The following is a 144,179-nucleotide window of genomic DNA, read 5'->3' as shown; positions in this document are numbered from 1 at the left end:
CATCGAGTCACCCCACCAAGTTACCTCAATGACCCAACTCATCTAGTTGCCTCACCAAGTTGACTCTTTAAGTTTTCTCACCAAGTCAGCTTGTCAAGTTGCCTCTCCTTAAGGCTAGCGACCAAGGGTTGGATAGCTTCGCTCATCGGGAAGCCTCACCAAGTGGGGTCGTAAGGTCACCCCACCAAGAAGCCTCAACAAGTTCTCTTTCAGTTTGCTCGACAAGTTGGCTCACCAAGTCAGCCTACCATCTCACCTCACCAACTTTCCCAACCAAGTTTCCTTTTTAAGCTCACTCAACAATTTGACTCACCAGCTCAGCACCCCAGGTCAGTGCACCAAGTGCTCTCACCAAGTTTACTCTTTAAGTTTGATCATCAAGTCACCCCACGAGGTTGGTGCACCAAGTCAACTCTTTAAGTTTGTTCATCAAGACACCCCACAAGGTCAGTAGACCAAGTACTCTCACCAAGTAAACTCTTTAAGTCTGTTCATGAAGTCACCCAACCAGGTTGGCCCAACAAGTACTCTCACCAAGTTGACTCTCTAAGTTTATTCATCAAGTCACCCCACTAGGTTGACCCACTAAGTACTCTCACCAAGTCGACTCTTTAAGTTCATTCATCAAGTCACCCCAACAAGTAATCTCACCAAGATGACTCTTTAAGTCCGTTCATCAATTCACCCTGCCAAGTACTCTCACCAAGTTGACTATTGAAGTCCACTCATCAAGTCGCGCCACCAAGTTCACTCTTTATGTCTGTTCATCAAGTCACCCCACAAAGTACTCTAACCAAGTCAATTCCAGAAGTGTGTTCATCAAGTCACCCCACCAAGGACTCTCACCAAGTCAACTCTTTAAGTTTGTTCATCAAGTCACCCACACCAAGTACTCTCACCAAGTAACCTCTTTAGGTCTGTTCATCAAGTGACCCCACCAAGTCAACCCATTAAGTCTCTTCATCAAGTCACCCCACCAAGTACTCTCACCAAGTTGACTCTTTAAGTCCTTTCATCAAGTCACCCCACCAAGTTGACTCTTTAAGTCTGTTCATCAAGTCACCAGAACAAGTACTCTCACCAAGTCAACTCTTTAAGTCCATTCATCAAGTCATCATGCAAAGTTGACCCTTTAATTCCATTCATCAACTCACCAAACCATGTACTCTCACTAAGTTGACTCTTTAAGTCATTTCATCAAGTCACCCCACCAAGTTGACTCTTTAAGTCAGTTCATCAAGTCACCAGAACAAGTACTCTCACCAAGTTGACTCTTTAAGTCTGTTCATCAAGTCACCCCACCAAGTCGACCTGCTAAGTACTCTCACCAAGATGATTCTTTAAGTCTATTTATCAGTTCACCCCACCAAGTACTCTCACCAAATTTACTCTTTAAGTCCGCTCATCAAGTCCTGCCATTAAGTACTCTCACAAAGTTGAATCTTTAAGTTCTTTCATCAAGTCCCCCCACCAAGTACTCTAACCAAGTCAATTCTTCAAGTGCATTCATCAAGTCACCTCATCAAGTACTCTAACCAAGTCAACTCTTTAAGTCTTTTCATCAAGTCACCCCACCAAGTACTCTCACCAAGTCAACTCTTTAGGTCTGTTCATCAAGTCACCCTGCCAAGTCAACCCTTTAAGTTTGTTCATCAAGTCACCCCATCAAGTACTCTCACCAAGTCGACTCTCTAAGTCCTTTCATCAAGTCACCCCACCAAGTCGACTCTTTAAGCTCATTCATCAAGTCACTAGAACAAGTACTCTCACCAAGTCAACTCTTTAAGTCCATTCATCAAGTCACCCTAATAGGTCGGCCCACCAAGTACTCCTGCCAAGTTGACTCTTTAAGTCCACTCATCATTTTACCCTACCAAGTACTCTCACAAAGTAAACTCTTTAGGTCCGTTCATCAAGTCACCCCGCCAAGTCAACCCTTTAAGTTCTTTCATCAAGTTGCCCCACCAAGTACTCTCACCAAGTTGACTCTTTATGTCCTTTCATCAAGTCTCCCCACCAATTCGACTCTTTAAGTCCATTCATTAAGTCACCAGAACAAGTACTCTCACCAAGTTGACTCTTTAAGTCCGTTCATCATGTCACCCCACTAGGTTGGCCAACCAAGTCAACTCTTTAAGTTCATTCATCAGTTCACCCTGTCAAGTACTCTCACCAAGTTGACTTTTTAAGTCTGCTCATCAAGTCAAGCCACCAAGTACTCTCACCAAGTTGACCCTTTAAGTCCGTTCATCAAGTCATGCCACTAAGTACTCTAACGAAGTCGATTCTTCAAGTGTGTTCATCAAGTCACCCCACCAAGTACTCTCACCAAGTTGACACTTTAAGTATGTTCATCAAGTCACCCCACCAAGTACTCTCACCAAGTCAACTCTTTAGGTCCGTTCATCAAGTCACCCTACCAAGTCGACCCTTTAAGTTTGTTCATCAAGTCATCGCACCAAGTACTCTCACCAAGTTGACTCTTTAAGTCCTTTCATCAAGTCACCCCACCAAGTTGACTCTTTAAGTTTATTCATCAAGTCACCAGAACAAGTACTCTCACCAAGTTGACTTTTTATGTTCGTTCATCAAGTCACCCCACCAAGTTGGCCCACCAAGTAATACCACCAAGTTGACTCTTTAAAAATTTTCATCAGTTCACCCTGCCAAGTACTCTCACCAAGACAACTCTTTAGGTCTGTTCATCAAGTCATCCTGCCATGTCGCCCCACCAAGTACTCTCACCAAGTCGACTCTTTAAGTCCTTTCATCAAGTCACCCCACCAAGTCAACTCTTAAAGTCAATTCATCAAGTTAGCAGAACAAGTACTCATACCAAGTGAACTCTTTAAGTCCATTCATCAAGTCACCCCACCAGGTCAGCCCACAAAGTACTCCCACCAATTTGACTCTTTAAGTCCATTCATCAGTTCACTTCGCCAAGTACTCTTAGCAATTTGACTCTTTAAGTCCCGTCATCAAATCGTGCCACCAAGTAATCTCACCAAGTCGACTCCTTGACTCTGTTCATCAAGTCACCCCACCAAGTACTCTAACCAAGTCGATTCTTCAAGTGTGTTCATCAAGTCACTCCACCAAGTACTCTGACCAAGCCGACTCTTTAAGTCTATTCATCAAGTCACCCCACCAAGTACTATCACCAAGTCAACTCTTTAAGTCTGTTCATCAAGTCACCCTGCCAAGTTGACCCTTTAAGTCCGTTCATCAAGTCACCCCACCAAGTACTCTCACCAAGTTGAGTCTTTAAGTCCTTTCATCAAGTCACCCCACCATGTCAACTCTTTAAGTTCGTTCATTAGGTCACCAGAAAAAGTACTCTCACCAACTTGACTATTTAAGTCCGTTCATCAAGTCACCCCACTAGGTCAATCCACCAAGTACTCCCACCAAGGCGACTCTTTAAGTTTGTTCATCAGTTCACCCCACCAAGTTGACTCTTTAAGTCTGCTCATCAAGTTGCACCACCAAGTACTCTCACCAAGTTTACTCTTTGAGTTCGTTCATCAAGTCACCCCACCAAGTACTCTAACCAAGTTGACCCTTCAAGTGCATTCATCAAGTCACCCCACCAAGTACTCTCACAAAGTCAACTCTTTAGGTCCGTTCATCAAGTCACCCCACCAAGTCAACCCTTTAAGTCCGTTCATCAAGTCACCCCACCAAGTACACTCACCAAGTTGAGTCTTTAAGTCCTTTCATCAAGTCACCCCACCAAGTCGACTCTTTAAGTCTATTCATCAAGTCACCAAAACAAGTACTCTCACCAAGTGTTCTCTTTAAGTCCGTTCATCAAGTCACCCCACCAGGTCGGCCCTGCAGGTACTCTCACCAAGTTGACTCTTTAAGTCTATTCATTAGTTAACCCTGCCAAGTACTCTCACCATGTTGACTCTTCAAGTCCGCTCATCAAGTTGTGCCACCAAGAACTCTCACCAAGTTGACTCTTTAAGTATGTTCATCAAGTCACATGAACAAGTACTCTCACCAAGTTAACTCTCTAAGTTCATTCATCAAGTCAACCCATCAGGTCGGCCCACCAAGTACTCCCACCAAGTTGACTCTTTAAGTTTGTTCATCAGTTCACCCTGCCAAGTACTCTCACCAAGTTGACTCTTTAAGTCCGTTCATCAAGTCGCACCACCAAGTACTCTCACCAAGTCGACTCTTTAAGTCCATTCATCAAGTCACCCAACCAAGTACTCTAACCAAGATGATTCTTCAACTATGTTCATCAAGTCAACCCACCAAGTACTCTCACCAAGTCGATTCTTCAAGTGCATTCAGTAAGTTAACCCAACAAGTACTCTCACCAAGTCGACTCTTTAATTCTTTTCATCAAGTCACCTCACCAATTACTCTCAGCAAGTCAACTCTTAAGGTTTGTTCAGATCAATTCACCCTGCCAAGTTGATTCTTCAAGTACGTTCATCAAGTCACCCCACCAAGTACTCTCACAAAGTTGACTCTTTAGGTTTGTTCATCAAGTCAACCCACCAAGTACTCTCAGCAAGTCAATTCTTTAGTTCCATTCATCAAGTCACCCCACTAGGTTGGCCCTACGAGTACTCCCACCAAGTTGACTCTTCAAGTTTGTTCATTAGTTCACCCTGCCAAGTACTCTCACCAAGTTGACTCTTTAAGTCCGTTCATAAAGTCACCCCACCAAGTACTCTAACCAAGTCGATTCTCCAAGTGCATTCATCAAGTCACCCCACCAAGTACTATTACCAAGTCATTTCTTCAAGTGCGTTCATCAAGTCACCACACCAAGTACTCTCACCAAGACAACACTTTAGGTCTGTTCATCAAGTCACCCTACCAAGTCAATCCTTTAAGTTCGTTCATTAAGTCACCCCACTAAGTACTCTCACCAAGTCAACTCTTTAAGTCCTTTCATGAAGTCACCCCACCAAGTTGACTCTTTAACTCCGTTCATCAAGTAACTAGAACAAGTAGTCTCACCAAGCCGTCTCTTTATGTCCATTCATCAAGTCACCCCACTAGGTCGGCCCACCAAGTAATCCCACCAAGTAGACTCTTTAAGTGCGTTCATCAGTTCAGCCCACCAAGTACTCTCACCAAGTTGACTCTTTAAGTCTACTGATCAAGTCAAGCCACAAAGTACTCTCACAAAGTCGACTCTTTGATTTTATTCATCAAGTCACCCAACCAAGTACTCTTACCAAGTCGATCCTTCTTGTACATTGATCAAGTCACCCCATCAAGTACTCTCACCAAGTCGACTCTTTAAGTGTGTTCATTAAGTCACCCCACCAAGTACTCTGACCAAGTCAACTCTTTAGGTCCGTTCTTCAAGTCACCCTGCCAAGTCAACCCTTTAAGTCCATTCATCAAGTCACCCCACCAAGTACTCTCACCAACTCAACTATTTAAGTTCTTTTATCAAGTCACCCCACCAAGTCGACTCTTTAAGTCCCTTCATCAAGTCACCCCACAAGGTTGGCCCACCAATTACTCTCAGCAAGTCGACTCTTTAAGTTCATTCATCAGTTCATCCCACTAAGTACTCTCACCAAGTTGACTCTTTAATACCGCTCAATGATTCCCACCACCAAGTACTCTCACAAAGCTAACTCTTTGAGTCCGTTCATCAAGACATCCCACCAAGTACTCTAACCAAGTCGATTCTTCAAGTGCTTTCATCAAGTCACCCCACCAAGTACTCTTACCAAGTCGACTCTTTAACTCTGTTCATCAAGTCACCCCAACAAGTACTCTCACGAAGTCAACTCTTTAGGTCCATTCATCAAGTCACTCCTCAAGGTCAACCCTTCAAGTGCATTCATCAAGTCACCCCACCAAGTACTCTCACCAAGTTGACTCTTTAAGTTTTTTTATCAAGTCACCCGACCAAGTACTCTCAACAAGTCAACTCTTTTGGTCCGTTAATCAAGTCACCCCGCCAAGTTGATGATTTAAGTTTGTTCATTAAGTCACCCCACTAATTACTCTCACCAAGTTGACACTTTAGGTCCTTTCATCAAGTACTCTCACCAAGTTGACTCTTTAAGTCCGTTCATCAAGTCACCCTGCCAAGTACTCTCACCAAGTTGACTCTTTAAGTCTGCTCATCAAGTCATGCCACCAAGTACTCTCACCAAGTCAAATCTTTATGTTTGTTCATTTTGTCACCAGAAAAAGTACTCTCACCAAGTCCACTCTTTAAGTCCGTTCAACAAGTCAGCCCAACAGGTCAGCCCAACAAGTGCTCCCACCAAGTTAACTCTTTAAGTCCATTGATTAGTTCACCCTGCCAAGTACTCTCACAAGGTGGACTCTTTAGATTTTCTCATCAATTCAAGCCACCAAGTACTCTCACCACCTTGACTCTTTGAGGTCGTTCATCAAGTAACCTGAACAAGTACTCTCACCAAGTTGACTCTTTGAGTCCATTCATCAAGTCACCCCACCAAAGACTCTAACCAAGATGACTCTTCAAGTGAATTCATCAAGTCACCCCACCAAGTACTCTTACCAAGTCGACTCTTTAAGTTTTTTCATCAAGTGACCCCACCAAGTACTCTCACCAAGTCAACTCTTTAGGTATGTCCATCAAGTCACCCCACAAAGTCAACCCTTTAAATGTGTTCATCAAGTCTCCCCACCAAGTACTCTCACCAAGTTGACTCTTTAAGTCTGTTCATCAAGTCATCCCACCAAGAACTCTTACCAAGTCAACTCTTTAGTTCCGTTCATCATGTCACCCCACAAAGTCGACCCTTTAAGTTTGTTCATCAAGTCACCCCACCAAGTACTCTCACCATGTTCACTCTTTAAGTCCTTTCATCAAGTCACCCAACCAAGTCAACTCTTTAAGTCCATTCATCAAGTCACCAAAACAAGTACTCTCACCAAGTCGACTCTTTAATTCCATTCATTAGTTCACCCCACTAAGTACTCTCACCAAGTTGACTCTTTAAGTCTGCTCATCAATTTGCACCACCAAGTACTCTCATCAAGTCACCCCACCAGGCAGACCCTTCAAGTGCATTCATCAAGACACCGCACCAAGTACTCTCACCAAGTTGACTCTTTAAGTCTATTCAGCAAGTCACCCAACCAAGTACTCTCACCAAGTCAACTCTTTTGGTCCATTCATCAAGTCACACCACCAAGTCCACCCTTTAAGTTCATTCATCAAGTCATGTAAGAACCCCAAATAGGCTCTACGATGATCACTGTTTGTTTCCCTGGGTGTAATAATTTTTTTTGGTTTGTTTTTGAATTTTTTAAGTTGTTTTTGGGTTTTTGAGTTGATGAAAAGAAAATACAAATATTGAAAGCTAATCTACCTCAAATAATAACTCAAATCTGATCAAATTCATTTATTCAGATGGCTCCTAATGTTTGTACAATACTTATTACTGGAGGCATACATTAAAAACATCATCATTAATAGTTGAAAAAAAACCTGATTTTTGTCTCCGATATGCAACCACGCTGCTGGTTGCTTCCTCCTTGGGCAGCACCTATTAAAAACTGCAATATTAAATCTCCAATTCACTGTAGCGCTATACTGTTCACAACACTATAGCTGCTGTTATAACCCCTTCCAACCTGTAACAGATTCATCCAAATTCTTTCCTACTAAACACAATATTGACTCCAGAATGAAGTCAACTCACAGGAAAAATTCAAGTGATATTTCACACCCTAAAATTGCATCAACTCTGAAGATACTACATTCTCCACAGTCTGAATTCTTCTTAAACTTGTAGAAACCCTTATTGCCACAACTTCAAGAAATTTCACAAGGCAAAGTTTTTAAGCAATTCTCATAACCTGCTCTTGAAGGAAGACAAGGTTTGTTTATAAGGACTCCTCAACTCCAGAATGAGTCTCCATGCTCAATGTGGGATAAAAGATATAATAATAACATAAAAAATGTTATTACATTAAAACTTAGAAAACCCCTTTTAATATTTCCATAAGCTTGAACCCACAATTAATTGAAATGATGGCCCCTTTTATGATATCATGACCCTCACTTAAGTTATATATTATAACTTAACAATATAGGCTCAAAACCAATAATGTTTATTTTAACTAAATAAACATTAATATCTCCATTATTACTCAACATTTTTGAATGTCGTTTGGACTGGGAGCTAACATGATAGAATTGCATATGACCATACCCCTTTTCTAAAAATAGCAGGGGTCTATCTTTATAACTCCAAAACTGCTAAAAATAGCCTGACCAAGCCAAACTCAAAGGAAAACTCATCATAAACAAACTCTGGCAACCCAGAAGAGTACTTTGCTCTGGTCCTTGGAGGATCTCCACACCAAGGTGACCCTCTATCCAATCTTATTAGCCTACGAGGGTCTCTGATAGGCTAATCAGCAGCTAAAGTGATGTCTCTAGCTAGAAGGGGACATCACAGTTCACCCTCCTTGAAATTGCTTGTTCTCAAGCAATCTCAACTCTGGATGCTGTAAAATCTCCTCGCTCTCCCAAGTAGCATCCTCTACTGGCAAATCCTTCCACTTCACCAAATATTCTCGGATGGTACATTTCCTCAAGTCCCTCTCTCTAAAATCAATGATAGCCTCTGGTATCAAAACAACTTTTCCCTCATCATCTAGGGATGGTAGTACTGTAGAAGGCACAATATGATGCCCTAGCACCTTTTTGAGGCGTGACACATGAAAAACATTGTGCACCTTGCTCTCCGCTGGCAAGTCTAACTCATAAGCCACCTCTCCCACTTTCCTGATAATCCTAAATGGACCATAGTATCGTGGCTTGAGTTTCTCAGCACCACTCTTCTTGAGAGTGGGTTGACGGTAAGGCTATAACATAAGATACACCATGTCTCCAACCTCAAAAGTCCGCTCAGTCCTCGTCTGATCTGCATACTACTTTTGCTGATTTTGTGCCTTAGTTAGATTATCCTTGAGAGTCTTAACAATGTCTTGACTCTCCTATAACAAATCACCTGCACTGGGCACTCTACTGTCACTCAAAAGCAGATCCATAAAATTGGGTGCCTCATACCCATACAGGGCCATAAAGGGTGACATCTAAATAGACATGTGATAAGTGGTATTGTAGCAGTACTCACAGAGATAAATCCACTTTACCCATGCCCTCTGTTGCCCTGCTATATAATTTCTGAGATATCCCTCCACCCATTTGTTTACCATCTCTGTTTGACCATCTGTCTGAGGGTGGTAGCTAGTACTCAGAGTGAGCTCTGTTGCACACAACCTGAATAGCTCCTGCCAAAAGTGACTCATAAACCTACTGTCTCTGTCACTTACAATGCTCTGAGGTAAGCCATGTAATCTGAATATCTCTTTGAAGAACAACTCTGCCACCTGTGTAGTAGTGTATGTAGCAGTGATCGGAAAGAAGTGTGCAAACTTCGTAAGGTTATCCACAACCACATATATGCAGTCTTTGCCTTGGGCTCTAGGCAGTCCTGTGATGAATTCCATAGACAAACACTCCCACTTCCTATCAGGAATCGGAAGTGGCTGAAGTAAACCGGCTGGATAGGAGTGTTTCTTGCTTATTCTACTGGCAAGTGGGACACTCCCTAACATATTGAAGTACCTCTGCTTTGAGCCCTTTCCATGTGAATCGCTCTCTAATCTGTCGGTATGTCTTGTAGAAACCAGGATGTCTTGCCATAGGTGAATCATGAAAAGATTTCAAAACCACCCTCCTCACTACTGATCCTGGGACCAAAAATATTCATCCTTTGTAAATGATGAGCTCATTCACAAGGGTGTATCTGTTGTCCTGAATAGCCCCATCTATGAATCCAAGTGCCCAAGTGTCCTTTGCATACTCTGCAAGGATCAAGTGTCTCCAATCCTCCGACATGTCTGTCAATAAGCTCAAATGGGGCCTACATGATAAGGCATCAGCAACTACATTCTGTGTCCCCTTAAAATATGTAATGTCAAAGTCATAGGACTGTAACTTGCTCACTCACTTTTGCTGCCTATCATTGAGATCTCGCTGCCCCAAAAAGTGTCTTAGGCTATTATGGTCATTTTTGATACAAAATTTTCTACCTACCAAATATTGCTTGAATTTGGCCAAAGCATGCATAATGGCTAACATCTCCTTATCATATATGCTGAAGCTCCGCTCTGGCCCTCTCAATTTCCTGCTCTCATAAGCAATAGGGTGCTTCTCCTGCATAAGCACTGCTCCAATGCCCTCTTCGAAAGCATCACAATGTAGCTCAAAAGGTTTGCTAAAATCTAGTAATGCTAACACTGGACAAGAAGTCATCAACCCCTTAAATTTCTCAAAACACTCCTGTGCTTCAAGAGTCCACAAGAAAGCTCCCTTTCTCATCAAATCTGTTAAGGGTGCCACATGCCTGGAATATCCATCCACAAACCTTCTATAGAAACCACATAGTCCTAGAAACCCCCTCAACTGTGTAAGGTTCATAGGTGAAGGCCACTCCACAATGGCACGAATCTTTTTAGGATCCATGCACATGCCCTCTACACTGATGATGTGACCCAAGTACAACAACTCTGTCATGCCCAAATCACACTTCGACTCCTTTGCATATAAGGATTCTCTGTCCAATATACCCAGCACCGTGTCCAGGTGAACCAAGTGCTCCTCCCAAGATCTACTATATACCAAGATATAATTGAAGAAGACAAGTACAAATCTCCTCAACTGAGGATGGAAAACCCTATTCATTGTTGCCTGAAAAGTAGCAGGTGCGTTAGTTAGCCCAAATGGCATAACTACAAACTCAAAATGGCCACAATGACATCTAAAGGTTGTCTTCTCAATATCCTGCTCTCTAACTCTGATTTGGTGATAACCTGATCTCAAATCTATCTTTGAGAAGAAGCAAGCTCCATGAAGCTCATCTATCAACTCATCAATCCTCGGAATGGGGTATCTATTTTTAATCATCTTCCTATTAAGCACTCTATAATCAACGCACATCCTCAATGTCCCATCCTTCTTCTTTACTAAAACCACTAAAGAAGCAAAAGGAGACTTACTTGGTCTAATGTGGCCCATAGCAAGTAACTCCTTTATGGTTTTCTCAATTTCATCCTTCAACCTCTTCGGATGCCTGTAAAGTGTAATCATGATGGGCTTAGCCCCCTCCTCTAACTCAATGATGTGCTCAATACCTCTGTCTGGTGGTCTACCTAGTGGAATATCACTGAACACCTTAGAGTGTTTAACTCTAAGCTCCTGAATATCAGGAGGATATTCAATCTTATGCTGTCCCTCCTATAATGGCATCAACATGCAATTTGCTGCCCACTCTACCTGATCATGTCGAATCAATCTAGCCATTCTACGAAAAGAGACCATCCTGAGATCACTGTCCCTGATTGCTTTAAGAATATGTGTCTTCCCATTCACTTTAAACCTCATCTCCATCTCCTTGAGGTTAAGAGTGAACTCACCAATATCATCCAACCAACTCATCCCAAGAACGATATCTGTATCTCCCATAGGTACAACATAAAAATCTGCCTTAAAGTCATAATTATTAACTTTCAATGGGAGTCCAGTGATCCTATGATCACATTTGAGGACATAGCCATCCGCTACCCTCACTCTAATTCCCCCAAACTCCTCTGTTTGTATGCCACACTTCTCCACCATCCTAGCATCAATGAAATTATGAGTGGCACCTGTATCAACCAAGGTTATGACTCGCTGTCCAGCAAGTACTCCTCTCATCCGGAATGACCCTTCTTGCTTAATACTAGTGAGAGGAGCTTCCCTAAGTTTCCCATCTCCTTCCCCATCCTTGGACTCCATTTTAGACAAGTTTTTAGCCTTGTCTTCCTCTTTTTCACCATCTATTTCCTCTATATCAGACTGTTGATCTGAATTATCTGATTCTGATTCCTCATAGTATGCCCACATAACTCTATTAGCTTTTCCCTTTGGTCTAAGAGGACAATCATGGTTTGCATCATAAGATCCCTTACAGTAGAAACATAATTTTTTCTTCCTCAAATCGTTTAATGTTTCCCTGTCAAAAGGTGCTGGAGTTTTATCTTTAGAATCAATTTTAAAATCAATCCTCTCTGATTTTTTATAAAATGGTTTGTTATCCTTACTAAAAGATGCTCCTTTGGACAAAAATTTGTTTGTTGGGACTGTATGTTCCATACTTCTTTCCTTTTTCATCGCTTCTTGTAAAGAAATAGGATTAAATGCCTTTATCCAACCTCTCAGTGGTTCGGATAGGCCCTCAATGAAAAGAACTATCAATCTATGCTCTAAAATGTTTGGCACCATGACTGCCAACCGCTGAAATTCACCAATGAAATACTCCAAGTTGCCTGTTTGTTTTAGCTGTGCTAAGTCCCAGAAGTAAATCTCTGGATCTTTCTTGTCAAATCTTTCAACCAACCTATCCACGAAGTCCTAGTATTCTGTCACTTGGTTATGCTGAAGTGTTACCATACCATGGTACCACCAATCATGTGCTATTCCCTCCAAATGCAAGGTGGTATATTTGATAGCTTCAATCTCTGTCATTGGCCTCAGTGCCAAAAATGTGTCAAGCTTATGAATCCAAGCTTGAGCTGTCATCTTACCACTCCCATCAAATGTAGGCATAGTAAGCTTTCTTGTAGCCCTCTTCAGCTCACTATTTTGACCTCTAGGCCTCCTATCTTGTCTGAGTGACCTGTAATGCTCTCTCCTTTGATTTAGAAAGCATTCAAAGGTCATCCTCTCCCGAACCTGCGGAGCTAATAATTCCCATACATCATTTGCAGCCATGAGTGCATCTACGAATATGGGGTCTCATGTCGCCTCCTCTACCGGAGCTTCTTCTGGCTGCTCTGGAACAAATGTAGGGCATGTAGGCCTATCAGCTATTCTAGAATGGGTCCATTGTGGTCTCTAATTACCTGTAGCACTCCTGTTATCTCCCTGTTCTCCCGGCTCCCCATTTTGTCTAACAGGTGGGTTCATCCTTTCTACCATAGTAGTGAGTGCCTGTAATGCCTGTGCCATCTACTGCTACCCTGTAACCATAGCACGGTAGAATTCTCTGGTATCCTGATCATCATTATTCCTCCTATTTCTAGGTGGACTACCATCATGCCTCTCTTCCATATTTCCTATTTCCTGTAACTGTTCTCTTTCAATCAGAGCTCTCCTACGAGTATGGTACCTGTGTGGTCCAATTTCTAGTGGCTGTATATGACTCCCCAAACCCTCAAGATGGCAGGAACTAGGCTCTAATACCAATGTAAGAACCCCAAATAGGCTCTACACTGATCACTGTTTGTTTCCCTGGGTGTAATAATTTTTTTGGTTTGTTTTTGAATGTTTTAAGCTGTTTTTGGGTTTTTGAGTTGATGAAAAGAAAATACAAATATTGAAAACTAATCTACCTCAAATAATAACTCAAATCTGATCAAATTCATTTATTCAGATGGCTCCTAATGTTTGTACAATACTTATTGCTGGAGGCATACATTAAAAACATCATCATTAATAGTTTAAAAAAACTTGATTTTTGTCTCCGATACGCAACCACGCTGCTGGTTGCTTCCTCCTTGGGTAGCGCCTATCAAAAACTGTAATATTAAATCTCTGATTCACTGTAGCGCTGTATTGTTCATAGCACTATAGCTGCTGTTATAACCCCTTCCAACCTGTAATAGATTCATCCAAATTCTTTCCTACTAAACACAATATTGACTCCAGAATGAAGTCAACTCACAGGAAAAATTCAAGTGATATTTCACACCCTCAAATTGCATCAACTCTGAAGATACTATGTTCTCCACAGTCTGAATTCTTCTTAAACTTGTAGAAACCCTTGTTGCCACAACTTCAAGAAATTTCACACGGCAAAGTTTTTAGGCAATTCTCATAACCTGCTCTTGAAGGAAGACAAGGTTTGTTTATAAGGACTCCTCAACCCTAGAATGAGTCTCCACGCTCAATGTGGGATAAAAGATATAATAATAACATAAAAAATGTTATTACATTAAAACTTAGAAAACCACTTTTAATTTTTCCATAAGCTTGGACCCACAATTAAATGAAATGATGGCCCCTTTTATGATATCATGACCCTCACTTAAGTTATATATTATAACTTAACAATATAGGCTCAAAACCAATAATGTTTATTTTAACTAAATAAACATTAATATCTCCATTATTACTCAACATTTTTGAATGTTGTTTGGACTGGGAGCTAACATGATAGAACTGCATATGACCATACCCCTTTTCTAAAAATAGCAGGGGTCTATCTTTATAACTCCAAAACTGCTAAAAATAGCCTGACCAAGCCAAACTCAAAGGAAAACTCATCATAAACAAACTCTGGCAACCCAGAAGAGTACTTTGCTCTGGTCCTTGGAGGATCTCCACACCAAGGTGACCCTCTATCCAATCTTATTAGCCTACGAGGGTCTTTGATAGGCTAATCACCAGCTAAAGTGATGTCTCTAGCTAGAAGGGGACATCACAAGTCACCCCACCAAGTACTCTCACCAAGTTGACTCTTTAAGTCCTTTCATAAAGTCACCCCACCAAGTCGACTCTTCAAGTCCGTTCATCAAGTCATCAGAACAAGTACTCTTAGAAAGTTGACTCTTTAAGTATGTTCATCAAGTTTCCGCACTAGGACTACCCATCAAGTACTCTATCCAAGTCAACTCTTTATGTTCGTTAATCAATTCACCCTGCCAAGTACTCTCACAAAGTTGACTCTTTAGGTCCGCTCATCAAGTCATGCCACCAAGTACTCTCACTAAGTTGATTCTTTACATTTGTTCATCAAGTCTCCAGAACAAGTACTCTCACCAAGTCAACTCTTTAAGTCCATTCCTCAAGTCACCCCACCAGGTCAGCCCACCAAGTGCTCCCACCAAGTCAACTCATTCAATCCATTCATCAGTTCACCCCACCAAGTACTCTCACAAAGTGGACTCTTTAGGTTTTCTCATCAAGTCGAGCCACCAAGTACTCTCTCCAAGTTGACACTTTGAGTTTGTTCATCAAGTCACTAGAACAAGTACTCTCACCAAGTTGACTTTTTAAGTCTGTTCATCAAGTCACCCCACCAAGGCAGCCCACCAAGTACTCTCACGAAGTCAACTCTTTAAGTTCGTTCATTAGTTCACTGTACCAAGTACTCTCACCAAGTTGACTCTGTAAGTTTTGTCATCAAGTCAAGCCACCAAGTATTCTGACCAAGTCAACTCTCTGAGTCTGTTCATCAAGTCACCCCACCAAGTAATCTAACCAAATCGACTCTTCAAGTGCATTCATCAAGTCACCCCACCAAGTACTCTTAGCAAGTTGACTCTTTAAGTCTGTTCATCAAGTGACCCCACCAGGTACTCTCACCAAGTCAACTCTTTAGGTCTGTTCATCAAGTCACCCCACAAATTTTACCCTTGAAGTGCATTCATCAAGTCTCCCCACCAAGTACTCTCACCGAGCTAACTCTTTAAGTCTGTTCATCAAGTCATCCAACCAAGTACTCTCACCAAGTCAACTCTTTAGGTCCGTTCATCAAGTCACCCCGCCAAGTACTCTCACCAAGTTGACTCTTTAAGTCCTTACATCAAATCACCCCACCAAGTTGACTCTTTAAGTCTGTTCATCAAGTCACCAAAATAGGTACTCTCACCAAGTTGACTCTTTATGTTCATTCATCAAGTCACCCCACCAAGTCGGCCCACCAAGTACTCCCACAAAGTTCACTCTTTAAGTTCGTTCATCAATTCACCCCGCCAAGTACTCTCACCAAGTCGACTCTTTGAGTTTTTTCATCAAGTCACCAGAACAAGTACTCTCACCAAGTTGACTCTTTAAGTCCATTCAACAAGTCACCCCACTAGGGGAGCCCACCAAGTACTCTCACCAAGTTGACTCTTTAAGTTTGTTCATCAGTTCACCCCACCAAGTACTCTCACCAAGTTGACTCTTAAAGTTTGCTCATCAACTCGAGCCACCAAGTACTCTAACCAAGTTGACTCTTTAAGTTCATTCATCAAGTCACCCCACCAAGTACTCTAACCAAGTCGATTCTTCAAGTGTGTTCATCAAGTCACCCCACCAGCTACTCTCACCAAGTCAACTCTTTAAGTCTCTTCATCAAGTCACCCCACCAAGTACTCTTACCAAGTCAACTCTTTACGTCCATTCATCAAGTCACCCTTCCAAGTCAACCCTTTAATTCCATTCATCAAGTCAACCCTTTAATTCCATTCATCAAGTCACCCCACCAAGTACTCTCACCAAGTTGACTCTTTAAGTCCTTTCATCAAGTCATCGCACCAAGTTGACTCTTTAAGTTCATTCATCAAGTCACCAGAACAAGTACTCTAACCAAGTTGATTCTTTAATTTCATTCATCAATTCACCCCACTAGGTCGGCCCACCAAGCACTCTTACCAAGTCAAATCTTTAAGTCCTTTCATCAGTTCAGCCTGCCAAGTACTCTCACCAAGTTGACTCTTTAAGTCTGCTCATCAAGTCGCGCAACCAAGTACTCTCACCAAGTCAACTCTTTAAGTTCTTTCATCATTTCACCCCACCAAGTACTCTAACCAATTCGATTCTTCAAGTGCATTCATCAAGTCACCCGACCAAGAACTCTCACTAAGTTGACTGTTTAGCTCTGTTCATCAGGTAAACCCACCAAGTACTCACACCAAGTCAACTCTTTAGGTCCATCCATCAAGTCACCTGACCAAGTCGACCCGTCAAGTGCATTTATCAAGTCACCCCACCAAGTAATCTCACCAATTTGACTCCTTAACTCTGTTCATCAAGTCACCACACCAAGTACTCTCACCAAGTCAACTCTTTAGGTCCGTTCATCAAGTCACCCCACCAAGTACTCTCACCAAGTCGACATTTTAACTTTGTTGATCAAGTCACCCCACCAAGTACTCTCACCAAGTCAACTCTTTAGGTCTATTCATCAAGTCACCCCACCAGGTCGACCCTTCAAGAGTGTTCATCAAGTCACCCCACCAAGTACTCTCACCAAGTTGACTATTTAAGTCTGTTCATCAAATCACTCGACCAAGTACTCTCACCAAGTCAACTCTTTTGGTCTGTTTATCAAGTCACCCCGCCAAGTTGACCCTTTAAGTTCATTTTTCAAGTTACCCCACCAAGTACTCTCACCAAGTCGACTCTTTAAGTCCTTTCATCAAGTCACCCCACCAAGTCGACTCTTCAAGTCCATTCATCAAGTCATCAGAATAAGTACTCTCACAAAGTTGACTCTTTAAGTCACTTCATCAATTCACCCCACCAGGTCGGCCCATCAAGTACTCTCACCAAGTTGACTCTTTAAGTCCGTTCATTAGTTCACCCCGCCAAGTACTCTCACCAAGTTGACTCTTTAAGTCCGCTCATCAAGTCACACCACCAAGTACTCTCACCAAGTCAACTCTTTACATTCGTTCATCAAGTCACCAGAACAGGTACTCTCACCAAGTCGACTCTTTAAGTTCGTTCATCAAGTCACCCCACCAGGGTAGCCCACCAAGTACTCTCACCAAGTTGACTAAGTTTCATCAGTTCACCCTGCCATGTACTCTCACCAAGTTTACTCTTTAAGTTTGCTCATCAAGTCGAGCTACCAAGTACTCTCACCAAGTCACTTCTTTGAGTCTGTTCATCAAGTCACCCCACCAAGTACTCTAACCAAGTTGACTCTTCAAGTGCATTCATCAAGTCACCCCACCAAGTACTCTTACCAAGTTGACTCTTTAAGTCTGTTCATCAAGTGACCCCACCAAGTATTCTCACCAAGTCAACTCTTTAGTTCTGTTCATCAAGTCACCCCACAAAGTCAACCCTTCAAGTGTGTTCATCAAGTCTCCCCACCAAGTAGTCTCACCAATTTGATTGTTTAAGTCTATTCATCAAGTCATTCAACCAAGTACTCTCACCAAGTCAACTCTTTAGGTCCATTCATCAAGTCACCCTGCCAAGTCAACCCTTTAAGTTCATTCATCAAGTCACCCCACCAAGTACTCTCACCAAGTTGACTCTTTAAGTTCTTTCATCAAGTCACCCCACCAAGTCGACTCTTTAAGTCTATTCATCAAATCACCAAAACAAGTACTCTCACCAAGTCGACTCTTTATGTCCGTTCATCAAGTCACCCCACCAGGTCGGCCCACCAAGTCGACTCTTTAAGTCCTTTCATCAAGCCACACCACTAATTTGACTCTTTAAGTCTGTTCATCAAGTCACCAGAACAAGTACTCTCACCAAGTTGAATCTTTATGTCTATTCATCAAGTCACCCCACCAGGTCGGCCCACCAAGTACTCCCACAAAGTAGAGACTTTCAGTCCGTTCATTAGTTCACCATACCATGTACTCTCACCAAGTGGACTCTTTAAGTTTACTAATCAAGTTGAGCAACCAAGTACTCTAACAAAGTCGACTCTTTGAGTTCGTTCATCAAGTCACCAAAACAAGTACTCTCACCAAGTCAACTCTTTAAGTCTGTTCAACAAGTCATCCCACTAGGGCAGCCCACCAAGTACTCTCACCAAGTCAACTCTTTAAGTTTGTTCATCAGTTCACCCCGCCAAGTACTCTCACCAAGTTGACTCTTTAAGTTTTCTCATCAAGTCGAGCCACCAAGTACTCTCACCAAGTTGACTCTTTAAGTTCATTTATCAAGTCACCCCACGAAGTACTCTAACCAAGTCGATTCTTCAAGTGCATTCATCAAGTCACCCCACCAAGTAATCTCACCAAGTTGACTCTTTAATTTATTTCATCAAGTCACCCCACCAACTACTCTCAGCAAGTCAACTCTTTAGGTCCGTTCATCAAGTCACCCTTCCAAAGAAACCCTTTAGGTTCGTTCATGAAGTCACCCCACCAAGTACTCTCACCAAGTCGACTCTTTAAGTCCGTTCATCAAGTCATACTTCGAAGTTGACTCTTTAAGTCCGTTCATTAAGTCAGCAGAACAAGTACTCTAACAACGTTGACTCTTTAAGTCCGTTCATCAAGTCACCCCACTAGGTTGGCTCACCAAGCAATCTTACCAAGTAAACTCTTTAAGTTCTTTCATCAAGTCACCCCACCAAGTACTCTAACCAATTCAATTCTTCAAGTGTGTTCATCAAGTCACCCGACCAAGTAATCTCAGCACGTTGACTCTTTAAGTCTGTTCATCAAGTCACCCCACCACCCCACCAGGTCGACCGACCAAGTACTCTCACAAAGTTGACTGTTTAAGTTTGTTCATCAGTTCACCCTGCCAAGTACTATCACTAAGTTGACTCTTTATGTCAGCTCATCAAGTCGAGCCACCAAGTACTCTCACCAAGTCAACTTTTTGAGTCCATTCGTCAAGTCACCCTACCAAGTACTCTAAGAAAGTCAATTCTTCAAGTACATTCATCAAGTCACCCCACCAAGTACTCTCACCAAGTTGACTCTTTAGGTCTATTCATCAAGTCACCCCACCAACTACTCTCACCAAGTCAACTCTTTAGGTCTCTTCATCAAGTCACCCTGGCATGTTGACCCTTTAAGTCTATTAATCAAGTCACCCCACCATGTAATCTCACCAAGTTGACTCTTTAAGTCCTTTCATCAAGTCACCCCACCATGTACTCTCACCAAGTTGACTCTTTAAGTCCTTTCATCAAGTCACCCCACCAAGTCAACTCTCTAAGTTCATTAATCAAGTCGGTAGAACAAGTACTCTCATTAAGTTGACTCTTTATGTCTGTTCATTAAGTCACCCCACCAATTTAGCCCACAAAGTACTCCCACCAAGTTGACTCTTTATGTTCGTTCATGAGTTCACCTCGTCAAGTACTCTCACCAAGTTGACTCTTTAGGTTCGCTCATCAAGTCGCGCCACCAAGTACTCTCACCAAGTCAACTCTTTAAATTGGTTCATCAAGTCACCCCACCAAGTACTCTAACCAAGTCGATTCTTCAAGTGAATTCATCAAGTTACCCACCAAGTCCTCTCACCAAGTCGACTCTTCAAGTCTGTTCATCAGGTCACCCCACCAAGTTGACTCTTTAATTCTGTTCATCATGTCACCCCACCAGGTCGGCCCACGAAGTACTCTCACTAAGTCAACTCTTTAAGTTTGTTCATTAGTTCACCCAGCCAATTACTCTCACCAAGTTGAATCTTTAAGTACACTCATCAAGTCGTGTCACCAAGTACTCACACCAAGTCAACTCTTTAAGTGCGTTCATCAAGTCACCCCACCAAGTACGCTAACCAAGTCGATTCTTCAAGTGCATTCATCAAGTCATCGCACCAAGTACTCCTAGCAAGTTGACCCTTTAAGTCCATTCATCAAGTCACCCCACCAAGTACTCTCACAAAGGTGACTCTTTAAGTCCTTTCATCAAGTCACCCCACCAAGTTGACTCTTTAAGTCTGTTCATCAAGTCACCAGAACAAGTACTCTCACCAAGTTGACTCTTTAAGTCTGTTCATCAAGTTAGCCCACCAGGTCAGCCCACCAAGTAATCTGACCAAGTCGACTCTTTAAGTCCATTCATCAGTTCACCCTGCCAATTACTCTCACCAAGTTGACCCTTTAAGTCCGCTCATCAAGTCATGCCACCAATTACTCTCACCAAGTCAACTTTTTACATCCATTCAACAAGTCACAAGACCAAGTACTCTAACCAAGTCGACTCTTTAAGTCCGTTCATCAGATCAGCCCACTAGATCAGCCCACAAAGTACTCCCACCAAGTTGACTCTTTAAGTACGTTCATCAGTTCACATCACCAAGTACTCTCATGAAGTTGACTCTTTAAGTCTTCTCATCAAGTCGTGCCACCAATTACTCTCACCAATTTGACTCTTTAAGTCTGTTCATCAAGTCACCCCACCAAGTACTCTAACCAAGTCAATTCTTCAAGTGTGTTCATCAAATCACCCCACCAAGTACTCTCACCAAGTCGACTCTTTAAGTCTATTCATCAAGTCACCCCACCAAGTACTCTCACCAAGTCAACTCTTTAGGTTCGTTCATCAAGTCACGCTCCCAAGTCAACCCTTTAAGTTTGTTCATCATGTCACCCCGCCAAGTCGACTCTTCAAGTCCATTCATCAAGTCACCCCACCAAGTACTCTCACCAAGTTGAATCTTTAAGTTCATTCATCAAGTCACCCCACCAAGTACTCTCACCAAGTTGACTCTTTAAGTTCGTTCATCAAGTCACCCCACCGAGTACTCTCACCAAGTCAACTGTTTAAGTCTATTCATCAAGTCACCCTACTTGGTTGGCCCACAAAGTACTCTCACCAAGTCAACTCTTTAAGTTCATTCATCAAATCACCTCACCAGGTCGCCCCAGCAAGTACTCTCACCAAATCGACTCTTTAAGTCTGTTCATCAAATCACCCCACTAGGTCGGCCCACCGAGTACTCTCATGAAGTTGACTCTTTAAGTTTGTTTATCATGTCATGCCACCAGGTCAGCCCGCTATGTACTCTCACTAGGTCGACTCTTGAAGTTTGTTCATCAAGTCACCCCACCAAGTACTCTCACCAAGTCGACTCTATAAGTCTTTCCATCAATTCAGCCCACTAGGCTGAGTACTCTCACCAACTTGACTCTTTAAGTCCATTCATCAAGTCACCCCACCAAGTACTCTCACCAAGTTGACTCTTTAAGTTCTTTCATCAAGTCACCCCACTAGGTCGGCCCACCAAGTACTCTCACCAAGTTGACTCTTTAAGTGCATTCATCAAGTCACCCCATGAGGTCATCCCACCAAGTACTCTCACCAAGTTAGCTCTTTAAGTCCAGTAATCAAGTCACCCCACTAGGTCAGCCCACCAAGTACTCTCAGCAAGTCAACTGTTTATGTTCGTTCATCAAGTCACCCCACTAGGTCGGCCCACTAAGTACTCTCACCAAGTGGATTCTTTAGGTGCATTCATCAAGTCACCCTACCAGGTCAGCACACCAGGTACTCTCAACAAGTTGAATGTTTAAGTTCTTTCATCCATTCACCCAACTAGGTCAACTCACCAAGTACTCTCACCAAGTTGAATCTTTAAGTTCTTTCATTAAGTCACACAACCAGGTTGGCCCACCAAGTACTCTCACCAAGTTCACTCTTTAAGTTTGTTCATCAAGTCACTCCACTAGGTCAGCCCACCAAGTACTCTAACCAAGTCCTCTCTTTAAGTTTTTTCATCAAGTCACCCCATAAAGTACTCTCACCAAGTTGACTATTTAAGTTTGTTCATATAGTCAACCCACCAAGTCATCCCACCAAGTTGACTCTTTAAGTCTATTCATCAAATCACCCCACTGGGTCAGCCCACCAAGTACTCTCACCATTTTGACTCTTTAAGTCCATTCATCAAGTCACCCCACCAGGTTGGCCCACCAAGTACTCTCACAAAGTTGACTCTCTAAGTTCGTTCATCAAGTCACCCCGCCAGGTCATCCCACAAAGTACTCTCACCAAGTTGACTATTTATGTTTGTTCATCAAGTCACCTCTCCAGTTCAACCCACCAAGTTGACTCTTTAATTTTGTTCATCAGTTCACCCAGCCAATTCAGCCCACCAAGTACTCTCACCAAGTTGACTCTTTAAGTTCATTCACCAAGTCACTTGGCCAGGTCAAGCCACCAAGTACTCTCACCAAATTGACTCTTTAAGTTCGTTCAAGTCACCTTGCAAGGTTTTCCCACCAAGTACTGTCACTAAGTCGACTCTTTAAGTTTGTTCATCAAGTCACCTCGCCACTTCGGGCCACCAAGTACTCTCACCAAGTCGACTCTTTAAGTTCATTCATCAAGTCACCCTGCCAGGTTAGCCCACAAAGTACTCTCACCAAGTTGAATTTTTAAGTTTGTTCATCAAGTCACCCCACTAGGTTGGCCCACCAAGTATTCTCACCAAGTTGACTCTTTAAGTTTGTTCATCAAGTCACCTTGCCAGGTCAACCCACAAAGTACTCTCACCAAGTCGACTCTTTAAGTTTGTTCATGGGGTCACCCCGCCAGGTCAGCCCACCAAGTTGACTCTTTAAGTTTGTTCATCAAGTTAGTCTTCCATGTCGACCCACCAAGTTGACTCTTTAAGTTCATTCATCAAGTCACCTCGCCAGGTTAGCCCACCAAGTACTCTGACCAAGTCGACTCTTTAAGTTTGTTCATCAAGTCATCCCACCAATTCGGCCAACCAAGTACTCTCACCAAGTCGACCCTTTAAGTTCGATCATCAATTCACCCTACCAGGTTGGCCCACCAAGTACTCTAACAAATTTAACTCTTTAGGTTTGTTCATCAATTCACCCCACCAGGTTGGCCCACCGAGTACTCTCACCAAGTTGACTCTTTAAGTTCATTCATAAAGTTACCCCACTAGATCGACCCACCAAGTACTCTCACAAAGTCGACTCTCTAATTTCATCCATCAAGTCACCCTGCCAGGTCAGCCCACCAAGTACTCTCACAAAGTCACCTCGCTAGTTTGACTCACCAAGTCGACTCTTTAAGTTCATTCATCAAGTCACCTGGCCAAGCCAGCCCACCAAGTACTCTGACCAAGTTGACTCTTTAAGTTCGTTCATCAAGTCACCTAACCAGATCAGCCCATCGAGTACTCTCACCAAGTTAACTCTTTAAGTTTGTTCATCAAGTCAACCCGCCAAGTCGGCCCACCAAGTACTCTCACTAAGTCGACTCTTTAAGTTTGTTCATCAAGTCACCCTGCCGAGTTGGCCCACCAAGTCGACTCTTTAAGTTCGTTCATCAAGTCACCCTGCCAGGTCGGCCCACCAAGTTGACTATTTAGGTTCTTTCATCAATTCACCCCACCAAGTACTCTCACAAAGTCAAAGTTCATTCATCAAATCACCCTGCCAAGTCTGACTGCCAAGTAATCTCACCAAGTTGACTCTTTAGGTTTGCTCATTAAGTCACCCCACCAGGTCAGCCCACCAAGTGGACTCTTTAAGTTCGTTCATCAAGTCACCCGGCCAGGTTGGCCCACCAAATCACCAAGTACTCTCACCAAGTCGACTCTATAAGTTTGTTCATCAAGTCACCCCGCCAGGTCGGCCCACCAAGTTGACTCTTTAAGTTCTTTCATCAAGTCACCCCGCCAGGTCGATCAACAAGTCGACTCTTTAAGTTCATTCATCAATTCACCCTGCTAGGTCAGCCCACTAAGTACTCTTGCCAAGTTGACTCTTTAAGTTTGTTTAGGCTAGCCAAGTCTATTGGCCAAGTCATCTCACAACCAGGCTAGCCAGCTCTGCTCACCAAAGCATCTCACCATGTGGGCTCACCAAGTCACCCCAAAAAGTCACCTCAATGAGTTGACTCTTTAAGTCTTCTCACCAAGTCAACTCACCACATTGACTTACTATATCACCTTACCAAGTTGCCCCAATTGGTCACATCTTGAAGTCTGCTCACCATGTCAAATTTCTAGCTTTATTTCCCAAGTCGCCTCGCCAAGGTGGCTCACGAGTCAAAAGTTCAAGTGTGCCCTCCAAATTGAGTCTTTAAGTTTTCCTACAAAGTTCGCTCACCAGGTTGGCTCACCGAGTCAAGATGTCTCACCTAGTTGACTTACCATCTTTCCTCACCATCAATTTATTCCCGTGGCTCATGAAATCATGCCACCTAACCGATGTCAGTTTTTGGCTCCATTGTCAAATTTAGCAAAAACGGGGTCATGGATGGCTATTCGGTTACATTTTTCAATGAATTAATTTTTTTAAGGCACTTGTCTGCATGAATGAATATTTTTGAATGTTGAGCAAGCCTTCCACTAATATCTTATATAGGAGAGGTAGTGTGCTCAAAATAAAGTCAAGTCATAATTTTCAAATCGGGTAGCCTTTGATATAAAATGGAAGTTGAGCCATTCTAGCCAAGCTATAATTTTCAAATTGGGTTGCTTACTATACAAAATTCAAGCCGAGCCATCATTTTCAAATTTGGGTAGATAGTGATATAAAATGGGTACCCGAGCCATTCTACATGAGTCATAATTCTCAAATTGGGTAGCTTCTAATATAAAATGGTCATCAAGTCATTCTAGTCAGTCTCCAAAAATTGATCAATTTACTCCCCTGACTGATGCAATCAAATCACCTAACCAATTCCAATCTTTGTCTCTGTTGACAAGCTCATCAAAAATGGGGTTGTGGATGGCTATTCAGTCACATTTTTCATTGAATTTGGTTTTAAGGTACTTGTCCACTGAGTGTACATTTCTAATGTAGAGTAAGCCTTACACTAATAGCTTATATAGGGGAGGTAGTGTACTTGAAAAATGGTGGGCGAGCCATCCTGGCCGACCCGATTTGGGTGAGCCAGCCTGGTCGACCCAATCTGGGTGAGCCATTCTGGCCGACTTGATCTAGCTGAGCCATTTCCATCGACCTGATCTGGCCGAGCTCAAAAAACGATGTCGTGGATGGCTGTTTGGTCACATTTTTTATTGAATTGGATTTTTAAGGGATTTGTCCGTGCTATCACAAATTTCCAATGCAAAAGGAGCCTCGCACTAATAGCTTATATAGGAGAGGTGGTTGCCACGAGCCTCTCCCATGTCCCTTTCATTGATTCAACATTGGTGTCTAGGCGGATCAGATTGTTGGATTTTCAAACAGTGTATGTTGATGTTGAATCAATGAAAGGGGCATGAAGTGATCTCTGAGTGCTTTTCCTCAGCTCTCCTTTAGATCATGTTTTCTGATGACTCAATTTTTGAAAAGGTGAGGTAGCGGTTGTCGATCCATGGTGTGTCTTTTTGGTGATTTTAAAACTTGATCTAAACGTGAGCCCTTGTCTAGCACTCTGGAGTTGCTTGGTATAATGGCAATTTGCTATGGGTGCTTGGCACTCTAGCAATTGGTCGCGGTGTACTTATCGAGGCTACATGGGAGCTTGAATACCAAAAAATCTTGGCAAAAAATGGTGGTCAAACCATGTTGGCCGACCCGATCTGGGTGAGCCATGTCGACCAACCCAATTTGGGTGAGCCATTTTCATCGACCCAATATAGCCGAGCTCTGAAAATGGTGTCATGGATGGCTGTTTGGTCACATTTTTTATTGAATTGGATTTTTAAGAGATTTGTTTGTGCTATCGCAAATTTCAAATACATAAGGAGCCTCGCACTAATAGATTATATAGGAGAGGTGGTTTTTGCGAGCCTCTCCCACACCCCTTTCATTGATTCAACATTGGTTTCTAGGTGGATCAGATTGTTGGATTTTCAAATGGTGTATGCTAATGTTGAATCAATGAAAGGGGCATGAAGCAATCTTTGAGTGCTTTTCCTCGGCTCTCCTTTAGATCATGTTTTCTGATGACTCAATTTTGGAAAAGGTGAGGCAGTGGTTGCCAATCCATGGCATATCTTTTTGGTAATTTTAAAACTTGATCTAAACATGAGCCCTTGTCTAGCACTTCGCCGTTGCTTGGTATAATGACAATTTTGTATGGGTTCTCGGTGCTCTAGCAATTTTTCATGGTGTACTTATCATGGCTACATGGGAGCTTTAATATCAAAAGCTCTCAGTGAAAAATAGTGGCCGAGCCATGTTGGTTGACCTGATATCAGCGAGCCATGCTGGCCAACCCAATCTGGCCTAGCCATTTTTGTCAACTCGATCTTGTCAAGCTCCAAAAATGGTGTAGTGGATGACTGTTTGGTCACATTTTTCATTGAATTGGATTTTAAGGGATTTGTCTATGCTATCATAGATTTTGAATGCAGAAGGAGCCTCACACTAATAGCTTATATAGGAGAGGTGGTTTTCGCGAGCCTATCCCATGGCCCTTTCATTGATTCAACATTGGTGTCTAGGCGGATTGGATTGTTGGATTTTCAAACGGTGTATGTTGATGTTGAATCAATGAAAGGGGCATGAAGCGATCTCTGAGTGCTTTTCCTTAGCTCTCCTTTAGATCATGTTTTCCAATGACTCAATTTTGGAAAAGGTGAGGTAGTGGTTGCCGATCCATGGTGTGTCTTTTTGGTCATTTTAAAACTTTATCTAAACGTGAGCCCTTGTCTAGCACTTCAGTATTGCTTGGTATAATCGTAGTTTGCTATGGGTGCTTGGTGCTCTAGGCATTTGTCATGGTGTACTTATTGCGGTTACATGGGAGCCTTTGTTATTGGAAGCTCCCCATGGCCATTCGATGAGAAGAGCCATTACTTGTGTGAGCAAGGACGAATGCAGCCTTGAATTCCAAACAAAATCAACGACATCGGATCTATATATAAGAGCAGAATGAAGTAGCAGCCCATTTTATATGCGTAGCTCCCCTATGTTGCTCTTCTTTCTCACTCCATCAGCACAAATTTGGGAGATTTTTTACAATGATTGTCATTCCAACATGTCATTGTGGTGATTTGGAGAGCTATGCTAAGGGTGGGAGCTTGTGTCTAGCATTTGGGATGTTTTTGTGAGCAAGTAGGGGAGCTTCTCTTATTGGAACCTCTCTATGGCATTTGAATATAGACCCAATGTTGACGATATCGATGGATATGAGCCTTGAATTCTAAATTTGTTCATAGCTAACATGGGTTTTTGTGAGAGATGGGTACAAAAGCACATCTCGATTGCTACACGGGAGCTCCCTAAGGTAGCCTCTATGCCAACTCAATCGACACAACATTGGGAATGGTTTGATAGTGGTTGTCATTCCAATGTGTCATTGGGGGATGTCTTGGAAAGTGGTCTTTCAAGGGCAATCTTGCATCTAGCACTTGGATTGTCCATCATGTCACAAGTGAATGGGGAGATATCTCTATGAACGGGGGCATGGTAATTGTAAGAGAGAATTGACCTAGTCAGAGCATTGGCCTTGGGCCATTGTGACGGCCTTAAAATTTCTCTTTAATTGCAACCTATGTTTGCACAGTAGCAGACTTTGCATGTAAGATTGGCCTTGTTCTTGATAGTTCTAGGAGATGACCTTTGAAACTTTTGGATTGGGCCCCTTCAAGGTGAAATTCATCCAGTTGATCGGATGAGCTCGATGACCATTTCACTCCCTTGGCTCCATGAATTCACATCTCCTAACCTATGACAATCTTTTACTCCTCTTCCATCCTCATAAAAAATTGGGTCATGGATGGCTGTTTGGTCACAATTTTCAACGATTTGGATTTTTAAGGAAGTTTTTGGTGTGTTCGCTAATTCCTAATGTAGAGAAAGGTTCACACTAATAGCTTATATAGGAGAGGTGGTTGTTGCAAGCCTCTCCCATGCCCCTCTCATTGATTCAATGCCGGTGTTAGGGTAGATGGATATGTCAAATTTTGAAATGGTGGACGCTGACGTTGAATCAATTAGAGGGGCATGAAGCCCGACCCTCGACGTGCTATTCCTCAAATCTCCTTTAGATCATGTTTCCTTGTCACTCATGTGGTACAATTTGGGAAAAAGGTTTGGTGGCGGTGGCTAGCCCTCATCACGTCTACTTGGTGATTTTAAAACTTGATCTAAAATGGGAGCCCTCGTCTAGCACCTCCATCCGCTGTTGCTCGGGTATTTCATAAATTTTTCCTATTGGTACAAATCCCCCATCAAATGCCTAGCCTTGAACTCTCTCTTAGATCACCTTCTTTGATCACTCGACTGACGCAATTACAGAAGAGACTTGGCAGTGGTTGCCATTCTACAATGCATCTGTTCAATGATTTTAAAGATGATCTAATGGCGAGCCCTTGTCTAGCCATGAGGTGGGTGCTTGGTGCTCTAGCAATTTTTTGTGTGCCTATCACGGCTACAATGGGAGCTTTGATAACAAAAGCTCTCAGCAACCCTCCCCAATAGAATCAGTGCTGGTGTTCAAGAAAGACACATTATTCAGATTTTGAATATTGGCACCAGCATCATTTCTATTGGGAGTTGCCATGAAGCCATCCCAATTTTTCTATGCAAGGGATCTCTCACCAGAATCATTCTCTTTGCAAAAACTTCTTTGGCACAAAATTTTCAGAATTGTTTGGCAGCGGTTGTCATTCCAATGGTGCCATTGTGGTGGTTGCCTAGGCAGTGATCTAAAGGGTGAGCTGTCGTCTAGCAGTTGGGCTATGCATCACAAGTGACAAGGGAGCCTTTGTTATCGGAAGCTCCCCATGGTCATTCGATTAGAAGAGACATTACTAGTGTGAGTAATGATGAATGCAGCCTCAGAGTCCAAATGAAATCAATGATGTCAGATCTGTATAAGAGTGGAATGAAGTAGTAGCCCATTTTCTATGCATGACTCCCCAAAGTTTCTCTTCTTTCTCACTCCATCGGCACAAATTCGAGAGTTGTTTGACAGTGGTTTTCATTCCAATATATCATCACAGTAATCTAGAGAGTGATGCTAAGGGTGGGAGCTTGTGTCTAGCATTTGGGATGTTTGTGCAAGTGAGCAGGGGAGCTTCTCTTATCAGAACCTCTCAATGGCCTTTGAATATAGACCCAGTGCCGACGATATCGATGGATACGAGCCTTGGATTCTAAATTTGTTCATAGCTAACATTGGTTTTTGTGAGAGATGGGTATGAAAGCACATCCTAATTGCTACACGAGAGCTCCCTAAGGTCACCTCTGTGCCAACTCGATCGACACAACATTGGGAATGGTTCGACAGCAGTTGTCATTCCAATGTGTCATTGAGGGATGTCTTGGAAAGTGGTCTTTCAAGGGCGAGCTCGAGTCTAGTAGTTGGATTGTGCATCACATCACAAGTGAATGGGGAGATCTCTCTGTGAATGGCGACATGGTGATTGCAAGAGAAAATGGACTTAGTCAGAGCATTGGCCTTGGGCCATTGTGATGGCCTTACAATTTCTCTTTAATTGCAACCTATGTTTATGCAGTAGCAGAGTTTGCATGTAAGATTGGCCTTGTTCTTGACAGTTCTAGGAGATGACCTCTGGAACTTTTGGATTGGGACCCTTCAAGGTGAAATTCATCTAGTTGATCGGATGAGCTTGATGACTATTTCACTCCGTTGGCTCCATGAATTCACATCTCCTAACCAATGACAATCTTTTCTTCCTCTTCCGACCTCATAAAAAATTGGGTCGTGGATTGCTGTTTGGTCAGAATTTTCAACGATTTGGATTTTTAAGGTAGTTGTCAATGTGGTCGCTAATTTCTAATGCAAAATGAGCCTCACACTAATAGCTTATATAGGAGAGGTGGTTTCTGTGAGCCTCTCCCATGCCCCTCTCATTGATTCAACATCGGTGTCAAGGAGAATGGATATATTAGATTTTAAAATGGTGGACACTGACATTGAATCAATTAGAGGGGCATAAAGCCCACCCTCGAGGTGCTATTCCTGGACTCTCCTTTAGATCATATTTTCTTGTCACTCAGCTGGCACAATTTCAAAAAAAGGTTTGGCAGCAGTTACCAGCCCTCACCGTGTCTACTTGGTGATTTTAAAACTTGATCTAAAATAGGAGCCCTCATCTAGCACCTCCATTTGGTGTTGCTCGGGTATTGCATAAATTTTTTCTATAGGCATGAATCCCCCAATGAATGCCTACCCTTGGACTCTCTCTTAGATCACCTTCCTTGATCACTCGACCGATGCATTTACGAAAGAGACTTGGTAGCGGTTCCCATTCTACAGTGCGTTTATTCAACAATTTTGAAGTTGATCTAATGGTGAGCCCTTGTCTAGCCATGAGGTGGGTGCTGGGTGCCCTAGAAATTTTTTGTGTACCTATCATGGCTACAATGGGAGAGGTGGTTGCCATGAGCCTCTCCTGTGCCCCTCTTATTGATGCAATGCCGATGTCAAGGTGGATGGATATGTCAGATTTTGAAATGGTGGACACCAATGTTGAATCAATTAGAGGGGCATAAAGCCCACCCTTGAGGTGCTATTCCTCGACTCTCCTTTAGATCATGTTTTCTTGTCACTCAGCTAGCACAATTTTGGAAAAAGGTTTGGCAATGGTTGCCAACCCTCACTGCGTCTACTTGGTGATTTTAAAACTTGATCTAAAATGGGAGCCCTCGTCTAGCACCTCCATTCAGTGTTGCTCGAGTATTTGCATAAATTTTTGCTATCAGCGCGAGTCCCCCAAAAAATGCCTACCCTTGGACTCTCTCTTAGATCACCTTCTTTGATCACTCAACCGACGCAATTATGAAAGAGACTTGGCAGCAATTTCCATTCTACAACGTGTCTGTTCAGTAATTTCAAAGTTGATCTAATGGCGAGCCCTTGTCTAGCCATGAGGTGGGTGCTTGATGCTCTAGCAATTTTTTGTGTGCCTATCGCAGCTACAATGGGAGAGGTGGTTGCCGCTAGCCTCTCCTGTGCCCCCCTCATTGATTCAATGCCAGTGTCAAGGAAGATGGATATGTCAAATTTTGAAATTGTGGATGCCAATGTTGAATTAATTAGAGGGGCATGAAGCCCACCCTTGAGGTGCTATTCCTTGACTCTCCTTTAGATCATGTTTTCTTGTCACTCAGCTGGCACAATTTTGGAATAAGGTTTGGCAATTTTTGCCAGCCCTCACCGCATTTACTTGGGTGATTTTAAAACTTGATCTAAAACAAGAGCTCTCGTCTAGCACCTCCATCCGGTGTTGCTCAGGTATTGCATAAATTTTTGCTATTAGCGTGAATTCCTCAACGAATGCCTACCCTTGGACTCTCTCTTAGATCACCTTCTTCAATCACTTGATCGACATAATTACGAAAGAGACTTGGCAGCGGTTACCATTCTACAGTGCGTCTGTTCAGCAATTTCAAAGTTGATCTAATGGTGAGCCCTTGTCTAGCCATGAGGTGGGTGCTGGGCACTCTATCAATTTTTTGTGTGCCTATTGCAGCTACAATGGGAGAGGTGGTTGCCACGAGCCTCTCTCATGCCCCCCTCATTGATTCAATGCCAATGTCAAGGTAGATGGATATGTCAAATTTTGAAATGGTGGATGCCAACATTGAATCAATTAGAGGGGCATAAAGCCCACCCTCGAGGTGCTATTCCTCGACTCTCCTTTAGATCATGTTTTCTTGTCACTCGGCTAGCACAATTTTGAAAAAAGGTTTGGCAATGGTTGCTAGCCCTCACCACATCTACTTGGTGATTTTAAAACTTTATCTAAAATAGGATCCCTTGTCTAGAACGTCTATCTAGTGTTGCTCGTGTATTGCATAAATTTTTGCTATCAACACAAATCCCCCAACGAATGCCTACCATTGGACTCTCTCTTAGATCACCTTCTTTGATCACTCAACTGACACAATTATGAAAGCAACTTGGTAGCGGTTGCCATTCTATAGCACGTCTGTTCAGTGATTTCGAAGTTGATCTAATGGTGAGCCCTTGTCTAGCCATGAGGTGGGTGCTCGGCGCTATAGAAATTTTTTTTCTGCCTATCATGGCTACAATGGGAGAGGTGGTTGTCCCGAGCCTCTCCCATGCCCCTCTCATTGATTCAACACCAATGTCAAGGCGGATGGATATGTAAGATTTTTAAATGGTGGACAATGATGTTGAATCAATTAGAGGGGCATGAAGCCCACCCTCGAGGTTCTATTCCTTGACTCTCCTTTAGATCATGTTTTCTTGTCACTTAGCTAGCGCAATTTTAGAAAAAGGTTTGGCAGTGGTTGCCAGCCCTCACTGTGTTTACTTGGTGATTTTAAAACTTGATCTAAAATGGGAGCCCTCATCTAGCACCTCCATCTAGTCTTCCTCGGGTATTGCATAAATTTTTGCTATCGACGCGAATCCCCCAATGAATGCCTACCCTTGGACTGGCTCTTAGATCACCTTCTTGGATCACTTGATTTATGCAATTATGGAAGAGACTTGGTAGCGGTTGCCATTCTACTGTGCGTCTATTCAGCAATTTCAAAGTTGATCTAATGGCGAGCCCTTGTTTAGCCATGAGGTGGGTGGTTGGCACTCTAGAAAAATTTTGTGTGCCTATTGCAGCTACAATGGGAGCTTTGATAGAAAAATCTCTCGGTGACTCTCCCCAATAGAATCAATGCTAGTGTTCAAGAAAGACAAGTTATTCAGATTTTGAATATTGGCACCAACATCATTTCTATTGGGAGGGCCGTGAAGCCATCCCGATTGCTATGCAAGGGCTCTCTCCCTAGAGTCATTCTCTTTATAACAACTTCTTTGGCACAAACTTTTGGAATGGTTTGGTAGCGGTTGTTGTTCCAATGGTGCCATTGTGGTGGTTGCCTGGGCAATGATTTGAAGGGTGAGCCATCATCTAGCAGTTGGGCTGCGCATCATGAGTGACAAGGGAGCCTTTGTTATCAGAAGCTCCCCATGGCCATTCGATCAGAAAAGCCATTGCTTGTCTAAGAATAGAAAAATGCAACCTTGAATTCCAAACGAAATCAATGACATCAGATCTATATAAGAGTAGAATGAAGTAGCAACCCGTTTGCTATGCATGGCTCCCCAAAGTTTCTCTTCTTTCTCACTCCATTGGCACAAATTTAGGAGTTGTTCAACAACTATTATCATTCCATTGTGTCATTACGGTGATCTGGAGAGCAATGCTATGGGTGGGAGTTTGTGTCTAGAATTTGGGATGTTTGTGCAAGCAAGCAAGGGAGCTTCTCTTATCAAAACCTCTCTGTGGCCTTTGAGTATAGAGCCAGTGCTGACGATATCGATGGATACGAGCCTTGGATTCTAAATTTGTTCATAGAAAACATTGGTTTTTGTGAGAGTTGGGTATGAAAACACATCCTGATTGCTACGTGGGAGCTCCATAAGGTTGCCTCTGTGCAATTTGATTGGCACAACATTGCGAATGGTTTGATAGTGGCTATAATTCCAATGTGTCATTGGGATGTCTTGGAAAGTAGTCTTTCAAGGGTGAGCTCATGTCTAGAACTTGGATTGTGCATCATCACAAGTGAATAGGGAGATCTCTTTGTGAACAACCACATGGTGATTGCAAGAGAAAATTGACTTACTCAGAGCATTGGCCTTAGGCCATTGTGACGGCCTTGCAATTCCTCTTTAATTGCAACCTATGTTTGCATAGTAGCAAATTTTGCATGTACGATAGGCCTTGTTCTTGACAGTTCCATGAGATGACCGACAAAACTTTTGGATTGGGCCCCTTCAAGGTGAAATTCATCTAGTTGATCGAATGAGCTCGATGTGCTTATATCTATTCTGAGATGGTAATGATGGTCATTAATCTATGGCAGTGATTATATCCCATTCGGTAATTGCAATGGCAGTGCTGGTGGGAAGTACTTGTCTCTTTGTTTTGTTGGATACCCTATATGTAGGTGTCTACACAGCTTGCAAAACACTGTACATTTGGTGTTCAATTTTAAGATGCACTTGTTGCTGAGTGTATGGAGTTGTATCTTTTAGCCAAGGGCTCCATCTCTTGGCATGTTCTATCATTGCATTTTTATCCTGCTCAGACAGCAAGAAGTAAAGAGATGGTTGCACGGGTGCATTTCTCAACATCCCTAATTTCATCAAGGATCCACTCTCCACCCTATGTTTTTGCCGATTGGTAGAGCCTTGGGATTGAGAGGGGGGAAGGAAAAAGGTTTGGTTGCCACATAATTTATTCGCTAGTGCATTCTCAGTGCGTGCTCGCCTCTTCACTGTCTCATCCTACAAAAGTGCATGGCACTGTCGTGACAGCTTTTGTGGTTTAGGCTAGTAGAAGCATAGAGTATTACTATTAATTTTTGTTTGGATGTAGAAACTCTCCATGCCTTGTGCTGCCCATGCGATCCAAATGGCTGCGGCTCATGGGTTCTATGAGAGATACTCTTCTTCAGCTTTCGCCTAAAGAGAGCGTTCGGTGTTTGCATTGTGTGGAATAAAAGCCCAACGCATTTCATCTCTCTTCAAATGTGAAATTTTGTGAGGGCTTGTCAAAGTATGCCCATTTGTATGGGGTGCACCAAAAAACATGTAGGGAGCATATGCCTGGGAAATGGATGTCTTTGATTGTCCTTACTCGGTCACGTGTGCAATGTACATCTTTGCATTATGACTCTACTGTGAGCATTTATGATTCAAGCATTTTGGGGGAATGGGTTTCATACGAGATGTTCTTCTCAAGCTCTTGTGAACTAGAGTGCTCGTCTTTGCAATGCAATGACAAGTGCAGGCCCAACATGTCTTTCTAGGGGGAGAAATTGCACGAATGCTTTTTGCCGAGATGTGGGTGCTCGTGGGTGGTTCCCTCATAGCGTAGTTCTTTGGTATGTGCATGTGCATGATATTGAAGCTTTTCTGACAAGGCTAGTGTGAGTATTCACCCATAGGAACTTTTCTATACCTACGCTGGCAGATCATGTGTCATGGGGAACAGTTAGCAAGGCTGTGCTGGGAAAGGAGATATTTGCAAGAGGTTAGACATGTTTGTGTATGCGGGTGGGCTCTCATCACCTATAAATGTACATTGGGGGTGTTATACACGATGCCCTTGAGTGGCCTTATAATTAAGGTTGTTGCATCCATAGTGATGTCCCCATCAATCGCATAACCAACCATGTTTTTGACTCGCACAACCCTTCACCCTTCAGCACGGTGGTCTCCGTTGGCACTTCGGCAACCAGCTCTTCATCATGGGAAAATGTTTGTTGCGATTCAAAATGATTTTTTCTATGTGGGTGCACCTCAATAGGCATGTAGGAGGCATATGCCTGGGAAATGGATGTCTCTGAGTGGCCTTACAATTGAGGTGGCTATGTGCACAATGCATCTCGTACATACTTGAGGCTTCTTTCCGAGTAGTGGTGACAACAAGTTCGAGGGTAAAGGGTTTTGTACAAGATGTTCTTCCTAGGTTCCTATGAACTGAGGCTCCCTATTCAGCCCTCTCTAGTTGACGATGGGACACTTTCCTCTTGAATGAAATCTTTGAGTGTTGTGAGTCCTGCATGTGCTGTGAATGTCATTCTTGTTGCTTGTGCAACAGATTATGTTTGGATGCATGATGGAGCAAATGAAAATTTTGGTTTCCCATCATGGTAGGCATCCCTTGGCTGTAGCAGGTCTTGGGGGGTCCCCTCATTGTTAGAAGCTACCTGGTCAATCCTACCAGTAGTCATATGCTTGTCTCAAAGATTAAGCCATGAATGTCTAAGTATGAACTATTTAACAATATGAAACTGCAGATGACTCATTAAATTAGTTATAGTTTCTTTTATGGTACTTTTCTACTCAGATAACCATAGTAATTCTAGAGCTAATACATGCACCAAATATTGACTCTTGGAAGGGATGCATTTATTAGATAAAAGGCCAGTGCAGGCTCGCACGCTATTTTGGTGATTCATGATAACTCGTTGGATCGCACGGCCTTTGTGCTGGCGATGCTTCATTCAAATTTTTTCCCTATCAACTTTTGATGGTAGGATAGAGGCCTACCATGGTGGTGATGGGTGATGAAGAATTAAGGTTCAATTTCAGAGAGGGAGCTTGAGAAATAGCTACCACATCCAAGGAAGGCAGCAGGCATGCAAATTACCCAATCCTGACACGGGGAGGTAGTGACAATAAATAACAATAATGGGGTCATTGACTTTGGTAATTGGAATGAGTACAATCTAAATCCCTTAATGAGGATCCATTAGAGGGCAAGTCTAGTGCCAAGAGCTATGGTAATTCCAGCTCCAATAGTTTATATTTAAGTTGTTGCAGTTAAAAATCTCGTAGTTGGACCTTGGGTCATCACGATCAGTCCGCCTTCTGGGTGTGCACTGGCCCTCATGTCCCTTCTGCCGATGGCGTGTTCCTAGCCTTAATTGGCTGGGTCACAGCTCCCACGCCGTTACTTTGAAAAAATTAGAGTGCTCAAAGAAAGCCTATGCTCTGAATACATTAGAATGGAATAACGCGATAGGAGTCTGGTCTTATTTTGTTGGCCTTCGAGATTAGAGTAATTATTAATAGGGACTGTCAGGGGCATTCGTATTTCATTGTCAGAGGTGAAATTCTTGGATTTATGGAAGATGAACCAGTGTGAAAGTATTTTCCAAGGATGTTTTCATTAATCAAGAATGAAAGTTTGGGGCTCGAAGATGATTAGATACCATCCTAGTCTCAACCATAAATGATGCTGACCAGGGATCGGCAGATGTTGCTCTAAGGACTCTGCCAACACCTTTTGAGAAATCAGAGTGTTTTGGTTCCGGGGGGAGTATGGTTGCAAGGCTAAAACTTAAAGGAATTGATGGAAGAGCACCACTAGGAGTGGAGCCTGTGGCTTAATTTGACTCAACACGTGGAAACTTACCAGGTCCAGACGTAGTAAGGATTGATAGATTGAGAGCTCTTTCTTGATTCTATGGGTGGTGGTGCATGGCCATTCTTAGTTGGTGGAGAGATTTTTCTTGTTAATTCCATTAACAAATGAGACCTCAACTTGCTAACTAGCTACATGCAGGTTCCCCTTCGCAACCAACTTCTTAGAGTGACTATGGCCTCCTAGGCCATTGAAGTTTGAGGCAATAAGAAGTCTGTGATTCCCTTAGATGTTCTAGGCCGCACACGTGCTACACTGATGCAACTAATGAGTTTCTCTCCCTGGCCCAAAATTTTTGGGAAATCTTTCCAAATTGCATCATGATGGGGATAGAACATTGCAATTATTGAACTTCAATGAGGAATTTCAAGTAAGCGCAAGTCATCAGCTCACATTGACTACATCGCTGCCCTTTGTACACACCGCCCGTCGCTCGTACCGATTGAATGATCTAGTGAAGTGTTCAGATCATGAAAAAAATGGCAGTTCCTATCAGCGACGTCATGAGAAGTTCATTGAACCTTATCATTTAGAGGAAGGAGAGGTCGTAACAGGGTTACTGTAGGTGAACCTACAGTAGGATCATTGTTGGTTCAAGACCCTGAATCATGTAGGGGATGGAGTTGGGCTCCTCCTTGCCCTTGAAATCTCAGTGATGTGTAGACACTTGGCCTTGCAGCGATGTGCTAGATTTCCAAGCTATGGGTCCATTGCCATCGAGGTTGAGGGTCACATTGAATGCTATGATCAAAAGCGTGGATTCCCCGTGGGGTGAAGAAGAGACTCAGATGCAATCTCGATTAGGATCGATGCCTTCGAATGAATTCTATGTCAGAGTGAGAGGTCTCTACTCAGTTGTAGTTCAAAGGGGGTCTAGGTGTCATCCGCCGTCAAGATTTCATGGTCCAATCACATGCGCGGTGCCATGCTAGGGATCCATCATTTCGATGATGGCACGTCGAGACTGCCGCAACCCCCGTTGCCTTGCCCAGGTGTGTTAACTCATCGCTTGGAGTGTTCTATGTTTAGGATGGGTGCACTCACATGATTTGTGGGGTAGGGGCCTTATTCGCTAACATGGCTCTCCCATGCATCAACTCCCAACTTTGTAAGGTGATGGGGCGGGGACACACCACAGCGTTCCTCGTCGCACCCATTGGGTGCTCGAGGTTTGGGATGTGTCAACACCCAACACATGGGTGCATCGTGCACCTTAGAAATCCAAAGAATGAAGCATGATCTAGTGCCTTGCATGCTTGGGTCAACGAAAGATAAAAACATAACAAAATCATGACTCTCGACAATGGATATCTCAGCTCTAGCCATGATGAAGAATGTAGCAAAATGTGATACTTAGTGTGAATTATAGAATCCTATGAATCATCAAGTCTTTGAACACAAGTTGCACCTAAGGCCTCGACCAAGGGCACATCTACTTGGGAATCACACTACAAAATTGCCCTCCCCAGTGAGAAGTGGAGATGGCCGTCTGTGTCTACAAGTGGCACAGTTGGCTGAAATGAGCATGAGGTTTGTCGATCCATCACGACGAGTGGTGGCTTGCAAAGGCCGACGTTGGTTTGCGCTGATCAAATGATTCCTCGCGAGGAACTTTATTTTGGGTTCATAGGCCCATTGTAGTATGAGCATGCTACATCTCTACCATGTCCCCAAGTCAAGCATGAATACCCACTAAGTTTAAGCATATCAATAAGCAGAGGAAAAGAAACTTATTAGGATTCCCCTAGTAACGGTGAGTGAACTGAGAAGAGCCTAGCATGAAAATTAACTGTCGCGCCTATCAAATTGTAGTCTGTAGAAGCATCCATAGCGACAAACTGGGCCCAAGTCCCTTGCAAGGGGGAATCAAAGAGGGTGAGAGCTCTGTCAGGCCTAGACCCTATCGCACCACGAGGCACTATCGACAACTTAGGTTGTTTGGGAATGCAGCCCTAATCAGGTGGTAAATTCCATCCATGGCTAAATACAAGCAAGAGACTGATAGAGAACAAGTATCATGAGGGAAATATGAAAAGGACTTTGAAAAGATAGTTAAAGAGTGCTTGAAATTGCTGGGAGGGAAGCAAATGGAGGCTGGCAATGTGCCCCGGTCAAATGCAGAACAGTATGAGCTGGTCTGTTGCTCAGTTTGGGGGACGTGCCAGTGCAGGCTGTCGTAGTAGCACAAGCATGACATTCTGGTTGCACAAATAATTCTATAACGGTGGTTGAGGAGCAAAGTGTGCACCTTTACAGTGGGCTCTCGGGCACTTGTGCGCTCATGGCGCTGGCCAGTGGGCTTTACATCTGACCCGTCTTGTAACACAAACCAAGGACTCTAACATGTCTACAAGTTGGCAGGTTGGGAAAACTCGCGAGGCACAAGGAAGCTGACTGGTGAGATCCCCTCTCGGGGGGTGCACCACCAACTGACCCTGATCTTCTATGAAGGGTTTGAGTGCGAGCACACCTGTTGGGACCCGAAAGATGGTGAACTATGCCTAAGCAGGGCAAAGTCAATGGAAACTCTGGTGGAGGCTTGCAGTGATACTGACATGAAAATAATTCATTTGACTTGGGTATAGGGGTGAAAGACTAATCAAACCATCTAGTAGTTGGTTTCCTTTGAAGTTTCCCTTAGGATAGCTAGAGCTCACATGTGAGTTTTAATGGGTAAAGCAAATGATTAGAGGCATCAAGGGTGTAATGCCCTCGACCTATTCTCAAACTTTAAATAGGTAAGTCGACATAATTGCTCTATTGAGCCATGCCATGGAATCATGAGCTCCAAGTGGGCCATTTTTGGTAAGTAGAACTAGTGTTGCGAGATGAATCGAAAGTCAAGTTATGGTGCAAAATTGTTCACTAACCCAGATCTCACAAAGAGTATTGGTTGATTAAGACAACAGGACGGTGGTCATGGAAGTCAAAATCCACTAAGGAGTGTGTAACAACTCACCTACCAAATCAAATAGCCTCAAAAATGGATGGTGCTGAAGCGCCCAACCTATACTCAGTCATCGGGGAAAGTGCCAAGCTCTGATGAGTAGGAAGATGTGAGGGTTGTTGTGAAACCTTAGGCGTGAGCCTAGGTGGACTAGCCCCCGGTGCAGATCTTGGTGGTAGTAGCAAATATTCAAATGAGAACTTTGAAGACTGAAGTGGGGAAAGGTTCCATGTGAACAACACTTGGACATGGGTTAGTCGATCCTAAGAGATGGTAAAACCCTATTTGAAGGGCACACTTTGCACGATCATCGAAAGGGAATTGGGTTAATATTCCTGAATCAGGACATGGCAGCAGATGGCAATGTTAGGAAATCTAGACACATCAGTGGGGGCCTCGAGAAGAGTTATCTTTTCTTTTTAACAGCCTGCCCACCCTAAAATCAGTTCAACCAAAGATAGGGACCAGTGACTGGAAGAGCACTACACGCCTTGCAGTGTCTGGTGTGCCTTCGATGGCCCTTGAAAATCTAAAGGACCGAGTACCGTTCACACTCGATCGTACTCATAACTAGATCAGGTCTCCAAGGTGAATAGCCTCTGGTCAATAGAATAATGTAGGTAAGGGAAGTCGGAAAAATAGATCCATAACTTTGAGAAAAGAATTGGCTCTAAGGGCTGGGCCTAGGGGTCTGCGCCCCAAACTCATGGGCTATTGGTGGCTTGCCCAAGTTGCTCCCATGGAAAGGGCGGGCCGTTGCATGCTGATTGGGTGATGGATGCAGGACGCCCCCTTCAGAGGGCTTTCCCTAGGTGGCGAACAGTCAACTCAAAACTGGTACGAACAAGGGGAATTTGACTGTTTAATTAAAACAAAGCATTGCGATGGTCCTTGCGGATATTGATGCAATGTGATTTCTACTCAGTGCTCTGAATGTCAAATCGAAGAAATTCAACCAAGCATGGGTAAATGGCCAGAGTAACTATGACTCTCTTAAGGTAGCCAAATGCCTCATCATCTAATTAGTGATGCACATGAATGGATTAACGAGATTCCCACTGTCCCTATCTACTATCTAGTGAAACCACAACCAAGGGAACGGACTTGGCAAAATCAGCGGGGAAAGAAGACCCTATTGAGCTTGACTATAGTTTGACTTTGTGAAATGACTTGAGAGGTGTAGAATAAGTGGGAGCTTTTAGGCACAAGTGAAATACCACTAGTTTTAATGTTATTTTACTTATTCCGTGAGGCAGAGATGGGGCAATGCCCCTATTTTTGGCCTTAAGGTGTGTCTAGGCATGCTGATCCAGGTGGAAGACATTGCTAGGTGGGGAGTTTGGCTGGGGTGGCACATCTATTAAAAGATAATGCAGGTGTCCTAAGATGAGCTCAACAAGAATAGAAATTGCATCTGGAACAAAAGGGTAAAAGCTCATTTGATTTTGATTTTTATTATGAATACAAATCGTGAAAGCATGGCTTATCGATCCTTTAGACTTTCAAAATTTGAAGCTAGAGGTGTCAAAAAATTTAACACAGTGATAACTGGCTTGTGGAAGCCGAGTGTTCATAGCGATGTTGCTTTTTGATCCTTCGATGTTAGCTCTTTCTATCATTGTGAAGCAGAATTCACCAAGTGTTGGATTCTTCACCCAACAATAGGGAATGTGAGCTAGGTTTAGACTATCATGAGATAGGTAAGTTTTACCCTACTGATGATCCACACCATGATAGTAATTCAACTTAGTACAAGAGGAACTATTGATTGACACATTTGGTCATCGTGCTTGGTTGAAAAGCCAGTGGCGCGAAGCTACCGTGTGTCAGATTATGACTGAACACCTCTAAGTCAGAATCCATGCTAGATGTGGTGCATATTTCTCTCTGACTACAGCATGACCCACAGTAGGGGTGCTCTTGCACTCCCAAGGGCTTGGCCATCTCTGATCGGAACATTAGCCCATTGGAGAAACCTTGGATATTAATTTCAAGTGGTCGAAGAGAAGAATCTTTTGCAGATGACTTAAATAAGTGACAGGGTATTGTAAGTGGCAGAGTGGCCTTGCTGCCACGATCCAATGAGATTCACCCCTCTGTCACCTCGATTCATAAAACCCTTTTTGACTCTAAAGCGGGTGGAGTTTGTAATTTGGGCGAGGGTGAGAAAATCTTCCAAGTGCCAAATTCTAAATGGGTGGGGTTGCGTAAAACTCTCCCAAGTGCCAAATTCTCGATAGGTGGGGTTTGTAATTTCCACCAGGATAGAAAAATGTCCCAAGTGCAAAATTTTGAGGGGGTGGGGTTTTGTGAAAATTTCAGCGAGGGCAAGAAAATCTCCCAAGTGCCAAATTCTCGGCAGGTGGGATTTTGTAAAAATTTCTGCAAGGGCAAAAAAATCTCCCAAGTGCCAAATTCCCAGCAGGTGGGGTTTGTAATTTGCGTGAGGGTGGGAAAATCTTCCAGGTGCCAAATTCTGAGTGGGTGGGGTTTGCTATTTTCATGAGGGCAAAAAATTTTCCTAGGTGCCAAATTCCCAGCGGGTGGGGTTTGTAATTTTTGCCGAGGAAAAAAAATCTCCCAAGTGCCACATTCCGGGTGGGTGGGGTTTTGTAAAAAATTTTGTGAGGGCGAAAAAATCTCCCAAGTGCCAAATTCTGGGCGGGTGGGGTTTGCAAATTCTGTGAGGGCAAAAATATCTCCCAAGTGCCAAATTCTTGACGAGTGGGGTTTGCAATTTTTACAAGGGCGTAAAAATCTCCCAGGTGCCAAATTCTTGGCGGGTGGGGTTTGTAATTTTTGCCAAGGTGGAAAAATCTCCCGAGTGCCAAATTTTGGGTGGGAGGAAGGGGTTTTGTAGAAATTTTTGCCAAGGTAGAAAAATCTCCCGAGAGCCAAATTTTGGGCGAGTGGGGTTTTGTAAAATTTCCACGAGGGGGAAAGAAAATCTCCCAAGTCCCAAATTCTGAGCTGGTGGGCAAAGATCTCCCGAGTGCCAAAGTTTCCTCGAGGGCAAAAAAGTCTTCCAAGTGCAATTTCCATGTGGGTCGGGTTTGTAATTAGTGCAATTTTGAGCAGGTCAGGTTTGCAATTCCATGAGGGTGGAAAAATCTTCCAAGTCCAAATTTCAAGTGGGTGGGGTTTTGTAATTTCCAAGTGCTAAATTCTGAGTGGGTGGGGTTCGTAAATTCTGTGAGGGAAAAAAAATCTTCCAAGTCCAAATTTTGAGCGGGTTGGGTTTGTAAATTTTTGTGAGGGCAGAAAAATCTTCTGACTGCAAATTCTAGGCAAGTGGGGTTTTGTAATTTTTGTGAGGGCAGATGACTCATGTATGTTATCCAAAATCGGTTAACTTATTTTTTTGGTTAATGTCTAGAGTTTTGAACTCAAATCAAGTTGGCTACCCCGACTCGAATTGCCTCTAAATTTTTTGCACAACCCATGTCACCATGCTCAATTTGATTCTAAGTGCCCCAAGTCATTTATCTGGTCCAAAAGAGGTCAACTTTTCTTTTGGGTTAATGCCCAAATTTTTCAACTCGAACCGTGTCGGCAACCCCAACATGAATCACCCCAACTACCCCAACCCCGACTCGAATCAAGTCGAGCCTTAACTACCTCCAATTTTTTTGCATGACTCATGTCACCGTGCTCGACATGATTCTAAGTGCACCGAGTCATGTGTGTGATCCAAAGGTGGTCAACTTTTTTTTTGGGTTAACACCCAAATTGTGTCGACAACCCTGACTTGTATCACCTCGAGCCTTAACCGCCTCCAATTTTTTTGCAGGACTCATGTCACCATGCTCGACTTGGTTCCTTGAGTCATGTACATGATCCAAAAGTGATTAACTTCTTCCTTTTTTGGTTAACACCGAAATATTTCAACTCGAATCGTGTCAGCAACCCTGACTCAAATTGCCTCAAGCCTTAATCGCCTATAATTTTTTTGAACTACTCATGTCACCATGCTTGACTTGATTCTATGTGCCCCAAGTCATGTACGTGATCCAAAAGTGATTAACTCTTTTTTTGGCTAATGGCCAAAGTTTTCGAATCGACTCAGCTACCTCGACTCAAATTGCCTCAAGCCTTAATTGCCTCCATTTTTTTTTTTTCTCAACTCATGTAACCACACTCACCTTGATTCTGATTGGCCCAAGTCACTTACATGATCCAAAACTAGGTAACTCTTTCTTTTTTCTTTTTTTCTTTTTTTTTGTCAAGTCCCAAAGTTTTGAACTTGAATAGAGTTGGATACCCCGACTCGAGTCGTCTCAAATTTTTTTGCATGACTCATGTCACTGTGCTCGACTTGGTTCTAAGTGCCCCGAGATATGTACGTGATCCAAAAGTGGTTAACTCTTTCTTTTTGGTTAACGCCCAAAGTTTTCAACCTAACCCGCCTCGATAACCTTGACTCGAAGCACCTCAAGCCTTAATGGCCTCCAATGTTTTTGCATGACTCATGCCATCATCAACTTTTTGCTCGAATCATGTCACCCAGGGCACCTCGATGCTACATGACCCAAGCCCTGTGCGTGATCCAAAATCGGGTAACATGTTTTTTTGAACTCCATAAATTTCATTCTTTTTTGCCTTACAGGGCCTATCATGATCTCTTTTTATAAAGAAAATTCTCAAATTAAATCGTTTTGCCTACCCTACCTCAAATCTGGCTAGCTAGGCATAATGCCTCGAGTCGGCTTGGCAATACGTGAACTGAAACCTATGTATGATCCAAATGTGGGTAACTTGTTTTTTTTTTTTAATACCCAAAATTTAGGGCTTTTCACTCTTTTTTGCCTTACAGGGCCTCCCATGATTTATTTTTTTGCCTTGTCGACCCACTTTGGTGACCAAGTCAGGTCACCCGAGGTTGGGGCGACAGAGATGGGTTGACCCAGTCGGGTGACCCAAGTTGGGTCGACCTAGGCATGCGATCTTGGCTAGGGATAGCAAGTTGATTCTATAAGTTTGCTTGCCAATTTTTCTAGCCAAGTTAGCTCACCAAGTCATCTAACCACGTGGTCTCTTCCAAATCACCGAACAAAGTTGCCTCAAAGAATTGACTTTTTAAGTCCACTCATAGCTCGTCAAGCCGGCTCATGAAGATGACTTACCATCTCGCCTCACCAGGTTTCCCCACCAAGTCACCTCTTCTTTAAGATCGCTCACCATGTCGGTTCCCCAAGTCAGGTCACTGAGTCAACTATTTAGGTTGCCTCACCAACTCGACTCCTTAAGTTTGCTCACCAAGTCAGCTCACCAAGTTGACTCACCTAGTCATTTTACCACCTTGCCCCAGCAAGTGTGCTCCCCAAGTTACCCCACCGAGTTGCTTCTCTAAGCCCACTCACCATGTCAGCTCACCAAGTTGATTGTTCAAGTACATTGCAGAGTTAAATCTTTAAGTTCGTTCACCAAGTCAGTGGGCCCAAGTTGGCTCTTTAAGTTTGCTCACCAGGTTGGCCTGCCCAAGTTGCATTAGTGAGTTAACTCGGTGAGTCACATTACAAAGTTGACTCTTTAAGTGCACTCACCAAGTCAGCTCACCAAGTTGACTCACCATCTCGCCTCAATAAGTTGCCTTGCCGAGTTACCCCACCAAGTCACCTCTTTAAGCCAACTCATCGTGTTAGCTCATTAGGTTGGCTCACCAAGTTGACTAGTCATGTAGGCCCACCAAGTCACCTCAAGGAGCTAACTCAATGAATTGCCTCATCATGTTGACTCTTTGAGCTCGCTCACCGGGTCGCCTCACCAAGTCGACTCGATACGTTGCCAAGTCTACTCTTTAAGTTTGCTCACCAGGTCAACTTGCTAAGTCAGCTCACCATGTCATGTCAACGAACCAACTCACCGAGTCACCTCACCACATTGGCTCTCTAATTCCACTCACCAAGTCACCCCACCAACTCCCCCCGTTAGGCCCACTCACCACGTCAGTTCGTTAGGTTAGCTCCTTGTGTCAGCTTACAAAGCTGACAATTCAAGCACGCTCACCAAGTCTGACCCTAGGTCATCTCCCTGGGTCGGCTCACAAGGTGGAATTCCAAAGTTGCCTTAATGAGTTGACTCTTCAAGTTTTCTTGCTAGGTTGACTCCCCAATTCGGCTCGCCAAGTCAGCTCACCAAGTTTTCTTCCCAGGTCGCCTCCCTAGTTTGGCTCACCATGTCATCTAAATGAACTAACTCACTGAGTCACCTCACCAAGTTGGCTCTTTAATTACACTCACCAATCTTCCCCACCAACTTTCCTCGTTAAGCCTAATCACCATGTCAGCTCGCTAAGCCAGCAATTCTAGTGCACTCACCAAGCCAACTCTTGTAGTTTTCTCACCAAGTGGGTTTCACCTTGTTAGGTCAACCCCACCAAGTTGCCTCAATGAGTTGACTCTCTAAGTCTGCTCACCAAGTTAGCTCAAGCATAAGTGTCAAGAAGTTACTGTAGACTTTTGGTGGAAAAATATGCTAAAAATCTTCAGGCTCACCGTTGGAGGCCTTAGAGTTCCTGGTTGAGGTCTAAAAAATGAGGGAAGGGCACATGCAACATTTCGAGCCTATAGATCAGGAGCTGGGATTTCTGAAAAGTGGTTATAATAGCAAATTGGAGCAATGATTCATGAGTTATGGCCTTCGAAAGTTGGGCTACCAAAATTTCTAAAATAATTTGTCAAAGATGTATTAGGGAGAATTATGTAAATTGTCAGGGTCTTCCAACCATAGGTATTATTCTGAGCATCTAGAACCTTCTTGGCCGGCATACAATTGCCTACTGAAGAAAGGCCCAAATGTTGTCTAGGACAACTCTAGGTGATAGCTAGTAGCTTGTCTTATAGACTATTGTAGTGAAGGCACTCGTGTGGGTTAGCATATTATGCTTATGAATTATGCAGTTCCACTTTTGCGGTCCAAATGACAAGACCACATTTTTTTCTCAGATTTTCTATTATTTCTATGGTTCTATTATAAGTTTATGGTATTAAGGGGACCTTCCTACGTCATCTCACAAAGTCACATCTTAAGCCCTACTCACCATGTCGGCTTTCCAAGTCAGCTCAACAACTCAACTGTTCAAGCACGCTCACCAAGTTAACACTTTTAGTTTGCTCACAAGGTCTTCTCGCATGGTCAGCTCATCGAGTCACCCCACCAAGTTTCCTCAATGACCCAACTCATCTAATTGCCTCACCAAGTTGACTCTTTAAGTCTGCTCACCAAGTCAGCTCATCAAGTAGCCTCTCCTCAAGATCGGTAACCAAGGGTTAGATAGCTCTGCTCACCGGGTCACCTCACCAAGTGGGGTCGCCAGGTCACCCCACCAAGTAGCCTCAACAAGTTGACTCTTTCAGTTTGCTCGACAACTTGGCTCACCAGGTTGGCCTACCATCTCGCCTCGCCAACTTTTCCAACCAAGTCACCTTTTTAAGCTCGCTCACCAATTTGACTCACCATCTTGGCTACCCAAGTCGGTGCACCAAGTGCTCTCACCAAGTTGACTCTTTTAGTTCAATCATCAAGCCACCCCATGAGATCGGTGCACCAATTTGACTCTTTAAGTCCATTCATCAAGCCACCTCACAAGGTCGGCACACCAAGTACTCTCACCAAGTTGACTCTTTAAGTTTGTTCATGAAATCACCCAACCAGGTTGCCCCACCAAGTACTCTCACCAAGTTGACTCGCTAAGTTTGTTCATCAAGTCACCTGACTAGGTCAGCCCACCAAATACTCTCACCAAGTCAACTCTTTAAGTGCATTCATCAAGTCACCCCACCAAGTAATCTCACCAAGTTGACCCTTTAAGTTCGTTCATCAATTCACCCCACCAAGTACTCTCACCAAGTTGACTATTTAAGTCTGCTCATCAAGTTGTGCCACCAAGTAAAATCTTCACATTCATTCATCAAGTCACCCCACCAAGTACTCTAACCAAGTAGATTCTTCAAGTGCGTTCATCAAGTCACCCCACCAAGGACTCTCACCAAGTCGACTCTTTAAGTCTGTTCATCAAGTCACCCCACCAAGTACTCTCACCAAGTCAACTCTTTAGGTCTGTTCATCAAGTGACCCCACCAAGTCGACCCTTTAAGTCCGTTCATCAAGTCACCCCACCAAGTACTCTCACCAAGTCGAGTCTTTAAGTCCTTTCATCAAGTCACCCCACCAATTCAACTCTTTAAGTCCATTCATCAAGTCACCCCACCAAGTCAGCCCACCAAGTCGACTCTTTAAGTCTATTCATTAGTTCACCCTACCAAGTACTCTTACCAAGTTGACTCTTTAAGTCTGCTCATCAAGTTGCGCCACCAAGTACTCTCACCAAGTAGACTCTTTGAGTCCGGTCATCAAGCCACCCCACCAAGTACTCTAACCAAGTTGACCCTTCAAGTGCGTTCATCAAGTCACCCCATCAAGTACTCTCACCAAGTCAATTCTTTATGTCTGTTCATCAAGTCACCCCACCAAGTACTCTCACCAAGTCAACTCTTTAGGTTTGTTCATCAAGTCACCCTGCCAAGTTGACCATTTAAGTCTGTTCATCAAGTCACCCCACCAATTGCTCTCACCAAGTTGACTCTTTACATCCTTTCATCAAGTCACCCCACCAAGTTGACTATTTAAGTCCATTCATCAAGTCACTAGAACACGTACTCTCACCAAGTTTTCTCTTTAAGTCTGTTCATCAAGTCAACCCACTAGGTCGGCCCACCAAGTAATCTCACCATATTGACTCTTTAAGTATGTTCATTAGTTCACCTCGCAAAGTACTCTCACCAAGTTGACTCTTCAAGTTCGCTCATCAAGTCACACCACCAAGAACTCTTTACATCTGTTCATTGAGTGACCCCACCAAGTACTCTCACCAAGTCAACTCTTTAGGTCTGTTCATCAAGTCACCCCACCAAGTCGACCCTTCAAGTACGTTCATCAAGTCACCCCACCAAGTACTCTCACCAAGTCGACTCTTTAAGTATGTTCATCAGGTCACCCCACCAAGTACTCTCACCAAGTCAACTCTTTAGGCCTATTCATCAAGTCACCCCGCCAAGTCAACCATTAAAGTTTGTTCATCAGGTCACCCCACCAAGTCAACTCTTTAAGTTCGTTCATCAAGTTACCAAAACAAGTACTCTCACCAAGTCAACTCTTTATGTCCTTTCATCAAGTCACCCCACCAGGTTGGCCCACCAAGTCGACTCTTTAAGTCCTTTCATCAAGTCACCCCACCAAATCCACTCTTTAAGTTTGTTCATCAAGTCACCAGAACAAGTACTCTCACCAAGTCAACTCTTTATGTCCATTTATCAATTCACCCCACTAGGTCAGCCCACCAAGTACTCCCACCAAGTTGACTCTTTAAGTTCGTTCATCAGTTCACCCCACCAAGTACTCTCACCAAGTGGACTCTTTAAGTTTTCTCATCAAGTTGAGCCACCAATTACTCTCACCAAGTTGACTTGTTGAGTTCGTTCATCAAGTCACCAAAAAAAGTACTCTCACCAAGTCGACTCTTTAAGTTTATTCATCAAGTCACCCCACCAGGGCAGCCCACCAACTACTCTCACCAAGTTGACTCTTTAAGTCCATTCATTAGTTCAGCCTGCCAAGTACTCTCACCAAGTCTACTCTTCAAGTCTGCTCATCAAGTCAAGCCACCAAGTACTCGCACCAAGACAACTCTTTAAGTCCGTTCATCAAGTCACCCAACCAAGTACTCTAAGCAAGTTGATTCTTCAAGTGTGTTCATCAAGTCACCCCACCAAGTACTCTCACCAAGTCGACTCTTTAAGTCTGTTCATCAAGTCACCCCACCAAGTGCTCTCACCAAGTCAACTCTTTAGGTCCGTTCATCAAGTCACCCCACCAAGTCGACCCTTTAAGTCCATTCATCAAGTCACCCCACCAAGTACTCTCACCAAGTTGAATCTTTAAGTCCTTTCATCAAGTCACCCCACCAAGTTGAATCTTTAAGTCCATTCATCAAGTCACCAGAACAAGTACTCTCACCAAGTTGACTCTTTAAGTCCTTTCATCAAGTCACCCCACCAGGTTGGTCCACTGAGTACTCTTACCAAGTCGAATCTTTAATTTCGTTCATCAGTTCACCCTGCCAAGTACTCTCACCAAGTTGACTCTTTAAGTACGCTCATCAAGTTTCAGCACCAAGTACTCTCGCCAAGTTGACTCTTTAAGTTCTTTCATCAAGTCACCCCACCAAGTACTCTAGCCGAGTCGATTCTTCTAGTGCATTCATCAAATCACCCGACCAAGAAGTCTCACCAAGTCAACTCTTTAGTTCTGTTCATCAAGTAAACCCACCAAGTACTCGCACCAAGTCAACTCTTTAGGTCCATCCATCAAGTCACCCCACCAAGTTGACCCTTCAAGTGCATTCACCAACTAACCCCACCAAGTAATCTCAATAATTTGACTCCTTAACTCTATTCATCAAGTCACCCCACCAATTACTCTCACCAAGTCAACTCTTTAGGTTCGTTCATCAAGTCATCCCACCAAGTACTCTCACCAAGTCGACTCTTTAAGTCCTTTCATCAAGTCACCCCACCAAGTCAACTCTAAAATTCTACTCATCAAGTCACCTGAATAAGTACTCTCACCAAGTTCACTCTTTAAGTCCGTTCATCAAGTCACCCCTCCAGGTCGGCCCACCAAGTACTCTCACCAAGTTGACTCTTTAAGTTCGTTCATCAGTTCACCCCACCAAGTACTCTCACCAAGTTGACTCTTTAAATCTGCTCATCAAGTCACATCATGAAGTACTCTCACCAAGTTGACTCTTTACGTCCATTCAACAAGTCACCAGACCAAGTACTCTCACCGAGTTGACTCTTTAAGTCCGTTCATCAATTCACCCCACCAGGTTGGCCCACCAAGTACTCCCACAAAGTCAACTCTTTAGGTCCAGTCATGAATTCACCCCACCAAGTCGACCGTTCAAGTGCATTCATCAAGACGCCCCACCAAGTACTCTCACCAAGTTGACTCTTTAAGTCTGTTCATCAAGTCACCCCACAAAGTACTCTCACCAAGTCAACTCTTTATGTCCGTTCATCAAGTCACCCCACCAAGTCGACCCTTTAAGTCCATTCATCAAGTCTCCCCACCAAGTACTCTCACCAAGTCAACTATTTAAGTCCTTTAATCAAGTCACCCCCACAAGTCGACTCTTTAAATCTGTTAATCAAGTCACCAGAACAAGTACTCTCACCAAGTCGACTGTTTAAATCTATTCATCAAGTCACCCCACCAGGTCGGCCAACCAAGTACTCCCACCAAGTTGACTCTTTATGTCTGTTCCTCAGTTCACCCTGCCAAGTACTCTCACCATGTTGACTCTTTAATTCTGCTCATCAAGTTGAGCCACCAAGTACTCTCACCAAGTCGGCTCTTCGAGTCCATTCATCAAGTCACACAACCAAGTCAATTCTTTGAGTCCATTCATCAACTCACCCCACCAAGTACTCTCACCAAGTCAACTCTTTAGGTCCATTCACCAAGTCACCCCACCAAGTCAAACCTTTAAGTTCATTCATTAGGTCACCCCACCAAGTACTCTTACCAAGTCAACTCTTTAAGTCCTTTCATCAAGTCACCCAACCAAGTTGACTCTTTGAGTCTATTCATCAAGTCACCAGAACAAGTACTCTAACCAAGTCAACTCGTTATTTTCGTTCATCGAGTCACCTCACTAGGTCGGCCAACCAAGTACTCCCACCAAGTCAAATCTTTAAGTTTGTTCATTAGTTCACCCCACAAAGTACTCTCACCAAGAGGACTCTTTAAGTCTTCTCATCAAGTTGAGCCACCAAGTGCTCTCCGTAAGTTGACTCTTTGAGTCCATTCATCAAGACACCCCACCAAGTACTCTAACCAAGTGGATTCTTCAAGTGTGTTCATTAAGTCACCCCACCAAGTACTCTCACCAAGTCGACTCTTTAAGTTTCTTCATCAAGTCACACCACCAAGTACTCTCACCAAGTCAACTCTTTAGGTTCGTTCATCAAGTCACCCCACCAAGTCAACCCTTCAAGTGCATTTATCAAGTCACCCCACCAAGTACTCTCACCAAGTCGACTCTTTAAGTTTGTTCATCAAGTCACCCCACCAGGTACTCTCACCAAGTCAACTCTTTAGGTTTGTTCATCAAGTCACCCTGCCAAGTTGACCCTTTAAGTCCGTTCATCAAGTCACCCCACCAGGTACTCTTACCAAGTCGAGTCTTTAAGTCCTTTCATCAAATCAACCCACCAAGTCGACTCGTTAAGTCTGTTCATCAAGTCACCAGAACAAGTACTCTCACCAAGTTGACTCTTTAAGTCCATTCATTAGGTCACCCCACCAGGTCAGCCCACCAAGTACTCTCACCAAGTCAACTCTTTAGGTCTGTTCATCAGGTCACCCTACCAACTTGACCCTTTAAGTCTGTTCATCAAGTCACCCCACCAAGTACTCTCACCAAGTCGACTATTTAAGTCCTTTCATCAAGTCACCCCACCAAGTTGACTCTTTAAGTCTATTCATCAAGTCACTAGAATAGGTACTCTCACCAAGTTGACTCTTTATGTTCGTTCATCAAGTCACACCACCAGGTCAGCCCACCAAGTACTCTCATCAAGTTGACTCTTTATGTCTATTCATCAGTTCACCCTGCCAAGTACTCTCACCAAGTTTACTCTTTAATTTTGCTCATCAAGTCGAGCCACCAAGTCGACTCTTTTAGTCTTTTCATCAAGTCACCCCACCAAGTACTCTAACCAAGTTGATTCTTCAAGTGCATTTGTCAAGTCACCCCACCAAGTAATCTCACCAAGTCTACTCTTTAAGTCTATTCATCAAGTCACCCCACCAAGTACTCTCACCAAGTCAACTCTTTAGGTCCGTTCATAGAGTTACCCACCAAGTCAATCCTTCAAGTGCATTCATAAAGTCACCCCACCACGTCGAATCTTTAAGTTTGTTCATCAAGTCAGATGCCAAGTTAGCCCACAAATTACTCTCACCAAGTTGACTCTTTAAGTTCGTTCATGAAGTGACCCCGCCAGGTCGGCCCACCAAGTTGACTCTTTAAGTTCGTTCATCAAGCCACTCTGGAAAGTTAGCCCACCAACTTGACTCTTTAAGTTTGTTCATCAAGTCACCCCACCAGGTCATCCCACCAAGTACTCTCACCAAGTCAACTCATTAAGTTTGTTCGTCAAGTCACCATGCCAGGTCAGCCCACCAAGTACTCTCACCAAGTCGACTCTTTAGGTTTGTTCATCAAGTCACCCCACCAAGTACTCTCACCATGTCAACTCTTTAAGTTCGTTCATCAAGTCGGTCTGCCAGGTAAGCCCACCAAGTACTCTCACCAAGTCAACCCTTTAAGTTCAGTCATCAAGTCACCCCACCAGGTCGGCCCACCAAGTACTCTCAGAAAGTTGACTCTTTAGGTTCTTTCATCAATTCACCCCACCAGGTCGGCCCACCAAATTCTGTCACCAAGTCGACTCTTTAAGTTCACTCATCAAGTCACCTCACTAGTTTGACCCACCAAGTACCCTCACAAAGTCGACTCTCTAAGTTCATTCATCAAGTCACCCTGCTAGGTCAGTCCACCAAGTACTCTCACCAAGTCACCTTGCCAGTTCCACCCACCAAGTTGACTCTTTAAGTTCATTCAACAAGTCACCCAGCCAAGTTGGCCCACCAAGTTGAATCTTTAAGTTTGTTCGTCAAGTCACGTGACAAGGTCAGCCCACCGAGTAGTCTCACCAAGTTGACTCTTTAAGTTTGTTCATCAAGTCACCCCACCAGGTCGGCCCACCAAGTACTCTCACCAAGTTGACTCTTTAAGTTTTTTCATCAAGTCACCCTGGTAAGTTGGCCCAGCAAGTCAAATCTTTAATTTCATTCATCAAGTCACCGTGCCAGCTCAGCCCACCAAGTCAACTCTTTAGGTTTGTTCATCAAGTCACCCCACCAAGTACTCTCACCAAGTCAACTCTTTAAATTCGTTCATCAAATCACCCCGCTATATCTGCCCACCAAGTACTCTCACCAAGTTGACTCTTTAGGTTCATTCATCAAGTCACCTCACCAGGTCAGCCCAGCAAGTGGACTCTTTAAGTTCATTCATCAAGTCACCCGTCTAGGTTGGCCCACCAAGTCACCAAGTACTCTCACCAAGTTGACTCTCTAAGTTTGTTCATCAAGTCACCCTGGTAGGTCGGCCCACCATGTTGAATCTTTAAGTTCGTTCATCAAGTCACCCCGCTAGGTTAGCCAACCAAGTACTCTCACAAAGTCAACTCTTTAAGTTCATTTAGGCTAGCCAAGTCCACTAGCCAAGTCATCTCACCACCAGGCTAGCCAACTCTGCTCGCTGAGGCATCTCACCATGTGGGCTCGCCAAGTCACCCCAAAAAGTTGCCTTAATGAGTTGACTCTTTAAGTCTGCTCACAAAGTCAAGTCACCATATTGACTTACCATGTCAGCTTACCAAGTTGCCCCACCTTTTCATGTCTTAAATTTTTCTCACCATGGTGGATTTCTAGCTTGATTCCCCAACTTTGCTCACCAAGGTGGGTCACAAGTCAAAAGTTCAAGTGCGCCCACCAAGTCAAGTCGTCACACCTAGTTGACTTACCATCTTTCATCACCGTTAATTTACTCCCGTGGCTCATGAAATCATGCCACCTAATCGATGTCAGTTTTTGGCTTTGTTGCCAAATTCAGCAAAAACGGGGTGGTGGATGGCTATTCGGTTACATTTTTCAATGAATTGATTTTTTTAAGGTACTTGTCTACGTGAATGCATATTTTCGAATGCAGAGCAAGCCTTGCACTAATATCTTATATAGGAGAGGCAGTGTGCTCGAAATAAAGTTGAGTCATAATTTTCAAAATGGGTAGCCTTGGATATAAAATGGAAGTTTAGCCATTCTAGCTAGCCATAATTTTCAAATTGGGTTGCCTACGATACAAAATTCAAGCCGAGCCATAATTTTCAAATTTGGGTAACTTGCGATATAAAATGGGTACCCGAGCCATTCTACTTGAGTCATAATTCTCAAATTGGGTAGCTTCCGATATAAAATGGTCGTCAAACCATTCTAGTCGGTCTTAAAAAATTGAACAATTTACCCCCCTGAATGATGCAATCAAATCGCCTAACTAATGCCAATCTTTGTCTCCGTTGACAACCTCATCAAAAATGGGGTCATGGATGGCTACTCAGTCACATTTTTCATTGAATTGGGTTTTAAGGTACTTGTCCACTAAATGTACATTTCTGATGTAGAGTAAGCCTTGCACTAATAGCTTATATAGGGGAGGTAGTGTGCTTGAAAAATGGTGGCTGAGTCATGTTGGTCAACCTGATCTGGGTGAGCCATGCTGGCCGACTTGATCTGGATGAGCCATTCTGCTCAAACCATGCTAGTCGAGCCGATCTGGGCAAGCCATGCTGGCCGACTGATCTGGGTGAGCCATTCTGGCCGACCCAATCTAGCCAAGCCATGCTGGCCGACCCAATCTGGGTAAGCCATTCTGGCTGACCCAATCTGGGTGAGTAATGCTGGTTGACCCGATTTGGCCAAGCCATTCTGGCCAAGCCATACTGCCCGACCCGATCTGGGCGAGCCATTCTGGCCGACCTGATCTGGGCGAGCCATTTTGGCCGATCTCCAAAAATAGTGTCATGGATGGCTGTTTGGTCACATTTTTCATTAAATTAGATTTTTAAGGGATTTGTCCATGCTATCGCAGATTTCAAATGCAAAAGGAGCCTCGCACTAATAGCTTAAATAGGAGAGGTGGTTGCCGTGAGCCTCTCCCATGCCCCTTTCATTGATTCAACATTGGTGTCTAGGTGGATCAGATTGTTGGTTTCTCAAATGGTGTATGCTGATGTTGAATCAATGAAAGGGGCATGAAATGATCTCTGAGTGATTTTCCTCGGCTCTCCTTTATATCGTGTTTTTTGATGACTCAATTTTGGAAAAGGTGAGGCAATAGTTGCTGATCAATGGCATGTATTTTTGGTGATTTTAAAACTTGATCTAAATGTGAGCCCTTGTCTAGCACTCCGACGTTGCTTGGTATAATGGAAATTTGCTATTGGTGCTTGGCGCTCTAGCAATTTGTCACAGTGTACTTATCACAGCTTCATCCAAGCTTTAATACCAAAAGATCTTAGTGAAAAATGGTGGTCGAGCCATGCTGGTTGACCAGATCTTGGCGAGCCATGCTGGCCGACTTGATCTGGGCAAGCCATTCTGGCTGACCCTATCTAGACGAGCCATTTTTGTCAACCCGATCTAGCCAAGCTCCAAAAACAGTGTTGTGGATGGCTGTTTGGTCACATTTTTCATTGAATTAGATTTTTAAGGGATTTGTCCATGCTATCGCAGATTTCTAATGTAGAAGGAGCCTCGCACTAATAGCTTATATAGGAGAGGTGGTTACCGCGAACCTCTCCCATGCCCCTTTCATTGATTCAACATTGGTGTCTAGGTAGATCAGATTTTTGGATTTTCAAATGGTGTATGCTTATGTTGAATCAATGAAAGGGGCATAAAGAAATCTTTGAGTGCTTTTCCCTTTAGATCATGTTTTCTGATGACTCAATTTTGGAAAAGGTGAGGCAGCGGTTGCGAATCCATGGCATGTCTTTTTGGTGATTTTAAAACTTGATCTCAACGTTATCCCTTGTCTAGCACTCTGGTGTTGCTTGGTATAATGGAAATTTATTATGGGTGCTTCACACTGTAGCAATTTTTCATGGTGTACTTATCGCAGCTACATGGGAGCTTTAATACTGAAAGCTCTTGGCAAAAAATGGTGGTCGAGCCATGTTGGCCAACCCGATCTAGGCAAGCCATTTTGGCTGACCCAATTTGGGCGAGCCATGCTGGCCGAGCCATTTTTGTCGAATTGATCTTGCTTCTCTTATCAAAACCTCTCTATGGCCTTTGAAAATATAGACCCAGTGCCAACAATATTGATGGATATGAGCCTTGGATTATAAATTTGGTTAGATAACATTGGTTTTTGTGAGAGATGGGTATGAAAGCACATCCTGATTTCTACGCAGGAGCTCCTTAAGGTCACCTCTATGCCAACTCGATCGGTACAACATTGGGAATGGTTTGACAATAGTTTTTGTTCCAATGTGTCATCAAGATGTCTTGGAAAGTGGCCTTTCAAGGACGAGCTCGCGTCTAGAACTTGGATTGTGCATCATCACAAGTGAATGGGGAGATCTCTCTAGGAACGGTGGCATGGTGATTGCAAGAGAAAATTGACTTAGTAGTCGAAGAATTTTCCTTGGGCTATTGTGATGGCCTTGCAATTTTTCTATAATTGCAACCTATGTTTGCACAGTAGCAGAGTTTGCATGTAAGATTGTCCTTTGTTCTTGACAGTTCCAGGAGATGACCTCCAAAACTTTTTGATTGGGCCCCTTCAAGGTGAAATTCATCCAGTTGATCGGATGAGCTTGATGACCATTTCACTCCCTTGGCTCCATGAATTCAAATACCATCCAGCTGCCATAGACACTCCAAATGCCAAGCCGTTGTTACCATGCAATCCTACTTGGACTCCTAGACAATCAATGCCAACATTGTGTCCACTCCTCTCAAGTAAACCTCAAAAAAGGCACCAAGGCAAATGGTATTGTTGAGTCGTCCTACCTGAGCTGTTCCATCCAAGCCGAGTTGTTTCGCTTGATCTCCAAAAGTTGGCCATTTCACTACCTTGGCTCCATGAATTCACATCTCCTAACTAATGACAATCTTTTGCTCCTCTGTTGACCTCATAAAAAATGGGGTCGTGGATGGCTATTTGGTCACATTTTTCATTTGGGCCGTGAAGCCATCCTAATTTTTCTTTGCGAGGGATCTCTCCCCAGAGTCATTCTCTTTGCAACAACTTCTTTGGAAAATTCTTTTTGAAATGGTTTGGTAGTGGTTGTCATTCCAATGGTGCCATTGTGGTGGTTGCCTGGGTAGCAATCTGAAGGGCAAGCTATCATCTAGTAGTTGGGTTGCACATCATGAGTGACAAGGGAGCCTTTGTTATTGGAAGCTCCCCATGGCCATTCGATTAGAAGAGCCATTGCTTGTGTGAGCAAGGATGAATGTAGCCTCAAATTCCAAATGAAATAAATGACATCGGATCTATATAAGAGCATAATGAAGCAACAGTAGCCCATTTGCTATGCGCAGCTCCCCCAAGTTGCTCTTCTTTCTCACTCCATCGACACAAATTCAAGAGTTGTTCGACAGTGGTTGTCATTCCAATGTGTCATTGTGGTGATCTGGAGAGCAATGCCAAGGGTAGGAGCTTGTGTCTAGCATTTGGGATGTTTGTACAAGCAACCAGGGGAGCTTATCTTATCAAAACCTCTCTGTGGCCTTTGTAAATAGGCCCAGTGCTGACGATATCGATGGATACGAGCCTTGGATTCTAAATTTGTTCATAGCTAACATTGGTTTTTGTTAGAGATGGGTACGAAAGCACATCCTGATTGCTACATGGGATCTCCCTAAGGTCGCCTCTATGCCACTCGATTGGCACAACATTGGGAATGGTTCGACAGTGACTGTCATTCTGATGTGTCATCGGGATGTCTTGGAAAGTGGTCTTTCAAGTGCGAGTTCGCATCTAGCACTTGGATTGTGTGTCTTCACAAGTGAATGGGGAGGTCTCTCTATGAACGGCGGCATGGTGATTACAAGAGAAAATTGACTTAGTTGGAGCATTGGCCTCAGGCCATTGTGACGACCTTGCAATTTCTCTTTAATTGCAACCTATGTTTGCATAGTATTAGAGTTTGCATGTAAGATAGGCCTTGTTCTTGATAGTTCCAGGAGATGAGCTCCAAAACTTTTGGATTGGGCCCCTTCAAGGTTAAATTCATCTAGTTGACTGGATGAAGCTTAATGTGATTGTATCTATTACAAGACGGGAATGATGGTCATTAATCTATGGCGGTGAGTATATCCCATTTGGTAATTGCAATGGCGGCACTGGTGGGATGTACTTGTCACTTTGTTTTGTTGGATTCCCTATATGTATGTGTCTGCATGGCTTGCAACACACTGCACATTTGGTGTTTGATTCTAAGATGCACTTGTTTCTGAGTGTATGGAGTTGTATCTTTTAGCCAAGGGCTCCGTCTCTTGGCACGTTCTATCATTGCATTTTTATCCTGCTCGGATGGCAAGAAGGAAAGAGATGGTTGCACGGGTGCATTGCTCAATGTCCCTAATTTCATCAAGGGTCCACTCTCCACCCTATGTTTTTGCCAATTGTTAGGGCCTTGGGATTGAGAGGGGTGTCGGCAAAAGGTTTGGTAGGAACATAATTTATTTGCTAGTGTGTTCTTAGTGCATGCTTGCCTCTTCACTATCTGATCGTATAGAAGTGCATGGCACTGTCATGACAGCTTTTGTGGTATGGGCCAGTAGAAGCGTAGAGTATTACCATTAATTTTTGTTTGGATGCAAAAACTCTCCATGCCCTATCTTGCCTGTGTGATCCGAATGGCTGCGTCTCATGGGTTCTGCGGGAGATACTCTTCTTCAGCTTCCCCCTAAAGAGAGCGTTCGGTGTTTGCATTGTGTGGACAAAAATCCCAATGTGTTTCATTTCTCTTCAGATGCAAAATTTTGGGAGGGCTTGTCAAAGTATGGCCATTTGTATGGGGTGCACCAAAAAGCATGTAGGGGGCATATGCATGGGAAATGGATGTCTCTAGGTGTCCTTACTCGGTTGCGTGTGTGGTGTACATCTTTGCATTATGACTCTACTATGAGCATTTGTGATTCGAGCATTTTGGGGGAACGAGTTTCATACGAGATGTTCTTCTCAGGCTCCTGTGAACCAGAGCGCTTGCCTTTGCAATGCTCCAACAAGTGTAGGCCCAATGTGTCTGTCTAGGGGAAGAAATTGCATGAATGCTTTTTGTCGAGATGCGGGTGCTCGCGAGTGGTTCCCTCACAGTACAGTTCTTCGGTATGTGCATGTGCATGAGATTGAAGCTTTTCCAACAATGCTAGTGTGAGTGTTCACCCATAGGAACTTTTTTGTACCTGTGCTAGTAGATCACGTGTCACAGGGAACAGTTAGCGAGGCTATGCTAGGAAAGGAGATATTTGCTAGAGGTTAGCCATGTCTGTGTATGCGAGCGAGCTCTCATCACCTATAAATGTGTGTAGGGGGTGTTATACACAATCCCATTAAGAGGCCTTATAATTGAGGTGGTCACATGCATAGTGATGCCCCCGCTAATTGCATAATTAGCCATGTTTTTGACTCGCACAACCCTTCACCCTTCAGCACAGTGGTCTCCGTTGGCACTTCAGCAACCAACTCTTCGTCATGGGAAAGTGTTTGTTACAATCGAGAAGGATTTTTTCTATGCGGATGCACCTCAACAAGCATGTAGGAGGCATATGCCTGGGAAATGGATGTCTCTGAGTGGCCTTACAATTGAGGTGGCTACGTGCACGGTGCATCTCATACAGACTTGAGGCTTCTTTCTGATTAGTGGCAATAGTGAGTTCGAGGGTGAAGGGTTCTGTACAGGATGTTCTTCCCAAGTGCCTGTGAATCAAGGCTCCCTATTTGGCCCTCTCCAGTTGACGATGGGACACTTTCCTCTTGTGTGAAATTCTTGAGTGTTGTGAGTCTTGCATGTGCTGTGAACATCATTCTTGTTGCTTGTGCGGCAGATTATGTTTGGATGCATGATGGAGAAAATGAAAATTTTGATTTCCCATCATGGCAGGCATCCCTTCGCTATAGCAGGTCTTGGGGGTCCCCTCATTGTTAGAAGCTACCTAGTTGATCATGCCAGTAGTCATATGCTTGTCTCAAAGATTAAGCCATGCATGTCTAAGTATGAACTATTTCAAACTGTGAAACTGCAGATGGCTCATTAAATTAGTTATAGTTTCTTTGATGGTACTTTGCTACTCGAATAACTGTAGTAATTTTAGAGCTAATACATGCACCAAATCCTGACTCTTGGAAGGGATGCATTTATTAGATAAAAGGTCGGTGCGGGCTCGCCCATTATTCTAGTGATTCATGATAACTCAACAGATCGCACAGTCTTTGTTCTGGCGATGCTTCATTCAAATTTTTGCCATATCAACTTTCGATGGTAGGATAGAGGCCTGCCATGGTGGTGATGGGTGATAGAGAATTAGGGTTCAATTTTGAAGAGGGAGCCTGAGAAATGGATACCACATCCAAGGAAGGCAGCAGGCACAAAAATTACCCAATCCTGACATGGGGAGGTAGTGACAATAAATAACAATACTGGGCTCATCGAGTCTAGTAATTGGAATGAGTACAATCTAAATCCCTTAACGAGGATCCATTGGAGGGCAAGTCTAGTGCTAGTAGCCATGGTAATTCTAGCTCTAATAGTGTATATTTAAGTTTTTGCAATTAAAAAGCTTGTAGTTTGACCTTGGATCATCACGGTCGATACGCCTTCTAGGTGTGCACTGGCCCTCATGTCCCTTCTGCTAGCGGTGTGTTCCTAGCCTTAATTAGCTGGGTTGTAGTTCTGGCATCATTAATTTGAAAAAATTAGAGTGCTCAAAGAAAGCCTACGCTCTAAATAAATTAGCATGGAATAATGCAATAAGAGTCTGGTCCTATTCCGTTGGCCTTTGGGACCGGAGTAATGATTAATAGGGACTATCGAGGGCATTCGTATTTCATTGTCAGAGGTGAAATTCTTGGATTTATGGAAGAAAAAACACTACAAAAGAATTTTCCAAGGATTTTTTCATTAATCAAGAATGAAAGTTGGGGGCTCAGAGATGATCAGAGTGTTTGGGTTCCGGGGGGAGGATGGTTGCAACACTATAACTTAAAGGAATTGATGGAAGGGCACCACCAGGAGTGGAGCCTACAACTTAATTTGACTCAACATAGGGAAACTTACCAGGTCCAGACATAGTAAGGATTGATAGATTGAGAGCTCTTTATTGATTCTATGGGTGGTGGTGCATGGCCTTTCTTAGTTGGTGGAGTGATTTGTCTAGTTAATTCCATTAATGAACGAGACCTCAGTCTGCTAACTAGCTATGTGGAGGTTCCCCTTCGCGGCCAGCTTCTTAGAGGGACTATGGCCTCCTAGGCCATGGAAGTTTGAGGCAATAATAGGTCTATGATGCCCTTAGATGTTTTGTGCCACACATGTGCTACACTGATGCAACCAACAAGTTTCTCTCCCTAGCCCAAAAGGTTTAGGAAATCTTGCCAAATTTCATCATGATGGGGATAGACCATTTCAATTATTGATCTTCAATGAGGAATTCCTAGTAAGCGTGAGTCATCAGCTCACGTTGACTACATCCCTACCCTTTGTACACACCGCCTATCACTCCTACCAATTGAATGATCCAGTGAAGTGATCGGATCGTGACGATGATGGCGGTTCCTATCGATGATGTGATGAGAAGTTAATTGAACCTTATCATTTAGAGGAAGGAAAAGTCATAACAAGGTTACCATAGGTGAACCTGTGGTAGGATCATTGTTGATTTGAGACCCTAAATCATGTAGGGGATGGAGCTGACCTCCTCCCTGCCCCCAAAATCTCGACGACATGCAAACACTTGAGCCTTGTAGTGATGTGCTGGATGGCCAAGGTACAGGTCCAGTGCCATCGAGGTCGAGGGTCACATCGAATGCCATGATCAAAAGTGTGGATTCCCCATGGTGCAAAGAAGAGACACAGATGCAATCTAAATTAGGATCACTTCCTTCAAATGAAGTCTACATCAGAGCGAGAGGTCTCTACTCAGTTGTAGTTTAGAGGGGGTCTGAGCCTCATCTCCCATTCAAATTTCATGGTCCAATTGTGTGTGCGGCACTGTGCCAAGGATCCATCATTTTGACGGTGGCAAGTCGGGACTTCCGCAACCCCTCGTTGCCTTGCCCAGGTGTGTTGACTCATCGCTTGGAACATTCTATGTTTAGGATGGATGCACTCGCATGATTTGCTAGGCAGGGGCCCCATCCACTGACATGGCTCTCCCATGCATCAACTCCCACCTTTTCAAGGTGATGGGGTTGGGACACACCACAACATTCCTCGTCCCACCCATTGGGTGCTTGGGGTTCAAGATGTGTCAACACCCAACACACAGGTGGATTGCGCACCTTAGAAATCCAAAGAAAAAAGTGCATGATCCAGCGCCTTGCATGCTTGGGTCATTGAAAGACAAAAACATAACAAAATCATGACTCTCAGCAATGGATATCTCAGCTCTTTCCATGATGAAGAATGTAGCAAAATGCGATACTTAGTGTGAATTGCAGAATCCTGTGAATCATCAAGTCTTTGAATGCAAGTTACACTCGAGGCCTCGGCCAAGGGCACGTCTGCTTGGTTGTTGCACTACAAAATTTTTCCCTCCCTAGCAAGGAGTGAAGATGGCCATTCATGTTTGCAAGTGGTACGGTTGACTAAAATGAGCACGAGGTTCGTCGATCCATCGCAATGAGTGGTGGCTGGCAAAGGCTGGCATTGGTAATGGTAAGCGAATTAGGAAGAGCCTAGCATGAAAATCGACGGCCGTGCCTATCAAATTGTTGTTTATAGAGGCATCCTCAGTGATAGACCAGGCCCAGGTCCCCTAGAAGGGGGCACCGAAGAGGGTGAGAGCCCCATTAGGCCTGGACCCTATTGCACCAGGAGGCGCTATCGATGAGTCGAGTTGTTTGGGAATGTAGCCCTAATCAGGTGGTAAATTCCGTCCAAGGAAAAATATGGGTGAGAGACTGATAGCGAACAAGTACCACAAGGGAAAAATGAAAAGGACTTTGAAAAGAGATTTAAAGAGTGCTTGAAATTGTCAGGAGGGAAGCGGATGGAGGCCGACAATGTGCCCCGATCGGATGTAGAATGGTGTGAGCCGATCTGCTGCTCGGTTCGGGGGACCTACCAGTGCGAGCTGTCATGGCGGCACAAGTGTGACCTTTTGGTTGCACAAATACTTCCATCACAGTAGTCGAGGAGCAAAGTGTTTGCCTTTATGGCAGGCTCTTGAGCACCTATGAGTTGGTGGGTTGGGAAAACCTGTGAGGTGTAAGGAAGCTAACTGGCGAGATCCCCTCTCAGGGGGTGCACCACCAACTGACCTTGATCTTCTATGAAGGGTTCAAGTGTGAGCACACCTATTGGGACCTGAGAGATTTAGAACTATGCCTGAGCAGGGCGAAGCTAGAGGAAACTCTGGTGGAGGCCCACAGTGATACTAATGTGCAAATTTTTCGTTTGACTTGGGTATAGGGGAGATAGACTAATCGAACCGTCTAGTATCTTGTTTCCTCTGAAGTTTCCCTTAGGATAGCTAGAGCTCATGTGCAAGTTTTATCAGGTAAAGCAAATGATTAGAGGCATCGAGGGCATAACGCCCTCGACCTATTCTCAAAATTTAAATAGGTAAGTCAGTGTGGCTACTTTATTGAGCTGTGCCACAAAATCACGAGCTCCAAGTGGGCCATTTTTGGTAAGCAGAACTGGCGATGCAGGATGAACCAAAAGCTAAGTTATGGTGCCAAATTGTGTACTAACCCAGATCCCACAAAGGGTGTTGGTTGATTAAAACAATAGGATGGTGGTCATGGAAGTAAAAATTTGCTAAGGAGAGTGTAACAACTCACCTGCCAAATCAACTAGCACCAAAAATGGATGGCGCTGAAGTGCACAACCTATACTCGGCCATTAGGGCAAGTACCAGGCTCTGATGAGTAGGACGATGTGAGGGTTGTTGCGAAACCTTGGGCGTGAGCCTAGGTGGACCGGCCTCCGGTGCAGATCTTGGTGGTAGTAGGAAATATTCAAATGAGAACTTTGAAGACTAAAGTGGGGAAAGGTTCCATGTGAATAGCACTTGGACATGGGTTAGTTGATCCTAAGAGATGAGGAAACCCTGTTTCAAGGGTGCACTTTGTATAATCATTGAAAGGGAATCGGGTTAATATTCCCGAACTGGGACATGGCGGCAGACGACAACATTAGGAAATTTGGAGATGTCGATGGGGGCCCTGGGAAGAGTTATCTTTTCTTTTTAACAGCCTGCCCACCCTAAAATTAGTTCAATTGGAAATAGGGTCCACCGGCTGGAAGAGTGCCGCACATCTTGCGATATTTAGTGTGCCTTCGGTGGCCCTTGAAAATCTAGAGGACCGAGTACCATTCATGCTCGATCGTACTCATAACCGCATCAGGTCTGCAAGGTGAATAGCCTCTGGTCAATAGAACAATGTAGGTAAGGGAAGTTGGCAAAATGGATCTGTAACTTTGAGGGGCTTTCCCTACGTGGCAAACAGTCAACTCAGAACTAGTACGGATAAGGGGAATTTGACTGTTTAATTAAAACAAAGCATTGCGATGGTCCCTACAGATGCTCATGCAATGTGATTTCTACCCAATGCTCTGAATGTCAAAGTGAAGAAATTCAACCAAGTGGGGGTAAACGGTAGGAGTAACTATGACTCTCTTAAGGTAGCCAAATGCCTCGTCATCTAATTAGTGATGCACATGAATGGATTAAAGAGATTCCCACTATCCCTATCTACTATCTATTGAAACAACAGCCGAGGGAATGGGCTTGGCAAAATTAGCGGGGAAAGAAGACCCTATTGAGCTTGACTCTAGTCCGACTTTGTGAAATGACTTGAGAGGTGTAGAATAAGTGGGAGCTTTCGGGTGCAAGTGAAATACCACTACTTTTAACATTATTTTACTTATTCCATGAGCCGAAGATGGTACAATGCCCCTATTTTTTTCCTCAAGGTGCATCTAGGTGCGTCGATCCATGCGGAAGACATTGTCAGGTGGGGAGTTTGGCTGTGGCAGCACATCTATTAAAAGATAATGCAGGTGTCCTAAGATGAGGTCAACGAGAATAGAAATCTCATGTGGAAAAAAAGGGTAAAAGCTCATTTGATTTTGATTTTTAGTACGAATACAAACTGTGAAAGCGTGGCCTATCAATCCTTTAGACTTTTGGAATTTGAAGCTAGAGGTGTCAAAAAAGTTACCATAGGGATAACTGGCTTATGGAAGCCAAGCATTCATAGCGATATTGCTTTTTTATCCTTTGATGTCAGCTCTTCCTATCACTATGAAGCAAAATTCACAAAGTGTTGGATTTTTCACCCACCAATAGGGAATGTGGGTTGGGTTTAGACCATCATGAGACAAGTTACTTTTACCCTATTGATGATCTGCGTTGTTATAGTAATTCAACTTAGTACAAGAGGAACCATTCATTCACACATTTGGTCATCGAGCTTGGTTGAAAATCCAGTGGCGCGAAGCTATCATGTGTCAGATTATGACTGAATGCCTATAAGTCAAAATCCACACTAGATGTGGCGTATATCTCTCTCCAGCTGCATCGCAACCCATAGTAGGGGTGCTCTTGCACTCCCAGGGGCCCGTGTCATTGGCCATCTCTGATCGGCGCATTAGCCCATTGGAGCAACCTTGGATATTAATTTCAAGCAGTCAACGAGAAGAATCTTTTGTAGATGACTTAAATAAGCGACTGGGTATTGTAAGTGGCAAAGTGGCCTTGCTACCACAATCCACTAAGATTCAGCCCTCTGTTGCCTCAATTCGTAAAACCTTTTTTGACTTTCAGGTGGGTGGGGTTTGTAATTTGCATGAAGGTGAGAAAATATTTCAAGTGCCAAATTTTGGGTTGGTGGGGTTTGCAAATTTATTTATTTTTTGCGAGGTCGTAACAAATCATCTCTCAGGTGCCAAATTCTCAGCGGGTGGGGTTTGTAATTTGTGTGAGTGCGGGAAAATCTTCCAAGTGCCAAATTTCGGGTGGGTGGGGTTCACAATTTTTGCAATGGTGGGAAACTCTCCCAAGTGCCAAATTCTTGGTGGGGGTTTGTAATTTCTGCCAGGGCGAAAAAATCTCCCAAGTGCCTAATTTTGAGCAGGTGGGGTTTTGTGAAAATTTCCACGAGGGAAAAGAAATCTCCCAAGTGCCAAATTCCTGGTGGGTGGGGTGTTGTAAAAATTTCCATGAGGGCAAAAAAATCTTCCAAGTGCCAAATTCCTAGCAGGTGGGGTTTGTAATTTACGCGAGGGCAGGAAAATCTTCCAGGTGCCAAATTCTGAGCGGGTGGGGTTTGCAATTTTCACGAGGGAAAAAAAATCTCCTAGGTGCCAAATTCTCAGTGGGTGGGGTTTGTAATTTCTACCAGGGTGAAAAAATCTCCCAAGTGCCACATTCCAGGTAGGTGGGGTTTTGTATAAATTTTTGTGAGGGTGAAAAAATCTCCCAAGTGCCAAATTTTGGGCGGGTGGGGTTTGCAATTTCTACAAGGGCAAAAAAAACTCCCAAGTGCCAAATTCTTGACAGGTGGGGTTTCCAATTTTTGCAAGTGCATAAAAATCTCCTAGGTGCCAAATTCCTGGCAAGTGGGATTTGTAATTTCTGACAGGGCGGAAAAATCTCCCGAGTGCCAAATTTTGGGCAGGAGGGAGGGGTTTTGTAGAAATCTCGAGTGCTAAATTTCGAGCGAGTGGGGTTTTGCAAAATTTCCACAAGGGGGAAAAAAATCTCCCAAGTCCCAAATTTCGAGCTGGTGGGGTTTGCGATTTTCGAAAGGGTAGAAAAATCTCCCAATTCCCAAATTCCCCACGGGTGGGGTTTTGTGATCTTCGCGAGTGCGAAAAAATCTCTCGAGTGCCAAAGTTTCATCAAGGGCAAAAAAGTCTTCCAAGTGCAATTTCCATGTGGGTTGGGTTCATAATCAGTGCAATTTTGAGTGGGTCAGGTTTGCAATTTCTGTGAGGGTGGAAAAATCTTCCAAGTCCAAATTCTGGGTGGGTGGGGTTTTGTAATTTCCAAGTGCCAAATTCCGAGCGAGTGGGGTTTGTAAATTCTGCGAGGGCAGAAAAATCTTCCAAGTCCAAATTTTGAGCAGGTGGGGTTTGTAAATTTTTGTGAGGACAGAAAAATCTTCCAACTGCAAATTCCAGGCAGGTCCTAGGGTTTTTTGATTTTTGTGAGGGCAGACGACTCATGTACATGATCCAAAATCGATCAACTTATTTTTTTGGTTAACGCCCAAAGTTTTGAACTCAAATCGAGTTGGCTACCCCGACTCGAATCGCCTCAAGCCTAATCGCCTCCAAATTTTTTGCACAACCCATGTCACCATGCTCGACTTGATTCTAAGTGCCCCGAGTCATGTACGTGGTCCAAAACAGGTCAATTTTTTTTTTTTTGGGTTAATGCCCAAAGTTTTCAACTCGAACCATGTCGACAACCCCGACATGAATCGCCCCAACTACCCTAACCCTGACTCAAATTGCGTCAAGCCTTAACTACCTCCAATTTTTTTGCATGACTCATGTCATCATGCTCGACATGATTCTAAGTGTGCTGAGTCATGTACGTGATCCAAAGGTGGTCAACTTTTTTTTTGGGTTAACGCCTAAAGTTTTCAACCCAAATTGTGTTGGCAACCCCGACTCGTATCACCTCGAGCCTTAACTGCCTCCAATTTTTTCGTAGGACTCATGTCATCATGCTTGACTTGGTGCCTCGAGCCATGTATGTGATCCAAAAGTAGTTAACTTCTTCCTTCTTTGGTTAACACCCAAATATTTCAACCTAAATCGTGTCACCAACCCTGACTCAAATCACCTCGAGCCTTAATCACTTGCAATTTTTTCAGACCACTCATGTCACTGTGCTTGACTTGATTCTATGTGCCCCAAGTCATGTACATGATCCAAAAGTGATTAACTCTTTTTTTGGCTAACAGCCAAAGTTTTCAAATCGACTCAGCTACCCTAACTTGAGTTACCTTGAGCCGTAATCGCCTTCATTTTTTTCTAGCTCGACTCATGTAACCGCACTCGCCTTGATTCTGAGTGGCTTGAGTCACTTACGTGATCCAAAACTGGGTAACTTTTTCTTTTTCCTTTTTTTTGTCAAGTCCCAAAGATTTGAACTCGAATAGAGTCGGATACCCTGACTTGAGTCCTCTCCAATTTTTTCGCACGACTCATGTCACCGTGCTTGACTTGATTCTAAGTGCCCCGAGTCGTGTATGTGATCCAAAAGTGGTTAAATTTTTCTTTTTGGTTAACGACCAAAGTTTTTAACCCAACCCGCCTTAACAACCTCGACTCGAAGTGCCTTGAGCCTTAATGGCCTCCAATGTTTTTGCACGACTCATGCCACCGTCGACTTTTTGCTCGAATCATGTCACCTAGGGCACCTCGATGCTACGTGACCCAAGCCCTATGCACGACCCAAAATTGGGTAACGTTTTTTTTTTACTCCCAAAATTTCATTCTTTTTTTCCTTATGGGGCCTATCATGATCTCTTTTTATAAAGAAAATTCTCATATTGGATCGTTTCAGCTACCCTACCTCAAATTTTTCTACCTAGGCGTAACGCCTCAAGTTGGCTTGGCAATACGTGAACTAAAACCTATGCGTGATCCAAAAGTAGGTAACTTTTTTTTTTTTTGTAATGCCCAAAATTTAGCACTTTTTTATGTATAGGGCCTCTTATGATTTTTTTCCCTCGTCGACCCACTCTAGCGACCCAGTCGGGTCGCCCAAGGCTAGGGCAACAGAGATGGGTTGACCCAAGTTGGGTTGACCCAGGCATGCGATCTTGGCAGAGGATAGCAAGTTGATTCTATAAGTTTTCTTGCAAATTTTGCTAGCTAGGTCAGCTCACCAAATCATTTGACCATGTGGTCTTTGCCAAATCAAGAATTGACTCTTTAAGTCTGCTCACAGCTCGTCAAGCTGGCTCACCAAGATGACTTACAGTCTTGCCTCACCAGGTGCCCCACCAGGTCGCCTCCTCTTTAACATCACTCACCATGTCAGCTCCCCAAGTTAGCTCACCAAGTCGACTATTTAGGTTGCCTCACCAAGTTGACTCCTCAAGTTTTTCCACCAAGTCAGCTCTCTAAGTTAGCTCACCAAGTCGACTCACCTAGTCATTTTACCAACTCCCCATCAAGTGTGCTTGCCAAGTTGCCCCACCGAGTTGCTTCTCTAAGCCGACTCATCATGTCAACTCACCAAGTTAATTGTTCAAGTATGTTACCAAGTGAACTCTTTAAGTTTGCTCACCAGGTCAGCCTACCCAAGTTGACTCTTTAAGTTCGCTTGCCAGGTCAGCCCACCCAAGTTACATCAATGAGCTAACTCATTGAGTCACCTCACAAAGTTAAATCTTTAAATGCGCTCACCAAGTCAGCTCACCAAGTCGACTCACCATCTCACCTCGAGAAGTTGGCTTGCCGAGTTACCCCACCAGGTCACCTCTTTAAGCCCGCTCACTGTGTCAGCTCGTCAGGGTGGCTCACCAAGTCAACTAATCAAGTAAGCCCACCAAGTCACCTCAAGGAGCTACCTCAATGAGTCACCTCACCATGTTGAATCTTTGAGCCCACTCACTAGGTTGCCTCACCAAGTTGACACGAGTACATTACCAAGTTGACTCTTTAAGTTTGCTCGCCAGGTCGACTCACCAAGTCAGCTCACCATGTCATCTCAACGAACCAACTCACCGAGTTGCCTCACCATGTTGGCTCTCTAATTCCACTCGCCAAGTCACCCCACCAACTCGCCCTATTAGGCCCACTCACCACATCAATTTACTAGGTTGGCTCCTCGTGTCAGCTCGCCAAGCTGACAATTCAAGCATGCTCACCAAGTCTACCCCTAGGTCATCTCCCTAGGTCAGCTCACAAGGTGGACTTGCAAAGTTTCCTTAATGAGTTAACTCTTCAAGTTTGCTCGCCAGGTTGACTCCCCAATTCGGCTCGCCAAATCAGCTCACCAAGTTTGCTCGCCAGGTTGCCTCGCCAGTTCAACCCCACCAAGTTGCCTCAATGAGTTGACTCTCTAAGTCTGCTCACCAAGTTAGCTCAAGCATAAGTGTCGTGAAGTTATTGCAGATTTTTGGTGGAAAAATATGCTAAAAATATTTAGGCTCACCATTGGAGGCCTTAGAGTGCTCGAATGAGGTTCAAAATATTGAGGGAAGGGTTATAGTAGCATTCTTGAGCCTATAGATTAAGAGCTGGCATTTCATAAAAGATGTTATAGTAGCCAATCAGAGCAATGATTCATGAGTTATGGCCTTCAGAAGTTGGGCTACCAAAATTTCTAAAATAATTTGTCAAAGATGTATTAGGTAGACTTATGTGTATTGTCAGGATCTTCTAGCCATAGGTATTTAAGTCTGAGCATCTAGAACCTTCCCGACTGACATACAATTTCCTATTTAAGAAAGGCCCAAATGTTGTCTAGGACAACTCTGGTTGATAGCTGGCAGCTTCTCTTATAGACTGTTGTAGTGAAGGCACCCTTATGGGTTAGTATATTGTGCTTATGAATTATATAATTCCACTTCTGTGGTCCAAATGACAAGACCACATTTTGTTTTCGCATTTTCTATTATTTCTATGGTTCTGTTATAAGTTTATGGTATTAACAAGACCTTCCTGCGTCACCTCACCAAGTCACTTCTTAAGCCATGCTCATAATGTTGGCTTTCCAAGTCAGCTCAACAAGTCAACTGTTCAAGCATGCTCACCAAGTCAACGCTTTTAGTTCACTCAAAAGGTCTTCTCGCATGGTTAGCTCATTGAGTCACCCCACCAAGTCACCTCAATGACCCAACTCATCTAGTTGCCTCACCAAGTTGACTCTTTAAGTCTGCTCACCAAGTCAGCTCATCAAGTTGCCTCTCCTCAAGGCTGGTGATCAAGGGTTGGATAGCTTCGCTCACCAGGTCACCTCACCAAGTGGGGTCACTAGGTCACCCCACCAAGTAGCCTCAACAAGTTGACTCTTTCAATTTGCCTGACAAGTTGGCTCACAAAGTCGGCCTACCATCTTACCTCGCTAACTTTCCAAACCAAGTTACCTTTTTAAGCTCACTCACCAATTTGACTCACCAGCTTGGCTCCCCAAGTTGGCACACCAAGTGCTCTCACGAAGTCAAATCTTTAAGTTTGATCATCAATTCACCACACGAGGTCAACACACCTAGTTGACTCTTTTAAGTCTGTTCATCAAGCCACCCCACAAGGTTGGCACACCAAGTACTCTCACCAAGTCAACTCTTTAAGTCTGTTCATCAAGTCACCCAACCAGGTCAGCCCACCAAGTACTCTCACCAGGTCGATTCTCTAAGTCTATTCATCAAGTCACCCCACCAAGTACTCTCACCAAGTCATCTCTTTAGGTCTATTCATCAAGTCACCCCACCAAGTCGACCCTTAAAGTACGTTCATCAAGTCACCCCGCCAAGTACTCTCACCAAGTTGACTCTTTAAGTCCTTTCATCGAGTCACCCCACCAAGTCAACTCTTTAAGTCTGTTCATTAAGTCAATAGAACAAGTACTCTCACCAAGTTAACTCTTTATGTCCCTTCATCAAGTCACCCCACTAGGTTGACCAACCAAGTACTCCCACCAAGTCGCCTCTTTAAGTTTTTTCATTAGTTCACCCCACCAAGTACTCTCACCAAGTTGACTCTTTAAGTCTACTCATCAAGTTGAGCAACCAAGTACTCTCACCAAGTTGACTCTTTGAGTCCTTTCATCAAGTCACCCCACCAAGTACTCTGACCAAGTCGATTATTCAAGCGCGTTCATCAAGTCACCCCACCAAGTACTCTAACCAAGTTGACTCTTTAATTTTGTTCATCAAGTCACCCCACCAAGTACTCTCACCAAGTCAACTCTTTAGGTCAGTTCACCAAGTCACCCTTCCAAGTCGACCCCTTAAGTCCATTCATCAAGTCACCCCACCAAGTACTCTCACCAAGTTGACTCTTTAAGTCCTTTCATCAACTCACCCCACCAAGTTGACTCTTTAAGTTCATTCATCAAGTCACAAGAACAAGTACTCTCACCAAGTTGACTCTTTATGTCCCTTCATCAAGTCACCCCACCAGGTCGGCCCACCAAGTACTCCCACCAAGTCAACTATTTAAGTTCGTTCATCAGTTCACCCCACCAAGTACTCTCACCAAGTTGACTCTTTTAGTCTGCTCATCAAGTCGAGCCACCAAGTACTTTCACCAAGTCAACTCTTTGAGTCCATTCATCAAGTCACCCCACCAAGTACTCTAACTAGGTCAGCCCACCAAGTACTCCCACCAAGTCAACTCTTTAAGTTCATTCGTTAGTTCACCCCACCAAGTACTCTCACCAATTTGACTCTTTTAGTCTGCTCATCAAGTCGAGCCACCAAGTACTCTCACCAAGTTGACTCTTTGAGTCCATTCATCAAGTCACCCCACCAAGTACTCTGACAAAATTAGTTTTTCAAGCGCGTTCATCAAGTCACCCCACCAAGTACTCTCACCAAATTGACTCTTTAAGTCTGTTCATCAAGTCACCCCACCAAGTAATCTCACCGAGTCAACTCTTTAGGTCCGTTCACCAAGTCACCCCGCCAAGTCGACCCTTTAAGTCCATTGATCAAGTCACCCCACCAAGTAATCTCACCAAGTCGACTCTTTAAGTCCTTTCATGAACACACCCCACCAAGTTGACTCTTTAAGTCCGTTCATCAAGTCTCTAGAACAAGTACTCTCACCAAGTTGATTGTTTATGTCAGTTCATCAAGTCACCCCACCAGGTCGACCCACCAAGTTGACTCTTTAAGTCCGTTCATCAGTTCACCATGCCAAGTACTCTCACCAAGTGGACTCTTTAAGTTTGCTCATCAAGTTGAGCCACTAAGTACTCTCACCAAGTTGACTCTTTGAGTCCATTCATCAAGTCACCCCACCAAGTACTCTAACCAAGTCAATTCTTCAAGTTCATTCATCAAGTCACCCCAAAAAGTACTCTCACCAAGTTGACTGTTTAAGTCTGTTCATCAAGTCACCCCACCAAGTCAACTCTTTAGGTCTGTTCATCAAGTCACCCCACCAAGTTGACCCTTCAAGTGCATTCATCAAGTCACCCCAACAAGTACTCTCACCAATTCAACTCTTTATGTCCGTTCATCAAGTCACCCCACCAACTCGACCCTTCAAGTGCGTTCATTAAGTCACCCCATCAAGTACTTTGACCAAGTTGACTCTTTAAGTCTGTTCATCAAGTCATCCAACCAAGTCAACTCTTTAGGTACGTTCATCAAGTCACCCCACCAATTCGACCCTTTAAGTCCGTTCATCAAATCACCCTGCCAAGTACTCCCACCAAGTCGACTTTTTAGGTCGTTTCATCAAGTCACCCCACCAAGTCGACTCTTTAAGTCTATTCATCAAGTCACTAGAACAAGTACTCTCACCAAGTTGACTCTTTAAGTCCGTTCATCAAGACGCCCCACCAGGTTGGCCCATTAAGTACTCTCACCAAGTCGACTCTTTAAGTCTATTCATCAGTTCACCCTGCCAAGTACTCTCACCAAGTTGACTCTTTAAGTCCGCTCATCAAGTTGTGCCACCAAGTACTCTCACCAAGTTGACTCTTTAAGTCTTTTCATCAAGTCACCCCACCAAGTACTCTCACCAAGTCAACTCTTTAGGTCCGTTCATCAAGTCACCCCTCCAAGTCAACCCTTTAAATTCGTCCATTATGTCACCCCGCAAAGTACTCTCACCAAGTCGACTCTTTAAGTCCTTTCATCGAGTCACCCCAACAAGTCGACTCTTTAAGTTTGTTCATCAAGTCACAAGAACAAGTACTCTCACCAAGTTAACTCTTTATGTCCCTTCATCAAGTCACCCCACCAGGTCGAGCCACCAAGTACTCCCACCAAGTCGACTCTTTAAGTCCATTCATCAGTTCACCTCACCAAGTACTCTCACCAAGTTGACTCTTTACTTCTGCTCATCAAGTCGAGCCACCAAGTGCTCTCACCAAGTTGACTCTTTAAGTTTGTTCATTAAGATACCCCACCAAGTAATCTCACCAAGTCGACTCTTTAATTATGTTCATCAAGTCACCCCACCAAGTACTCTCGCCAAGTCAACTCTTTAGGTCCATTCATCAAGTCACCCCACCAAGTTGACCCTTTAAGTCCATTCATCAAGTCAACCCAAAAAGTCTACTCTTTAAGTCCTTTCATCAAGTCAACCCACCAAGTCGACTCTTTAAGTTTGTTCATCAAGTCACCCCACCAAGTACTCTCACCAAGTCAACTCTTTAGGTCCATTCATCAAGTCACCCTACCAAGTCAACCATTTAAGTCTGTTCATCAAGTTACCCCACCAAGTTCTCTCACCAAGTCAACTCTTTAAGTCCTTTCATCAAGTAACCCCACCAAGTTGACTCTTTAAGTCCATTCATCAAGTCCTTAGAACAATTACTCTCACCAAGTCGACTCTTTATGTCCATTCATCAAGTCACCCCACCAAGTTGGCCCACCAAGTACTCCCATCATGTCGACTTTTGAAGTCTGTTCATCACTTCACCTTGCCAAGTACTGTCACCAAGTTTACTCTTTAATTCTGCTCATCAAGTTGACCCACCAAGTCAACTCTTTGAGTCTATTCATCAAGTCACCCCACCAAGTACTCTAACCAAGTCGATTCTTCAAGTGTGTTCATCAAGTCACCCCACCAAGTACTCTCACCAAGTTGACTCTTTAAGTCTGTTCATCAGGTCACCCTACCATGTACTCTAATCGAGTCAACTCTTTAGGACCGTTCATCAAGTCACCTTGCCAAGTCAACCCTTTAAGTCTGTTCATAAAGTCACCCCACCAAGTACTCTCACCAAGTCGACTCTTTATGTGCTTTCATCAAGTCACCCCACCAAGTCGACTCTTTAGGTCTGTTCATCAAGTCACTAGAACAAGTACTCTCACCAAGTCGACTCTTTAAGTCTATTAATCAAGTCACCCCACCAGTTAAGCCTACCAAGTACTCCCACTAGGTCGACTCTTTAAGTTCATTCATTAGTTCACCCTGCCAAGTACTTTCACCAAGTTGACTCTTTAAGTCCACTCATCAAGTCGCGCAACCAAGTACTCTCACCAAGTTGATTGTTTGAGTCTGTTCATCAAGTCACCCCACCAAGTACTCTAACCAAGTCAATTCTTCAAGTGCATTCATCACGTCACCCCACCAATTACCCTCACCAAGCCGACTCTTTAAGTCTGTTCATCAAGTCACCCAACCAAGTACTCTCACCAAGTAAACTCTTTAGGTCCATTCATCAAGTCACCCTCCCAAGTTGACCCTTTAAGTCCGTTCATCAAGTCACCCCGCCAAGTCGACCCTTTAAGTTCGTTCATCAGGTCACCCCACCGAGTACTCTCACCAAGTCAATACTTCAAGTGCGTTCATCAAGTCACCCCACCAAGTACTCTCACCAAGTCGACTCTTTAAGTTTGTTCATCAAGTCACCCCACCAAGTACTCTCACCAAGTCAACTCTTTAGGTTCATTCATTAAGTCACCCCACCAAGTCAACCCTTGAAGTGTGTTCATCAAGTCACCCCACCAAGTACTCTCACCAAGTCAACTCTTTAAGTTTGTTCATCAAGTCACCCCACCAAGTACTCTCACCAAGTCAACTCTTTAGGTTTGTTCATCAAGTCACCCCGCCAAGTTGACCCTTTAAGTCCATTCATCAAGTCACCCCACCAAGTACTCTCCCCAAGTCGAATCTTTAAGTCCTTTCATCAAGAAAACTCTTTAAGTTCATTCATCAAGTCACCTGAACAAGTACTCTCACCAAGTTGACTCTTTAAGTCCATTCATCAAGTCACCCCACCAGGTCGGCCCACCAAGTACTCTCACCAAGTTGATTCTTTAAGTTTGTTCATCAGTTCACCCCACCAAATACTCTCACCAAGTTGACTCTTTAGGTTCATTCATCAATTCACCTCGCCAAGTTGACCATTTGAGTTTGTTCGTCAAGTCAATAGACCAAGTACTCTCACCAAGTTAACTCTTTAAGTCCTTTCATCAAGTCACCCCACATAGTGGACTCTTTAGGTTTGTTCATCAAGTCACCAAAACAGGTACTCTCACCAAGTCGACTCTTTGTGTTCATTTTTCAAGTCTCGCCACTAGGTCGGCCCACCAAGTACTCCCATCAAGTTGACTCTTTAAGTTTATTCATCAGTTCACCCCACCAAGTACTCTAACCAAGTTTACTCTTTAATTTTGCTCATCAAGTCAAGCCACCAAGTTGACTCTTTGAGTCTGTTCATCAAGTCACCCCACCAAGTACTCTAATCAAGTCGATTCTTCAAGTGTGTTCATCAAGTCACCCCACCAAGTACTCTCACCAAGTTGACTCTTTAAGTTTTTTCATCAAGTCACCCCACCAAGTACTCTCACCAAGTCAACTCTTTAGTTTCATTCATAGAGTCACCCCACCATGTTGACCCTTCAACTGTGTTCATCATGTCACCCCACCAAGTAGACTCTTTAAGTTCGTTCATCAAGTCACCCCGCTAGGTCAGCCCACAAATTACTCTCACAAAGTCGACTCTTTAAGTTCGTTCATCAAGTCATCCTGGCAAGTCGGCCCACCAAGTCAACTCTTTAAGATTGTTCATCAAGTCACTCTACCAAGTCAGCCCACCAAGTAGACTCTATAAGTTTGTTCCTCAAGTCACCCCACCAGGTCAGCCCACCAAGTACTCTCACCAAGTCGACTCTTTAAGTTTGTTCATCAAGTCACCCCACCAAGTACTCTCACCAAGTCGACTGTTTAAGTTTGTTCATCAAGTCGCTCTGCCAGGTCGGCCTACCAAGTAATCTCACCAAGTTGACCCTTTTATTTCGATCGTCAAGTCCCCCTGCCAGGTCAGCCCAGCAAGTACTCTCACAAAGTTGACTCTTTAGGTTCATTCATCAATTCACCCGACCAACTCAGCCCACCAAGTTCTCTCAGCAAGTCAACTTTTTAAGTTTGTTCATCAAGTCACCTTGCCAATTTGACCCACCAAGTACTCTCACAAAGTTGACTCTCTAAGTTCATTCATCAAGTCACCCTGCCAGGTCAGTCCACCAAGTACTTTGACCAAGTCACCCCGCTAGTTTGACCCACCAAGTTGACTCTTTAATTTCGTTCATCAAGTCACCTGGCCAAGTCAGCCCACCAAGTTGACTCTTTAAGTTCGTTCTTCAAGTCATGTGACGAGGTCAGCCCACTGAGTACTCTCACCAAGTCAACTCTTTATGTTTGTTCATCAAGTCACCCTGCCAGGTCGGCCCACCAAGTACTCTCACCAAGTCGACTCTTTAAGTTTTTTCATGAAGTCACACTGCCAGGTCGACCCACCAAGTTGACTCTTTAATTTAGTTCATCAAGTCACCCTGCCAAGTCTGCCGAATAAGTCAACTCTTTAGGCTTGTTCATCAAGTCACCCCACCAAGTACTCTCACCAAGTCAACTCTTTAGGTTCATTCATCATGTCACCCCACCAGGTTGGCCCACCAAGTGGACTCTTTAAGTTTGTTCATCAAGTCACCCAGCTAGGTCGGCCCACCAAGTCACCAAGTACTCTCACCAAGTCGACTCTCTAAGTTCATTCATCAAGTCACCTTGCCAGGTCAGCCCACAAAGTCAAATCTTTAAGTTCGTTTGTTAAGTCACCCCGTCAGGTCAGCCAACCAAGTACTCTTGCCAAGTCAACTTTTTAAGTTCTTTTAGGCTAGCCAAGTCTGCTGGCCAAGTCATCTCACCACCAGGCTAGCCAGCTCTGCTCGCCAAGGCATCTCACCATGTTGGCTCACCAAGTCACCCTAGAAAGTCACCTTAATGAGTTGACTCTTTAAGTCTGCTCACCAAGTCAAGTCACCACATTGACTTACCATGTCGCCTTACCAAGTTGCCCCACCCGGTCACATCTTAAAGTATGCTCACCATGTCAAATTTCTATCTTGATTCCCCAAGTTAGCTTGCCAAGGTGGCTCACGAGTCAAAAGTTCAAGTGCGTGCATCAAGTCGAGTCTTTAAGTTTGCTCACCAAGTTTACTTGCTAGGTCAGCTCACTGAGTCAAGTCATCTCACCCAGTTGACTTACCATCTTTCCTCATCGTCAATTTACTCCCATGGCTCATGAAATCATGCCACCTAACCGATGTCAGTTTTTGGATGCATATTTTTGAATGCAGAGCAAGCCTTGCAGTATTATCTTATATAGGAGAGGCAGTGTGCTCGAAATAAAGTTGAGTAATAATTTTCAAATCAGGTAGCCTTGGATATAAAATGGAAGTTGAGCCATTCTAGCCGAGCCATAATTTTCGAATTGGGTTGCCTACGATACAAAATTCAAGCTGAGCCATAATTTTCAAATTTGGGTAACTTGCGATATAAAATGGGTACCCAAGCCATTCTACTTGAGTCATAATTCTCAAATTGGGTAGCTTCTGATATAAAATGGTCGTTGAGCCATTCTAGTCAGTCTCCAAAAATTGAACAATTTACCCCCTTGATTGATGCAATCAAATCGCCTAACCAATGCCAATCTTTGTCTCCGTTTACAACCTCATCAAAAATGGGGTCGTGGATGGCTATTCGGTCACATTTTTCATTTAGTCAAGTTTTAAGGTACTTGTCCACTGAATATACATTTTTGATGTAGAGTATGCCTTGCACTAATAGCTTATATAGGGGAGGTAGTGTGCTTGAAAAATGGTGGCCGAGCCATGCTGGCCAACTTGATCTAGGTGAGCCATGCTGGCCGACCCGATCTAGCTGAGCCGTTCTAGCTGAGCCATGCTGGCCGAGCCGATTTGGGTGAGCCATGCTGGCTGACCCAATCTGGGCGAGCCATTCTAGCTAACCCAATCTGGCCGAGCCATTCTGAGTGAGCCATGCTGGCCACCCCGATCTAGGCGAGCCATTCTGGTTGACCCGATTTGGCTGAGCCATGCTAGCTGACCCAATCTGGGCGAGCCATTCTAGTCGACTTGATCTAGGCGAGCTGTTCTGGCCGAGCTCCAAAAATAGTGTTGTGGATGGCTGTTTGGTCACATTTTTCATTGAATTGGATTTTTAAGGGATTTGTCCGTGCTATCGCATATTTGAAATGTAGAAGGAGCCTTGCAATAATAGCTTATATAGGAGAGGTGGTTGTCGCAAGCCTCTCCCATGCCCCTTTCATTGATTCAACATTGGTTTCTAGGCAGATCAGATTGTTGGGTTTTAAAATGGTGTATGCTGATGTTGAATCAATGAAAGGGGCATGAAGCGATCTCTGAGTGCTTTTCCTTGGCTCTCCTTTAGATCATGTTTTTTGATGAATCAATTTTGGAAAAGGTGTGGCAGCAGTTGCTGATCCATGGCGTGTCTTTTAGGTGATTTTAAAACTTGATCTAAACATGAGCCCTTGTCTAGCACTTCGACGTTGCTTGGTATAATAGCAATTTTCTATGGGTGCGCACTCTAGATATTTGTCACCATGTACTTATTGTGGCTACATGGGAGCTTTAATACTGAAATCTCTCAGCGAAAAATGGTGGCCAAGCCATGTTTGCCAACCCAATCTGGGCGAGCCATGCTGGCCGACCCGATTTGGGCAAGCCATTCTGGCCGACCCGATCTGGATGAGCCATTTTTGTCGACCCGATCTGGCTGAGCTCCAAATATGGTGTCATGGATAGTTGTTTGGTCACATTTTTCATTGAATTTTATTTTTAAGGGATTTTTCCATGCTATTGAAAATTTCTATTGCAGAAGGAGCCTCGCACTAATAGCTTATATAGGAGAGGTTGTTGTCGCGAGCCTCTCCCATGCCCCTTTCATTGATTCAACATTGGTGTCTAGGCAGATCGGATTGTTGGATTTTCAAATGGTGTATGCTTATGTTGAATCAATGAAATTGGCATGAAGTGATCTCTAAGTGCTTTTCCCTTTAGATCATGTTTTTTGATGACTCAATCTTGGAAAAGGTGAGGCAGCAGTTACGGATCCATGGCATGTCTTTTTGGTGATTTCAAAACTTGATCTAAACGTGAGCCCTTGTCTAGCACTCCGACATTGCTTGATATAATGGCAATTTGCTATGGGTGCTTGGCACTCTAGCAATTTGTCATGGTGTACTTATCATGACTACATGGGAGCTTTAATACCGAAAGCTCTCGGCAAAAAATGGTGGCCGAGCCATGCTAGCTGACTCGATCTAGGTGAGCCATTTTGGACAACCTGATTTTGGCGAGCCATGCTGGCCGACCTGATTTGGCTAAAATGTTTTTGTCGACCCGATCTTGCCGAGCTCCAAAAATAGTGTCGTGGATGGCTGTTTGGTCACATTTTTCATTGAATTGGATTTTTAAGGAATTTGTCTGTGCTACCACAGATTTTGAATGCAGAAGGAGCCTCGCACTAATAGCTTATATAGGAGAGGTGGTTGCTGTGAGCCTCTCCCATGCCCCTTTCATTGATTCAACATTGGTGTCTAGGCAGATCGGATTGTTGGATTTTCAAACGGTGTATGCTGATGTTGAATCAATGAAAGGGGCATGAAGCAATCTTTGAGTGCTTTTGCTTGGCTCTACTTTAGATCATGTTTTTTGATGACTCAATTTTGGAAAAGGTGATGCAGCAGTTGCTGATCCATGGCGTGTCTTTTTGGTGATTTTAAAACTTGATCTAAACGTGAGCCCTTGTCTAGCACTCTGATGTTGCTTGGTATAATGGCAATTTGCTATGGGTGCTTGACACTCTAGAAATTTTTCATGGTGTACTTATCGTGGCTACATGGGAGATTTAATATCGAAAGCTCTTGGTGAAAAATGGTGGCCGAGACATGCTGGCCGACCTGATCTGGCTTAGCCTATTTGGTTGACCCGATCTAGCTCTTCTTTCTCACTCCATCAGCACAAATTTGGGAGTTTTTCAACAGCGATTGTCATTCCAATGTGTCATTGCGGTGATCTGGAGAGCGATGCAAAGGGCGAGAGCTTGTGTTTATTATTTGGGATGTTTGTGCAAGCGAGCAGGGGAGCTTCTCTTATCGAAACCTCTCCATGGCCTTTGAAAATATAGACCCAGTGCCAACGATATCGATGGATATGAGCCTTGGATTCCAAATTTGTTCAGCTAACATTGGTTTTTGTTAGAGATGGGTACGAAAGCACATCTCAATTGCTACACGAGAGCTCCCTAAGGTTGCTTCTATGCCAACTCAATCGGCACAACATTGGGAATGGTTCGACAAATGTTTTTGTTCCAATGTGTCATCGAGATGTCTTAGAAAGTGCCCTTTCAAGGGTGAGCTCATGTCTAGCACTTGGATTGTGTATCATCAGAAGTGAATGGGGAGATCTCATTGTGAATGATAGCATGGTGATTACAAGAGAAAATTGTCTTAGTAGTTGGAGCATTGGACTCGGGCCATTGTGACGGCCTTGCAATTTCTATATAATTGCAACCTATGTTCGCACAGTAGCAGAGTTTGCATGTAAGATTGGTCTTTGTTCTTGATAGTTCCAGGAGATGACCAACGAAACTTTTGGATTGGGCCCCTTCAAGGTGAAATTCATCTAGTTGATTGGATGAGCTCAATGACCATTTCACTCCCTTGGTTCCATTAATTCAAATCCCATCCAGCTGCCATAGACACTCCAAATATTGAGCCGTTGTTACCATGCCATCCTACTTAGACTCCTAGATAATCAAGGCCGACATTGTGTCTGCTCCTCTCAAGTAAACCTCAAAAAAGGCACCAAGGAAAATGGTATTGTCGAGTTGTCCTACCCGAGCTATTCCATCCAAGCAGAGCTATTTCGCCCGATCTCCAAAAGTTGGCCATTTCACTACCTTAGCTCCATGAATTCAAATCTCCTAACTGATGAGAATCTTTTGCTCCTCTATTGACCTCATAAAAAATGGGGTCGTGGATGGCTGTTTGGTCACATTTTTCAACGATTTGGATTTTTAAGGCAGTTGGCGGTGTGTTCGCTAATTTCTAATGTAGAGCGAGCCTTGCACTAATAGCTTATATAGGAGAGGTGGTTGTCGCGAGCCTCTCCCATGCCCCTCTCATTGATTCAACACTGGCATCAAGGCAGATGGATATGTCAAATTTTGAAATGGTGGATGCTGACGTTGAATTAATTAGAGGGGCATGAAGCCCACCCTCGAGGTGCTATTCCTCGACTCTCCTTTAGGTCATGTTTTCTTATCACTCAGCCGACGCAATTTTGGAAAAAGGTTTGGCAGTGGCTGCCAGCCCTCACCACGTCTACTTGGTGATTTTAAAACTTGATCTAAAATGGGAGCCCTCGTCTAGCACCTCTATCTAGTTTTGCTAAGGTATTGCATAAATTTTTGCTATCAGTGTGAATCCCCCAACAAATGCCTACCCTTGGACTATCTCTTAGATCACCTTCTTCGATCACTCAGAAGATGCAATTATGAAAGAAACTTGGTAGTGGTTGCCATTCTACAACACGTCTATTTAGCGATCTCGAAGTTGATCTAATGGCAAGCCCTTGTCTAGCCATGAGGTGGGTGATTGGCGCTCTAGCAATTTTTTGTGTGCCTATCGTGGCTACAATGGGACCTTTGATAACAAAAGCTCTCGGCAACCCTCCCCAATAGAATCAGTGCTGGTGTTCGAGAAAGATGCATTATTCAGCTTTGGAATATTGGCACCAGCATCATTTCCATTGGGAGGGCCATGATGCCATCCCGATTTTTCTATTCAAGGACTCTCTCCCTAGAGTCATTCTCTTTGTAACAACTTCTTTGGCACAAAATTTTTGGAATGGTTCAGTAAGAGTTGTCATTCCAATGGTGCCATTGTGGTGGTTGCCTGGGCAGTGATCTGAAGGGTGAGTCGTCGTCTAGCAGTTGGGTTGCGCATCACAAGTGACAAGGGATCCTTTGTAATCGGAAGCTCCCTATGGCCATTCGATGAGAGGATCCATTTCTTTTGTGAGAAAGGAAAAATATATCCTTGGATTCCAAATGAAATCAACAACATTGGATCTATATAAGAGTAGAATGAAGCAGCAACCCATTTGCGATGCACAGCTCCCCAGAGTTGCTTTTCTTTCTCACTCCATCGAAACAAATTTGGGAGTTTTTCGATAGTGGTTGTCATTCCAATGTGTCATTACGATGATCTGTAGAGCGATGCTAAGGGCGAGAGCTTGTGTCTAGTATTTGGGATGTTTGTGCGAGCGAGCAACATAGCTTCTTTTATCAGAACCTCTCTGTGGCCTTTGAAAATAGACCAAGTGCCGATGATATCGATGGATACGAGCCTTGGATTCTAAATTTGTTCATAGCTAACATTGGTTTTTGTGAGAGATGGGTACAAAAGCACATCTCAATTACTACGTGGGAGCTCCTTAAGGTCACCTCTGTGCCAACTCGATCGACACAACATTGGGAATGGTTTGATAATAGTTATTGTTCCAATGTGTCATCGGGGATGTCGTGGAAAGTGGTCTTTCAAGGGCGAGCTCACGTCTAGCACTTGGATTGCATGTCACATCACAAGTGAATGGGGAGATCTCTCTATGAATGGCAGTATGGTGATTGCAAGAGAAAATTGACTTAGTCGAAGCATTGGCCTCGGGCCATTATGACGGCCTTGCAATTTCTCTTTAGTTGCAACCTATGTTTGCGCAGTAGCAGAGTTTGCATGTAAGATTGACCTTGTTCTTGACAGTTTCAAGAGATGACCCCCGAAACTTTTGGATTGGGCCCCTTCAAGGTGAAATTCATCCAGTTGATCGAATGAGCTCGATGACCATTTCACTCCCTTGGCTCCATGAATTCACATCTCCTAACCAATGACAATCTTTTGCTCCTCTACCGACCTCATAAAAAATTGGGTTGTGGATAGCTGTTTGGTTAGAATTTTCAATGATTTTGATTTTTAAGGCAGTTGTTGGTGTGTTCGCTAATTTCTAATGGAGAGCAAGCCTCGCACTAATAGCTTATGTAAGGGGTGGGTGATTCGCATAAGGGGAAGGGCCATCCCCAGGTTGAGATAGAGGTCTTTAATGGACTTGTCAACTGTATGGACAATTTCTAATGCGAAGTGGGCTGAGCACTTATAACTATTATAGGGGGAAGAAGAGTACCTCGACCATTCTGAAATGAATGTCTACATGTGATTGATTTTATTGTCCAAAGCGAAGTGTCATGGTGCAAAAATTCAAGGAGGCACACAACAACTATTAGCGAGCAGAGTGTTCTAAGATTGTAGTGTGGTGATGTGAAGTAGAGTAGAGATAGTAAAGTGCTAAGCAGTGTGACTTGGGCTCCCCAACTTGGGGAGGCCTGGGTCTTATCTGTGTAAGCCAGCCAAGGTTCAAGAGAGAGCCAGGGTTGCTTCGGAAAGTTCCAATGACACAAGGTGTTGGGTGTGTGGAATCTACATGAGGAGCAACATCCAAGGTTGGGTGAGGTGCATGTGGTTGTGCCAGTGTTCTAAGAGTGGATGCACAACTAGGGGTGGGAACTTGTATTGGGTGCTGGGGAAAGCACTCGAGTAGTGATCAACAATACTATTGAGCTTGATGTAACATGGGCTAAGGGCCATTTGTGATAATCAATAAAGCTACTTGTTACCCCAAGATACTGTGTTCATTGTGTGTTGAGTTATATTCTATTGTGCAAGTTATTTTGTATTGTGCTGACCAAGGTGTATGCAAGAGTTGAGCTAGGGGAGTTTGGAGATAGGCATAGTCTGGGATTGTCTCATCTGTGAGAGATCACCAGTGTCGCACGAGGTAAAAACTTATCCCTGTGATAGTTGGTATCAGAGCCAAGCGGCTTGATACTCCCAGCTTGACATAGTCAGTACTGAGTAGATGTCTAGAGAAGAGACTTGGAAGTCTAGAGAGGAGGCATCATTGGAGGAGTACTTTGCAGGGAGACCTCCAAGGGCCAATATCAACACTGGGCCTAGGAACACACTAAGGGTAAGTGATAGAATTAATGACTTGGAAAGTCAAATGGAGTCCATAGAGGATGTAGCTACAACACGTAGGATAGTGCAACTGGAGACAAATGTCAAGGACATTTTGGATGACTCTGGGAGAGTGAAAATGGAGTTATAGTCTCTTACGCAAGAGCACAACTCACTATCCGATGATCATGCCCTTTTAGGAGAAGCTCACAAGAATTTGTGAGATGATCATGTGGCATTGTCAACTGAATTCCAAACCTTATCAGGGGAGCACAATACAATGATTTCAGACTATCAGACTTTGGTAGCAAAGGTGCAGAGGTTAGTCAAGGAGGTTGATTTTCTGAAGGAAGTCTTCACTCAAGGAGGTGTAAGCAAGGCCGAGCACAAGAGGAAGCCCCCTAAACCCTATGATGGAAAGAGGGATGACAAGGTGTTGGAAAATTTTGTATGTGATATGGAAAGATTTCTAAAATCCCTTAAGGGTTACACCAATGAGGAGAAGCTTGATGAGGCAGTTTGTTGTCTCTTAGGTGAGGCCAAGTTGTGGTGGAGAACCAGAAGGCAGGAAGGCCAGTTCCAATAGTGAGTAATTGGGAAGACTTGAGTGCATTGCAAAAACAACAGTTTAAGCCAGAGAGTGCAGATTTGGAACTGAGGTATAAATTTAGATATATGAGGCAGACGGGGTCACTGAGGGATTACATCCAGACTTACCAGACATATATGATGCAAATGCAAAATTGGGTAGAGGAAGAGAAAGTGCATTTCTTCATAATCAGCCTAAAGCCAAGGCCAATGGCTGAAGTAAGGAAAGCTAGACCTCAAATTGCCAAGGAATCCATTGCCATTACGGCTGTTCTCGAAGATCACCAATTCAGCAAGGATGCCAACAATAGTGGGCCATTTTAGAAAAGTGAGAAGAATCCATTCCAGAAGAAGAATGACAAGAAGAGTAGTGGAACTACAAAGTCAGCTGGATCTTCTTCAAGCACAAAGATGATAGGGTCATCAAAACCTAAAGACAAGAAGGAAACAAGCAAGAAAGGTGGTGATGAGGCTAAGGCCAAGTCTAAGAACCCAAAGAACAAGGGGTGTTTTGTCTATGGCAACAAGGGCCATTGGGCTAAGGAATGTCTAGAGAGATAGAGGTTAACTTCAATGTAGAATGAGACTGCAGAGAAGGATGGTTCATCATCAATGATGGGGGTGATCCAAGGGTTAGTTGCAGTCAAGGGTGCACCACAGAAGAAGGCTACAATAGTCAAGCTTGAGAACTTGAATAGATTATTGTATGTGGAGACTGAGATGAATAACAAGGTGACCATGGGGATGGTAGATTTAGGTGCCACACACAACTACATCTCAGCTAGGAGAGCTGTGGAACTGGGACTTAAAGTGCAACCAGGCACAAGTTCCTTTAAGGCAATGAACTCACCTACCAAGTGAGTAACTGGTGTTTTGAAAGGCACACTAGTGAAAGTAGGCATGTGGCAAGGCCACATGGATCTTATGGTGATTGAAATGGATGATTTTGAGTTGATTTTGGGGCAAGAATTTTTGAGATTGGATAAAGTGGTAGTGATGCCTCATTTGGAGTCAATTTTATTCTTAGATCCACAACACTCATGTATGGTGAAGAGATCAGAAAGGTGGCAGTCTGGGAAGGCTCCAATGGTTTTAGCTATGAGCATGAAGAAGGCAGCCAGAAAGAAAGACAAAGAATCCATGTACTTGGCAACACTACTTGGTGGTTGGGATGAGCTAGAAGGAGTCAAGGAGACACCGATTCCAACAGAAGTAGAGGAGGTCATATCGGATTTTGGAGACCTCATTTTGGCCAAGTTGCTTGCACAACTTCCTATCAGAAGAGCTACAGATCATAAGATTGAGTTAACATCAAGGGCAAGGCCTCCTGGTTAGGCACCATATTGATTGTCAGGGCCTGAGATGGTTGAACTTAAGAAGCAGTTGGAGGAATTGCTTGAGGCAGGATATATCAGACCATCCCGTTCTCTATATGGAGCTCCTGTGTTGTTTCAAAAGAAGAAGGATGGAACATTGAGGTTATGCATCAAATTTAGAGCTCTAAATAAGTTAACCATCAAGAACAAGTATCCCCTCCCACTCATTGTAGATTTTTTTGACCACTTATTAGGAGCGAGGGTGTTTAGCAAGCTTGATCTGAAGCAGGGCTATTATCAAGTGAGGATTGCTGCAGGGGATGAAGAGAAGGTTGCATGTGTGACAAGATATGAGTCATACAAGTTCATGGTGATGCCCTTTTGGCTATGCAATGTGCCAAAAACATTTTTCACACTCATGAACGATGTGTTTCACCCTCTATTGGATAAGTCTATGGTGGTGTATTTGGATGACATCTTGGTATACAACAAGAATATGGAGGAACACAAGCAACATTTAGTAGAAGTTTTTGAATTGCTTAGGGAGCACAAACTATATGTGAAGAAGGAAAAATTTTCCTTTGCTCAAGAAGAGGTGCACTTCTTGGGTCATGTAGTGGGTCACGGTCTGATTCGTCCAGACCCAGAGAAACTGCAAGCCATCAATGATTGGGAACCTTTGAACAATGTTCATGAAGTGAGGTAGTTTCTAGGTTTGGAAAACTACTATAGGAAGTTTGTTGAGGGGTATTCCAAGCTTGTGGCCCCTTTGATAGATCTCTTGAAGAAGGATAGAAAATGGTGGTGGTAAGATAAGTGTTAGAATGCATTTGAGGGATTGAAGGAGAAACTCACTTCTTCACCAGTGTTGGCACTACCTGATTTCACAACATCATTTGAAGTCCAATGTGATGCTTCAAATTATGTAATTGGGGGAGTGTCAATGCAAGATGGACATCCCATTGCATATGAGTCTAAGAAGTTGTAGGGCATGGAGAAAAATGATCCTTCCCATGAGAAGGAAATGATAGGGATCATACATTGTCTCAGGACTTGGAGACATTATCTCTTGGGGACATAGTTCATTGTGAAGACAGAAAATGTCTCCTCAACTTACTTCAAGACTCAAGCCAAGTTGACACCAAAGCAGGCCAGATGGTAGGAGTTTGACTTTGAGATCCTATATTACCTAGGAAAGCAGAATGTGGTGGCAGATGCTCTAAGTCGAAAGGGATAGTTAGCTGCTATTGAGGAGGATCAAGGGGCTCAGCCAGGGGCTAGCCATGTGAAATTATCTGAGGAGGTCTTCAGGACAGTCAAGGAAGGATATCAAATGGATCCTCAGCCAACTGAATTGTTCAAGCAAGCATTAGAGGGTAGGACTCACAAGTTTAGTATTCAAGATGGGTTATTGGTCTTTACCTAGGATCGAGTCTACCTTCCTAAGTGGAAGAATCTAAGGAGGGAAGTCCTACATGAATGTCATGATAGTCCTTGGGTAGGTCATCTAGGGTAGAAGAGGACCCTTGCATTGCTTGAAAGAGGGTTCTACTAGTAGAATATGAGAAAGGATGTAGACAAGTATGTCAGGAGTTGTCTCATTTGTCAGCAGGACAAGGCAGTGACCAGACCTCCAGGAGGGTCGTTGTAGTTGCTTCCCATTCCAGTAAGACCATGGGCAAGTGTAAGCATGGATTTCATCACAGGTTTGCTTGATGTGAATGGGTATACAAGTATTATGGTTGTAGTTGACAGATTCTCCAAGTATGCCACATTTGTAGCGTGCAAGGCACCATGTAAGGTGGAGGATGCTGCGGATTAATTTTTTAGGAATGTGGTGAAGTATTGGGGTGTTCCACTAGGTATCATTAGTGATCAGGATGCCAGGTTCACCAGCACATTTTGGAAAGAGTTGTTCAAACTGATTGGGAAAAAGTTACTCATGTCAACGAGTCATCACTCAGAGACAGATGGATAGACTGAAAGGATCAATGGTATTCTGGAAGACTATCTAAGGCACTTTTTTTGGTTGGAACAATCCAATTGGCCAAGGCTATTAGACTTAGCTCAGTTCAGCTACAACATGCAGAAGAGTGCATCGAGTCAGTTCTCACCATTTGAGTTGGCAACAGGCTAGCAACCACTAACTCCTCATACAATTTTGAGTGGATACATGGGAGAGAGTCCAGATGCAAGGAAAAGGTTGCAGGAGTGGCACGACTAGGTAGATCTTGCTAGGCATAATTTGGTCAAGGTTGCTGAAAGAATGAAGCACTATGCAGACTCAGGGAGGATGAGTGTGGATTTCAAAGTTGGTGACAAGGTCTTTTTGAAGATGGATCTAGTTCAGTTCAAACCACCCAAGGGATTGAGTACAGCATTGGGAAGGCGCTATGATGGGACTTTTTCAGTTGTTGAAAAGATAGGAAAGGTGTCATACAAGTTGAAGTTGCCAAACCACATGAGGGTTCACAATGTGTTTCATGCCAGCCAGCTCTATCCGTATCATCAGGATATGTTGGATGACAATAGGAATGTTCCAACACGAGGGCCAACATTTGTCAAAGACAAACCAGGGTTAGAGGTGGAGGAGGTGATTGCTGTTAGAGATCGAGGATATGGTAACAGAAAGTGGAAGGAATTCTTGGTTTATTGGTAGGGCTAGACCAAGGTGGAAGCAACCTAGGAGTGATCTGAGAACATGTGGAAGTATGAAGACAAAGTGTTGGAGTTTCTTAACAGAGACTCCAAATTACCTCTTTAGCCATCCATCTCGGAGCTGGGTACCTCTGCAGCATTGTGTAGGTAGCATTGCCGGCGTCAGGGATATCGCTTGTTTTAAGTGGGGCAGGATGTAAGGGGTGGCTGATTCACATAAGGGGAAGGGCCATCCCTAGGTTGAGACAGAGGTCTTTAAGGGACTTGTCGACTATACAGGAAATTTCTAATGTGAAGTGGGCTGAGCCCTTATAACTATTATAGGGGGAAGAAGAGTACCCCAACCATTGTGAAATGAACCTCTACATGTGATATGGTGCAAAAATTAAAGGAGGCACACAAAAACTATCAGTGAGCAGAGTGTTCTAAGATTGCAGTGTGGTGATGTGAAGCAGAGTAGAGATAGTAAAGTGCTAAGCAGTGTGACTTGGGCTCCCCAACTGGGGGAGGCCTAGGTCTTTTCCGTGTAAGCCAACCAGGGTTCAAGAGAGAGCCAGGGTTGCTTCAGCAAGTTCCAATGACACAAGGTGTCGGGGGTGTGGAATCTACATGAGGAGAAACAACCAAGGTTGGGTGAGGTGCATGTGGTTGTGCCAGAGTTCTAAGAGTGGATGCACAACTAGGGGTGGGAACTTGTATTGGGTGCTAGGGAAAGCACTCAGGTAGTGATCAAAAATACTGTTGAGCTTGATGTAACATGGGCCAAGGGCCATTTGTGATAATCAATAAAGCTACTTGTTACCCCAAGATACTGTGTTCATTGTGTGTTGAGTTATATTCTGCTGTGCAAGTTATTTTGTATTGTGCTAACCAAGGTGTATGCAGGAGTTGAGCTAGGGGAGTCTGGAGATAGGTGTAGTCTGGGATTGTCTCATCTATGAGAGATTGCCAGTGCCATATGAGGTAAAAAGCTAGCCTCATGATAGCTTATATAGGAGAGGTAGTTATCGCGAGCCTCTCCCATGACCCTCTCATTGATTCTATGCCAATGTCAGGGTGGATGGATATGTTAGATTTTGAAATGGTGGACACCGACGTTGAATCAATTAGAGGGGCATGAAGCCCACCCTCGAGGTGCTATTCCTTGACTCTCCTTTATATCATGTTTTCTTGTCACTCAGGTAGCGCAATTTCAGAAAAAGGTTTGGTAGCGGTTGCCAACCCTCACCGTGTCTACTTGGTGATTTTAAAACTTGATCTAAAATGAGAGCCCTTGTCTAGCACCTTCGTTCGATGTTGTTTGGGTATTCCATAAATTTTTGCTAATGACTAGCCTTGAAATCTCTCTTAGATCACCTTCTTCGATCACTCGATTGACGCAATTATGGAAGAGGCTTGGCAGTGGTTGCCATTCTATAGCATGTCTATTCAGCAATTTTGAAGTTGATCTAATGGTGAGCCCTTGTCTAGCCATGAGGTGGGTGCTTGGCGCTCTAGCAATTTTTTGTGTGCCTATCATGGCTATATTGGGAGCTTTGATAACAAAAACTCTCGGTAACCCTCCCCAACAAAATTAGTGCTAGTGTTCAAGAAAGACATGTTATTCAGATTTGGAATATTGGCACCAACATCATTTCCATTGGGAGGGCCATGAAGCCATCCCAATTTTGCTATGCGAGGGCTCTCTCCCCAAATTCATTCTCTTTGCAACAACTTCTTTGGCACAAAATTTTTAGAATTCTTTGACAGTGGTTTTCATTCCAATGGTGCCGTTGTGGTGGTTGCCTTAGCAGTGATATGAAGGGTGAGTCGTCATCTAGTAGTTGGGTTGCGCATTACGAGTTATAAGGGAGCCTTTGTTATTGGAAGCTCCCCATGACCATTCGATTAGAAGAGCCACTGCTTGTGTGAGCAAGGATGAATGCAGCCTCAAATTCCAAATGAAATCAATGACGTTGGATCTATATAAGAGAGGAATGAAGCAGTAGTAGCCCGTTTGCTATGCATGGCTCCCCAAAGTTTCTCTTCTTTCTCACTCCATCAACACAAATTTAGGAGTTGTTGGAAAATGGTTTTCATTCCAATGTTTCATTGCAGTGATTTGGAGAGCGATGCCAAGGGTAGGAGCTTGTGTCTAGCATTTGGGATGTTAATGCGAGTGAGCAGGGGAGCTTCTCTTATCGAAACCTCTCCATGGCCTTTGAAAATAGACCCGGTGCCAAAGATGTTGATGGATATGAGCCTTGGATTCTAAATTTATTCATAGCTAACATTGGTTTCTATGAGAGATGGGTACAAAAGCACATCCCGATTGCTATGCAGGAGCTCCCTAAGGTCGCCTCTGTGCCAACTCGATCGACACAACATTGGGAATGGTTTGACAGTGGTTTTCATTCCAATGTGTCATCGGGGGATGCCTTGGAAAGTGATCTTTCAAGGGTGAGCTTGCATCTAGCACATGGATTATGTGTCGTGTCACAAGTGAATGAGGAGATCTCTCTATAAACGGTGGCATGGTGATTGCAGAATTACAGAAGTGACATAATTACAGAAGTGACTTGGAAGTGGTTGCCATTCTATAGTGCATCTGTTCAACGATTTTGGAGTTGATCTAATGGCGAGACCTTGTCTAGCCATGAGGTGGGTGCTGGGCGCTCTAGCAATTTTTTGTGTGCCTATCATAGCTACAATGGGAGAGGTGGTTTCCACGAGCCTCTCTCGTGCCCCCCTCATTGATTCAATGCTGGTGTCAAGGAATATGGATATGTCAAATTTTAAAATTGTGGACACCGACGTTGAATCAATTAGAGGGGCATGAAGCCCACCCTCGAGGTGCTATTCCTCGACTCTCCTTTAGATCATGTTTTTCTTGTCACTCAGCTGGAACAATTTTGAAAAAAGGTTTTGTAGTGGTTGCTAGCCCTCACCGCATCTACTTGGTGATTTTAAAACTTGATCTAAAATGGGAGCCCTTGTCTAGAACGTCCGTCCGGTGTTGCTCGGGTATTGCATAAATTTTTTCCATTGGTGCGAATCCCCCAATGAATTCCTACCCTTGGACCCTCTCTTGGATCACCTTCTTCGATCACTCGACCGACACAATTACGGAAGAGACTTGGTAGCATTTGCCATTCTACAACACGTCTGTTCAGAAATTTTGAAGTTGATCTAATGGCGAGCCCTTGTCTAGCCATGAGGTGGGTGCTAGGCGCTCTAGCAATTTTTCGTGTGCCTATCGCGGCTATAATGGGAGAGGTGGTTACCGTGAGCCACTCCCGTGCCCCCCTCATTGATTCAATGCAAGTGTCAAGGCAGATGGATATGTCAGATTTTGAAACAGTGGACGTCGATGTTGAATCAATTAGAGGGGCATAAAGCCCACCCTCGAGGTGTTATTCCTAGACTCTCCTTTAGATCATGTTTTCTTGTCACTCGACTGGCGCAATTTTGGAAAAAGGTTTGGCAGTGGTTGCCAGCCCTCACTGCGTCTACTTGGTGATTTTAAAACTTGATCTAAAATAGGAGCCCTCGTCTAGTACATTCATCCAGTGTTGCTTGGGTATTGCATAAATTTTTTCTATTGGCATGAATCCCCCAACGAATGCCTACCCTTGGACTCTCTCTTAGATCACCTTCTTTGATCACTCGACCAACACAATTATGGAAGAGACTTGGCAACGGTTACCATTCTACAGTGCCTCTATTCAGCAATTTCAAAGTTGATCTAATGGCGAGCCCTTGTCTAGCCATATGGTGGGTGCTTGGTGCTCTAGCAATTTTTTGTGTGCCAATCATGGCTAATATGGGAGAGGTGGTTTCCACGAGCCTCTCCCATGCCCCTCTCATTGATTCAACACTAGTGTCAAGGTGGATGGATATGTCAGATTTTGAAACAGTGGACGTTGACGTTCAATCAATTAGAGGGGCATTAAGCCCACCCTCGAGGTGCTATTCCTCGACTCTCCTTTAGATCATGTTTTCTTGTCACTCAGCTAGCGCAATTTCAAAGAAAGTTTTGGTAGCAGTTACCAGCCCTCACCGCGTCTACTTGGAGATTTTAAAACTTTATCTAAAATGGGAGCCCTTGTCTAGCATGTCCCTTTGGTGTTGCTCGAGTATTGCATAAATTTTTGCTATCAGCGTGAATCCCCCAACGAATTCCTAGCCTTGGACCCTCTCTTAGATCACCTTCTTCAATCACTCGACTGATGCAATTATAGAAGAGACTTGGTAGTGGTTTCCATTCTATAGTGCATCTATTTAGTGATTTCGAAGTTGATCTAATTGCGAGCCCTTGTCTAGCCTTGAGGTGGGTGCTCAGTGCTCTAGCAATTTTTTGTGACACTATCATGACTACAATGGGAGAGCTGGTTGCCGCGAGTGTCTCCCATGCCCCTCTCATTGATTCAACACTAGTGTCAAGGTGGATGGATATATCAGATTTTTAAACAGTGGAAGCCGTCGTTGGATCAATTAGAGGGGCATGAAGCCCACCCTCGAGGTGCTATTCCTGGACTCTCCTTTAGATCATGTTTTCTTGTCACTTAGCTGGCACAATTTCAAAAAAAGGTTTGGTAGTGGTTGCCAACCCTCACTGTGTCTACTTGGTGATTTTAAAACTTGGTGTAAAATGGGAGCCCTCGTCTAGCACCTTCGTCTGGTGTTGCTCGGGTATTGCATAAATTTTTGCTATCTGCATGAATCCCCCAATGAATGCCTACCCTTGGACTGTCTCTTAGATCACCTTCTTCAATCACTTGACCGACACAATTATGGAAGAGACTTGGTAGTGGTTACCAGTCTATAGTGTGTCTATTCAGTGATTTTGAAGTGGATCTAATGGTGAGCCCTTATCTAGCCATGAGGTGGGTGTTTGGCATTCTAGCAAATTTTTGTGTGCCTATCGCAGCTACAATGGGAGTTTTGATAACAAAAGCTCTCGACGACCCTCCCTAATAGAATCAATGCTGGTGTTTGAGAAAGATAGGTTATTCAGATTTTTAATATTGGCACCAGCATCGTTTCTACTAGAAGGGACATGAAGCCATCCTGATTTTGCTATGCGAGGGCTCTCTCCCCAGAGTCATTGTCTTTGCAACAACTTCTTTGGAAAAATTTATTTGGAATGGTTTGGCAGCAGTTGTCATTCCAATGGTGCCATTGTGGTGGTTTCTTGGGCAGCAATCTGAAGGGTGAGCTGTCATCTAGCAGTTGGGCTGCGCATCATGAGTGACAAGGGAGCCTTTGTTATCGGAAGCTCCTCGTGGCCATTCAATCAGAAGAGCCATTGATTGTGTGAGAAAGGATGAATGCAGCCTTGGATTCCAAATGAAATCAATGACATTAGATCTATATAAGAGTGGAATGAAGCAGCAGCCCATTTGCTATGTACGGCTCCCCAAATTTTCTCTTCTTTCTCACTCCATCGGCACAAATTTGGGAGTTGTTTGACAGCGGTTGTCATTCCAATGCATCATTTTAGTGATCTGGAGAGCAATGCTAAGGGTGGGAGCTTGTGTCTAGCATTTGGGATGTTTGTGCAAGCGAGTAGGGGAGCTTCTCTTATCGGAACCTCTCTGTGGGCTTTGAAAATAGACCCAGTGCCAATGATATCAATGGATACGAGCCTTGGATTCTAAATTTGTTCATAGCTAACATTGGTTTTTGTGAGAGATGGGTATGAAAGCACATCCCAATTGCTATGCGGGAGCTCCCTAAGGTCACCTCTATGCCAACTTGATTGGCAAAACATTGGGAATGGTTTGACAGTGGTTGTAATTCCAATGTGTCATCGGGAGATGTCCTGGAAAGTGGCCTTTCAAGGGCGAGCTCGCATCTAGCACTTGGATTGTGCGTCACATCACAAGTGAATGGGGAAATCTCTCTATGAATGGTGGCATGGTGATTGCAAGAGAAAATTGACTTAGTCAGAGCATTGGCCTCGGGCCATTGTGATGGCCTTGCAATCTCTCTTTAATTGTAACCTATGTTTGCGCAGTAGTAGAGTTTGCATGTAAGATTGGCCTTGTTCTTGACAGTTCTAGGAGATGACCTCCAAAACTTTTGGATTGGGCCCCTTCAAGGTGAAATTCATCCAGTTGATCAGATGAGCTCGATGACCATTTCACTCCCTTGGCTCCATGAATTCACATCTCCTAACCGATGACAATCTTTTGCTCCTCTGTCGACCTCATAAAAAATTGGGTTGTGGATGGTTGTTTGGTTAGAATTTTGAATGATTTGGATTTTTAAGGCAGTTTTCGGTGTGTTCGCTAATTTCTAATGTAGAGCGAGCCTCGAACTAATAGCTTATATAGGAGAGGTGGTTGTTGTGAGCCTCTCCCATGCCCCTCTCATTGATTCAACGCCAGTGTCAGGGCAGATGGATATGTCAGATTTTGAAACTATGGATGCCAACGTTGAATCAATTAGAGGGGCATGAAGCCCACCCTCAAGGTGTTATTCCTTGACTCTTCTTTAGATCATATTTTCTTGTCACTCAGGTAGCACAATTTCAAAAAAAGGTTTGGCAGTGGTTGCCAGCCCTCACCACGTCTACTTGGTGATTTTAAAACTTGATCTAAAATGGGAGGCCTCATTTAGCACCTCCATCCAGTGTTGCTCGGGTATTGCATAAATTTTTGCTAAGGCCTAGCCTTAAACTCTCTCTTAGATCACCTTCTTCGATCACTTGACTGACGCACTTATGGAAGAGACTTGGTAGTGGTTGCCATTCTATAGTGTGTCTATTCAGCAATTTTGAAGTTGATCTAATAGCGAGCCCTTGTCTAACCATGAGGTGGGTGCTAGGCGCTCTAGCAATTTTTTGTGTGCCTATCAGGGCTAGAATGGGAGCTTTGATAAAAAAAGCTCTCGATAACCCTCCCCAATAGAATCAGTGCTGGTGTTTGAGAAAGACACGTTATTCAAATTTGGAATATTGGCACCAGCATCGTTTCCATTGGGAGGGCTGTAAAGCCATCCCTATTTTGCTCTGCGAGGGCTCTCTCCCCAAAGTCGTTCTCTTTACAACAACTTCTTTGGCACAAAATTTTTGACATGGTTTGGCAAGTGGTTGTCGTTCCAATGGTTCCATTATGGTTGTTTCCTGGGCAATGATCTAAAGCAGCAGTGGCCTATTTTCTATGCATGGCTCCCTAAAGTTGCTCTTCTTTCTCACTCACTCGGCACAAATTTGGGAGTTGTTTGATAGCGGTTATTGTTCCAATGTGTCATTGCGATGATCTGGAGAGCGATTCCAAGGGCGGGAGCTTATGTCTAGCATTTGGGATGTTTGTGCGAGCAAGTAGGGGAGCTTCTCTTATTGAAACCTCTCTGTGGCCTTTGAAAATAGACCAAGTTTAGAATGGTTTGACAGTAGTTGTCATTCCAATGTGTCATCTAGGGATGTCTTGGAAAGTGGTCTTTCAAGGGTGAGCTCACGTCTAGCACTTGGATTGTGCATCGCGTCACAAGTGAATGGGGAGATCTCTCTATGAACGGCGGCATGGTGATTGCAAGAGAAAATTGACTTAGTCAGAGCATTGGCCTCAGGCCATTGTGATGGCCTTCCAATTTCTCTTTAATTGAAACCTATGTTTGCATAGTAGCAGAGTTTGCATGTAAGATTGGCCTTGTTCTTGACAGGTCCAGGAGATGACCTCCAGAACTTTTGGATTGGGCCCCTTCAAGGTGAAATTAATCTAGTTGATCGGATGAGCTCGATGACTATTTCACTCCCTTGGCTCCATGAATTCACATCTCCTAATCGATGACAATCTTTTGCTCCTCTGTTGACCTCATAAAAAATTGGGTCGTGGATGGCTGTTTGGTCAAAATTTTCAACGATTTGGATTTTTAAGGCAGTTTTTGATGTCTTTGCTAATATCTAATGTAGAGCAAGCCTCATACTAATAGCTTATATAGGAGAGGTGGTTTTCACGAGCCTCTACCATGCCCCTCTCATTGATTCAATGCCAGTGTCAGGGCGGATGGATATATCAGATTTTGAAATGGTGGATGTCAACGTTGAATCAATTAGAGAGGCATGAAGCCCACCCTCGAGGTGCTATTCCTCAACTCTCCTTCAGATCATGTTTTCTTGTCACTCACGTGGTGCAATTTTGAAAAAAGGTTTTGCAGTGGTTGCCAGCCCTCACCGCATCTACTTGGTGATTTTAAAACTTGATCTAAAATGAGAGCCCTCGTCTAGCACCTTGCTCCGGTGTTGCTCGGGTTTTGCATAAATTTTTGCTATCAGCATAAATCCCCCAACGAATGCCTAGCCTTGAACTCTCTTAGATCACCTTCTTCGATCACTCGATCGACACAATTATAGAAGAGACTCAACATCGGTTTCCATTCTACAATGCATCTGTTTAGCGATTTCAAAGATGATCTAATGGCAAGCCCTTGTCTAGCCATGAGGTGGGTGCTTGGTGCTCCAGCAATTTTTTGTGTTCCTATCACGGCTACAATGGGAGCTTTGATAACAAAAGCTCTCAACAACCCTCCCCAATAGAATCAGTGCTGGTGTTTGAGAATGACACATTATTCGGATTTGGAATATTGGCACCAGCATTGTTTCTATTGGGAGGGCCGTGAAGCCATCTCGATTTTGCTATGCGAGGGCTCTCTCTCCAGAGTCATTCTCTTTGCAACAACTTCTTTGGCACAAAATTTTTAGAATGGTTCGGCAGTGGTTTTCATTCCAATGGTGTCATTGTGGTGGTTGCCTAGGCAGTGATCTGAAGGGCGAGCTATCGTCTAGCAGTTAGGTTACACATCACGAGTGACAAGGGAGCCTTTGTTATCGGAAGCTCCCCATGGCTATTCGATTAGAAGAGCCAATGCTTGTGTGAGAAAGGATGAATGCAGCCTTAGATTCCAAAAAAAATCAACGATGTCAAAACTATATAAGAGCAGAATGAAGTAGCAGTAGCCTGTTTTCTATGCACGGCTCCCCAAAGTTTCTCTTCTTTCTTACTCCATCAGCACAAATTTGGGAGTTGTTCGACAGCGGTTGTCCTTCCAATGTGTCATTGTGGTGATCTGGACAGTGATGCTAAGGGTAGAAGCTTTTGTCTAGCATTTGGGATGTTTGTGCGACCAAGCAGGGGAGCTTCTCTTATTGGAACCTCTTTGTGGCCTTTGAATATAGACCCAGTACCGATGATATTGATGGATACGAGCCTTGGATTCTAAATTTGTTCACAGCTAACATTGGTTTTTGTAAGAGATGGGTATGAAAGCACATCCTGATTGCTATGCGGGAGCTCCCTAAGGTCGCCTCTATGCCAACTCGATTAGCACAACATTGGGAATGGTTTGACATTGGTTGTCATTCCAATGTGTCATTAGGGGATGTCTTGGAAAGTGGTCTTTCAAGGGCAAGCTTGGGTCTAGCACTTGGATTGTGCATCGTGTCACAAGTGAATGGGGTGATCTCTCTGTGAATGGTGACATGGTGATTGCAAGAGAAAATTGACTTAGTCAGAGCATTGGCCTTGGGCCATTATGACGGCCTTGCAATTTCTGTTTAATTGCAACCTATGTTTGCACAGTAGCAGAGTTTTCATGTAAGATAGGCCTTGTTCTTGATAGTTCCATGAGATGACCTCTGAAACTTTTGGATTGGGCCCCTTCAAGGTGAAATTCATCTAGTTGATTGAATGAGCTAGATGGGCTTGTATCTATTCTAAGACGGTAATGATGGTCATTAATATGTGGCAATGAGTATATCCCATTTGGTAATCACAATGGCGGAGCTGGTGGGAAGTACTTGTTGCTTTGTTTTGTTGGATATCCTATATGTATGTGTTTGCACGACTTGTAACACACTGCATGTTTGGTGTTTGATTCTAAGATGCACTTGTTGAGTGTATGGAGTTGTATCTTTTAGCCAAGGGCTCTATCTCTTGTCACGTTCTATCATTGCATTTTTATCCTACCCGGATGGCAAGAAGGAAAGAGATGGTTGCACGGGTGCATTGCTCGACGTCCCTAATTTCATCAAGGGTCCATTCTCAACCCTAAGTTTTTGCCGATTGTTAGGGCCTTGGGATTGAGAGGGGGACCAACAAAAGGTTTGGTTGCCACATAACTTATTCACTAGTGTGTTCTCAGTGTGTGCTCGCCTCTTCACTATCTCATCCTACAAAAGTGCATGGCACTATCATGATAGCTTTTGTGGTTCGGGCCAGTAGAAGCATAGAGTATTACCGTTAATTATTTTTTTGATGCGAAAACTCTCCATGCCCTGTCCTGCCCATGCGATCCGAATGGATGTGGCTCATGGGCTCTACGGGAGATACTATTCTTCAGCTTCCCCCTAAAGAAAGCATTCGGTGTTTGCATTATGTGGACAAAAATCCCAAGGCATTTCATCTCTCTTCAGATGCAAAATTATGGGAGGGCTTTTCAAAGTATGGCCATTTCTATGGGGTGCATAAAAAAGCGTGTAGGGCGCATATACCTTGGAAATGGATGTCTTTGAGTGTCCTTACTTGGTCACATGCACAGTTTACATCTTTGCATTATGACTCTGCTATGAGAATTTGTGATTCGAGCATTTTGGGGGAACAGGTTTCATACGAGATGTTCTTCTTAGGCTCTTGTGAACCAAAGCGCTTGTCTTTGCAATGCTCCGACAAGTGCAAGCCCAACGTGTCTATCTAGGGGAAGAAATCACATGAATACTTTTTTCTGAGATGTGGGTGCTCACGAGTGGTTCCCTCACGGTGCAGTTCTTCAGTATGTGCATGTGCATGAGATTGAAGCTTTTTCGACAACGCTAGTGTGAGTGTTCACCCATAGGAACTTTTTTGTACCTGTGCTGTAGATCACGTGTCACGGGGAATAGTTAGCGAGGCTGTGCTGGGAAAGAAGATATTTTCCAGAGGTTAGACATGTTTGTGTATGCAGGCGGGCTCTCATCACCTATAAATGTGCATAGGGGGTGTTATACACGATGCCCTTGAGAAGCCTTATAATTGAGGTGGTCGCGTGCATAGTGATGCCCCCGCCAATCGTATAACCAGCCATGTTTTCAACTCACACGGCCCTTCACCCTTCAGCATGGTCATCTACATTGGCACTTTGAAAACTAGCTCTTCATCATTGGAAAGTGTTTGTTTCGATCGAGAAGAATTTTATCTCTGTAGGTGCACCTCAATAGGCATGTAGGAGGCATATGCCTGGGAAATGGATGTCTCTGAGTGGCCTTACAATTGAGGTGGCTACGTGTGCAGTGCATCTCATATAGATGTGAGGCTTATTTTTGAGTAGTGGCGATAGTGAGTTCGAGGGTAAAGGGTTCTGTACAGGATGTTCTTCCCAGGTGCCTGTGAACCGAGGCTCCCTATTTGGCCCTCTCTGGTTGATGATGGGACACTTTCCTCTTGTGTGGGACACTTAAAGGAATTGATGGAAGGGCACCACAAGGAGTGGAGCTTGCAGCTTAATTTGACTCAACTTAGGGAAACTTACCAGGTCCAGAAATAGTAAGGATTGACAGATTGAGAGCTCTTTCTTGATTCTATGGGTGGTGGTGCATGGCCATTCTTAGTTGGTGGAGTGATTTGTCTAGTTAATTCCATTAATAAATGAGACCTCAGCTTGCTAACTAGCTACGTGGAGGTTCCCCTTCGCGGCCAGCTTCTTAGAGGGACTATGGCCTCCTAGGCCATGGAGGTTTGAGGCAATAACAGGTCTATGATGCCCATAGATGTTCTAGGCCTCATGCGCGCTACACTGATGCAACCAATGAGTTTTTCTCCCTAGCTTGAAAGGTTTGGGAATCTTGCAAAATTGCATCGTGATGGGGATAGACCATTGCAATTATTGATCTTCAATGAGGAATTCGTAGTAAGTGTGAGTCATCAGCTCGTGTTGACTACATCCCTACCCTTTGTACACACTGCCCGTCGCTCCTATTGATTGAATGATCCAATGAAGTGTTTGGATCATGGCAATGATGGCGATTCTTGTCGGTGACGTCGTGAGAAGTTCATTGAACTTTATCATTTAGAGGAAGGAGAAGTCATAACAAGGTTACTGTAGGTGAACCTGTGGTAGGATCATTGTTGGTTTGAGACCCTGAATCATGTAGGGGATGGAGCTGGCCTCCTCCCTAGCCCAAAAATCTTGGTGACATGCGAACACTTGGGGATTGCAGCAATGTGCTAGATGGCCAAGCTATGGGTCTAGTGTCATCGAGGTCGAGGGTCACATTGAATGCCATGATCGAAAGCATGGATTCCCCACAAGGTGAAGAAGAGACTCAAATGCAATTCAGATTAGGATTGGTGCCTTTGAATGATGTTTGTGTCAGAGCGAGAGTTCTCTGCTTGGTGTTAGTTCAAAGGGGGTCCAAGCTTCATCCCCCATTGAGATTTCATGGTCCGATCACATGCGCGGTGCTATGACAGGGATCCGTTATTTTGACGATGGCAAGTCAGGACTGCCGCGACCCCCTGTTGCCTTGTAGGGGCCCCATCCGCTAACACGGCTCTACCACGTGTCAACTCCCACCTTTGCAAGGTGATGGGGTAGGGACACACCATAGAATTCCTCGTCGCACCCATTGGGTGCTCGAGGTTTGGGATGTGTCAACACCCAACACACAGGTGCATCGCACACCTTAGAAATCCAAAGAATGAAGTGTACGATCTAGCACCTTGTGCACTTGGGTCACCGAAAGACAAAACATAACAAAATCATGACTCTCGGCAAGCGATATCATCAAGTCTTTGAACACAAGTTGTGCCCGAGGCCTCGACCAAGGGCACGTCTGGTTGGGTGTCACACTACAAAATTTTGCCCTCCCTAGAAAGGAGTGGAGATGGTCGTCTGTGTTTGTGAGGAACTTTATTTTGGGCTCAGTGGCTCATCGTAGTATGAGCATGCTGCATCTCCATCACATCCCCAAGTCAGGTGTGAATACCCACTGAGTTAAATCATATCAATAAGCAGAGGAAAATAAACTTACCAAGATTCCCCTAGTAATGACGAGTGAACCAGGAAGAGCCCAACATAAAAATTGATGGTCGTGCCTATCAAATTGTAGTCTGTAGAAGCATCCTCAATGACAGACCAAGCCCAAGTCCTGTGGAAGGGGGTGCCAGAGAGCGTGAGAGCATCGTTGGGCCCAGACCCTATCGTACCATGAGGCACTGTCAGCGAGTTGGGTTATTTGGGAATGTAGCCCTAATCAGGTGGTAAATTCTGTCTAAGGCTAAATATGGGTGAGAGACTGTTAGCGAACAAGGACTACGAGGGAAAGATGAAAAGGACTTTGAACAAAGAGTTAAAGAGTGCTTGAAATTGCCAGGAGGGAAGTGGATGGATACCAGCAATGTGCCTTGGTCAGATGCAAAATGGTGTGAGCCGGTCCACTGCTCAGTTCGAGGGATGTGCCAGCGCGAGCTATCATGGTGGCACAAGCGCGACCTTCTGGCACAAGGAAGCTGACTGGCGAGATCCCCTCTTGAGGGGTGCACCGCCGATTGACCCTGATCTTGTGTGAAGGGTTTGAGTGTGAGCACACTTGTTGGGACCAGAAAGATGGTGAACTATGCCTAAGTAGGGCGAAGCAAGAGGAAACTCTGGTGGAGGCTCGTAGTGATACTGACGTTCAAATCATTCGTCTAACTTGGGTATAGGGGTGAAAGACTAATTGAACCGTCTATTAGTTGGTTTCCTTCAAAGTTACCCTCAGGATAGCTGGAGCTCACGTGTGAGTTTTATTGTGTAAAGCAAATGATTAGAGGCATCGGGGGCATAATGCCCTCAACCTATTCTCAAAATTTAAATAGGTAAGTCGGCACGGCTGCTCTATTGAGCCATGCCATAGAATCGTGAGCTCCAAGTGGGCCATTTTTGGTAAGAAGAACTGGCAATGCGGGATGAACCGAAAGCCAAGTTACGGTGCCAAATTGTGCACTAACCCAGATCCCACAAAGGGTGTTGGTTGATTAAGACAGCAAGACGTTGGTCATAGAAGTTAAAATCTACTAAGGAGTGTGTAACAACTCACCTGCCAAATCAACTAGCCCTAAAAATGGAAGGCACTGAGGTGCGCAACCTATACTCGACTGTCGGGGCATGTGCCAGGCTCCGATGAGTAGGAGGACGTGGGGGTTGTTGTGAAACCTTGGGCATGATCCTAGGTGGACTGGCCCCCGGTGTAGATCTTGGTGGTAGTAGCAAATATTTAAATGAGAACTTTGAAGACTGAAGTGGGGAAAGGTTCCATGTGAATAGCACTTGGACATGGGTTAGTCGATCCTAAGAGATGGGGAAACCCTGTTTCAAGGGCACACTTTGCGTGATCATCGAAAGGGAATCGGGTTAATATTACTGAACTAGGATGTGGTGATGGACGGAAATGTTAGGAAATCTAGAGATGTCGGTAGGGGCCCCGGGAAGAGTTATCTTTTCTTTTTAACAGCCTACCCACCCTAAAATTGGTTCAACTGGAGATAGGGTCTAGTGGCTGGAAGAGCACCGCATGTCCCACGGTGTTTGGTGTGCCTTCGATTGCCCTTGAAAATCTAGAGGATTGAGTACCATTCATGCCTGGTCATACTCATAATCACATCAGGTCTCCAAGGTGAACAGCCTCTGGTCAATAGAAAAATGTAGGTAAGGGAAGTCAGCAAAATGGATGCGTAACTTTGGGAAAAGGATTGGCTCTAAGGGGTGGGCCTAGGGGTTTGCACCCCAAACTCGTGGGTTGTTGGCAGCCTACCCAAGCTGCTCCTGTGGCGAGGGCAGGCCGTCGCGTGTTGATCAGGCAATGGACCCAGGATGTAGGACCCACCAATAGGGAGTGTGAGCTGGGTTTAGACCGTCATGAGACAGGTTAGTTTTACTCTACTGATGATCTGCGCCACGATAGTAATTCAACTTAGTTTTACCCTACTGATGATCCCGTTGTGATAGTTGGAGCAACCTTGGATATTAATTTCAAGCAGTGGGTGAGAAGAATCTTTTGTAGATGACTTAAATAAGTGATGGGGTATTATAAGTGGTAGAGCGGCCTTGTTGCCACGATCCACTGAGATTAAGCCCTCTGTCACCTCGATTCGTAAAACCTTTTTTGACTCTGAGGTGGGTGGGGTTTGTAATTTGTGCAAGGGTGAGAAAATCTTTCAAGTGCCAAATTTTCGATGGGTGGGGTTTGCAAATTTATTTATTTTTTGTGAGGTCATAACAAATCATCTCTCAGGTACCAAATTCCTGGCAGCTGGGGTTTGTAATTTGTGCGAGTGCGGGAAAATCTTCCAAGTGCCAAATTCTGGGCAGGTGGGGTTTGCAATTTTCACAAGGGCAGGAAACTCTCCCAAGTGCCAAATTCTTGGTGGGGGTTTGTAATTTCTGCCAGGGCAAAAAAATCTTCCAAGTGCCAAATTTTGAGCGGGTGGGGTTTTGTGAAAATTTTTGCGAGGGCAAAGAAATCTCCCAAGTGCCAAATTCTTGGTGGGTGGGGTTTTGTAAAAATTTCCGCAAGGGCGAAAAAATCTCTCAAGTGCCAAATTCCCGGTGGGTGGGGTTTGTAATTTGCACAAGGGCGGGAAAATCTTCTAGGTGCCAAGTTTCGAGCGGGTGGGGTTTGCAATTTTCATGAGGGCGAAAAAATCTCCCAGGTGCCAAATTCTTGGTGTGTGGGGTTTGTAATTTCTGTTGGGGTAGAAAAATCTCCCAAGTACCACATTTTGGGCGGGTGGTTTTTGTAAAATTTTTTGTGATGGCGAAAAATCCTCCCAAGCGCCAAATTTCGAGGGGGTAGGGTTTACAATTTCTGCGAGGGCAAAAAAAATCTCCCAAGTGCCAAATTATCGGTGGGTGGGGTTTGCAATTTTTGCGAGGACGTAAAAATCTCCTAGGTGCCAAATTCCTGGCAGGTGGGGTTTGTAATTTTTGCCAGGGCAGAAAAATATCTCGATTACTAAATTCCGGGTGGGAGGGAGGGGTTATGTAGAAATTTCTGCCAGGGCAAAAAAATCTCCCGAGTGCCAAATTTCGAGCGAGTGGGATTTTGTAAAATTTCCACGAGGGGGAAAAAAATCTCCCAAGTCCCAAATTTTGAGTTGGTGGGGTTTGCGATTTTTGAAAGGGCAGAAAAATCTCCCAAGTCCCAAATCCCCAGCGGGTGGGGTTTTGTGATTTTTGCGAGTGCGAAAAAATCTCTCGAGTGCCAAAGTTTCCTCAAGGGCTAAAAAGTATTCCAAGTGCAATTTCTATGTGGGTTGGGTTCGTAATCAGTGCAATTTTGGGCGGGTCGGGTTTGCAATTTCTGTGAGGGTAGAAAAATCTTCCAAGTCCAAATTTTGGGCGGGTGGGGTTTCATAATTTCCAAGTGCCAAATTCTGAACGGGTGGGGTTTGTAAATTCCATGAGGGTGGAAAAAGCTTTCAAGTCCAAATTTTTAGCGGGTGGGATTTGTAAATTTTTGTGAGGTTAGAAAAATCTTCTGAGAGCAAATTCTAGGCGGGTCCCCAGGTTTTCTAATTTTCGCGAGGGTAGACGACTCATGTACGTGATCCAAAATTGGTCAACTTATTTTTTTGGTTAACGCCCAAAGTTTTGAACTCAAATCGAGTTGGCTACCCCAACTTGAATTGCCTCGATCCTAATCACCTCTGACTTTTTCACACAACCCATGTCACCATGCTTGACTTGATTCTAAGTGCCCTGAGTCATGCCAAGTCAACCCCACCAAGTCATCTCAATGAGTTGACTCTCTAAGTCTGCTCACCAAGCTAGCTCAAGCATAAGTGTCAAGAAGTTATTGCAAATTTTTGATGGAAAAATATGCTAAAAATCTTTAGGCTCACCATTGGAGACCTTAGAGTTCCTGAGTGAGGTTTGAAAAATTGAGGGAAGGGTTGTAGTAGCATTCCTGAGCCTATAGATTAGGAGCTAGCATTTCTAAAAAGTGGTTATAATAGTGAATCAGAGCAACAATTCGTGAGTTATGGCCTTCGAAAGTTGGGCTATCAAAATTTCTAAAATAATTTGTCAGAGATGTATTAGGTAGACTTATGTGTATTGTCAGGGTCTTCTAGCCATAGGTATTTAAGTCCGAGCATCTAGAACCTTCCTGGTCAGTATACAATTGCCTATTTAAGAAAGGCCCGAACATTGTCTAGGACAACTCTGGGTGATAGCTGGCAGCTTGTCTTGCAGACTATTGCAGTGAATGTACCCGTGTGGGTTAGCATATTATGCTTATGAATTATGCAATTCCACTTCTGCGGTCCAAATGACAAGACCACATTTTGTTCTCACATTTTCTATTATTTCTATGGTTCTGTTATAAGTTTATGGTATTAACGAGACCTTCTTGCGTCACCTCACCAAGTCACATCTTTAGCCCTACTCATAATGTTAGCTTTCCAAGTTAGCTCAACAAGTCGACTGTTCAAGCACGCTTGCCAAGTCGACACTTTTAGTTTGCTCACAAGGTCTTCTCGCATGGTCAGCTCATCGAGTGACCCCACCAAGTCGCCTCAATGACCCAACTCATCTAGTTGCCTCACCAAGTTTACTCTTTAAGTCAGCTCACCAAGTCAGCTCATCAAGTTGCCTCTCCTCAGGGATGGGGACCAAGGGTTGGATAGCTTCACTCATTGGGTCACCTCACCAAGTGGGGTCGCCAAGTCACCCCACCAAGTAGCCTCAACAAGTTGACTCTTTCAGTTTTCTCAACAATTTGGCTCACCAAGTCAGCCTACCATCTCGCCTTGCCAACTTTCCCAACCAAGTTTCCTTTTTAAGCTCGCTCACCAATTTGACTCACCAGCTCAGCTCCCCAGGTCGGCGCACCAAGTGCTCTCACCAAGAAAAAATCTTTAAGTTCAATCATCAACTCACCACACGAGGTTGGCACACCAAGTTGACTCTTTAAGTCCGTTCATTAAGCCACCCCAAAAGGTCGACACACCAAGTACTCTCACCAAGTCAAATCTTTAAGTTCGATCATCAAGTCACCACATGAGGTTGGCGCACCAAGTTGACTCTTTAAGTCCATTCATCAAGCCACCCCACAAGGTCGGCACACCAAGTACTCTCAGTAAGTCAACCCTTTAAGTCTGTTCATGAAGTCACCCAACCAGGTCGGCCCACCAAGTACTCTCACCAAGTCGACTCTCTAAGTCTATTAATCAAGTCACCCCACCAAGTACTCCCACCAAGTTGACTCTTTAAGTTTGCTCATCAAGTCGAGCCACCAAGTACTCTCACCAAGTCGACTCTTTGAGTTCGTTCATCAAGTCATGCCACCAAGTACTCTAACCAAGTTGATTCTTCAAGTGCGTTCATCAATTCACCCCACCAAGTACTCTCAACAAGTCGACTCTTTAAGTCTGTTCATCAAGTCACCCCAGCAAGTACTCTCACCAAGTCAACTCTTTAGGTCTGTTCACCAAGTCACCTAGCCAAGTTGACCCTTTAAGTCCATTCATCAAGTCACCCCACCAAGTACTCTCACCAAGTTGACTCTTTAAGTCCTTTCATCAACTCACCCCACCAAGTCGACTCTTTAAGTCTGTTCATCAAGTCTCAAGACCAAGTACTCTCACCAAGTCGACTATTTATGTCTATTCATCAAGTCACCCCACCAAGTCAACTCTTTAAGTTTGTTCATCAGTTCACCCTGCCAAGCACTCTCACCAAGTGGACTCTTTAAGTCTGCTCATCAAGTTGAGCCACCAAGTAATTTCACCAAGTCGACTCTTTGAGTTTGTTCATCAAGTGACCCCAAAAAGTACTCTAACCAAGTCGGTTCTTCAAGTGCGTTCATCAAGACACCCCAACAAGTAATCTCACCAAGTCGACTCTTTAAGTCCGTTCATCAAGTCACCCCACTAGGTTGGCCCACCAAGTACTCCCACAAAGTCAACTCTTTAAGTCCATTCATCAGTTCACCCTGCCAAGTACTCTCACCAAATTGACTCTTTAAGTCTGCTCATCAAGTCGAGCCATCGAGTACTCTCACCAAGTCGACTCTTTGAGTCCGTTCATCAAGTCAACCCACCAAGTAATCTAACAAAGTCAATTCTTGTAGTGCGTTCATCAAGTCACCACACCAAGTACTCTCAGCAAGTTGACTCTTTAAGTCTATTCATCAAGTCACCCCACCAAGTACTCTCACCAAGTCAACTCTTTAGGACTGTTCACCAATTCACGCTGCCAAGTCGACCCTTTAAGTCCATTCATCAAGTCACCCCACCAAGTACTCTCACCAATTTGACTCTTTAAGTCCTTTCATCAACTCACCCCACCAAGTCGACTCTTTAAGTCCATTCATCAAGTCTCCATAACAAGTACTCTCACCAAGTCGATTGTTTATGTCCGTTCATCAAGTCACCCCACCAGGTCGGCCCACCAAATTGACTCTTTAAGTCTGTTCATCAGTTCACCCTGCCAAGTACTCTCACCAAGTGGACTCTTTAAGTCTACTCATCAAGTAAGGCCACCAAGTACTCTCACCAAGTTGACTCCTTGAGTTTGTTCATCAACTCACCCCACCAAGTACTCTAACTAGGTCAATTCTTCAAGTGCATTCATCAAGTCACCCCAAAAAGTACTCTCACTAAGTCGACTCTTTAAGTCCATTCATCGGGTCACCCCACCAAGTCGGGCCACCAAGTACTCCCACCAAGTTGACTCTTTAAGTTCGTTCATCAGCTCACCCCGCAAAGTACTCCCACCAAGTTGACTCTTTAAGTCAGCTCATCAAGTCGAGCCACCAAGTACTCTCACCAAGTGGACTTTTTGAGTTTGTTCATTAAGTCACCCCACTAAGTAATCTAACCAAGTCAATTCTTCAAGTGTGTTCATCAAGTCACCCCACCAAGTACTCTCACCAAGTTGACTCTTTAAATCTACTGATCAAGTCACCCCACCAAGTACTCTCACCATGTCAACTCTTTAGGTTCATTCATCAAGTCACCCTGCCAAGTCAACCCTTTAAGTCCATTCATCAAGTCACCCCACAAAGTACTCTAACCAAGTTGACTCTTTAAGTCCTTTCATCAAGTCACCCCACCAAGTCAACTCTTTAAGTCCGTTCATCAAGTCACCAGAACAAGTACTCTCAACAAGTCGACTCTTTATATCCCTTCATCAAGTCACCCCACAAGGTTGGCCCACCAAGTACTCCCACCAAGTTGACTCTTTAAGTTTGTTCATCAGTTCACCCCACCAAGTACTCTCACCAAGTTGACTCTTTAAGTCTTGTCATCAAGTCGAGCCACCAAGTACTCTCACCAAGTTGTCTCTTTGAGTCCGTTCATCAAGTCACCCCACCATGTACTCTGACCAAGTTGATTCTTCAAGCGCGTTCATCAAGTCACCCCACCAAGTACTCTCACCAAGTTAACTCTTTAAGTCTGTTCATCAAGTCACCCCACCAAGTACTCTCACCAAGTCAACTCTTTAGGTCCATTCATCAAGTCACCCTGCCAAGTCAACCCTTTAAGTCCATTCATCAAGTCACCCCACCAAGTACTCTCACCAAGTTGACTCTTTAAGTCCTTTCATGAAGTCTCCAGAACAAGTACTCTCACCAAGTCAACTACTTATGTCCTGTTGGTGCTAAAAAATTGCATGGTCAATTTTGAGCACCATTGAAATTTTGAGTCCTATAAATGCTTAAAAAATGACTTTGTACATGACTGTTAGTTTGTGCCCCGCTGTTGAGTTAATGCATAAATGGTGTTTAATGTTTCTAACACCTTCCATTCAGCCTATCTACCTATTCCATGAAGTTAAAACATCATTTCAAGATGTTTGGCGAAGTCCTATTTTAAGCAATTGCCAAACCTGCATTTCCACCATAGTGTCAGACAGCGATAGGAGGCTGTGTTTGCCAGTGAATATCTTGCACCCAGAAATGTGTCATGACCTTCCACTTTGAGAATATCTAATATCCATACATAAGAGCCTATTTTCTAGATTTCTTGTCATTTCAAATCCGTTTGAATAGGTTTTGAATCCCTCAAAGTTGGTCATTCACTATTTTCATTCATTTGCACTTTGTACACAATACTGGGAAGCCCTATTTGACGTACTATAAATTCTGACCAATTGATCAAAATCTTGAAATTCCTATTGCACTATATTGTAGATGTCAAAAACTTGTTATGTTTCAAGTTTCAGCTCTTGACGAATCCGTTTGAGCAGTTTTCAAGGGTGATTGCAAATGGAATTTCTAACCTTTCACTGGTGTTTGAAAGTGCAGATTAATTGGTAGCCCTGTTCGTGACATTTTATCTCCTAATCCATGATTGGTCAAGTCAAATGGTTTGTTCTCTTGTATTTTCCACTAAAAATACTACAAGTGTGCCAGTTTTCAGAACTTGATGAATCTGTCTTCACACTTTTCTAGGGTCAATCCATTTATAAAAATTGTTATGTTGTCATTGTTTCCTGTCCTGCAAATCCAAGTAGCCAGTTTCAAACCTTCGCCTAATATGCATCATGATTCTTCAAGAGCCCAAATCATAGAATCATATTCTCCTCATGAAAATATACCAGTGCCCCAATTTCCAGAATCTCAAGTGCCTGTTTGCCTAGTTTTCAAGGCCAAAACCAAACACAATTTCTTGCATTCTAACATGTTTATCTGCAGATGATTTCAAGTGAGCAACTTTAGAGATTGATATCTTTTGACACTGATATTGTCATGCGACGAGATCAGGAAGACCTATTGAACATGTAAGAGAGAATAGAGATCTTAAGTTTCAAAGCTTGGTCAGGTGTCTAAATTAGTTTTTAAAGCCAGGCAACAAGCCTCTTGATTGAGATTTCATAGTAATGCAGAAGTGATTTAAAATGAGTTTCTGTGGCGTGTTTTTCTTCAAATTTGGTTCTAGACAATTCAAGGAGATTTTTGGATCAGTTTTGCATTTCAGTCGTTCCAAAACAAAATTTTTTAGCCAGACCCACTTTGGGGCTCGGCTAAATTCATCAAATTTGTGATAGCTGGTGAGATTTTAAGATGGTTTGGACAAAGAAATCATGAACATGATGAAATGAGAAGGTTTGAAATAGAGAAGAAATGTGAATTTTGGAGACAGAGATGGGAATACAGAGTTAAATGGTTTCTCTCTTTTTAAACCCAAATTTTTAAAAGTGAATGGCAGGGGAGGCCGCTTCAATGGGGAAGCCTTTTCAAAATAGGAAAGCAACTTAAGTAAGAGGAATAACACATCATAAAGATTATCACACCATTAATGGAAACTAAAGCAACAACGTAGAAGTTGTAGGCCAAGTAAGCCGTAGTCAAGTGCTAAACATGGGATGCCAATGTAAAAGGCACCATCTATGCTAGTTAAAGGAGGACAAGACGCCAGTCAAATTGCAATGGGCAGATTGTGCCAAGTGCATTGAAGGAAACACTCCACGCATGAAAAAGTATAAAGATGCCCATGCAAGGTCATCCATTAAGAAGTGACATTCCACATGTTAAAAGAGATGCGCAAGGAGCAAAGGGAGGGTAGCGCATTGAAAGCGAGATCCAACGCATCAATTTGAAAGCTAAAACAAGAAGAAGGCAGCATAGACAATAAAGAATAGTCAAAACAAGAAATTTATTCACTCACACCCATGCAAGTAGAATCCCTTGCAATGCCCACATCCCACGCTGAAGGAGGCAGCGTATTGAAGATGTGAGCCCATGTGTTTTAAAAGGATCCCACAGCTTCAGTAGGTAATTTTCAGAGTAGACCATGCAATATAGAGAGGAATCCATCTGAAGAATATTGAGGTGGCATGTTGAGGAAGAATTCCATGCTAAGATAGAGAACTGACATATGCAAGGAAGCCGTGGGCAACAATGGAGGCAGGAGATTCTTAACCATAGTCAAAATCTGAGTAGAACGCCTTAAGTGAATAAAAATATATCAAAAAAGAAGATAAAACAATCCATGCATTAAAACAAAGCACCCACGCAAGCCAAGTGAAAATGCAGAGAGGGAACTCAATGCAAAGGATATAGACTACAGGTGAACTGTTTTATTGTTGAGAAGATGCCAAAGTCAAAGTAACGACTAGCAGATAAGAAACCAAATGCAAATGGAGGCAGCAGCAGAAGTATAAAGGCTACACATGCATAAAACAAAGAGGCGTATCTAGCGAAGTAGCAAGCCACCATCATAGTAAAAGATCATTCACATGGAGAATGGAGGGGAAAACAATGATAAAAATTATTCCCACATTTACTATGGAAGAGGACAATATAGTTTTTAAATACCATGCAACACATTATTCAATATGAATTCAAGTAAAGGCCTTTTGTAAAGGCAACTGCATGGTATGGGTCCCATTCATCTGGCCATTTGGAAGATAAGTATAATTTTAAACAAATGCGTAGTCTAAGTTGGTGATGTCAGCACGATTTGAGGCGTCGAAAAACCAAAAATCCGGCCAGTTCGCCAACTCGCTAGCTGGAAAATCTTGGTAACTCCGGCTAGCGAAGTAGCGAGGTCGCTGGAAAACCATAAAAATCTGGAAAGATCCAAAATGTTATGTGGGTCCCATTGCAGTGCCGTCAGCAAATCAAATCATGACAAGTGGCAGATGGTTGAGCGAGCAGGAGGTGATATGCATGATCAGATCGATTGCAATGAGATTGTGCCACGTGGCACATCCAGCGGTCCTCGCTTACTTGCCAAGTAGAAGATGCACGAGGTTTAATATAGTGTGGTAGAGACGATGACATGGCGTGAGTGACTAGGAAATGACTATACGTTGAAGGAGCAAATCAAAAAGTGCCACGTGTCATCAGCTTGGTCAACAGGTTTGACCCCAGATTCAAAGGATAGGAGAAAATTTGAAGAATGTAAAAAATAGTTTTTAATTATTTTCTAAAAAGGTTTGCACATGAATGAGTTTTAAAATCAAAGGGGATTTTTAATAGATGTCTAAAACCTTAGAATATTGTTAAATTTTTCAAAATTTAAAATCAAAGTTGCAGACCTGAATATTTTCTAACAGGGGAGCATTTTTCAATTTGAGATTTTGGGCGTCTTCGAGAGGCTAGATATGCCTTATCATATACTGCCAAAATCGTGAGAATCCAAATTTTCAATTTTTGAAGTTTTTTTTTGCACAAGTGCTTCCTAGTTTGAGCTATAGCTAGAAACGTGAATTTTGGGGTTTCCTCAATGGAATGGGTAAAAAATTGAAAATCCAGTTAGGGGATCAGTAAAACTTGGAAAGAATGCGGTTGGAGTTCACTTTTCTCGCATTCACCCAATTTAACCTGATTTTTGCCAAGCATTTCAATGGGTAAATAAGATATTTTGGTGACTTAGCAAGGTTTCATCATTTCAACAGAGATATTGTGCAAGTCAGTAAAAGAAATGATGAAACAAGATCAGATCAGAATGGGAGATGGAAGAAAGAAGTTTTTCAGTTACAGAGGATTGGATTTCAAGTGGACACCTGGCAATTGCATATCAAATCCAGGAATTCATTTCTTGCTATATCTTTCTTTCTTTCTTCATTTGTAGGGGTTCCAGTTTTTGTCACTGAGAAACCAGTTGGTTCCAGTTTCTGGGAAGAAAAAGTTTATCGCTGTGATACCATTGGGGGTTCTAGTTTTGGTCACTGAGAAACCAATTGGTTCCAGTTTCTGGGAAGAAAAAGTTCATTGCTATGATACCATTGGGGGTTCCAGTTTTTGTCACTGAGAAACCAGTTGGTTCCAGTATTTTGACATGTTTCCATGACTGTGACACCATTTTCTTCAGTAGAACTCTCATGTGAACAGCATTGTAGAGATAATATAGATAGTTCTGAGATATTAGGTTGTTTCATGTTTTAATCTTATGCATCTGAATGTATAGTTTCAAGGAAATGAATACATATGAGCAATATTTTCACTTGTTTTGTTCTGGTTCTTGTCTCCTATCTCAGCATTCTATAAATCTTATGTGGTTTTGGAACAAAGATTTGAGACCCATTTGCATCCCTTTTAGGTTGTATGTTTGATGTATTTTGTTGTTGGACCAAAGGGCCAAGTAAATGCTCAATATGTTTAAACAAGGTTACTGGTTGTTTGAGAAGGATATTTTGTGAGAATGAGACCTGAATGAACACTGATGTCTAAATCACAAGGTGGTTAGATAGATCTGATGTCTGGGTATATGAGATACACCCTGATGTCACAGATGTATGTTTTGAATTCATGGAATTGCCCAATGGATTAGGCACTGATCAATTATAGGATCACTAGTTATACTGTTGCATTTTTGAGGTTTTGTTGAATCAACATCTTTAATCAAATGAGTTTCCCTTTCATGTTGAAGAGCTCTAAACAACATGCCCTCACTCAGCTTATAAATTTCATTGTTTTGCATCTAGCTACTGCAGATATACGTTATTTCATAAGTTATTAGGAGAAATAAGGGTTTCTATCTGCTTTGCATTAAATTCAGTGTATGCTTTGACAACTGGTACCATATAAGGAATCTGGAGGTTCACCTACCTAGGTTTTGCAGAGCCTGAAGTGTATAAGGAGTATAGCCTTATAGTTGGCCTAGTGTCTGAATGGATGTGTTGATAATAGGAGTTAGCTGCCCCTAGATGCAGTTTTGTCCTCATCAGGGTAATTGAAAATGGGTAATGTTTTCAAACACCAACATGTCCGTTCATCGAGTCACCCCACCAAGTCGGCCCACCAAGTCGACTCTTTAAGTCCGTTCATCAGTTCACCCCACCAAGTACTCTCACCAAGTAAACTCTTTAGGTCTGTTCATCAAGTCACCCTGCCAAGCTGACCCTTTAAGTCCATTCATCAAATTGCCCCACCAAGTACTCTCACCAAGTTGACTCTTTAAGTCCTTAAATTAAGTCACCCCACCAATTCAACTCTTCAAGTCTATTCATCAAGTCACCAGAACAAGTACTCAAATAAAGTTGACTCTTTAAGTTCATTCATCAAGTCACCCCACCAGGTCAGCCCACCAAGTACTCCTGCCTAGTCGACTCTTTAAGTGCATTCATCAGTTTACCCTGCCAAGTAGTCTCACCAAGTTGACTCTTTAAGTTTTCTCATCAAATCAAGCCACCAAGTACTCTCACCAAATCGACTCTTTGAGTCCATTCATCAAGTCACCCAACCAAGTACTCTAACCAAGTCAATTCTTCAAGTGCGTTCATCAAGTCACCCCACCAAGTACTCTCACCAAGTCGAATCTTTAAGTTTGTTCATCAAGTCACCCCACCAAGTACTCTCACCAAGACAACTCTTTAAGTCCATTCACCAAGCCACCCCACCAAGTTGACCCTTTACATCTATTCATCAAGTCACCCCACCAAGTACTCTCACCAAGTTGACTCTTTAAGTCCTTTCATCAAGTCACCCCACCAAGTTGACTCTTTAAGTCTGTTCATCAAGTCAATAGAACAAGTATTGTCACCAAGTTGACTGTTTATGTTCGTTCATCAAGTCACCCCACTAGGTCAGCCCACCAAGTTGACTCTTTAAGTCCGTTCATTAGTTCACCCTACCAAGTACTCTCACCAAGTGGACTCTTTAAGTCTACTCATCAAGTCGAGCCACCAAGTATTCTCACCAAGTCGACTCTTTGATTCCGTTCATCAAATCACCCCACCAAGTACTCCAACCAAGTTGATTCTTCAAGTGCGTTCATCAAGTCAACCAAACAAGTACTCTCACCAAGTTGAATCTTTAAGTTTGTTCATCAAGTCACCCCACCATGTTGGCCCACCAAGTACTCCCAGCAAGTCGACTCTTTAAGTCCATTCATCAGTTCAACTTGCCAAGTACTCTCACCAAGTGGACTCTTTAAGTCTGTTCATCAAGTTGAGCCACCAGGTACTCTCACCAAGTCGACTCTTTGTGTCCATTCATCAGGTCACCCCACTAAGTACTCTAGAGTGCATTCATCAAGTCATCCCACCAAGTACTCTCACCAAGTTGACTTGTTAAGTTTGTTCATCAAGTAACCCCACCAAATACTTTGACCAAGTCAACTCTTTAGGTTCATTCATCAAGTCACCCTGGTAGGTCAACCCTTTAAGTCTATTCATCAAGTCACCCCACCAAGTACTCTCACCAAGTCGACTCTTTATGTCCTTTCATGAAGTCACGCCACCAAGTCAACTCTTTAAGTTCATTCATCAAGTCACTAGAACAAGTACTCTCACCAAGTTGACTATTTATGTCCCTTCATTAAGTCACCCCACAAGGTCTGCCCACCATGTAGTCCCACCAAGTAGACTCTTTAAGTTCGTTCATCAGTTCACCCCACCAAGTACTCTCACCAAGTTGATTATTTAAGTCTGCTCATCAAGTCGAGCCACCAAGTACTCTCACCAAGTCGACTCTTTGAGTCTGTTCATCAAGCCACCCCACCACGTACTCTGACCAAGTCGATTCTTCATGTGCGTTCATCAAGTCATCCCACCAACTACTCTCACCAAGTCGATTCTTTAATTTTGTTCATCAAGTCACCCCACCAAGTACTCTCACTAAGTCAACTCTTTAGGTCCATTTACCAAGTCACCCTGCCAAGTCGACCCTTTAAGTCCATTCATCAAGTCACCCCACCAAGTTCTCTCACCAAGTTAACTCTTTAATTCCTTTCATCAACTCACCCCACCGAGTTGACTCTTTAAGTTTGTTCATCAAGTCTCTAGAACAAGTGCCCTCACCAAGTTGACTATTTATGTCAGTTCATCAAGTCAGCCCACCAGGTCGGCCCACCAAGTCGACTCCTTAAGTACGTTCATCAGTTCACCCTACCAAGTACTCCCACCAAATGGACTCTTTAAGTTTGCTCATCAAGTCGAGCCACCAAGTACTCTCACAAAGTTGACTCTTTGAGTTCGTTCATCAAGTCACCCCACCAAGTACTCTAACCAAGTCGATTCTTCAAGTGCGTTCATCAAGTCACCCCAACAAGTACTCTCACCAAGTTGACTCTTTAAGTTTGTTCATCAAGTCACCCCACCAAGTCAACTCTTTAGGTCCATTCATCAAGTCACCCCACCAAGTTGTCCCTTCATGTGTGTTCAACAAGTCACCCCACCAAGTACTCTCACCAAGTCAACTCTTTAGGTCTATTCATGAAGTCACCCCACCAAGTTGACCCTTCAAGTGCGTTCATCAAGTCATCCCACCAAGTACTCTGACCAAGTTGACTCTTTAAGTCTGTTCATCAAGTCACCCCACAAAGTTAACTCTTTAGGTATGTTCATCAAGTCACCCCACCAAGTTGACCCTTTAAGTCCATTCATCTAGTCACCCTGCCAAGTACTCTCACTAGGTTGACTCTTTAAGTTTGTTCATCATTCACCCCACCAGGTCGGCCCATCAAGCACTACCATCAAGTACTCTCACCAAGTTGACTCTTTAAGTCTATTCATCAAGTCACCCCACCAGGTCGGCCCATCAAGTACTCCCACCAAGTTGACTCTTTAAGTTTGTTCATCAGTTCACCCTGCCAAGTACTCTCACCAAGTTGACTCTTTAAGTCCGCTCATCTAGTCGCGCCGCCAAGTACTCTCACCAAGTTGACTCTTTAAGTCAGTTCATCAAGTCATCCCACTAAGTACTCTGACCAAGTTGATTCTTCAAGTGCATTCATCAAGTCACCCTACCAAGTACTCTCACCAAGTCAACTCTTTAAGTCTGTTCATCAAGTCACCCCATGAAGTACTCTCACCAAGTCAACTCTTTAGGTTTGTTCATAAAGTCATTCCTCCAAGTCCACCCTTTAAGTCCGTCCATCAAGTCACCCCACCAAGTACTCTCACCAAGTTGACTCTTTAAGTCCTTTCATCGAGTCACCCCACCAAGTTGACTCTTTAAGTCCGTTCATCAAGTCACAAGAACAAGTACTCTCACCAAGTCGACTCTTTATGTCCCTTCATCAAGTCACCCCACTAGGTTGGCCCACCAAGTACTTCCACCAAGTCAACTCTTTAAGTTTGTTCATCAGTTCACCCCACCAAGTACTCTCACCAGGTTGACTCTTTACTTCTGCTCATCAAGTCAAGCCATCAAGTGGTCTCACCAAGTCGACACTTTAAGTTTGTTCATTAAGTCACCCCAACAAGTACTCTCACCAAGTCAACTCTTTAGGTCTGTTCATTAAGTACCAAGTTGATCCTTAAAGTGCTTTCATCAAGTCACCCCACTGAGTACTCTCACCAAGTTGACTCTTTAAGTCTGTCCATCAAGTCACCCCACCAAGTACTCTCACCAAGTAAACTCTTTAGGTCCATTCATCAAGTCACCCCGCCAAGTTGACCCTTTAAGTCTATCCATCAAGTCAACCCACAAAGTTGACTCTTTAAGTCCTTTCATCAAGTCAACCCACCAAGTTGACTCTTTACGTCTGTTCATCAAGTCACCGCACCAAGTACTCTCACCAAGTCAACTCTTTAGGTTCGTTCATCAAGTCACCCCGCCAAGTTGACCATTTAAGTTTTTTCACCAAGTCACCCCACCAAATACTCTCACCAAGTTGACTCTTTAAGTCCTTTCATCAAGTCACCCCACCAAGTTGACTCTTTAAAATGTTCATCAACTCACCAAAACAAGTACTCTCACCAAGTCCACTCTTTATGTCCATTTGTCAAGTCACCCCACTAGGTCGGCCCACCAAGTACTCCCATCAAGTTGACTCTTTAAGTTTGTTCATCATTTCACCCCGCCAAGTACTGTCACCAAGTTTACTCTTTAATTCTGCTCGTCAAGTCAAGCAACCAAGTTGACTCTTTGAGTCTGTTCATCAAGTCACCCCACCAAGTACTCTAACCAAGTCGATTATCCAAGTGCGTTCATCAAGTCACCCCACCAAGTACTTTCACCAAGTTGACTCTTTAAGTCTATTGATCAAGTAACCCTACCAAGTACTCTAACCAAGTCAACTCTTTAGGTCTATTCATCAAGTCACCTTAACAAGTACTCTCACCAAGTTGACTCTTTAAGTTTGTTCATCAAGTCAACCCACCAGGTCGGCCCACCAAGTACTCCCACCAAGTTGACTCTTTAAGTCCGTTCATCAGTTCATCCCTCCAAGTACTCTCACCAAGTTGACTCTTTAAGTCCACTCATCAAGTCGTACCACCAAGTACTCTCACCAATTCAAATCTTTGATTCCGTGCATCAAGTCACCCCACCAAGTACTCTAACCAAGTAAATTCTTCAAGTGTGTTCATCATGTCACCCCACCAAGTACTCTCATCAAGTTGACTCTTTATGTCTGTTCATCAAGTCACCGCATCAAGCAAACTCACCATGTAAACTCTTTAGGTCCATTCATCAAGTCACCATGCCAAGTCGACCCTTTAAGTCTGTTCATCAAGTCACCCCACCAAGTTGACCCTTTAAGTTCATTCATCAGGTCACCCCACCATGTACTCTCACCAAGTCAACTCTTTAAATGCTTTCATCAAGTCACCCGGCCAAGTCAACTCTTTAAGTCCATTCATCAAGTCACCAGAACAAGTACTCTCACCAAGTTGACTCTTTATGTCCATTCATCAAGTCACCCCACCAGGTAGGCCCACCAAGTACTCCCACCAAGTTGACTCTTTCGTTTCATTCATCAGTTCACCTTGCCATGTACTCTCACCAAGTGGACTCTTTAAGTCTGCTCATCAAGTTGAGCCACCAAGTACTCTCTCCAAGTCGACTCTTTGAGTTTATTCATCGAGTAACCCCATCAAGTGCTCTAACCAAGTCGATTCTCCAATTGCGTTCGACAAGTCACCCCACCAAGTACTCCCACCAAGTCGACTCTTTAAGTCTGTTCATCAAGTCACCCCACCAAGTACTCTCACCAAGTCAACTCTTTAGGTCCATTCATCAAGTCACCCCACCAAGTCAACCCTTTAAGTCCATTCATCAAGTCACCCAACCAAATACTCTCACCAAGTTGACTCTCTAAGTCCTTTCATCAAGTCTCCAGAACAAGTACTCTCACCAAGTCAACTATTTATGTCTGTTCATCAAGTCACCCCACCAAGTCAACCCATGAAGTCAACTCTTTAATTCCGTTCATTAGTTCACCCCACCAAGTACTGTCACCAAGTAAACTCTTTAGGTCCATTCATCAAGTCACCCTTCCAAGCTAACCCTTTAAGTCCATTCGTCAAGTTGCCCCACCAAGTACTCTCACCAAGTTGACTCTTTAAGTCCTTTCATTAAGTCACCCCACCAATTCGATTCTTCAAGTCTATTCATCAAGTCACTAGAACAAGTACTCTAACCAAGTTGACTCTTTAAGTCCGTTCATCTAGTCACCCCACCAGGTCGGCCCACCAAGTACTCCCACCTAGTCAACTCTTTAAGTGCATTCATCAGTTCACCCCGCCAAGTACTCTCACCAAGTTGACTCTTTAAGTTTTCTCATCAAGTTGAGCCACCAAGTACTCTTACCAAGTCGACTCTTTAAGTACGTTCATCAAGTCACCCCACCAAGTACTCTCACCAAGTCGACTCTTTAAGTTTGTTCATCAAGTCACCCCACCAAGTACTCTCACGAAGCCAACTCTTTAAGTCCATTCACCAAGTCACCATGCCAAGTTGACCATTTACATCTATTCATCAAGTCACCCCATCAATTACTCTCACCAAGTTGACTCTTTAAGTCCTTTCATCAAGTCACCCCACCAAGTTGACTCTTTAAGTCCGTTCATCAAGTCACTAGAACAAGTACTCTCACCAAGTTTACTATTTATGTTCATTCATCAAGTCACCCCACCAGGTCGACCCACCAAGTTGACTCTTTAAGTCCGTTCATCAGTTCACCCTGCCAAGTACTCTCACCAAGTGAACTCTTTAAGTCTACTCATCAAGTCGAGCCACCAAGTATTCTCACCAAGTCGACTCTTTGATTCTATTCATCAAATCACCCCACCAAGTACTCCAACCAAGTTGATCCTTCAAGTGCGTTCATCAAGTCACCCAAACAAGTACTCTCACCAAGTTGAATCTTTAAGTTTGTTCATCAAGTCACCCCACCAGGTTGGACCACCGAGTACTCCCACCAAGTCGACTCTTTAAGTCCATTCATCAGTTCAACCTGCCAAGTTCTCTCACCAAGTTGACTCTTTAAGTCTGCTCATCAAGTTTAGCCACCAGGTACTCTCACCAAGTCGACTCTTTGTGTCCATTCATCAGGTCACCCCACTAAGTACTCTAGAGTGCATTCATCAAGTCACCCCACCAAGTACTCTCACCAAGTTGACTTGTTAAGTCTGTTCATCAAGTAACCCCACCAAATACTCTGACCAAGTCAACTCTTTAGATTCATTCATCAAGTCACCCTGCCAAGTCGACCCTTTAAGTCTGTTCATCAAGTCACCCCACCAAGTACTCTCACCAAGTCAACTCTTTAAGTCCTTTCATGAAGTCACCCCACCAAGTCGACTCTTTAAGTTCATTCATCAAGTCACTAGAACAAGTACTCTCACCAAGTCGACTATTTATGTCCCTTCATCAAGTCACCCCATCAGGTCAGCCCACCATGTAGTCCCACCAAGTAGACTCTTTAAGTTCGTTCATCAGTTCACCCCACCAAGTACTCTCACCAAGTTGACTCTTTAAGTCTGCTCATCAAGTCGAGCCACCAAGTACTCTCACCAAGTTGACTCTTTGAGTCCGTTCATCAACCCACCCCACCACGTACTCTAACCAAGTTGATTCTTCAAGCGCGTTCATCAAGTCACCCCACCAACTACTCTCACCAAGTTGATTCTTTAAGTCTATTCATCAAGTTACCCTACCAAGTAGTCTCACTAAGTCAACTCTTTAGGTCCATTCACCAAGTCACCCTGCCAAGTCGACCCTTTAAGTCCGTTCATCAAGTCACCCCACCATGTTCTCTCACCAAGTCAACTCTTTAAGTCCTTTCATCAACTCACCCAACCAAGTCAACCCTTTAAGTCTTTTTATCAAGTCTCTAGAACAAGTGCTCTCACCAAGTTGACTGTTTATGTCAGTTCATCAAGTCACCCCACCAGGTGGGCCCACCAAGTCAACTCTTTAGGTCCATTCATCAGTTCACCCTACCATGTACTCTCACCAAATGGACTCTTTAAGTTTTCTCATCAAGTTGAGCCACCAAGTGCTCTCACCAAGTTGACTCTTTGAGTCTGTTCATCATGTCACCCCACCAAGTACTCTAACTAAGTCAATTCTTCAAGTGCGTTCATCAAGACACCCCAACAAGTACTCTCACCAAGTCGACTCTTTAAGTTTGTTTATCAAGTCACCCCACCAAGTCAACTCTTTAGGTCCATTCATCAAGTCACCCCACCAAGTTGTCCCTTCAAGTGTGTTCAACAAGTCACCCCACCAAGTACTCTCACAAAGTCAACTCTTTAGGTCTGTTCATGAAGTCACCCCACCAAGTCGACCCTTCAAGTGCATTCATCAAGTCACCCCACAAAGTTAACTCTTTAGGTATGTTCATCAAGTCACCCCACCAAGTTGACCCTTTAAGTCCATTCATCTAGTCACCCTGCCAAGTACTCTCACCAGGTTGACTCTTTAAGTCTGTTCATCATTCACCCCACCAGGTTGGCCCATCAAGCACTCCTGTCAAGTACTCTCACCAAGTCAACTCTATAAGTCTGTTCATCAAGTCACCTCACCAGGTCAGCCCATCAAGTACTCCCACCAAGTTGACTCTTTAAGTCTGTTCATTAGTTCACCCCGCCAAGTACTCTCACCAAGTTGACTCTTTAAGTCCGCTCATCTAGTCGCGCTGCCAAGTACTCTCACCAAGTTGACTCTTGAAGTCCGTTCATCAATTTACCCCACCAAGTACTCTGACCAAGTTGATTCTTCAAATGCATTCATCAAGTCACCCTACCAAGTACTCTCACCAAGTCGACTCTTTAAGTCTGTTCATTAAGTCACCCCACGAAGTACTCTCACCAAGTCAACTCTTTAGGTCTATTCATAAATTCATTCCTCCAAGTCCACCCTTTAAGTCCGTCCATCAAGTCACCCCACCAAGTACTCTCACCAAGTTGACTCTTTAAGTCCTTTCATCGAGTCACCCCATCAAGTCGACTCTTTAAGTCCGTTCATCAAGTCACAAGAACAAGTACTCTCACCAAGTCGACTCTTTATGTCCCTTGATCAAGTCATCGCACCAAGTTGGCCCACCAAGTACTCCCACCAATTCAACTCTTTAAGTCCGTTCATCAGTTCACCCCACCAAGTACTCTCACCAAGTTGACTCTTTACTTCTGCTCATCAAGTCGAGCCACCAAGTGGTCTCACCAAGTCGACACATTAAGTTTGTTCATTAAGTCACCCCAATAAGTACTCTCACCAAGTCAACTATTTAGGTCTGTTCATCAAGTACCAATTTGATCCTTAAAGTGCTTTCATCAAGTCACCCCACTGAGTACTCTCACCAAGTTGACTCTTTAAGTCTGTCCATCAAGTCACCCCACCAAGTACTCTCACCAAGTAAACTCTTTAGGTCCATTCATCAAGTCACCCCGCCAAGTTGACCCTTTAAGTCCGTCCATCAAGTCAACCCAAAAAGTTGACTCTTTAAGTCCTTTCATCAAGTCAACCCACCAAGTCAACTCTTTAGGTCTGTTCATCAAGTCACCGCACCAAGTACTCTCACCAAGTCAACTCTTTAGGTCCGTTCATCAAGTTACCCCGCCAAGTCGACCATTTAAGTTTGTTCATCAAGTCACCCCACCAAGTACTCTCACCAAGTCGACTCTTTAAGTCCTTTCATCAAGTCACCCCACCAAGTCGACTCTTTAAGTCTATTCATCAAGTCACCAGAACAAGTACTCTCACCAAGTCGACTCTTTATGTCCGTTTGTCAAGTCACCCCACTAGGTCGGCCCACCAGGTACTCCCATCAAGTTGACTCTTTAAGTTTGTTCATCAGTTCACCCCGCCAAGTACTGTCACCAAGTTTACTCTTTAATTTTGCTCATCAAGTAAAGCAACCAAGTCGACTCTTTGAGTCTGTTCATCAAGTCACCCCACCAATTACTCTAACCAAGTCGATTCTCCAAGTGCGTTCATCAAGTCACCCCACCAAGTACTCTCACCAAGTTGACTCTTTAAGTCTATTCATCAAGTAACCCTACCAAGTACTCTAACCAAGTCGACTCTTTAGGTCTATTCACCAAGTCACCTGAACAAGTACTCTCACCAAGTCGACTCTCTAAGTTTGTTCATCAAGTCAACCCACCAAGTCGGCCCACCAAGTACTCCCACCAAGTCAACTCTTTAAGTTTGTTCATCAGTTCATCCCTCCAAGTACTCTCACCAAGTCGACTCTTTAAGTCTGCTCATCAAGTCATGCCACCAAGTACTCTCACCAACTCGACTCTTTGATTCCATGCATCAAGTCACCCCACCAAGTACTCTAACCAAGTCAATTCTTCAAGTGCGTTCATCATGTCACCCCACCAAGTACTCTCACCAAGTTGACTCTTTAATTCTGTTCATCAAGTCATCCCACCGAGTAATCTCACCATGTAAACTCTTTAGGCCCGTTCATCAAGTCACCCTGCCAAGTTGACCCTTTAAGTCCGTTCATCAAGTCACCCTGCCAAGTTGACCCTTTAAGTTCATTCATCACGTCACCCCACCAAGTACTCTCACCAAGTCAACTCTTTAAATGCTTTCATCAAGTCACCCGGCCAAGTCAACTCTTTAAGTCCATTCATCAAGTCACCAGAACAAGTACTCTTACCAAGTTGACTCTTTATGTCCATTCATCAAGTCACCCCACCAAGTCGGCCCACCAAGTACTCCCACCAAGTTGACTCTTTAGTTTCACTCATCAGTTCACCTTGCCATGTACTCTCACCAAGTGGACTCTTTAAGCCTGCTCATCAAGTTGAGCCACCAAGTACTCTCTCCAAGTCGACTCTTTGAGTCCGTTCATCAAGTAACCTCATCAAGTTCTCTAACCAAGTCAATTCTCCAAGTGCGTTCATCAAGTCACCCCATCAAGTACTCTCACAAAGTCGACTCTTTAAGTCTGTTCATCAAGTCACCCCACCAAGTACTCTCACCAAGTCAACTCTTTAGGTCCGTTCATCAAGTGACCCCACGAAGTCAACCCTTTAAGTCCATTCATCAAGTCACCCCACCAAGTACTCTCACCAAGTTGACTCTTTAAGTTCTTTCATCAAGTCTCCAGAACAAGTACTCTCACCAAGTCGACTATTTATGTCCGTTCATCAAGTCACCCCACCAAGTCGACTCTTTAATTCTGTTCATCAGTTCACCTCGCCAAGTAATCTCACCAAGTAAACTCTTTAGGTTCGTTCATCAAGTCACTCTGCCAAGCCGACCCTTTAAGTCCATTCGTCAAGTTTCCCCACGAAGTACTCTCACCAAGTTGACTCTTTAAGTCCTTTCATTAAGTCACCCCACCAATTCGACTCTTCAAGTTTATTCATCAAGTCACTAGTAAAAGTACTCTAACCAAGTTGACTCTTTAAGTCCATTCATCAAGTCACCCCACCAGGTCGGCCCACCAAGTACTCCCACCTAGTTGACTCTTTAAGTGCATTCATCAGTTCACCCCGCCAAGTACTCTCACCAAGTTGACTCTTTAAGTTTGCTCATCAAGTCGAGCCACCAAGTACTCTCACCAAGTTGAATCTTTGAGTTCATTCATCAAGTCACCCCACCAAGTACTGTAACCAAGTTGATTCTTCAAGTGCGTTCATCAAGTCACCCCACCAAGTACTCTCACCAAGTTGACTCTTTAAGTTTGTTCATCAAGTCACCCCACCAAGTACTCTCACCAAGCCAACTCTTTAAGTCCATTCACCAAGTCACCCCGCCAAGTTAACCCTTTACATCTATTCATCAAGTCACCCCACTAAGTTGATTGTTTATGTTCGTTCATCAAGTCACCCCACCAAGTCGGTCCACCAAGTTGACTCTTTAAGTTCGTTCATCACTTCACCCTGCTAGGTACTCTCACCAAGTGGAATCTTTAAGTCTGCCCATCAAGTCGAGCCACCAAGTATTCTCACCAAGTCGACTCTTTGATTCTGTTCATCAAATCACTCCACCAAGTACTCCAACCAAGTTGATTCTTCAAGTGCGTTCATCAAGTCACCCAAACAAGTACTCTCACCAAGTCAAATCTTTAAGTATGTTCATCAAGTCACCCTACCAGGTCGGCCCACCAAGTACTCCCACCAAGTTGACTCTTTAAGTCCATTCATCAGTTCAACCTGCCAAGTACTCTCACCAAGTTGACTCTTTAAGTCTTCTCATCAAGTTGAGCCACCAGGTACTCTCACCAAGTTGACTCTTTGTGTCTGTTCATTAGGTCACCCCACTAAGTACTCTAGAGTGCATTCATCAAGTCACCCCATCAAGTACTCTCACAAAGTTGACTTTTTAAGTTTGTTCATAAAGTAACCCCACCAAATACTCTCACCAAGTCAACTCTTTAGGTTCATTCATCAAGTCACCCTACCAACTCAACCCTTTAAGTCTGTTCATCAAGTCACCCCACCAAGTACTCTCACCAAGTCGACTCTTTAAGTCCTTTCATGAAGTCACCCCACCAAGTCGACTCTTTGAGTCCATTCATCAAGTCACTAGAACAAGTACTCTCACAAAGTCAATTATTTATGTCCCTTCATCAAGTCACCCCACCAGGTTGGCCCACCATGTACTCCCTCCAAGTAGACTCTTTAAGTTCATTCATCAGTTCACCCCGCCAAGTACTCTCACCAAGTTGACTCTTTAAGTCTGCTCATCAAGTCGAGCCACCAAGTACTCTCACAAAGTTGACTCTTTGAGTCCATTCATCAAGCCACCCCACCACGTACTCTGACCAAGTTGATTCTTCAAGTGCGTTCATCAAGTCACCCCACCAACTACTCTCACCAAGTCGATTCTCTAAGTTTGTTCATCAAGTCACCCCACCAAGTACTCTCACTGAGTCAACTCTTTAGGTCCATTCACCAAGTCACCCTACCAAGTCAACCCTTTAAGTCCATTCATCAAGTCACCCCACTAAGTACTCTCACCAAGTCGACTCTTTAAGTCCTTTCATCAACTCACCCCACTGAGTTGACTCTTTAAGTCTTTTCATCAAGTCTCTAGAACAAGTGCTCTCACCAAGTTGACTGTTTATGTCAGTTCATCAAGTCACTCCACCAGGTCTACCCACCAAGTCAACTCTTTAAGTCCGTTCATCAGTTCACCCTACCAAGTACTCTCACCAAGTGGACTCTTTGAGTCCATTCATCAAGTCACCCCACCAAGTACTCTAACCAAGTTGATTCTTCAAGTGCGTTCATCAAGTCACCCCAACAAGTACTCTCACGAAGTTGACTCTTTAAGTTTGTTCATCAAGTCACCCCACCAAGTCAACTCTTTAGGTCCGTTCATCAAGTCACCCTACCAAGTCGTCCCTTCAAGTGCATTCATTAAGTCACCCCACCAAGTACTCTCAGCAAGTAAACTCTTTAGGTCTGTTTATCAAGTCACCCCACCAAGTCGACCCTTCAAGTGCGTTCATCAAGTCACCCCACCAAGTACTCTCACCAAGTTGACTCTTTAAGTTTTTTCATCAAGTCACCCCACCAAGTCAACTCTTTAGGTACGTTGATCAAGTCACCCCACCAAGTCGACCCTTTAAGTCCGCTCATCAAGTCACCCTGCCAAGTACTCTCACCAAGTTGACTCTTTAGGCTGTTTCATCAAGTGACCCCACCAAGTCGACTCTTTAAGTCTGTTCATTAGTTCACCTCGCCAAGTACTCTCACAAAGTTGACTCTTTAAGTCCGCTCATCAAGGCGCACCACCAGGTACTCTCACCAAGTCGACTCTTTAAGTCTGTTCATCAAGTCACCCCACAAAGTACTCTAACCAAGTCAATTATTCAAGTGCGTTCATCAAGTCACCCTACCAAGTACTCTCACCAAGTCGACTCTTTAAGTCCGTTTATCAAGTCACCCCACCAGGTCGATTCTTTAAGTCCATTCATAGAGTCACAAGAACAAGTACTCTCACCAAGTTGACTCTTTATGTCCCTTCATCAAGTCACCCCACAAGGTTGGCCCACCAAGTAGTCCAACCAAGTCAACTCTTTAAGTCCGTTCATCAGTTCACCCCACCAAGTACTCTCACCAAGTCTACTTTTTACTTCTACTCATCAAGTCGAGCCACTAAGTGGTCTCACCAAGTCGAGTCTTTAAGTTTGTTCATTAAGTCACCCCACCAAGTACTCTCACTAAATCAACTTTTTAGGTCCATTCATCAAGTACCAATTCGATCCTTCAAGTGCGTTCATCAAGTCACCCCACCAAGTACTCTCACCAAGTTGACTCTTTAAGTCTGTTCATCAAGTCACCCCACCAAGTACTCTCACCAAGTAAACTCTTTAGGTCCGTTCATCAAGTCACCCCGCCAAGTTGACCCTTTAAGTCCATTCATCATGTCAACCCGCCAAGTCAACTCTTTAAGTCCTTTCATCAAGTCAACCCACCAAGTTAACTCTTGAAGTCTGTTCATAAAGTCACCCCACGAAGTACTCTCACCAAGTCAACTCTTTAGGTTCATCATCAAGTCACTCTGCCAAGTTGACCATTTAAGTCTTTTCATCAAGTCACCCCACCAAGTACTCTCACCAAGTCGACTCTTTAAGTCCTTTCATCAAGTCAGCCCACAAAGTCGATTCTTTAAGTCTATTCATCAAGTCACTAGGACAAGTACTCTCACCAAGTTGACTCTTTATGTCCATTCATTAAGTCACTCCACCAGGTCGGCCCACCAAGTACTCCCATCAAGTTGACTCTTTAAGTTTGTTCATCAGTTCACCCCACAAAGTACTGTCACCAGGTTTACTCTTTAATTATGCTCATCAAGTCGAGCAACCAAGTCGACTCTTTGAGTCTATTCATCAAGTCACCCAACCAAGTACTCTAACCAAGTCAATTCTCCAAGTGTGTTCATCAAGTCACCCCACCAAATACTCTCACCAAGTTGATTCTTTAAGTCTATTCATCAATTCACCCTACCAAGTACTCTAACCAAGTTGACTCTTTAAGTGCTTTCGTCAAGTCACCCCACCAAGTCGACTCTTTAGGTTCATTCATCAAGTCACCAAAACAAGTACTCTCACCAAGTTGACTCTTTAAGTTCGTTCATCAAGTCACCCCACCAGGTTGGCCCACCAAGTACTCCCACTAAGTCAACTCTTTAAGTTTGTTCATCAGTTCACCCCGCCAAGTACTCTCACCAAGTTGACTCTTTAAGTCTTCTCACAAAGTCGCACCACCAAGTACTCTCACCAAGTCAACTCTTTGAGTTTGTTCATCAAGTCACCCCACCAAGTACTCTAACCAAGTCGATTCTTCAAGTGCATTGATCATGTCACCCCACCAATTACTCTCCCCAAGTTGACTCTTTAAGTCTATTCATCGAGTCACCCCACCAAGTACTCTCACCAAGTCAACTCTTTAAGTCCTTTCATCAAGTCACCCAACCAAGTCGACTCTTTGAGTTTGTTCATCAAGTCACCAGAACATGTACTCTCACCAAGTCAACTCTTTATGTCCGTTCATCGAGTCACCCCACTAGGTCGGCCAACCAAGTACTCCTACCAAGTCAACTCTTTAAGTCTATTCATCAATTCACCCCACCAAGTACTCTCACCAAGTGGACTCTTTAAGTCTGCTCATCAAGTCGACCCACCAAGTACTCTCACCAAGTCGACTCTTTGAGTTCGTTCATCAAGTCACCCCACCAAGTACTCTAACCAAGTCGATTCTTCAAGTGCATTCATCAAGTCACCCCACCAAGTACTCTCACCAAGTTGACTATTTAAGTTTGTTCATCAAGTCACCCCACCAAGTACTCTTACCAAGTCAACTCTTTAGGTCCATTCATCAAGTCACCCCACCAAGTCAACCCTTCAAGTGTGTTCATCAAGTCACCCCACCAGGTCGGCCCACCAAGTACTCTCACCAAGTCGATTCTTTAAGTTTGTTCATCAGTTCACCCCGCCAAGTACATTCACCAAGTTGACTCTCTAGGTACGTTCATCAAGTCACCTCACCAAGTCAACCACTTGAGTCCATTCATCAAGTCACCAGAATAGGTATTCTAACCAAGTCAACTCTTTATGTTCGTTCATCAAGTCATGCCACCAGGTTGGCCCACCAAGTACTCCCATCAAGTTGACTCTTTAAGTCTGTTCATCAGTTCACCCCACCAAGTACTCTCACCAAGTTTACTCTTTAATTCTACTCATCAAGTTGAGTCACCCAGTCGACTCTTTGAGTCTGTTCATCAAGCCACCCCACCAAGTACTCTAACCAAGTCAATTCTTCAAGTGCGTTCATTAAGTCACCCCACCAAGTACTGTCACCAAGTCGACTCTTTAAGTCTATTCATCAAGTAACCCCACCAAGTACTCTCACCGAGTCATCTCTTTAGGTCTGTTCATAGAGTCACCCCACCAAGTCGACCCTTCAAGTGCGTTCATGAAGTTACCCCACCAAGTTGACTCTTTAAGTTCGTTCATCAAGTCACCCTGCTAGGTCAGCCCACAAATTAATCTCACCAAGTCGACTGTTTAAGTTCATTCATCAAGTCACCCTACAAGGTCCACCCACCAAGTCAACTCTTTAAGTTTGTTCATCAAGTCACTTTGCCAAGTCAGCCCACCAAGTTGACTCTTTAAGTTCGTTCATCAAGTCACACCGCCAGGTCAGCCCACCAAGTACTCTCACCAAGTTGACTCTTTAAGTTTGTTCATCAAGTCACCCTGCCAGGTTGGCCCACCAAGTACTCTAACCAAGTCGACTCTTTAGGTTTGTTCATCAAGTCACCCCACCAAGTACTCTCACCAAGTTGACTCTTTAAGTTTGTTCATCAAGTTGCTCCGCCAGGTCGGCCCACCAAGTACTCTCACCAAGTTGACCCTTTAAGTTCGGTCATCAAGTCACCCCACTAGGTTGGCCCACCAAGTACTCTCACAAAGTTGACTCTTTAGATTCATTCATCAATTCACCCCACCAACTCGGCCCACCAAGTTCTCTCACCAAGTTGACTCTTTAAGTTCATTCATTAAGTCACCCCGCCAGTTCGACCCACCAAGTACTCTCACAAAGTTGACTCTCTAGGTTTGTTCATCAAGTCACCTTGCCAGGTCAGGCTAGCGAAGTCCACTGGCCAATTCATCTCACCACCAGACTAGCCAGCTCTGCTTGTCGAGGCATCTCACCATGTGGGCTAACCAAGTCACCCCAAAAAGTATCCTTAACGAGTTGACTGTTTAATTCTGCTCACCAAGTCAAGTCACCACATTGACTTACCATGTTGCCTTACCAAGTTGCCCCACCTAGTCACGTCTTAAAGTCTGCTCACCATGTCAGATTTCTAGCTTGATTCCCCAAGTCAGCTCGCCAAGGTGGCTCATGAGTCAAAAGTTCAAGTGCACCCACCAAGTCAAGTCTTTAAGTTCGCTCACCAAGTCCACTCGGTAGGTCAGCTCACCAAGTCAAGTCATCTCACCCAGTTGACTTACCATCTTTCCTCACTATCAATTTACTCTCGTGCCTCATGAAATCACACCACCTAACCAATGTCAGTTTTTGGCTCCATTGTCAAATTCAGCAAAAAAGGGGTCGTGGATGGCTATTCGGTTACATTTTTCAATGAATTGATTTTTTTAAGGCACTTGTCTATGTAAATGCATATTTTTGAATGCAGAGCAAGCCTTGCACTGATATCTTATATAGGAGAGGCAGTGTGCTCTAAATAAAGTCGAGTCATAATTTTCAAATCAGGTAGCCTTGGATATAAAATGGAAGTTGAGCCATTCTAGCCGAGCCATAATTTTCAAATTGGGTTGCCTACGATACAAAATTCAAGTCGAGCCATAATTTTCAAATTTGGGTAACTTATGATATAAAATGGGTACCTGAGCCATTCTACTTGAGTCATAATTCTCAAATTAGGTAGCTTTCGATATAAAATGGTTGTCGAGCCATTGTAGTCAATCTCTAAAAATTGAACAATTTACCCCCCTGGCTAATGCAATCAAATTGCCTAACCAATGCCAATCTTTGTCTCCATTGACAACCTCATAAAAAATGGGGTCGTGGATGGCTATTTGATCACATTTTTCATTGAATTGGGTTTTAAGTTACTTGTCCATTGAATGTGCATTTCTACTGTAGAGTAAGACTTGCAATAATAGCTTATATAGGGGAGGTAGTGTGCTTGAAAAATGGTGGTCGAGCCATGCTGGCTGACCCGATCTGCGCGAGCCATGCTGGCTGACCCGATCTGGCCGAGTTATTCTAGCTGAACCATGCTGGCTGAGCCAATCTGGGTGAGCCATGCTGGTTGACCTGATCTGGGCAAGCCATTCTAGCCAGCTCAATCTGGGCGAGCCGTGTTGGCTGACTCGATCTGGCCGAGCCATGCTGGTTGACCCAATTTGGGCAAGCCATTTTGGCTGACTTGATCTGGGTGAGCCATTCTGGCCGAGTTCCAAAAAAAGTGTCGTGGATGGCTGTTTGGTCACATTTTTCATTGAATTGGATTTTTAAGGGATTTTTCCATGCTATCGCAGATTTCAAATGCAGGAGGAGCCATGCACTAATAGCTTATATACGAGAGGTGGTTGCCCCGAGCCTCTCCCATGCCCCTTTCATTGATTCAACATTAGTGTCTAGGCGGATCGGATTGTTGGGTTTTCAAACGGTGTATGCTAATGTTGAATCAATGAAAGGGGCATGGAGTGATCTTTGAGTGCTCTTCCTCGGCTCTCCTTCAGATCATATTTTCTAATGACTCAATTTTGGAAAAGGTGAGGCAGCGATTGCCGATTCATAGCGTGTCTTTTTGGTGATTTTAAAACTTGATCTAAATGTGAGCCCTTGTCTAGCACTCCAATGTTTCTTCGTATAATGGAAATTTTCTATGGGATCTTGGCACTCTAGCAAATTTGTCACGGTGTACTTATCACGGCTACATGGGAGCTTTAATATCGAAAGCTCTTAGGGAAAAATGGTGGCCGAGCCATGCTGGCCAACCCGATCTGTGTGAGCCATGTTGGTCGACCCGATCTGGTCAAGCCATTCTTGCCGACCCAATCTGGACAAGCCATTTTTGTTGACCTGATCTGGATGAGCTCCAAAAATGGTGTCGTGGATGGCTATTTGGTCACATTTTTCATTGAATTGGATTTTTAAGGGACTTTTTTGTGCTTTTGCAAATTTCAAATGCAGAAGGAGCCTTGCACTAATAGCTTATATAGGAGAGGTGGTTGCCATGAGCCTCTCCCATGCCCCTTTCATTGATTCAACATTGGTGTCTAGGCGGATCAGATTGTTGGATTTTCAAATGGTGTATGCTAATGTTGAATCAATGAAAGGGGCATGAAGCGATCTCTAAGTGCTTTTCCTCGGCTATCCTTTAGATCATTTTTTTCGATGACTCAATTTTTGAAAAGGTGAAGCAGCGGTTGCCGATCCATGCCATGTCTTTTTGGTGATTTTAAAACTTGATCTAAACATGAGCCCTTCTCTAGCACTCTGGCATTACTTGGTATAATGGAAATTTGCTATGGGTGCTCGGTGCTCTAGCAATTTTTCATGGTGTACTTATTGCGGCTACATGGGAGCTTTAATATCGAAATATCTCGGCGACAAATGGTGGCTGAGCCATGCTTCCCGACCCGATCTAGCTTAGCCATTTTTGTCAACCTGAACTGGCTCTTCTTTCTCACTCCATCGGCACAAATTCAAGAGTTGTTCAACAGTAGTTTTCATTCCAATGTGTCATTGCTGTGATCTGGAGAGCGATGCTAAGCGCAGGAGCTTGTGTCTAGCATTTGGGATGTTTGTGGAAGCAAGTAGGGGAGCTTCTCTTATCAGAACCTCTCTATGGCCTTGTAAAATATAGACCCAGTGCCGACGATATCGATGGATATGAGCCTTGGATTCTAAATTTGTTTAGCTAACATTGGTTTTTGTGAGAGATGGGTATGAAAGAACATCTCGATTGCTACGCGGGAGCTCCCTAAGGTTGCCTCTATGCCAACTCAATCAACACAAAATTGGGAATGGTTTGATAGCAATTGTCATTCCAATGTGTCATCAGAATGTCTTGGAAAGTGGCCTTTCAAGGGCGAGTTCGTGTCTAGCACTTAGATTGTGCCTCATCACAAGTTAATAGGGAGATCTCTCTATGAATGGTGGCATGGTGATTGCAAGAGAGAATTGACTTATTAGTCAGAGCATTGGCCTCAGGCCATTGTGATGGCCTTGCAATTTCTCTATAATTGCAACCTATGTTTGGGAAATAGCAGAGTTTGCATGTAAGATTGGCCTTTTTTCTTGATAGTTCCAGGAGATGACCTCCAAAAATTTTGGATTGGGCCCCTTCAAGGTGAAATTCATCCAGTTGATTGGATGAGCTCGATGACCATTTCACTCCCTTGGCTCCATGAATTCAAATCCCATCCAGCTGCCATAGACACTCCAAATGCCAAGCCGTTGTTACCATGCCATCCTACTCAGACTCATAGATGATCAAGGCTGACATTATGTTCGCTCCTCTCAAGTAAACCTCAAAAAAGGCACTGAGGCAAACAGTATTGTCGAGTCGTCCTACCCTAGCTGTTCCATCTGAGCTAAGCTATTCTGCCCGATCTCCAAAAGTTGGCCATTTCACTACCTTGGCTCCATGAATTCACATCTCCTAACTGATGACAATATTTTTCTCCTCTATTGACCTCATAAAAAATGGGGTCATGGATGGCTGTTTGGTAGCATTTTTCAATGATTTGGATTTTTAAGGCAGCTTTCGGTGTGTTCGCTAATTTCTAATGCAAAGTGAGCCTCACACTAATAGCTTATATAGGAGAGGTGGTTTCCGTGAGCCTCTCCCATGCCCCTGTCATTGATTCAACGCCGGTGTCAAGGCGGATGGATATGTTAGATTTTGAAATGGTGGACACTGACGTTGAATCAATTAGAGGGGTATGAAGCCCACCCTCGAGGTGCTATTCCTCGACTCTCCTTTAGATCATGTATTCTTGTCACTTAGCCAATGCAATTTGGGAAAAAGGTTTGGCAGTGGTTGCTAGCCCTCACCGCATCTACTTGGTGATTTTAAAACTTGATCTAAAATGGGAGCCCTCATCTAGCACCTTCGTCCGATGTTGCTTGGGTATTGCATAAATTTTTTCTATTTTCGTGAATCCCCCAATGAATGCCTACCCTTGGACTGTCTCTTAGATCACCTTCTTCAATCACTTGATTGATGTTATTATCAAAGAGACTTGGGCAGCGATTGCCATTCTATAACGCATCTATTCAGTGGTCTCAAAGTTGATCTAATGGTGAGCCCTTGTCTAGCCATGAGGTGGGTGCTTGGCGCTCTAGCAATTTTTTGTGTGCCTATTGCAGCTACAATGGGAGCTTTGATAACAAAAGCTCTCGGTGACCCTCCCCAATAGAATTACTGTTGGTGTTCGAGAAAGACATGTTATTCAAATTTGGAATATTGGCACCAACATCATTTCCATTGGGAGGGCCATGAAGCCATCCTGATTTTTCTATGCGAGGACTCTCTCCCCAGAGTCATTCTCTTTGCAACAACTTCTTTGTTACAAAATTTTCGAAATGGTTTGGCAGCGGTTGTCATTCCAATGGTGCCGTTGTGGTTGTTGCCTAGGCAGTGATCTTAAGGGTGAGCCATCGTCTAGCAGTTGGGCTACGCATCACGAGTGACAAGGGAGCCTTTGTAATCGGAAGCTCCTTGTGGCCATTTGATGAGAAGAGGAATTGTTTGTGTGAGCAAGGATGAATGCAGCCTAAGATTTAAAATGAAATCAATGACATCAGATATATATAAGAGCAAAATGAAGCAGAAACCCATTTGCTATGCATGGCTCCCCAAAGTTGCTCTTCTTTCTCACTCCATCGGCACAAATTTGGGAGTTGTTCGATAGCGGTTGTCATTCCAATGTGTCATTGCAGTGATTTGGAGAGTGATGCTAAGGGCAGGAGCTTGTGTCTAGCCTTTGGGATGTTTGTGCGAGCAAGAAAGGGAGCTTGTCTTATCAAAACCTCTCCATGGCCTTTGAAAATAGACCCAGTGCCGATGATATCGATGGATACAAGCCTTGGATTCTAAATTTGTTCATAGCTAACATTGGTTTTTGTGAGAGATGGGTATGAAAGCACATCTCAATTGCTACCCGAGAGCTCCCTAAGGTTGCCTCTGTGCCAGCTCGATCGACACAACATTGGCAATGGTTCGACAGTGGTTGTCGTTCCAATGTGTCATCGGGGGATGTCCTGGAAAGTGGTCTTTTAAGGGTGAGCTCGTGTCTAGCACTTGGATTGTTCATCATGTCATAAGTGAATGGGGAGATCTCTCTATGAATGACGACATGGTGATTGCAACAAAAAATTGACTTAGTCAGAGCATTGGCCTCGGGCCATTGTGATGGCCTTGCAATTTCTCTTTAATTGCAACCTATGTTTGCGATGTAGCAGAGTTTGCATGTAAGATTGGCCTTGTTCTTGATAGTTCTAGGAAATGACCTTTGAAACTTTTGGATTGGGCCCCTTCAAGGTGAAATTCATCCAGTTGATTAGATGAGCTCGATGACCATTTCACTCCCTTGGCTCCATGAATTCACATCTCCTAACCGATGACAATCTTTTTCTCCTCTATCGACCTCATAAAAAATTGTGTCGTGGATGGATGTTTGGTCAGAATTTTCAACGATTTGGATTTTTAAGGCAGTTGTCGGTGTGTTCACTAATTTCTAATGCAGAATGAGCCTTGCACTAATATCTTATATAGGAGAGGTGGTTTCTGTGAGCCTCTCCCATGCCCCTCTCATTGATTCAACACTGGTGTTAGGGCGGATGGATATGTCAGATTTTTAAATGTTGGACGTCGACGTTGAATCAATTAGAGGGGCATGAAGCCCACCCTCGAGGTGCTATTCCTTGACTCTCCTTTAGATCATGTTTTCTTGTCACTCAGGTAGTGCAATTTCAAAAAAAGGTTTGGCAAAAATTGCCAACCCTCATCGCATCTACTTGGTGATTTTAAAACTTGATCTAAAATGGGAACCCTCATCTAGCACCTCTATCCAGTGTTGCTTGGGTATTGCATAAATTTTTTATAAGGCCTAGCCTTGAACTCTCTCTTAGATCACCTTCTTGGATCACTCGACTGATACAATTATGTAAGAGACTTGGCAGCAGTTGCCATTCTACAGCACATCTTTTTAGCGATTTCAAAGTTGATCTAATTTTGAGCCCTTGTCTAACCATCAGGTGGGTGCTTGGTGCTTTAGCAATTTATTGTGTACCTATCAGGGCTACAATGGGATCTTTGATAACAAAAGTTCTCAGCAACCCTCCCCAATAGAATTAGTAAAAGTGTTCGACAAAGACACATTATTCAAATTTGGAATATTGGCACTAGCATCATTTCTATTGGGAGGGCCATGAAGCCATCCCGATTTTTCTTAGCGAGCGCTCTCTCCTGAGAGTTGTTCTCTTTGCAACAACTTCTTTGGCAGTTGTGGTGTGTTTGCTAATTTCTAATATAGAGTGAGCCTCACACTAATAGCTTATATAGGTGGTTTTCATTCCAATGGTGCCATTGTGGTGGTTTCCTGGGCAGTGATCTGAAGGGCGAGCTATCGTCTAGCAGTTGGGCTGCGCATCACGAGTGACAAGGGAGCCTTTGTTATCAAAAGCTCCTCATGGCCATTCGATTAGAAGAGCCATTGCTTGTGTGAGCAAGGATGAATGTAGCCTTGGATTTCAAATGAAATCAATGATGTTGGATCTATATAAGAGTGGAATGAAGAAGAAACAACCCATTTTCTATGTGTGGCTCCCCAAAGTTGCTCTTCTTTCTCACTCCATCGACACAAATTTAGGAGTTGTTCGACAACGGTTGTCATTCCAATGTGTCATTGCGGTGATCTGGAGAGTGATGCTAAGGGCGAGAGCTTGTGTCTAGCATTTGGGATGTTTGTGCGAGCAAGTAGGGGAGCTTCTCTTATTGGAACCTCTCAATGGCCTTTGAATATAGACCCAGTGCCAATGATATCGATGGATACGAGCCTTGGATTCTAAATTTGTTCACAGCTACCATTTGTCTTTGTGAGAGATGGATACAAAAGCACATCCTGATTGCTATGTAGGAGCTCCCTAAGGTCACCTCTATGCAAATTTGATTGGCACAACATTGGGAATGGTTGGACAGTGGTTGTCATTCCAATGTGTCAACTAGGGATGTCTTGGAAAGTGGTCTTTCAAGGGTGAGCTCATGTCTAGAACTTGGATTGTGCATCGCATCACAAGTGAATGGGGAGATCTCTCTGTGAATGGAGACATGGTGATTGCAAGAGAAAATTAACTTAGTTAGAGCATTGGCGTCGGGCCATTGTGACGGCCCTGCAATTTCTCTTTAATTGCAACCTATGTTTGCGCAGTAGCAGAGTTTTCATGTAAGATTGGCCTTGCTCTTGACAGTTCTAGGAGATGACCTTTGAAAATTTTGGAATGGGCCCCTTCAAGGTAAAATTCATCCATTTGATCGAATGAGCTCGATGACCATTTCACTCCCTTGGCTCCATGAATTCACATCTCCTAATCGACGACATTCTTTTGCTCCTCTGCCGACCTCATAAAAAATGGGGTCGTGGATGGCTGTTTGTTCACATTTTTCAATATTTGGATTTTTAAGGTAGTTTTCGGTGTGTTTGCTAATTTCTAATGTAGAGCAAGCCTCACACTAATAGCTTATATAGTAGAGGTGGTTTCCACGAGCCTCTCCCGTGCCCCTCTCATTGATTCAATGCCGGTGTCAAGGTGGATGGATATGTCAGATTTTGAAATGGTGGATGCTAACGTTGAAACAATTAGAGGGGCATGAACCCCACCCTTGAGGTGCTATTCCTCAACTCTCCTTTAGATCATGTTTTCTTGACACTCAGTTGGCACAATTTCAGAAAAAGGATTTGGCAGCGGTTGCCAGCCCTCAGCGTGTCTACTTGGTGATTTTAAAACTTGATCTAAAATGGGAGTCCTTGTCTAGCACCTCCATCCGGTGTTGCTCAAGTATTGCATAAATTTTTTCTATTGACGCGAATCCCCCAATGAATGCCTACCCTTGGACTCTCTCTATGATCACTTTCTTCGATCACTCGACTGACACAATTATGGAAGAGACTTTGCAGTGGTTTCCATTCTACAGCATGTCTGTTCAGCAATTTTAGAGTTGGTCTAATGACGAGCCCTTGTCTAGCCATGAGGTGGGTGCTAGGTGCTCTAGAAATTTTTTGTGTGCCTATTGCAGCTACAATGGGAGAGGTGGTTGCCACAAGCCTCTCTTGTGCCCCCGTCATTGATTCAACACCAGTCTCAAGGCGGATGGATATGTCAGATTTTAAAATGGTGGACGTCAACGTTGAATCAATTAGAGAGGCGTGCAGCCCACCCTCGAGGTTCTATTCCTTGACTCTCCTTTAGATCATGTTTTTCTTGTCACTCAACTAGCACAATTTTGGAAAAAAGGTTTGGCAGAGGTTGCCATCCCTCACTGCGTCTACTTAGTGATTTTAAAACTTGATCTAAAATGGGAGCCCTTTTCTAGCACGTCTGTCCGGTGTTGCTCGAGTATTGCATAAATTTTTTCCATCGATGTGAATCCCCCGACGAATTCCCACCCTTGGATCATCTTTTGGATCACCTTCTTTGATCATTCGACCGATGCAATTATGGAAGAGACTTGGTAGTGGTTGCCATTCTACAGTGTGTCTATTCAACGATTTTGAAGTTGATCTAATGGCATGCCCTTGTCTAGCCATGAGGTGGGTGCTAGGTGCTCTAACAATATTTTGTGTGCCTATCGCGGCTACAATGGGAGAGGTGGTTGCCGTGAGCCTCTCTCGTTCCCCCCTCATTGATTCAATGCTAGTGTCAAGGCAGATAGATATGTTAGATTTTGAAATGGTGGACATCGATGTTGAATCAATTAGAGGGGCATGAAGCCCATCCTCAAGGTACTATTCCTAGACTCTCCTTTAGATCATGTTTTCTTGTCACTCGGTTGGGGCAATTTCAAAAAAAGGTTTGGTAGTGGTTGCCAGCCCTTACCCCATCTACTTGGTGATTTTAAAACTTGATCTAAAATGGGAGCCCTCATCTAGCACGTCCGTTCGATGTTGCTCGGGTATTGCATAAATTTTTTCTATCGGCGTGAATCCCCCAATGAATGCCTACCCTTGGACTCTCTCTTAGATCACCTTCCTTGATCACTTGATCGACACAATTGTGGAAGAGACTTGGCAGCGATTGCCATTCTACAGCGTGTCTGTTCAGCAATTTTGAAGTTAATCTAATGGCGAGCCCTTGTCTAGCCATGAGGTGGGTGCTTGGAACTCTAGCAATTTTTTGTGTGCCTATCATGGCTACAATGGGAGAGGTGGTTGCCGTGAGCCTCTCCCATGCCCTCTCATTGATTCAATGCTGGTTTCAAGGTGGATGGATATGTCAGTTTTTGAAATGGTAGACACCGACGTTGAATCAATTAGAGGGGCATTAAGCCCACCCTCAAGGTGCTATTCCTTGACTCTCCTTTAGATCATGTTTTCTTATCACTCAGCTGGTGCAATTTTAGAGAAAGGTTTGGCAGTGATTGCTAGCCCTCAGCGCATCTACTTGGTGATTTTAAAACTTGATCTAAAATGGGAGCCCTCGTCTAGCACGTGCATCCGGTGTTGTTCAAGTATTGCATAAATTTTTGCTATTGGCGTGAATCCCCCAATGAATGCCTACCCTTTGAGCCTCTCTTAGATCACCTTCTTCAATCCTTTGACCAAAACAATTATGAAAGAGACTTGGTAGCGGTTGCCATTCTACAGTGCATTTGTTCAGCAATTTCAAAGTTGATCTAATGGAAAGCCCTTGTCTAGCCATGAGGTGGGTGCTCAACGCTCTAGCAATTTTTTGTGACACTATCATGGCTACAATGGGAGAGGTAGTTGCTGAGAGCCTTTCGCGTGCCCCTCTCATTGATTCAATGCCGGTGTCAAGGCGGATGGATATGTCAGATTTTGAAATGGTGGAAGCCGACGTTGGATCAATTAGAGGAGCATGAAGCCCACCCTCGAGGTGCTATTCCTGGACTCTCCTTTAGATCATGTTTTCTTGTCACTCAGATGGCACAATTTTAGAAAAAGGTTTGGTAGTAGTTGCCAGCCCTCATTGCGTCTACTTGGTGATTTCAAAACTTGATCTAAAATGAGAGCCCTCGTCTAGCACCTCTGTCCAGTGTTGCTCGAGTATTGCATAAATTTTTTCTATCGGTTCGAATCCCCCAAAAAATTCCTACCCTTGGACTGTCTCTTAGATCACCTTCTTCGATCACACAACTGACACAATTACAAAAGAGACTTGGTAGCCATTGCTAGTCTACAATGTGTCTATTCAGCGATTTTGAAGTTGATCTAATGGCAAGCCCTTGTCTAGCCATGAGGTGGGTGTTTGGCGCTCTAGAAAATTTTTGGCCTATCATGGCTACAATGGGAGCTTTGATAACAAAATCTCTTAGCGACCCTCCCCAATAGAATCAGTGCTGGTGTTTGAGAAACACAGGTTATTTAGATTTTGAATATTGGCACCAACATCATTTCTATTGGAAGGGTTGTGAAGCCATCCTGATTTTTCTATGCGAGGGCTCTCTCTCTAGAGTCGTTCTCTTTGCAACAACTTCTTTGGCACAAAATTTTTGGAATGGTTCGGTAGTGATTTTTGTTCCAACGGTGCCATTGTGGTGGTTGCCTGGGCAGTGATCTGAAGGCCAAGCCATCATCTAGCAGTTGGACTGCGCATCACGAGTGACAAGGGAGCCTTTTTTATTGAAAGCTCCCCATGGCCATTCAATCAGAAGAGCCATTTCTTGTGTGAGCAAGGATTAATGTAGCCTCAGATTCCAAACGAAATCAATGACATTGGATCTATATAAGAGTGGAATGAAGCAGCAGCCCATTTGTTATGCGCGGCTCCCCAAAGTTACTCTTCTTTCTCACTCCATCGGCAAAAATTTAGGAGTTGTTCGACAATGGTTGTCATTCCAATGTGTCATTGTGGTGATCTGGAGAGCGATGCTAAGGGCAGGAGCTTTTGTCTAGAATTTGGGATGTTTGTGCGAGCGAGCAGGGGAACTTCTCTTATCGAAACCTCTTTGTGGCCTTTGAATATAGACCCAGTGCCAACAATATCGATGGATACGAGCCTTGGATTCTATATTTGTTCATAGCTAACATTGGTTTTTGTGAGAGATGGGTATGAAAGCACATCCTGATTGCTATGCGAGATCTCCCTAAGGTCACCTCTGTGTAACTCGATCGACACAACATTGGGAATGGTTTGACAATGGTTG

At 43.8% G+C, this 144,179-nt stretch overlaps 1 protein-coding gene, 3 non-coding genes and 5 pseudogenes across 4 annotated transcripts; all 9 read left to right on the top strand.

Annotated features, from left to right (window-relative positions):
- Nucleotides 1–36,071: 36,071 nt before the first annotated feature.
- LOC149573816 (18S ribosomal RNA) lies at nucleotides 36,072–37,882 on the top strand (annotated as a pseudogene).
- Nucleotides 37,883–38,586: 704 nt separating this feature from the next.
- On the top strand, nucleotides 38,587–38,740 carry LOC149573815 (5.8S ribosomal RNA). Its single transcript, XR_016361353.1, has one exon. It is a non-coding gene; the product is annotated as a 5.8S ribosomal RNA (ribosomal RNA).
- Nucleotides 38,741–38,959: 219 nt separating this feature from the next.
- LOC149573814 (25S ribosomal RNA) lies at nucleotides 38,960–42,354 on the top strand. Its single transcript, XR_016361065.1, has one exon. It is a non-coding gene; the product is annotated as a 25S ribosomal RNA (ribosomal RNA).
- An 18,743-nt stretch (nucleotides 42,355–61,097) lies between these two features.
- LOC149573813 (18S ribosomal RNA) lies at nucleotides 61,098–62,818 on the top strand (annotated as a pseudogene).
- Nucleotides 62,819–63,526: 708 nt separating this feature from the next.
- LOC149573812 (5.8S ribosomal RNA) lies at nucleotides 63,527–63,680 on the top strand. Its single transcript, XR_016361305.1, has one exon. It is a non-coding gene; the product is annotated as a 5.8S ribosomal RNA (ribosomal RNA).
- A 66-nt stretch (nucleotides 63,681–63,746) lies between these two features.
- LOC149573811 (25S ribosomal RNA) lies at nucleotides 63,747–66,917 on the top strand (annotated as a pseudogene).
- A 23,409-nt stretch (nucleotides 66,918–90,326) lies between these two features.
- On the top strand, nucleotides 90,327–90,719 carry LOC149573810 (uncharacterized). The gene has a single exon (XM_089815954.1). The coding sequence runs from the start codon at nucleotides 90,327–90,329 to the stop codon at nucleotides 90,717–90,719; it is 393 nt and encodes a 130-aa protein (XP_089672080.1).
- An 11,359-nt stretch (nucleotides 90,720–102,078) lies between these two features.
- On the top strand, nucleotides 102,079–102,801 carry LOC149573809 (18S ribosomal RNA; annotated as a pseudogene; the record flags this gene model as incomplete).
- An 836-nt stretch (nucleotides 102,802–103,637) lies between these two features.
- LOC149573808 (25S ribosomal RNA) lies at nucleotides 103,638–105,808 on the top strand (annotated as a pseudogene).
- Nucleotides 105,809–144,179: the final 38,371 nt, after the last annotated feature.

Source organism: Cupressus sempervirens, chromosome 2 (assembly GCF_028749045.1).
Source record: "Cupressus sempervirens isolate cs-2001-9-10 chromosome 2, ASM2874904v1, whole genome shotgun sequence".
In the NCBI taxonomy this organism is placed as follows: domain Eukaryota; kingdom Viridiplantae; phylum Streptophyta; class Pinopsida; order Cupressales; family Cupressaceae; genus Cupressus; species Cupressus sempervirens.
The sequence above is the reverse complement of the archived record's forward strand: the minus strand, read 5'-3'. Positions and strand labels throughout refer to the sequence as shown.

Excerpts from the sequence above, each read along its gene's own strand:
- LOC149573810 (XM_089815954.1), top strand. The coding sequence starts at position 90,327 with ATGAAGCACTATGCAGACTCAGGGAGGATGAGTGTGGATTTCAAAGTT.